Below are 144,179 nucleotides of genomic sequence, written 5' to 3'. Positions count from 1 at the left end.
CTCGTTGTCATCACTCTACTTCCTCTGTGTTTTAGGTTTTTTTGGTCATATATCAAGGAATCTGCAGGCCTCCCACATACATCCTGTGGTCATGCACTAATTGAAGATTTACCAAAAGGGAACATGTGGCTACTGTAGTTCAACCTTGCAAAGTCATTGTTGTCAAGTTAAAAAATACAAAATCCCGCAAACTTTTTTGAATGTGTAAGCCTATTAGATAAATGAAAGTCCTGTGCTGTAGCATCTTTCTGCAGAACACATTACATGTGACTAATAGGGGGTTATTTACTAAACTCCAAATGCAAAAATTGCGAAAAATTTGTGATTTTTTTTAATAAAATCTGACTTTTAAAAAAAATCACAATTTTTCTGAATTTATTAAACCCCGAGGATCAGAAAATCAGGCATCTCAGTCCTGTCGAGGTTTCATATAAGTCAATGGGAGAAGACCCAATGATTTTTGGATGTGCGCGAGTTTTCGGGTGAAATATCCGAAAAAAACTGTGAAAAACTGAGGAAAAATCCGAAAAAAACTTGAAAATCAGATTTTTTTCACGCAAAGTAAATTTTCTGGAAAATGTAAAAAATAAATAAGTATAAAAAACCCAAGAGGTTTTGATCGGAATTTGTAGCAGAAAATATTAAGATAAATTCGGACTTTGATAAATATCGCCCTTAACATCAGGTGGAGCCCTTATGTAGTGTTGGAGGATGGGTATTGCAGAACTAACATTTTCACCAATAACTTATAACATATCTCTCGGGGAATAGACACAGATAAATAGACAAACAGAAACTTCACAAGTGTTTGCAAATTAGGGGTCAGTAACCAGTCTGTGGATAGTCAACTTGAACATGTTCAACCCCAAGCTTCAGGCTCTCCAAGTGGAACTTCTAAGTCTGTACACTGTCCCTATACTGTGGGTAGTACACCCAAGATTTAAATCATTCTCCTTTCTTCATAGGAGCTGCTCACTTAATACTCTGAACCTAGCTCTCACACCAGCACAAACCTTTTGGGCCTACTTTTGCCCAGGCTCTAACCTTCTTCCACCTTCCTGCCCAGGTGGAATGCAAGAAGAAAGAGAGAGCTCCCCCCCTTTTATACAATAGAGCAATGACCCCCTCCTGGAACATTTTTTAACATATTATCAGGACACAGTTCCCCCTCCCTATTGTGATATGACCCACATAGCTGTGGTTAGGGTACTACCTGTAAACATAAAAGGATAGCTAACTTATCAGTCCCCTACATGATCATATTTTATTTTTTTCCTCCAAGATGTTGTTGTAACATCTCCAAACCCTTTCATTGAAAGTGGTCTTATGTCAAAATAAGTATTGGCTCTCCACCATAAAAAGCTACAGTAAAGAAGAGTCAGTCTGTAAGACTAATGCTTTGATAAAGGACATTTTCCCCAAATTCCAGGCAGGGAGGTGCAAGCCTATGATATAAGTAATGGATGACAATATCAAAAATGGTATTAATTATGGCCTAACATTTTTGTCATCAAAAAAAGTTCATTTTTTGCCATCAAAAAAGTTCATTTTTGCCATCAAAAAAGTTCATTTTTGCCATCAAAAAAGTTCATTTTTTGCAGTCAAAAAAGTTCATTTTTGCCATCTAAAAAAGTTCATTTTTGTCATCTAAAAAAGTTCATTTTTGTCATTAAAAAAAGTTCATTTTTGACATAAAAAAAAGTTAATTTTTTTTTCATCAAAGAACCTTTTTGTAATGGAATCTGAGCTGGATAACCAAGATGGCGTCCAAGATGGTGGCTCCCTGGTTCCTCACGGACGCAGACGGATGATGTCGACCTCTTCCCACACTCAGATTGGTCGCCGGCGACGGAATGGGCGTCGGCGTCAATAATGGGCGCCGGCGTCAGTCGCACACGTCAGCGCGTCAGTCGCTGACGTCAGCGCGTCCGCGCATACGTCATGACGCCGATGCGTCCAAACTTGGCGCCAAACCTGGGCCTTTATAAGGGAACTCCGGACAGTCATCAGTGCCCAATTATAGGTTTAGTTTACTACTCCGGGGTGTGATTCATTGCAAACTTCTTGTCTATTGTGTACCGACCCTTGCCTGGAATTCTCGACCTTGAACCTCTTCTGCCTGGACTGATCTTGTTGCCTGTTTTTGACCATTCTTCTGTCTCATCCTCTACTGTACTGCGAACTTGGACATTGTTATTTTCCTCCCTTGGTCCTCACTACTCCTGAGGCCTTTGGCCTTACATTATAATTGGGCCATGGACCCGTCGGAGGAGAATCCTGCGCCGCCTGATGTCGGTGGAGCGCTTCGTGGTCTGGCATCCCGCATGCAGTCCTATGAGGTACAGCAATCTCACTTTGGTCAGGCTTTGGAAACCATTCTTGCTAAGCTGTCGGCGCTAACACCTGCCGATCCTATTCCTGCACCGGTACCTGTGGCTCCGCTTCACGCCGCCGAACCCCGCATTCCGGCTCCCCCACTCTACAGTGGTGATCCTACAGCCTGCCGTGGGTTTATTAACCAGTGCGAGGTCCACTTTGCACTCGCACCCAGCCAATTCCTGTCTGAACGAGCCAAGGTGGGCTTCATATTCTCCCGTCTGCAAGGGAAGGCATTGGAGTGGGCTTTGCCTCTATGGGAAAAGGAGGATCCCATTATCGATAATGCCCGAGCCTTCGTCCGGGAACTTCGTGTGGTCTTTGATGCTCCGGGTCGTGCCACTGCTGCCTCCGCACGCCTGTTCCATCTTCAACAGGGAACTCGCTCAGTCTCGGAGTACGCCATTGAGTTCCGCACCCTGGTTGCAGAGACTTCGTGGAACAACGACGGGTATCACGCTGCCTTTTACAACGGCCTGGCGATACGTATAAAGTCTGATCTGGTGTCCAGGGAAATTCCATCCCGTTGGGAAGATCTAGTCGCCCTGGCCATAAAGGTAGATACTCGGCAGAGGGAGTTTCAAGCTGAACTCGACAGAGAGCACTCCCCAACCAAAAGATTCCACAGGTTCCTACCTACTCTGGCTCCTCGTTTTCAAAGACCCTTCCTTCCCAACCCGGCTTCCACCTTGTCTTCTCCAAATCCTGTGGTTCCTGCCTCTTCTTCCCTGCCTTCGGAAGAACCAATGCAGATCGGACGGGCTCGTCTGACCGAACAGGAAAAGCTTCGGAGAAGGGCTGCTGGACTTTGCCTTTACTGTGGTGGAAAATCCCACTTCGCCTATGAGTGTCCAGTGAAGCCGGGAAAGCCAACACCTAGGTAAAACTGGGGAGACTTACCTGGGTGGAATTGGTCCCTCTCCCCATTCTTCTGCTCAACGCTTCCTCCTTCCTGTGCAGATTCGTTTTGGAACCCAGACGATTTCCTCTGAGGCTTTCCTTGACTCCGGCACAGCTGGGAATTTCATCGATAAGGTCTTCGCAGAAAGCCATTCCATTCCTCTGCGATCTCTGGCTGTTCCTCTTCGAGCATTGGCGATTGACGATCGTCCACTATCCTCCGCTACAATTTCCCACTCCACCGATGAACTTTCCGTTATTGTGGGATCTATGCACCTTGAAAGATTGTCCTTCCTCCTAATCGATTGTCCTTCTACTCCCATTGTACTTGGTCTGCCCTGGTTGAATATTCATAACCCTGTAATCGATTGGGCTTCTTCTCAGATCTCCCGCTGGAGTTCCTTTTGCCAACAGAACTGTTTACCTACCAAATCTATTATTAAAGTTTCATCTGTGTCTTCCAATTCTTCTTTGCCCCCTGTTTATCAAGCCTTCTCTGATGTCTTCAATAAAAAGTCTGCCGAAATCCTGCCTCCCCATCGTCCTTATGATTGCCCCATCGAACTTCTTCCTGGAACCATGCCTCCCAGGGGTCGCATTTATCCACTGTCTCCTTCTGAAACCTGTGCCATGAAGGAGTACATTCAAGAGAATCTGCAAAGAGGCTTTATTCGTCCTTCTTCTTCCCCGGCTGGAGCCGGCTTCTTCTTTGTAGAGAAAAAAGATGGAGGTTTGCGGCCCTGCATTGATTATAGAGGTCTGAATAAAATCACGATTAAGAATCGTTATCCCCTTCCTCTCATCTCCGAGCTGTTCGACCAACTCAAAGGGGCTTGTCTTTTCACCAAGTTAGATCTTCGTGGGGCGTATAATTTAATCCGGATCAGAAAAGGAGATGAATGGAAGACCGCATTCAACACCCGGGACGGGCATTATGAATATCTGGTGATGCCATTCGGTCTCTGTAACGCTCCCGCGGTCTTCCAAGAATTCGTAAATGACATTTTCAGAGATTTACTGGGCCAGTACGTGGTGGTGTACTTGGACGATATCCTTATTTTTTCCAAAAACCTTGCTGAGCATCGTCTTCAAGTCCAAGAAGTCCTTTCCCGTCTGCGGAAAAATAACTTATTTGCTAAATTGGAAAAATGTTCCTTTGAAGTATCGTCCATCTCTTTCCTTGGGTACATCATCTCTCAACAGGGTTTTAGAATGGATCCTGCCAAGATCTCCGCTATCCAGGACTGGCCTCTCCCCACCAGTGTTAAAGCCATCCAAAGATTTATTCGTTTTGCGAATTATTATAGACAATTTATCAAGGGGTTTTCTTCCAAAATTGCTCCCATTCTTTCACTTATCAAAAAAGGGGGTAAGCCTCAACAATGGCCACCTTCAGCTTTGGAAGCATTCAAGGATCTTAAAACTTCGTTTTCTTCTGCCCCCATTCTTCGACACCCTGAACCATTCCAGCCATTTTTTATTGAAGTCGATGCCTCAGATGTCGGTGCCGGAGCAATTTTGTCCCAAAGAGCGTCTACTGATGGGAAGCTTCATCCTTGTGCTTTCTTCTCTAAGAAATTCACCTCTTCCGAACAAAATTATGATGTTGGAAATCGAGAGTTGCTGGCCGTAAAACTTGCCCTAGAAGAATGGAGACATTTGTTGGAAGGTTCTTCTATCCCTGTGACCATCTATACAGACCATAAAAATCTTGAATATATCCAATCACTCAAACGCCTCAACCCTCGTCAGGCCAGGTGGGCACTATTCTTCTCCCGTTTTAATTTCATTCTTACTTTTCGGCCTGGTGTTAGAAACAGGAAGGCAGACGCTCTTTCCAGAAGTTTTCTCATTGAAGATCTCGCTTCCATCGAACCAGAGTCCATTATACCTCCTACAAAAATCATCGCTGCTCTATTTCCATCCTTGGCCTCCCAGTTATTGTCTGTTCAACCTTCTGCTCCTGTAGGAACCCCTCCTGGTGTTGCCTTTGTTCCCCCTGAACTCCGTCATTCCATTTTGGTTCAGTCCCACAGTTCCAAGCAGGCCGGGCATCCTGGAATCAAGAAAACCACTGAACTTCTGTCTCGTCTTGTATGGTGGCCTTCCCTAAGAAAGGATGTCAAAGACTTTGTTTCTTCTTGCTCTGTGTGTGCTGTATCCAAATCTGGGTGTTCCCCTCCCAAGGGGTTACTCTTACCACTACCCATTCCTTCTCGCCCATGGACTCATTTATCTATGGACTTCATCGTGGACCTCCCTAACTCCTCTGGTTACACTGTTATTTGGGTGGTAATTGACAGATTCACTAAAGTTGCACACTTTACTCCCCTTCGAAAACTTCCCTCTGCTCCTGAACTTTCTTCATTATTCATTAAACACATTTTCCGCCTCCATGGTTTCCCTGCCGAAATTGTCTCTGACCGTGGTTCCCAATTTGTTTCTAAGTTCTGGAGATCCCTGTGTAAAGCCCTTGGTGTTTCTCTTCAATTTTCATCTTCATACCATCCACAGTCTAATGTAGCAGCAGAAAGGGTTAACCAGGCCCTTGAACAGTTTCTTCGATGCCATGTATCACTGTGCCAAGATGATTGGGCGGACCTGCTTCCATGGGCGGAATTCGCACATAACAATGCATTACACGTTTCCTCCGAAAAGTCCCCTTTTTTCTGTATGTACGGTCTTAACCCTTTGGCTTTTCCTCAGGATTTATTACTTACCAATGTCCCTGCCGCCAACGACCAAGCTGCTCACATGTCGGCCATCTGGCACGCCACGGTCGTCAATCTGGAAAAAAGTTCCCTGGTCCAGAAAAGGTTCGCGGATCAAAGAAGAATCCCTTCCCCTTTGTACGCACCTGGCTATAAGGTTTGGCTATCCACCCGAAACATTCGTCTCAAAGTCCCCTCTCCGAAACTTGGTCCCAAGTTTATTGGTCCCTTCTCCATCTCTGAGATCATCAACCCAGTGGCTGTCCGTTTACAACTTCCCTCAGAGATGCGGATTCCAAACGCCTTCCATGTCTCCTTGCTCAAACCTGCAGGTACTTCTTCTTCTTCTTCTTCCTCAGCTCCTGTCTTGGTGGACGGACATCAAGAATTCGAGGTTAAAAGAATCTTGGACTCCCGGATTTCGAGGGGCACCCTACAATACCTCATTGAGTGGAAGGGGTTCGGCCCTGAGGAGTGCTCCTGGGTAAGAAATTCAGACGTCCACGCCCCTCTCCTGGTCCAAAAATTCCACCGGCAATTTCCTTCTAACCCAGGTGGTCCGGAGGCCCCCCCTAGGGGGGGGGTACTGTAATGGAATCTGAGCTGGATAACCAAGATGGCGTCCAAGATGGTGGCTCCCTGGTTCCTCACGGACGCAGACGGATGATGTCGACCTCTTCCCACACTCAGATTGGTCGCCGGCGACGGAATGGGCGTCGGCGTCAATAATGGGCGCCGGCGTCAGTCGCACACGTCAGTCGCACACGTCAGCGCGTCCGCGCATACGTCATGACGCCGATGCGTCCAAACTTGGCGCCAAACCTGGGTCTTTATAAGGGAACTCCGGACAGTCATCAGTGCCCAATTATAGGTTTAGTTTACTACTCCTGGGTGTGATTCATTGCAAACTTCTTGTCTATTGTGTACCGACCCTTGCCTGGAATTCTCGACCTTGAACCTCTTCTGCCTGGACTGATCTTGTTGCCTGTTTTTGACCATTCTTCTGTCTCATCCTCTACTGTACTGCGAACTTGGACATTGTTATTTTCCTCCCTTGGTCCTCACTACTCCTGAGGCCTTTGGCCTTACACTTTTATAGGTATGGGATCAATTATCCAGAATTCTTGGGACCTGGGGTTGTCCTACAGTATAAACAGTATCTCTATACCTAAAAAATAATTTAAACATTAAACAAACTCAGTAGGATTGTTTTGTCTTCAATAAGAATTAATGATATCTTAGCTAGGATCAAATGCAAGGCACTGTTTTATTATTACAGAGAAAATGGAAATCATTTTTTAAATTTTGAATTTACTTGATTAAAACAGAGTTTATGGGAGATGACCTCGTATTTCAGAGTTTTCTGGTGAATGGGTTTTACAAATCCCATGCCTGTACTAATAAAAAGGAGCATTAATCAACCCCCATTGTTTATGTTTGGAGAGATTTTGGGCATACCAATAGCAAATACCATGACATATACTTTAATTAAAATTGGAACACCCCCTCTGTTTCTCTGCAGCCAGGAGGCTTTGTACAGTGGCTGCAGAAGGAAGGTCCACAAATACAATCACAAATGCAGTGGTTGAGAAGTACTGGTTGGTAGAGGGTGGCAATAAGGGGTTGACAGTTTAGGCACCAAAGGGCAAAGGTCTGCAGCTCTGAAGGGGACAAAAATGTCCGGGCATGTCCAAAATGTGACCCTTTAATCATTGTTGATCTACAACTTAGCATATCTCAGGACTAATGTTCACAGGGGTTCATACTTGCACTCCTACTGCCACAATAATACAATGTGTCCCATGACTATGACTATACATTTAGAGTACAGGAAGAGTGTTGTGTCATATCTGAATAATCCACCATATACCTCAAACATGGGAAAGGGATGTTACTCAGAGCGGTTATCAGAAATGAATTTATTGCACAAGCATCACTTTCTACTGGTGTTTTGTTTTCACTGGCATGTAATATTTCAAAACATTGTGAGATATGAGTTCTTTCTCATAACATGCAGGAGGTGCACAAAATATTTAATGTTCTGCTATTGTTATTACTCTGGTTAGTCATAACCTGTTCATAGTAAAATAGGTGTTTGGAATGTTACTGACGCTATGAACCAATAATCAAACTATGATGAGCAGTTTTATTTTCTAATAGGGATAGGCATTAAAGGGGTAGTTCACCTTTAACTTAACTTGTAGTATTATGCAAATAGTGATACTCTGGGACAATTTGTATTTTCGTATGAGTGTGTATACATAAGGAGACAGCTAGGTCTCAATAAATCGATGCTCAGATTTCGCAGTTCAGAATAATGCACAGGACGCACATCACCCCATTGAGATTGAAAGCTATGGCCAAGAACCCCAGTGATATATGCCCTAAATGTGAATCCTCAAATTTTGTGTTCTTCCTCTTGCTCTGTACATGTCCTATAGTGTATAACTACTGCATGCACGACTGCATGTAAAGCAGAACTGCAGTCTGTCATTTCCTGCCCAACTGTAAGAAGCGTCAGTAAATTCCTGACTCATTACCTTCAGGGCAATAAACTCACTCAATCTCATTTAAGGGCTTCTTTTCTAGACAGACAAATTACCTGCATAGATAAGAAAGGCTTCTAATTCTAACCATTTGTGGGAATGAAATATACTTTGACAACATAATTAAATAATGATGGGTTCTTCAGTGGGACAGAAACCATTCTGTACCTCTGTAGGGGATCCCAAGAAAATAAATGAAATATGAAACTGAGCTCCCATGTTCAGAATAAGGTGCCCCTGAACTAAAGGGCAACAGAGCACAAGAATGGCATGAACAATTGTCTAGAGGATGAGATGGGATGCCAGTTTTGCGCTCTCATTGGGGAAACACATACATATGAATTTATTATTATTCAAATAATAGCCCCAGCTCCACCATCACACACCATAGGAGGGAGCAGGCCATATTTTATTGCTGTTTGTGAAAATGGGATCATTCCATCCTTGCGGCAAATTTACTAAAGGACGAAGTAGCCGTTGCTAGCGAAAATTCTGCAAAAATACAAACCGCAGGGACATCGCCACGTGACATGATATCCTGTATGCTAAAAAGTCATTAAAAAAAAAAGACAAAACACTGGCGTTTTTTCATATTTTAAAGTGCGATTATAAAAGTTGTAACTGTTAAATAAAAATTTAAAAATATTTTTTTAACCATTTGAGGGTCATGCCACATTTGTTTTAGGGTGGTCTCATGTCAAGGACAATAGAGGATCTCTTTTGTCTTTATTTTGGTTCATTGGACATTTTTGATAATAAGTGGCCACTTCAAGCAATTTTATCAACATCGCTAATTAAGACATATATACGACATGTATGTACCCCCCAATTCAAACTGACCTAAGCATAAGTGTCTTAACTAAGTTAAGTTAGGCAGAAATGAACACTAGCGAAAGGTCGCTAAGACATGCTCGCCCTGACGAATTTACGCTGGCGAAACCATCGTTCATCTGCTGAGACGTAATTTTGCATTTTGATGAATTAGCATATGCGCTGCAAATGAATATCTGACAAAGTGGCACAAAGTATGGCAGAACTTTCCGAGGTGAAAATTCGCCCTTTAGTGATTTTCCCCCCAGACATGAGCTTGAAATAAAACAAAGTATGAACGCTCTCATTACTTGTATATGCCTATAAGTCATCAGTGTAGTGTATAACTACTGCTCCAAAGTGGTAAAAGACCTCAATGACCAAATTCTGTTACCTGGAATTTTAACGCCAGTATGGGACCCATAGCTGTAAGCTTACTCAGAAGCAGACTCCCAGGTCTGACAATTCCAATAACCTATTGGATTGTTAACTCTGAGCACTTTCCCAATGCAGTCTGTTGGTTCTCTAACATATGCGTAACGTCGTGTTACCCTTGACTTGCTGTAACACTGTGTTCTTGAGAAAATGCAAAAAGAAAACCCTTTAAAAAAAAAAATTATGCTAAAATTTCAGTATGTGGGGGTGCATGTAATATTCTTTGAATACACTGATCATGCACTGTGTGATTTGGGAACTTCTTGCTGTAACTTGCTGTAACTGCATGCACGACTGCATCAGGCCTTGTGGTTTTGGCAACTGATTTGCCAAAAATCATAATAATAATATTGCGTAAGTTTCATATACAGTATATATGGGAATATTCATACATGGCTATATCTGAAAGCAGTGAATGTCACTTTGGCTTTATATTATTGATAGTGTCAGTCTTATCAAGTGTTATTTGGCAGCAAGAGAGAAATTACTGGGGCTCTCTCCCCCTTCAGCATTGCTAAAGGGAACTTTCTGTACCGTGTTCTGAAATATGACTCAGTGTTCAATGTGCACAGACCATGGGCACCAGGGGTTATAAATCTTAAAACCTGAAGTGCAAATGAAGGAGATGACAACAAGCCAAAAAAGTGTTACACTGGTGTTTATAAATCCAAGTAGATTTGGGATGAATGTGGTAGAGATATGACATTCATATAACAATCCTGCATATCGGTATCTGTTTCTAGAACCCAGGATGAATTAATAAACTAATAAATCCCTTTCTATACTTCCTAATTTATATTGTATTCTGTTGGCCATAATTGGCCTTCAGATCCACCCAGATCTGACCACAAACATTTGGCCAAACTGGGCAGATCTGATTGTTTGTACCCTTGGCAATGATCAGATCATACTGCTTTCCTATGGAGACCTAGAGATAACAGGATCAGTTCTAAGGGCTAGTCCACACGGGGAGATAGCGACGCGTTTGCGGTCGCGGCGACAAAGCGCCGCGACAGTCGCCGCGACCGGCGCAGGCGACAGTTTTGTATGGGCGCCTATGTAAAAACGCCTGTGCTAACCACACGAGGCGATGCGCTTTTCAACAGTCGCCTGAAAATGCCTCGCCAGGCTTTTTCAGGCGACTGTTGAAAAGCGCATCGCCTCGTGTGGTTAGCACAGGCGTTTTTACATAGGCGCCCATACAAAACTGTCGCCTGCGCCGGTCGCGGCGACTGTCGCGGCGCTTTGTCGCCGCGACCGCAAACGCGTCGCTATCTCCCCGTGTGGACTAGCCCTAAAACCATCGGTTTCTGCAATCAGAGCATCAGTGTTGATACTGAAACAAAATACAAGAGCAGTAACCGTTTGTAGAGACTTTGTGTTTACCAACACAGCGATCACATGGGAAGCAGCTCCTCTGTGACATTTAAATACAACCTCGCACCTTATTTTTAGATTTGGACTGACCTTTTTGTCACAGAAGCAGGCAGTTGTTCTGGAATACCAAAGAAAGGGATGTGTAAGATTCTCGGCTGAGCATTCATCCATAAGTGTGTTTCTCTAGTTCCAAACATAAAGCTGCTCGTATAAGTCTTTAAGCAGCAAGTTTTTCCATGACCTTCTCTGCTCCTGTCACAAGGAATGTAATACTGAATGCAAAAATGTAGGCCTTTTTTTAGCACTAGGCAAAAACCATAAGGAATAGAGAATCAAGCTCAAGTAGAAACTTAGAAATAGCTGAACATGAAAGTGCCACAATCCCAACTATTGTTAGGTGCAACTTCCACTCAGATTGAGAACACTCGAAGGGGCAGTTGCATTTTTTTAGGCATCAAGTGCAACTGTGACTTGCTGTAACTCTCTGCATGGCTGAAATTACATAGGAATTAAAAAAAAAAACATGGTGATTTGCATCTAAACTCTTTCTCCACTTAATGCTCTTGCACTTCTTCTTTGGGTCAAAATAAAGTTATCGTTTTATGCTTTAAAACATGCAAATTATGTACAAATTGTATACTAATATTTATGGCTTGGGCGCAGAAGCCAATAAATAAAGTTATCGTTTTATGCTTTAAAACATGCAAATTATGTACAAATTGTATACTAATATTTATGGCTTGGGCGCAGAAGCCATTCAAAGCTATATAATGTACAGTATAACTATATTTTATACATACTGTAGATATCAGATTTTACTAAACCTATGCATACAATTCAGAGTATATGTTATGTACTGTATATAAGGCATCTGCACAACTGTGAATACCCTTTCAACCAAAAAGTGCTATCAATGGCTATATCATGCCAGCAGTTAATGTAAAGGTGAACTACCCCTTGTAGGCAGAGCTGTTTAATGTTTTTACAGTCAGTGTATTGATTGCCAATTAGTGCGCATGCATTGGGGATGGATTATTATAAGAATATGATGTCATACAGTAAATGGAGCCCTTGGGCCACATCTAGCCCACTGACCTCCAGTTGTACAGCCTTTCCCTGGCAGCGGGTTATGAGTGCTTTTGCTAGATAAGACATGCTTTTCTCATAGCTGAATTTTAAACCCAGAAAGGTAGCTGCTACCTTGCCAGCAAATGGGCACTTTGCTTGCCAACAGCATTGCACCTGTCTTGTTGACAGGCAGATGATTACAGCTTTGTTCTCTGTATAGTTTCTCATATAAAGAAAGCACAATATCTAGGTGCATACCTGTATTCCATGTCTTGGGTGTACCTGTACTAAATTCCAAGTGATTTTAAGAGTAGTCTATGATGACTTAACTCTTATAGAAGGTAGTAAGTGACACACTGTGCCCTTACTTAAAAATGGTGTGGCAGCAGGGTGGATTTAACATTTATGCAGGCTAATCGGGCCTCCCTCTTCAGGGTGCAAATGTATTGACTCAAGGCCCAAAACCATACCAATTATAAAAATTAAGAACATAATATTTATTAACCTCCAACACATTTGTCAGCCTCCAGAAAAAACAATCAAAACAAAAGAAAACGGTTAATACAAATGATTTCTATTCATTGTATTAAAAGTAGAGTCAGCTTGCACCCTTTTAAAGGAGAAGGAAACCTCCTGGGCGCAAAACCCCTCCACTGTGTTGCCCCCCCTCCCTCCTTCCCCCTGGCCTACCTGTCCCCCTGGGCAAATGCCCCTAACTTGTTACTAACCCCTCTGCGCAGGTCCTGTCCACGGAGTTCACAGTCGCCATCTTCTCCCACGCGCGTCTTCTTCCTGCTTTGACCGGCATCTTCTGGTGCATGCGCAGTAGGAACAGTTACTGGTACGGATCTACTGCGCATACGCTGAATGTCACAAAGTTTTCTGATTTCACTTCGTAACATTCGTGCATGCGCAGTAGACCCGTACCGGTAACTGTTCCTACTGCGCATGCACTAGAAGACGCCGGTCAAAGCAGGAAGAAGACGCGCGTGGGAGAAGATGGCGACTGTGAACTCCGTGGACAGGACCTGCGCAGAGGGGTGAGTAACAAGTTAGGGGCATTTGCCCAGGGGGACAGGTAGGCTAGGGGGAGGAGGGGGGGGGGCAAAACAGGGGAGGGGGGAGGGGTTTTGCGCCCAGGGGGTTTCCTTCTCCTTTAAAGAACTGCTTTGCACATATCCAGCCTTGGCTGGCAGGATTCTGCAGGCCGAAAGAACAGAGGCCAACAGTCCAGTTACAACACTTGATATGTAACATCATTGCCAATAAAAGTCAATAAGTCTCCACAAACGTGAATTTGGCCTGACATGCTTTGTGCACATGCACCTGCTTACTAATAGGAGGGGGAGAGAAACATAAAAAAGAGAAAAAGTAGTACATAGACAATGTCTGGCGCTGAGAGATCCTTCATATCATTCTAACACAACAGAAATAGCTGAAAAGTATATATAGAGAGAGAGAGAGAGAGAGAGAGAGAGAGAGAGAGAGATATATATATATGATATTCATATACAGTATACAGCTTAACATATCATGTGTTTTACGCATAATATCATGCATTATACATCCACTGACACTCGCTGGAATTACAGATAAGAGTAGTGATGCAGAGGCTTGTGTATTGGAATCCCAATACCTCAGTTTAAAACAACATTGGATTGCCTGAAATCATATTACTTAGCTTAGGGGTTTATTTACTATACTCTGAATGCAAAAATCACGAAAAATTTGTAATTTTTTGTTAAATAAAATCGGACTTTTAAAAAAATCATAAATTTTTCGGAATTTATTAAACCCCGAGCAGATTTGATCGGAGTTTGTAGCAGAAAATATTGCAATAAATTCGGACTTTGATAAATAACCCCCATAGTGTACAGCTAAATAAAATGTGAGAGCTGAAATTGAATGTCCCAATAAATCCAACCAACATTGTTGGTTGGCAAAAAAGTTTTTGCATTCCAACTTGTTTTATCATACATTTTTCCACTTACAGGTGTAGGATCTATTACTCAGAATGCTTGGAACCTGGGGTTTTCTGCATAACAGACTTTTCCATAATTTGGACCGCCATAACTTAACTGTGCTAAAAATCATTTAAACGTTAAATAACCCCAATAAGTTGTTTGCCATTAATATGGAACCATGAAGCTTAGTTAACATTAAGTACAAGCTACTGTTTTATTACTACAGAGATCATTTAAGAATTGCAATTATTTGCTTAAAATAAACTATATGGATACTGCCTCGCTATAATATGTGGCTTTCTGGATAGTGGGCTTCTGGATAAGGAATACCATACCATACCTGTAGTATAGTTCTCTTTGAGATGTATGATAAAATAGTCATTAACTAGGAATGTTGTTCTCTAACTTTAAACCCATTTTTGGTCAAATATACTTTGTTTATCAGAGAGGGTACTGGACCACTATGGTCTCAACAGGACCACCATCAGAATTCACAGACCACATACTACTACCTGACTGGGTCTGTAGGTAAGTGGGCCCTGACAACAAAACTCTGTGCCCACTGTCTTACTGCTTTTATAAATTACCCCTGATAAGAATAGAGATGTGCTACATATATAAACAACATTTGTGCCATCTAGTGACTGGATTGTAAAACATCAGCTAATATGTTCAGGAGGTGAAATGCTGTTTTGGTAACTAAATGCTTCAATTGCTTACCACAGCATAACATGAGCTGCATTCCTAACCCCTTACTATAAAAAGTGAACCCTTGTATATACTGTATGCCTACTGTACAGTAACTATAGTCAGTAGTAGCCAGCAGTACTGTTACCCAGTTGAGTATTGTTAATGAGATGGCTCTTGTCTACACCTTCCCTCTGATCTTTTTTTACCCCGTTTCCTTTTCTGTTCTCCCCTAAAACAGTTATGTCCCCTTTAATAATTGTGAGTGAAGGAGATGTAGCAAAGCAATACCAAAATAGAAGGTCCTGGACAAATTAAAAAAAAAAAGATTTTTTAAAAGTTCACCCTTTGATAAATATGCCTTTCAAATGGGGGTATTGGGGTTGCCAAGACAAAAAAAAGCTAGTAGGTTTGTAAATATGCTGAATGACAACTTTTTATTCCAGCTCGTTCAAGAACCTACTAGGAATAACTGTCTTTTGGACCTTGTAATAACTAATAATACTGAACTCGTCTCTAGCATTGGCGTTGGTGAGTATTTAGGGATTAGTGATCATAACATGATCTCCTTTGAGATTCTGTTGCAAAAGCAATTCTATAAGGGAGTAACTAAAACACTAAATCTCAGACGTGCAAACTTTGACCGTATAAGGGCATCTCTGCAACATATCAAGGGGCAGATTTACCAAGGGTCGAATTTAGAAGTTAAAAAAACGTCGAAATTCGACCCTCGAATTGAAATCCCTCGACTTCGAATATCGAAATCGAGGGATTTTTACCGTATTCGATCGAATAGAAATCGTTCAATCGAACGATTCGAACAATTTTTAGCGATCAATCTAAGGATTTTTATTCAACCAAAAAAGTGCTCTGGAAGGTCCCCATAGGCTAACATTGCACTTCAGTAGCTTTAATTTGGCGAAGTATGAAGTCGAAGTTTTTTTTAAAGAGACAGTACTTTGATTATTGAATGGTTGAATAGTCAAACGATTTTTACTTCAAATCATTCTTAACATACTAAAAGTTAACTTAAAGGTATACACCCCTTTAAAGAACTTTAATTGGTTGGATATATGAGAATGACATGCTCATATGTAGCAGAAGTAGTATTTATATTAAGTGAGAACCAGCATGTTTTCAAAACAAAGCAGAATTGAGTGGGTGTCAGACATGTAAGTGGAGTAAAAAACAAATCAGCCACAGCACAGAAACAGATGGCTTGTGAAGACCATAAAGGGAAATAATCTGTGGGAAGGGGAAATAGGAATTCAACAACACAAAAACTAAAAACAAGCCCATAGCCAAGGGAATCAAGTGAATCACAGTGGAAAAGTAAAAGTAAATCGAGAGCACTGCTGCCTTATATAACTTGGGTCCTAAGTTCAGTTCTGATTGGGCACTCCACAATTCTTTGATTTGGCTGAATACCTAATACCTATCATCTAATAACCAAATAAAACCACTCTAATTGCTCAGATCGCCTTTTTATTTACTTTTAATAATCTCTTTCTTTATTACAGTGTTATTTACAAGGCCCACATAACTTTCCAAATGGCTAGACCAAGAGGGAACTGCACACATTTTGGTAAATAAATTTAAGTAAAATAAATATCCACACAGTGTCCAGATAGAGGCAATGTACCAGCTCAGTACAGGTATGGGATCCGTTACCCAGAAACCCGTTATCCAGAAAGCTCTGAATTATGGAAAGGCCGTCTCCCATAGATGCCATTATAATCAAAAATTTTAAAAATTATTTCATTTTTCTCTGTAATAATAAAACAGTACCTTGTACTTGATCCAAACTAAGGTATATAATTAATTCTTATTGGACAGCCTATTGGGTTTATGTAATGTTTATATGATTTTTTTTAGTAGCCTTAAGATATGAAGATCCAAATTACAGAAAGATCCATTATCCGGAAAACCCCAGGTCCGGAGCATTCTGGATAACCGGTCCCATACCTACTGTATAATAAATTAAAAATAATAATAATATAATAATAATACATTAAAATACATTTTTTGCAAAGCTCTGTGCCCACTTGTGTTTTTGTTGTTATAAATATGAGAAAAAGGAATTTGCTTCATGTTGCATATTAACAACATTTGTGCCATCTAGTGACTGGTTTGTAAAACATCAGCTATTTTCAGTGGGTGTAATGCTGTCTTTATCGCTTACCACAGCATAACATTACGTTACATTCCTAACCCCTTACTCTTGTATGAATGCCTATTGTATAGTAACTGAAGCCAGAAGTAGCCAGCAGTACTGTTATCACGTTATTGATAATGAGGAGGGAAATAATAATAATCTCGTCTCCTATTTTTGTTTCAGTTCTTTCCATATTTCTTTTAATTTTCTTTTTTATCTTCCTTTTACTTGGCTTGGGTAATAATTGAAAGAACTCACTTGTGTCTGGGCCCATTTAAAATGTTACCAGTCTGATCCTGATAATTAGCATGTGCCACAGGGGAGGATTTGACGATTTAAAGCATTTTAAGCATTCAGAGATTTAACAAATACTGACAATTTGATCTACATTATGGATAGCACTGTGGTTCAGCCGGTTTATGTTCATCCCTGTGTCTGTTTCAGTTTCCTCTGGCTACTCCAATTATCTTCTACATCTTCAAGAAACCATATAGGAAGGTTAATCTAATAGGGGCAGATTCACTAAAGGGCAAAGTGGTCGTCACTAGCGACAATTCGCCAGAAATCCCATCCGCAGGGACATCGCTGATTTACTAACAGGCGTAGAGGATTATTTGCTTGTGAACGAGACCGTCAATATCGTTTGTTCGCACCCTATCGCCAGGCAACTTTTCGATCTGACAAACGGTCATTACTCCGTAAATTCACTAAGATGCAAATTTTACTGAACGTTACCTCTTTCGCCAGAGTTTACTTTGCCACCTCAGACCAGGCGAACTGATAAAAGGAAACTACATCTTTCTCAATCTTATGTCAGTGACATCATATCCTGTATGCCGGAAATTCATTAAAGTTGTAAAAAAAACGCTGGCGACTTTTAGTTTTTTAAAGCTGGGTTGCCTTCAATAGTCCGAAATATTAAAGATTTTTGTGTTAACATTTTTCCCCACACATTTAAAGAGCATGCCACACAGTGTCGGACTGGGCTGGTGGGACACCGGGAAAAAAACCCAATGGGCCCCGGGCTCTTGTGGGCCCTGCCGGCCCAGATCCACTACTAAGTTGGGCAGCGCGAGCCCACTTTGTCGGGGGGTCGCGGTAGAATAGAAGATCTGCGCATGCGCACAAAGGTAGCGCTGCGTGCGTGCGCATAAATGCGGTGCCGCACGCATGCGCACTTGCCCAATGAAGCACGCCAGAGGGGCAGGGGGGCCGGAGCGGGGCCCTGGGGCAGTAGCCCCGGTGGGCCCCAAGCCCCCAGTCCAACCCTGATGCCACATTTGTTTTAGGGTGGGCTCATGTCTAGGGCATTAGAGGATCTGTTCTGTCTTTATTTTGCTTCCTTGGACTATGATAATATAAAGTGGCCACTTCAAACATTTGCAACGACATCATTAAAAAAGACGTCCCTACAACTTGATGTACCTGCCCTATTCAAATTGACCTAAGCGTAAGACTACTAACTAAAAAGTTTCGCTAGACAGAAATGAACGCTAGCGAAAGATCGCTATGAAATTCTCGCACTGCTGAAGTAGCACTAGTGAAAATTCGCCATCGTTCAGCTGCTGAGATGCAACTTCACACTTTAGTGAATTATCGTAGTGGTAACAAATTTGCACCTGGCGAAAGTAGTGCGAAGTGTGGCGAATCGGTTGCTGGCGAATATTCGCCTTTAGTGAATTTTCCTCTTAGACTGTAAGTTTACTGGGCCAAGGTCCTCATTCCAACTGTGTGCTAAATCTCATAACGCTACTGTTCTTGTTAACAGCCGGCATAACATAATATAAAATTCAGAGACAAATGACTCCTAATGAAATCTTATTGACCCTTATGTTAATGTTACAGGGTCTGTTACAGGGTCTGTAGGCTGGAAGCTACATTGATGGCAGGGACTGAGATGAATGATGAGAAATCCCTGTGTAAGTGTGTCCGTACTACATACCTTGAGGAGGGCAATCATTGAACATTGAAATGCTTCGCATACATCTGCAACATTGGGTTTATGATGGGAAGTTACAATGTGTGCACAGGTGTTGCTGCTGCCAGGGCCAGACTTAGAAGAAAGGTGCCTGGCAATGCAAAGAGGCTTGGGTTTATATCTAACCAGTGACCCTCCTGCTGGTGTTGAACTACAACTACCAGAATTCGCTGGAATCTTCTGCGTTGTTTCAGATTCACATTCAGAATTGGGGTTGGCCATAGAGGCAACGAGATGTGGCATAATCAAATGTAACATTTTAACTGTTATGTAAATTAGCAATCTTAGAATAGAACTAACATTTTTTGCTCGTCAGCTCTGCAAAATGGCCTTATGGTGGGGCTGTCTATGCACTGCTTTGTGTCTGTCAAGGGGAGCAACCCAGCAAGTGTGGAACAATCGCTCCAAAAACAGGGCTTTGGGGAACTGAAAGTAACAGTAAAATAGTTTTGTCACCCACCCAGCACTAGCCTTAATTAGCAACAGCAAACTAGACATTTTAAAAGTTTCTGTTGCAAAACAAGAGACAATAATGAGAATGATTAGACTTGGTTATTTCTAACTATAGAAGGAATGCAAATTGGTCAAACGAATTATTTCACAAAACCAATTCAACCTGTTATGCTGTTAAAACAAGAAAAAAGTACAGTTATAGGATCTGTTATCCAGAAAACCGTTATCCAAAAAGCTCTGCATTGAGGAAAGGCCGTCTCCCATAGCCTCCATTTTATCCAAATTTTTAAAAATAATTTCCTTTTTTTCTGTAAGAATAAAACAGCACCTTGTACTTGATCCAAACTAAGATATAATTAATCATTACTGGAAGTAAAACCAGCCTATTGGGGTTATTTAATGTTTAGATGATTTTCTAGTAGACTTGGGGGCAAATTCATCAAGGGTCGAATATCGAGGGTTAATTAACCCCCGATATTCGACTGGGAATTAAAATCCTTCGACTTCGAATATCGTAGTCGAAGGATTTTTGCGCAAATAGTTTGATCGAACCATCAAAGGAATAATCATTCGATTGAACGATTAAATCCTTCGAATTGAATGATTCGAAGGATTTTAATCCAAAAATCGAAGGATTATCCTTCGACCAAAAAAACTTAGCCAAGCCTATGGGGACCTTCCCCATAGACTAACATTGGGTTCGGTAGCTTTTAGGTGGCGAACTAGGGGGTCGAAGTTTTTTCTTAAAGAGACAGTACTTTGACTATCAAATAGTCGAATAGTCAAACGATTTTTAGTTCGAATCCTTCGATTCGAAGTCGTAGTCGAAGTTCGAAGTAGCCCATTCGATGGTCGAAGTAGCCCAAAAAACACTTTGAAATTCGAACTTCTTTTTTACTTCGAATCCTTCACTCGAGCTTGGTGAATGGGCCCCTTAAGGTATGAAGATACAAATAACGGAAAGATCTGTTATCTGAAAAGCCCCAAGTCTTTAGCAATCTGGATAATGTAGTACATGTACAGAACATTTTCAACTCCCTTCAGTGAAATTCTCTTGCTTCATCAGCAGTTGGTCCATTGCCAAGCTCAGCATCTCTCTCTCATCCATTAATTAAAATAAAAGGGGAAGATGCAATTGCCATATGTATGATTTCCATAGAGCAGAGAAAACCTCAGCAAAATTTTGAGGGGTCATTTACAATTCGGAAATTACAATATAAATGAGAGGACACCCAGTAGCAGTAATGCAGTAGACAAAGTAATTATTAAAATTAAAAAATCTTTATTAGGACATAGGCTGATAGCCTAGGATTAAGTGCCCATTTGGCACGAAACACGTTAGTCTGCACATGTCCTAATAAAGATTTTTTAATTTTTATAATTACTTTGGCTACTGCATTACTACTGCTGGGTATCCTCTAATTTATATTGAAATTTCCAAATGTTGGCAACCCTTGGACTGAGGAACTTTTTAATGAGACCACATTATTATTTTTCCTTTGGGCTATGTTTTCTTACTTGATTCCAGGAGCAGGGCTAAATCGCATTTTTTTCTATGTCACTTACAATTCCCCACGCAGTGTGAGAAGTGCAAAAAAAAGCCACTATTGGCCATTTTTTTTTCACTTTGCCCACTGCATTATGTGAACGCAGGGACCTGCGGACTGCTGTTTGAATCTAGTATGACTTGTGTTGGGCCTTGCTAGATTTAAAATGTGCAGGGGATGCACGTAGGCATTCTCCCCTCCCACGGAAAGAGTGCAAGCTCAAATTAGGGCCCTGCATTTTTTGTCTGCCATTGGAAAAGACTGGACTTGGCTGTGTCTCATGATGCTCAATCTGACACTGTGCAGCTCTGGGTGCACAAGTCCTTTTAATTGAGCACTAAGGAGTGTTCTCTTGCACTTGCACCCCCCAAAGGTGTAAACATTCCCTATGATTAAGCAACAACACAATGTTGCATCAGATTGCACATTACCATTGATTCCATGTGCATCTTTTTCTTAGTAGCGTTTGTATTTACTTGTTCTATATGCTCAGCAGATTTGTAAGAGGGGTAGAAAGTCTCATATGGGATCATCCTATCTCATATGGGATCTCAACCCACCAAACTGTCCTTTGTGTTCTCTGGCAGGAGCCCTGAGTGTTCAAATTGGGCCAAGGCCGTGTAAGAATCAAAACATTTAGGGGGGAATGTAATCAAAATCGCAAGTGTTAATTAAAATGCAAATGTTTAGTGCTTCTCATTCACTGGTTGCGCATTATCGCTAAGCAAAGGTTAGTGTTAACACCTGCTTCGGAGTTTTATTAAATATTTTGTCACAAAAAAACGCTTTGCGATTGCGAAATTTTATTACATACACTGCGAATGTTCGCAACAGCCATTTGGCCACAAACTTTGCGAGGAAGTCAAAGTTCGCAAAGGTGCGTGCAAACATTTTTTTCGTTAAGGACACATATAACATTCCCCCATGAGAGCTGTGCTATTGATCACCCTTCCCTACCCTGGATCACTACTGTGGTTCTTGTTCATATACTCATATCAAAGGCTGCCCATAAATGTGAACATCTCACCAAGTGAGTAGATCTTTTGGAACATTGGGACAACAATTGGGTCATGTTAGAGGTCTCTGCAGATCTGTTAGGGAAGGATCAAATCAACAACCTGGTTTTTAACCTGTCTGTTAAATATAGTAAATGCTGAATTCCTGGCTAGATAATGGTCAAAACCTACATCTTTGCATAGCAAAATAAGCTGCCAATCCGATCTGGAGTGACCAAGTTGGTAGTTATTACTGTTGTCCATGAATGGCCAACTTAAATGACATTCATTATTTACCAAAAAGCATTATTTTCCCTTTTAGAATGGTATATAATGTACTTACTTAAGTAGTACGGGGCTGTGTGGACAAACAGGTTTTAATTCCCTTTAGCCTCTCCTTTCTTTATTTTTTGTAAACACTCTGTGGTTTTACTTCTCTTTCAATCTTTTTATTTTTAAATTGTGGTTTTACTTCCCACTTTATTTTTTGGGGGGAAGGCAGGGTTAGACTTTTTAATTGGGAACCTAACAGCCACGAGAAACTGCAATTACTCACAGTAGTTATGTTTTTATAATTTAATTTTATACACATTAATTTTTTTTTTGTTATAAGTTTTTTGTACAGGTCCAAACCTCATATATGTATATAGTTCATATTTAATGCTTATGTTGTGCCTCTAAACCCGGGAGAATAACTGTTTCCCACCGCAAAGCAAGACAGACTTCTGTTCTTAGACCCAATGGAAATGGAATCAGGTGAGTACCAGAAAAAAGATTCCTCTGTGCAAGCACAAAAGTGAAAAAATGCACTCATTTATTAAAGTATAATGCCACATTGCATGTCATGGATCAGAGAAAAAAAAGGAAACTGAAGTCATGTCATGCCAGAAAAAATGGATAAGAGTATCAACAAGGGGGAAAGGGAAACACTGGGGTATATTTATTAAAGGGCGAAAGTTTAATTCTGGTATATTTTGGCCAAAAATTACAATTTGGCAAGGCAACAGCAGTTTATTTAAATGTGAGTACAAAAGAGGAATTTTGCCAAGTTAGGGCTGGCGAATTACCAACATAAAAATAGCGCAGGCACTTTTGTATTTCATTATCTACATCAACTCCTCCATGCTAATATCCCACATGCGCTATTTGTTTGTAGAATAAATTCTCCAGTAAATTCTTCCCATTACATTCATATACTTGTACTTGAACTATGCTGGTGAAATTTTGCAGAGAATTTTACGCCAGTGAATGTACAGATGGTTCACATTAAGCTAAGGAAAACCTTCAACCTAAGGGGCATATTTATCAAATAGTGAAGTTACAGATAGCCTGTGATTAAGTGTTTATGACACGAAACGCTTAAGGCTGTGGACACAATAAACGTTTCACTCTGAATTTATCTGCCTGGTGGAAGTTTGCCTTCATTGAGTGCCTGCTCCAAAGGTTTTTTTTTATTTGTTCGCTCCCCATGCTGAGGGCTCAGGGTGGTGCACCTGGGCCTCTTCCCTTATAGTTACATAGTTACATAGTTACAAAGTTAAATTGGGTTGAAAAAAGACAAAGTCCATCAAATTCAACCCCTCCAAATGAAAACCCAGCATCCATACATACACCCCTCTCTACTTTTAATTAAATTCTATATACCCATACCTATACTAACTAAAGAGCTTAGTATCACAATAGCCTTTGATATTATGTCTGTCCAAAAAATCATCCAAGCCATTCTTAAAGGCATTAACTGAATCAGCCATCACAACATCACCCGGCAGTGCATTACACAACCTCACTGTCCTGACTGTGAAGAACCCCCTACGTTGCTTCAAATGAAAGTTCTTTTCTTCTGGTCTAAAGGGATGGCCTCTGGTACGGTGATCCACTTTATGGGTAAAAAGGTCCCCTGCCATTTGTCTATAATGTCCTCTAATGTACTTGTAAAGTGTAATCATGTCCCCACGCAAGCGCCTTTTTTCCTGAGAAAACAACCCCAACCTTGACAGTCTACCCTCATAATTTAAGTCTTCCGTCCCTCCAACCAATTTAGTTGCACTTAGTCTCTACACTCTCTCCAGCTCATTTATATCCCTCTTAAGGACTGGAGTCCAAAACTGCATTGCATACTCCAGATGAGGCCTCACCAGGGACCTATAAAGAGGCATAATTATGTTTTCATCCCTTGAGTTAATGCCCTTTTTTATGCAAGACAGAACTTTATTTGCTTTGGTAGTCACAGAATTACACTGCCCAGAATTAGACAACTTGTTATCTACAAAGACCCCTAGATCCTTCTCATTTAAGGAAACTCCCAACACACTGCCATTTAGTGTATAACTTGCATTTATATTATTTTTGCCAAAGTGCATAACCTTGCATTTATCAACATTGAAACTCATTTTCCAGTTTTCTGCCCAGTTTTCCAGTTTAGACAAATCCCTTGTCCTCCAAATAAAGGCAACGGCTTTGTGTCACTCCGTCCAACGGTTAGAAATTTACTTACTAACCGTTGAAATATATTATCTCTAAAGATTAAGGGGTTATTTACTAAACTCCGAATGCAAAAATCCCTAAGAAATTAGTGATCTTTCTTTATAAAATCTGACTTTTAAAAAATTACGAATTTTTCGGAATTTATTAAACCCCCGAGGATGGAAAAGTCCGAATCAGAAAATCCGGTATCTCAGACCTGCCGAGGTTGCATATAAGTCAATGGGAGAAGTGCCAAATATTTTTTGATCTGCGCTGGGTTTCGTGCAAAAATCCGAAAAAATCTGAGTTTTCTGGTGGAAATTCCGAAACATTCATAAAATTCGTATTTTTTCCCGCAAACGAAATATTCGGGAAAGTGTATTAATAAATAAGTCGGAAAAACCTGTAAGGATTTGGTTGGAGTTGTTTTCAGATAATATTGAGATAAATTCGGACTTTGATAAATGGGCCTCTAAAACTCAAGGTTATCTCAGACACAAACATAATTCAATAATTCTTCATTGTTAAAGTAGGAACTTGAACCTAATAAAGACCCTCTATCTGTTAAAAATTATAGACCGATTTCCTTATTGAATTTGGACATCAAATTACTTGCTTCCATTCTGGCTCATCGACTGAATAAAGTCCTTACCACACTAATCCATAAGGACCAAATCGGATTTATACCCTCTCGCCAAGCGCCTGATAATATTAGAAAGGTTGTTAACCTGATAGCTCACGCAAATAAGACTAATACTCCCCTCTGTCTTCTTGCGCTTGATATTGAGAAAGCGTTTGACACCCTAAACTGGAGGTATCTTTTCGGTTTACTTGAAGCAATGGGGGTAGGCTCCAATTTTTTGAATACGCTAACTACTTATTATCATGATCCCAGAGCCAAACTTAATCTTCCATCTACAGATCCGCAGACATTTATCCATATTAAGAGGGGCACTAGACAAGGATGCCCACTCTCTCCGGCTTTATTCGCCTTGGCTATGGAGCCTCTGGCGAGAGCCATTAGGGAACACCCAGATATTAAAGGCTTGCGCATCAAGGGTAGAGAATATAAGCTTTCGATGTTTGCGGATGATCTGTTGCTGCATGTAACAAACCCACTCACTTCTCTCCCTAACCTACAGAACTCCTTACTCGACTTCGCCAAGGTATCTGGTCTCAAGGTTAACCCCGATAAGTCTGAAATGCTGCCCTGTAATGTGCCAATGCATGTCGTTAAACTGATAGAACTTAATTTTGGTTTTCATGTTAGGACTGACTCTCTGCAGTATTTAGGTATTAAGATAACTAGCCGGATCACCTCTCTATATAGAGCTAACTTTAGACCAATGCTACATACTTTGACTCAAGATCTGTTGAAATGGGACAAGCATAAAATTTCGTGGATCGGTCGGATTCACTGTGTTAAGATGGTGTTGCGCCCTAAACTCCTCTATTTGTTTGGGACGCTCCCAATTAGAGTACCTCTACCGGATTTGCACGCTCTACAATCCAGAATCCATGCCTTTATTTGGCAACACAAACACCCTCGGATTTCAAGGCAAACGATGCACCTCCACAAAGCTAATGGTGGATTGGCGGTGCCGCATCTTGTGAAATACTATTGGGCGGCCCGGCTGGCACAGCTTCCTACATTACATGCTGGTCCTATGGCCCCACTTTGGGTACAGTTAGAAGATGACCTCTTGTACCCGTATTTATCTCGCCATCTACTCTGGCTACCGCGGATACCTTTCTCTAGCCTCTCGGACCCCTCACCGATTACACTAGACATGTTGCGATTGTGGAATATGCTGCGGAAGAGATTTCACCTGATGTCGACTCCATCACTTTTAACGCCTTTACTGAATAACCCGGACTATCCACCAGGCCTGTCCAGACGTCAATTTGCATGGTGGTCTTCAAGTGGAGTTACCACCCTTCAGTCACTGACGAGACTAGGGAAGCCCCTCTCCCAGCAACAGCTCCTGGACGCTTATGCTCCTCCTTTGAGTGAAGGTTTTCAAGCCACGCAATTGCTCCATTTTGCTAGGCGACAACTACGGAAGACTGCCTCAGGCTCCTTTACGTCTACGGCACTGGAAACCATTAGTGCTCAGAGCCCTCTGCAGCCGGGTGTCCTCAGTACCTTATATCAGCTTTTGAACCACCCTCCTCAACAACACCAAAAATTGGGATTTATGCTGAAATGGGAAGCAGATCTAGCTATGACACTTACGCCTGCACAATGGTCACATTGCAGCTTGACCGCCCATAAAGGGAGCACTTGTGTGACTGTTAGAGAGACCTCTATTAAGTTGCTCCATAGGACTTACCTGGTCCGGTGGACATGTCCCGTGGTGTCTCGCTTCTGGGACGCTGTGGCCACCCTTCTCTCTGGAGTTTTTCATGTTCCATTCCCTAAGGACCCGCTAGTGATGTTACTTGGTAAAAAACCACCTACGTTTGATAACTCGGCCCATAGACTGAGTCAGCATGTCTTAATGGCCGCTAGATTGATTGTTGCAGGACGCTGGAAAAAACCGGACTTACCCCTAGATTCTCTGAAAGCAAAGATCATCTCTATTGCTACTAATGAGAAACTTACATATACTTTGAAAAATGATCTGGACGCATTTAATAAAATATGGCTTCCCTGGGTGGCATACGAGCTTGATCCCGCTTTATTTGCGGCCCTGCAGGCCTGATGAGGGGTCCGATTTGGTTAGTCATTGTCTATACATTTGGCTTGTACATGCTCTATTTGATTGCACATTGCACAGTACCCCACCGCCATGTATGTTTATTTATTTGGTTTTCTCTTAGCTATTCCTACTGTTATGTCAGGTGACATGTTCTTTTTATTTACTTTTCCTTTCCCCCCGTCCCTTTCTTTTTGCTTTTGTCCCTTTTCTTCCTATTTTATTTTTTTATCACATCCACTGTTTTTGTATGATTATGCCAATGTTGGGAGTGGGATACCACATGTTGTGGATGCCCTCTCGCTTGTGATGGTACTGCTTTGCTATTCAATAAAACTTGTCAGTTTAAAAAAAAGTAGGAACTTGAAGGCTTTGTACACAGGGTTTCATCACCACTACTTTCAACAGTTTTATATTTATGCATTACCTATATATTATCAGTAGTACGTACTGATTTAGCTGATTGCAGTTCTATAATGTTGAAAAACTCACAGAAAGGGCAACTGAATATTTTTGAGGCCATCTTGCTCTTTATTCATAAATATTCTAAGTTTAGGAGTTTCTGTTTTTTTTGTAAACTGCTTACATATTTACAACCATCCAATTATATGATCATATTTATTAGGAAAGGGGTCCATTTTACAGCAGGCATGTTGAGCTACTGACTTTGCTGTCCTTCTGTGTAATTCTGGTAAACAAGACTGTTCTATAAAGTCATAACACATATTCCATATTCCACCCATTTTGTGCAGACCAGTGCACTCTATTCATCTCTTAGGGGCAAGGACAACGCGTATTAAAATTTTAAAATTTTACCATGTCAGTGGCATAAAAGATTTTAGTGGGCCCCACAGCAAATTGATTTTTAGGGCCCCAGCATATCTAGAATTTGTTCTGTTTTATCAATATTTATTGAAGTTGGCCATAAACTAGGGCCTCATGGGGCCCCCTAAAATTCCTGGGCCCCCATCAGCTGCAGGTTCTGCTTCCTCTGCAGTTACACTCCTGTGCCCAATTTTTTGCACTTTGAACCTTGCCCCCACTGTAAAGTGAGCAATACAGTATCTTAGAAATCACTATAGGGCAGAGATATATACAATTTTCTTTTATGTTTAACCTTAGAGAGTAGTGAATTTTTGATAATATGGAATGGATATTTTATTAATATTATACCACATGTAACAAAAGTTGTCTCTATGCTGACATAACAGCCAATACGGATTATGAACAAAACATTAAAGGAGAAACAAACCCCTTATTAAAACCCCCCCCCTCCCTCCTCCCCCCCAGCCTTCTGTGGAGATTCAGGGATTGTAGCTCAAGGTAGCCATCTTCCAGGTCTTCGTGTCTTCTTCTGGCGCTTCAGCAATTTCTGTCGATTTCGGCTCATGCGCAGTTGCTGCAAACCGGGGAATTGCTCCAACTGCACATGCGCCGCCACACCGGTCTCATTGTCAGATTACCAAAGACCCGGAAGATGGCTGCCGTGAACTCCAATCCCTGAATCTGCACCGATGGGTAAGTAAAAAGTTATGGGCATTTGCCCGGGGTAACACTTAGGCTGGGGGGAGGAGGGAGGGGGATCTATGTGGTGCAGGGTTTTTTTAATAAGGGGTTTGTTTCTCCTAATAAGTGGATGTCAGACACAAGATGTAGTGAAATCAACAGTGCTGTTTCTGAGCCAAGATCTGCCTAAGGCAGCTCCTGCAATGCCACCGCCCAGCACTTACCTTTCCTGCTATGAAAGGGGTCTGGGGGGACGCATTGATAATGCAGAGACCACAACTGTACGCTCTTGCACTAGAAAGCCAAATTTCCTTTTCGAAAACTGTAAATTTGACTCTTAAAGGTAACAGGAGCTGTTTTTTTGCAAAAGAAAAAAAACCTGATGAACGATGTGCTTAAAAATACGAGCACCCCTAAAAATTAAAGTTTTTCTGACAATTCCTAGTGAAAACTAATTAGAAAACCTCTAAAAGTCCAAATTAATTAAAAGCGGATCAATCAGATCAGAGCAGCTCCCATCTACTTTTACAGCACCCTGACAAATTTTTGCATTTACTTTATAAATCTCAAATTTTTAGAGCTTTTAAGAAATATAGGAAAATCACAAATTTGTTCTTGAATTGAAGAGAAATCGATAGTTTCGGTGTTGGCATTAGTATTAATTGAGTTCTTCTAAGAATAAAGTAATGCATATGACTCTATTCTCTAGTGGGTTGCTTTAACACTTAGTTCTATAGCAAAAACTCTTGTTTTGTTTTTTAGCTAGCAAGCACAAATATACTCTCATATACAGAAGTGAATCTGAGAAAGGAACTAGGCAATGTTTGTTGGTTGGGGATGGGTGTTAGAAGGCACCAACACAAACAGAAAAGTAAGTTGCCGTTATATTTCAATGCTGAACATTTTTAAGAGGTAACTTGTCTATGGACACTTTTGAAAATGCCCTATGACACTAAGGACATGCTATACACAACACTGAATTTCACATTCCAACAATGATCTCTGTGAATATAATCATGTCACCCAATTTATGTGAAAAAAAGGGACTACTGTGAAAAACAGTTGCCTGCAATGCCCCTTCTTTTCATTTGTTCTGAGCCTTGAACCTATAAAACATCAAAAGTTGCTCACTGGAACATACTGTACCTTTAATTTCATTGATGGTAATAGGAGAATAATCTCAGCAATGTGTGCCATTATTAAAAGTACTCTCCATCAAGAGAGGGGATTTTATTTCAAGATGATTAACTGGAAATGTCAATATTTCCATGGCTCCTTGCAGTCAAAAGTTTAGGGTTAATAGATATAAAATATTCTCTCCTAGGTGACACACAAGCACACAGAGTAAAGAACAGAGCTTATATTAGGGATGCACCGAATCCACTATTTTGGATTAAGTCCAACCCCTGAATCCTTTGCGAAAGATTCAGCCGAATACCGAATCCTAATTTGCATATGCAAATTAGGGGTGTGAAGGGGGAAACTTTTTTACTGCCTTGTATTGAGACAATGAGTCACACAATTTCCCTCCCAGCCCCTAATTTGCATATGCAAGTTAGGATTCGGTTCAGCCAGCCAGAAGGATTCAATCGAATCCGAATCCTGCTGAAAAAGGCAGAATCCTGGTCGAATCCTTAGCTCATATTCCTAAAATGGTGATGCTTTAAAATGCTAAAATACTTTCACCCTTTCATTAATTTCACTATTTGCAGCTAAAGGGGGTTTATTTTTCAGATTTTTTAATGAAAATAAAAGTACGACCAAACTAGAATAAAAAAGCTTGATGGGAAAAACTCGATAAAATCACGTAGAAACCCAAATTATAGGTTTTTTTCCAGAAAAGACGGGATTTTTAAAATTTTTGCCTGAAAAGCCCAAAATAGTTGGATTTTCAGGCTAATTCCAGCGCAGACCACAGAAACTTCCAAATAGAATAGGAACCTCTCCTCAATGACTTAAATACAACCTCGGCACATCTAAGATGGCGGATTTTATGATTTTTGCAGCAATGGGCTTTAATAAATCCCAAATTTGAGTTTTAAAAAAAACCCAGAAAAGTTTAGAGTTTTGACCCAAAAAGCCAGACTGGAGTTTAGTAGAATAACCGTCATATGATACCGTATTGGTTCACTCATTCCGTCAGTGGTTTGCTACTACCGTGAAATCACAACATTTAATTGGACATTTTTTCTGTGAAAATAAGGGGGATTGCTATCACTACCTCTCTAATCTATTCTTGTAAAAGATCTCCAAGACTTTTGGTTGAGGCTCCTGCACCACACCCTATTTCCATGGATCTTGGATTTTTGGTGTGTCATTAGAATCACGTTGCTCTGAATGGAAAGTGGATGGTGATGGGAAGGATGTGATTCATTATTGTGGTTCTTACTGAGGAAACAACTACCTGCCAATGTGGCTTACCCCAATTATCTTGGAGTCCACATAGAGGACACCTAGTGGAGACATTAATTTAGCTCTGATGTAACTCTCAATAAAGTAGAACTCTTTCTGGTAAATATATTACATAAAATTACTTTTATTAAACTGTGAAAATGGAAACAGCTTACAAATTGTAATTTAGAGTGACTGTAACTGGTTATATTAGGATGGAAACTTGCTGTGTCTGCAAAGTCTACATGAATCTAATCCATCCACAACCTGTTTGGTAAGCAGCAATGAAAAAACTATTATAAACATGCCACTCGGAAATCACCCACCTCCATTATTTAAAGGGATACTGTCATGGGAAAAAAAAATGTTTTCAAAATGAATCAGTCAATACTGCTGCGCCAGCATAATTCTGCACTGAAATCCATTTCTCAAAAGAGCAAATAGATTTTTTTATATTCAATTTTGAAATCTGACATGGGGCTAGACATTTTGTCAATTTCCCAGCTGCCCCAAGTCATGTGACTTGTGCTCTGATAAACTTCAATCACTCTTTACTGCTGTACTGCAAGTTGGAGTGATATCACACCCCTCCCTTTCCCCCCCCACAGCAGCCAAACAAGAGAACAATGGGAATGTAACCAGATAACAGCTCCCTGGTAGATCTAAGAACAACACTCAATAGTAAAAACCCATGTCCCACTGAGACACATTCAGTTACATTGAGAAGGAAAAACAGCAGCCTGCCAGAAAGCATTTCTCTCCTGAAGTGCAGGCACAAGTCACATGACCAGGGGCAGCTGGGAAATTGACAAAATGTCTAGCCCCATGTCAGATTTTAAAATTGAATATAAAAAAATCTGTTTGCTCTTTTGAGAAATGGATTTCAGTGCAGAATTCTGCTGGAGTAGCACTATTAACTGATGCGTTTTGAAAAAAAACATGTTTTCCGATGACAGGATCCCTTTAAGGGCTATTTATGTTTCATTTAGGCCCCAGGATAAATTATATGGCATAATCTGTTCTACTGACCTGTAAGCAATGGGTTATTAGTTTGTATCTATACAAATGAATGTAAATACAACTACATACCACTGTCTATAGCTGAGGTGCAGATGTACATGTAACAATTCTACTTAATTTTACAAACAAGCAGTGTATCTACACACCTGTATATAGCATTGATCCATTAAAAGAGAGTTGTTTTACAACAGGAACAGCAGTGCTCTCTATAGTACTATATACAATGTTCTAACAAAGTTTCTCCATTAAAGGAGAACTAAACCCCCTTGCTAATAAAAACCCCTACCCTCCATAGTCCCACACCGGTGTTCACACAAGTAAATGCCCCTAAGCTGGTAATTACCCCTCATTTAAGAGTCAGCGCAGCGGAGCTCATGGAGCCATCTTCAGCGCTTCGGGAAACTTCAGAAAGTAAGCACCGTATTGGTGCATGCGCAGTTGCAGCAATATTCCGGTCCTGAACAGCTGCGCATGCACCGAAAGCCACGGAAATTGCTGAAGGGACCCGAAGATTCCCGAAACACCACTAGATGACGTCCGTGAGCTCCACTGCGCTGACTCTGCAATGAGGGGTAATTACCAGATTAGGGGCATTTACTTGTGTGAACACCTGTGCGGGGGAGATAACAACATGCTATACACACTAAGGGGCAGATTTACTAAGGGTCGAATATCGAGGGTTAATTAACCCTCGATATTCGACCAGGAGCTAAAATCGTTCGACTTCGAATATCGAAGTCGAACGATTTAGCGCAAATCCTGCGATCGAACGATCGAAGGATTATTCGTTCGATCGAACGATTAAATCCTTCGAATCGAACGATTCGAAGGATTTTAATCCAACGATCGAAGGAATATCCTTCGATCAAAAAAACGCAGGCAAGCCTATGGGGACCTTCCCCATAGGCTAACATTGAGTTCGGTAGCTTTTAGCTGCCGAACTAGGGGGTCGAAATTTTTCTTAAAGAGACAGTACTTCGATTATCGAATGGTCGAATAGTCGAACGATTTTTAGTTCGAATCGTTCGATTCGTAGTCGAAGTCGTAGTCGAAGGTCGAACTAGCCCATTCGATGGTCGAAGTAGCCCAAAAAACACTTCGAAATTCGAAGTTTTTTTTATTCGAATCCTTCACTCGAGCTTTGTAAATGTGCCCCTAAAAGAGCCTTCTGATAAATTTGCATGATATAGATGCCAGCTATGTGTGTATTATACATCCTAAAGCTGGCCATAGACGCAAAGATAAAGTTGCACCAATTGAAGCTTTGTAAGATTTTCGGACTGTTTTGTGGATCATCTTCATTCTGTGGTGATCGGTCGTTTAGTTGATTGGACAATTTAAAATATTTCTGTTGACTTTTAATAATTTCTATGCATGCATTGACAATATCAATTGGTGACTGTCACTACTATTTGTTGGAGATAACTTATGTACGATTGCCGTCATTTCATGGCCAGAATATCATCTGATTTCGTCTTATGCTACTTTATTTAATCTGAATGGTTAGCGACAGGTCAGAAGATTGTGATGATCCGATCGCTCACTGGATACACGTCTATGGCCAACTTTATGCTTTATCATTAACATATATAAAGTGTATGTTCTTTCTTCCTCTTTAAAGGTTATATAAAATATGAGTGCATAACTCACTGTGTTCACAAAATATACCTTTTATGTATATCTGCTGTTATATAGTCCATATGGGTAAAAGCAGCCACATTGTTTTTGTCGATTGAAGTTCAGCATGTCTTTATGAACTACAGCTTTATGGATTTACATTTCTCTATGCACTATAACTGTATGGATTAACTTAAAAAGCAGCAGGCAGCGTAGAGAGGAAAGCGCTGGGTTTATGGTTACAGAAAAAACATCTGAAAGCAAATCTTGTTTTTTAAATGGGGTACATAAAACTGTACACAATGTACAATGTTATTAGAGATTATGGTCTCTTTCAACTTCTCCTCCAATGACTTTCCGCAATCTTGCCCAAAACAGCTGCTGACTTTTGGCATCATCTGGCCAGCTCAGATAGGTTTTCTCTTGCATTAACTTAGTCAGTTTGTGATGATAGTGCAACTTTTCTCTAGAGATATTATGAAGAAATATAATTATTAGGGAATCCTTGCTCTCTGCTACCAGCCTGTAAATTGCCATTCGCATTTCTACAGAGCACCAGCTACTTTGAAGGTAACTGTGACTGATAAGGCAGATTGTCCATCTGCTTTTATATATACAGTCCACTATGTTGTCTACAATGTCCCTGCCAATTTCAAAGTCACGGTTGTGGATACACACTTTAAAGAAAGGAGGGCCATGTTCCTCCAGGTTTGGAAGAAACTGCTCTATAACCCATTGCTCATCATGAGAATTGTAGGACACAAACACATCATACTGATATTCCTCTCTAACCCTCGTTTTTCTCCTGTGATACAGCCAGCATTTAGTTGTATAGAACATATACTGCATATACCACCATATACTTTCCTGTAATAAAGAGATGATTATAAATATTGATATGGTGACTGATGAACCAATGAAAATAATAAATTCTACTCCTTCATTGCAATGTTCATTTGTAAAGTCTACCAGATTATAATACTGGCTTTGTTCTTTTACAGAACAAGTCTTTCTGTTGTAGTCAATAAAAGAAATTTGTTTGTTAAAGGCCAGCCACTGATTTATCCAAGAGAGTTTGCAACTGCAAGAAAAACTTGACTCAGGCATAAAAATGTATTTGAGCTCATGCATAGGAGAAAACACATTTTCTTTAAGCTCTTTTATATTTTGATCTTCTATGATTAAAACTGTCAATGATTTTAAATCTTGAAACATAACTTCTGAGCTGAAGTCCTCAATTCCTGAACTTTTCAGATATAAAGTCTTTAAATTGATTAAGCCGCAGAAGAATTCATTGGCATTAACTAGTGAACTGGTTACTGCATTTTCTGTGCTTTCTAGTATGAAAAACTCCAGCTTAGCTAAATTCTTTAAAGTAGAATTGAGCATATTAACCTTTGAATATTGCTTAAAATTTGCATTGATATATAAACTCTCTACATTTATAAACTTCTCCAAAGCTTGCACCATTGGGTCAAGACACATGAACTCACAAGTGTTTGATAATCGGAGTTCTCTTATCCTTGAAAATGGAAAGGAAAAGCAATCATCAATGCTCATCATATCTGCTTCTAACTCTAAATATTCTAATTGCTGCAACTGAGTAACATCAGATGATGCCAACATAACGTAGTTTCCATTTGCTTTTAAAGAAAGCTTTTTTAAAGTGTTAGCAATGTATCGAGTCCACGACATTTCTTTTACATCATCTGCAAACGTCAAACTGATTTCTTCAAGTTGCAGTAAATCCTGAAATGCCCAGTAATCAAGTTCATTCAATTCATTTTCTTTCAAGTTCAACTGCTTTAACCAAAACAGGTTTTTGAAATCGTCGTCCCCAATTTCATGCATCTTATTATATTCCAGATTCAGGACCTCCAGGTTCTCCAAACCACAAAATGCACAGTTTTCAATGGTATGAATGTAGTTGTGATCCAAATTCAGCTTCCTTAAGTTTTTTAGACATGCAAACTGACGCTGCCTCAATCGTGTTAAATCATTAGAGGATGCGTTTAGAGACAGGAGATCCATTTTGACGTAAGAGGAATTATCATAAGAGCAAACGTTCAGCACTTTGATTTGGTTATAAGACAGGTTGAGATCCATTACTGTCTTTAAGTCTTCCATCTGCTTAAAAGACACCTTTTGTATCTCATTAAATGATAGATCCAAAATCCTTAGAGTTATGCAGGAGCCGTTGGATGTTTCAATATATTTAATATAGTTATTGGACATGTTTAGTTCCATGACTTTAAAGAAGGCCACGTAGAAACAGATCTGAAAATTTGATAACTGAGAATATGGAAATGAAATGCTGTCAACTTTTTTAAGACCAGAACGGAAAACAGTTTCAATGTCATTAACAGTGGCTTTAAAAGAAGTCAGTTGTGGAAAGTTGCATAATGAATTGTTTTCAAAACTTAGTATGGGATTGACATTCAAACTAATAATACTAAAGAATTCACCGGGAAGACAATCTTCAGCTGAAAGCTCTGCAATGCTTTCAATTATGGATAGCGTTTTTAAGCTGGTTAAGTTGGTCAGTTTTTTAGTAACAGATGAAAATGATCTTATATCATTATTTTCCAAAGCAAGATCATCAAGTTGGTGCAGATCCTCAAATCTTGTCTTATTGAAAGCTGAGAGGCCAATCCCGCTTAACCTGAGATGCTTGATAGTGCTTAGTCCTTTTAAATCAACATTGCCAACAGAGAATTCACTCGTCGGCGCAACCCAGAGTTCAATCCAGAGAGCAGAGAGTTGTGGAAGGTTTATAAAACTTCCTGGTTGTAGCACAAATTTACCATATACATATAAAGCTCTCAGGTTTGTTAGCCGAGAAAATATTTCTGTTTTAACAGTGATGTTATAGAGAGAAAGACACAGCCAATCTGTTGCTACTGGAACTTCCACTAACAACTGATGCAGATCACTCTTGCCATATTTCAATTCACAATATGTCGCAAGAGTAAAATTTGCTTCATAGTCATGCAAGCAATTGAACATTATGTATCCATATTTCTCAAAATACTCCTGTAACGTTCACAACGAGGAACCGTTGTGACCGAGGATAGCCACTCCAAGGGGAGTGGATATGGTGGACGCCCAGGGGTGTAGCCATAGGTAATTGTAGGCAAAGACATGATGGTGAAGAAATTATAGTAGGTTTATTGCAGTCGGAACACAGAAACACAAAAGGCAGGAACAAGCAAAATGGCTGATCGAGGAATCCACATGGTGAGGGAAAAATGGGGAACACAGGAACAAAGGTACTCACTCAGGAAACAAGGTAACAAGGTTTTCAGGAACAAGACAAACAAGGTTTTCAAGGTTCAGGTTCAGATTCAGGTTCAGGTTCAGATTCAGATTCAGATTCAGATTCAGATTCAGATTCAGATTCAGATTCAGATTCAGATTCAGATTCAGATTCAGATTCAGATTCAGATTCAGATTCAGATTCAGATAGCAGGTCAGGAACAAACAGGATACAATCAATGACTCAGCACTGAGCAAAGCTCAGGGCGGGGTTTATAAAGGGAAGGTGATTAGGAAATGGGAAACACATGAGGGTAAACGAGGTGGGTGGAAAACGGACTGTGAATGGCAGATAACAGAAAACAATACACTCAAAAGTTCAGAATCAGCCCTGAGAGCCCCCAGTGGCTCATCAGGTAAGTGCTGCAAATAAGCAGAACAGCACTACCAGAGTTCAAGTCCCGGGCTGATCCTGACATTACCCCCCCCTTGAGGATCGACCTCCGGGCGATCCCAGGATCAAATGGTCCCCCATCCATTTTAGTCCAAACCCTGGGGAAATGGGCCGAAGCCTCGCCAGAAACGAGAACAGGAGCTTCTTGAGGATTGGAAAACAAAACAAAGAAATTGCTGGGGTCAGGAGCCAGAACAGGAACATTGGCAGAATTAGGAGCCAGGATATCACAGCCAGAGTCGGAAACCAGGACATGAAGACAGACAAGATCAATACAGGCACCCATTACAGGTGGCGGCCCAGGAGCTTGGACACCCATCACGGGTGGCAGACCAGGAATACAGGCACCCATCACGGGTGGCGGATCAGGAGTTCGGACACCCATCACGGGTGGCAGACCAGGAATACAGGCACCCATCACAGGTGGCGGACCAGGAGCACAGGCACCCATCACAGGTGGCGGACCAGGAGCACAGGCACCCATCACAGGTGGCGGACCAGGAGCACAGGCACCCATCACAGGTGGCGGACCAGGAGCACAGGCACCCATCACAGGTGGCGGACCAGGAGCACAGGCACCCATCACAGGTGGCGGACCAGGAGCACAGGCACCCATCACAGGTGGCGGACCAGGAGCACAGGCACCCATCACAGGTGGCGGACCAGGAGCACAGGCACCCATCACAGGTGGCGGACCAGGAGCACAGGCACCCATCACAGGTGGCGGACCAGGAGCACAGGCACCCATCACAGGTGGCGGACCAGGAGCACAGGCACCCGTTAGAAATAGGAAGAGGCAAGCCAGGACAGCAATACCAACACCTACAGCAATAGACCTGATAGAGACAGGATTAACCGCCCTACCAGGTCCAGTAGCAGGGAAAGTGGCACTATCCAGGGCAGGCAGGTCCTCAGGCCCGGAGGCCAGGGCAAACAGGTCCTCAGGCCCGGAGGCCAGGGCAAACAGGTCCTCAGGCCCGGAGGCCAGGGCAAACAGGTCCTCAGGCCCGGAGGCCAGGGCAAACAGGTCCTCAGGCCCGGAGGCCAGGGCAAACAGGTCCTCAGGCCCGGAGGCCAGGGCAAACAGGTCCTCAGGCCCGGAGGCCAGGGCAAACAGGTCCTCAGGCCCGGAGGCCAGGGCAAACAGGTCCTCAGGCCCGGAGGCCAGGGCAAACAGGTCCTCAGGCCCGGAGGCCAGGGCAAACAGGTCCTCAGGCCCGGAGGCCAGGGCAAACCGTACAGAAACTGGCTCGGGAAGAAGCAGTCGTCTGTGAGCTGGCACGGGAACGGAGTCTGGCTGGGCTGCTGGCACGGAGACTGGAACCGTCTGGGCTGCTGGCACGGAGACTGGAACCGTCTGGGCTGCAGGCACGGAGACTGGAACCGTCTGGGCTGCAGGCACGGAGACTGGAACCGGCTGGGCTGCAGGCACGGAGACTGGAACCGGCTGGGCTGCAGGCACGGAGACTGGAACCGGCTGGGCTGCAGGCACGGAGACTGGAACCGGCTGGGCTGCAGGCACGGAGACTGGAACCGGCTGGGCTGCAGGCACGGAGACTGGAACCGGCTGGGCTGCAGGCACGGAGACTGGAACCGGCTGGGCTGCAGGCACGGAGACTGGAACCGGCTGGGCTGCAGGCACGGAGACTGGAACCGGCTGGGCTGCAGGCACGGAGACTGGAACCGGCTGGGCTGCAGGCACGGAGACTGGAACCGGCTGGGCTGCAGGCACGGAGACTGGAACCGGCTGGGCTGCAGGCACGGAGACTGGAACCGTCTGGGCTGCAGGCAGCTTTCGGGGAGCAGGCACAGGCAGCTTTCGGGGAGCCGGCACAGGCAGCTTTCGGGGAGCCGGCACAGGCAGCTTTCGGGGAGCCGGCACAGGCAGCTTTCGGGGAGCCGGCACAGGCAGCTTTCGGGGAGCCGGCACAGGCAGCTTTCGGGGAGCCGGCACAGGAGCAAGGACTGGCTGGGAAGCCGGCACAGGAGCAAGGACTGGCTGGGAAGCCGGCACAGGAGCAAGGACTGGCTGGGAAGCCGGCACAGGAGCAAGGACTGGCTGGGAAGCCGGCACAGGAGCAAGGACTGGCTGGGAAGCCGGCACAGGAGCAAGGACTGGCTGGGAAGCCGGCACAGGAGCAAGGACTGGCTGGGAAGCCGGCACAGGAGCAAGGACTGGCTGGGAAGCCGGCACAGGAGCAAGGACTGGCTGGGAAGCCGGCACAGGAGCAAGGACTGGCTGGGAAGCCGGCACAGGAGCAAGGACTGGCTGGGAAGCCGGCACAGGAGCAAGGACTGGCTGGGAAGCCGGCACAGGAGCAAGGACTGGCTGGGAAGCCGGCACAGGAGCAAGGACTGGCTGGGAAGCCGGCACAGGAGCAAGGACTGGCTGGGAAGCCGGCACAGGAGCAAGGACTGGCTGGGAAGCCGGCACAGGAGCAAGGACTGGCTGGGAAGCCGGCACAGGAGCAAGGACTGGCTGGGAAGCCGGCACAGGAGCGAGGACTGGCTGGGAAGCCGGCACAGGAGCGAGGACTGGCTGGGAAGCCGGCACAGGAGCGAGGACTGGCTGGGAAGCCGGCACAGGAGAGAGGACTGGCTGGGAAGCCGGCACAGGAGAGAGGACTGACTGGAGAGCCGGCACAGGAGAGAGGACTGACTGGAGAGCCGGCACAGGAGAGAGGACTGACTGGAGAGCCGGCACCAAAGCTGGAGACTGGAGAGCCGGCACCAAAGCTGGAGACTGGAGAGCCGGCACCAAAGCTGGAGACTGGAGAGCCGGCACCAAAGCTGGAGACTGGAGAGCCGGCACCAAAGCTGGAGACTGGAGAGCCGGCACAGGAGCAGGTGGCTGGAGAGCCGGCACAGGAGCAGGTGACTGAAGAGCCGGCACAGGAGCAGGTGACTGAAGAGCCGGCACAGGAGCAGGTGACTGAAGAGCCGGCACACGAGCAGGTGACTGAAGAGCCGGCACACGAGCAGGTGACTGAAGAGCCGGCACACGAGCAGGTGACTGAAGAGCCGGCACACGAGCAGGTGACTGAAGAGCCGGCACACGAGCAGGTGACTGAAGAGCCGGCACACGAGCAGGTGACTGAAGAGCCGGCACACGAGCAGGTGACTGAAGAGCCGGCACACGAGCTGGAGACTGGAGAGGGTGCTGGGAAACTGTAGAAAAACTAATAAACTGGGGTTCAGGTCTGAGAGAAAAAGAGGGTGACCTGGGTTTGGCAGCTGCCACAGGAGCAGAAGGTTGTGGAGGAGACAAGGGCCCAAAAACTGGAAGTGGCCGATCTGACACAGGCCAGATAGCGGTTTGTAGTTCATCTTCATCCGAGTCTAGATCCTCCCAGTCCTCATCGAAGGCTGAATCCTCCCACTCATCATCGGAGACAAAATCCTGCCAGACATCATCAGTGAAATGGATGGCGTCTTCTGCCTTACCCTCTCCATCCCAAGGGAGTTGCAGTTTAACAACAGAGTCAGAAGGCATGGAGGGCTTTCCCAAAGGCTTCCTGTAGTTTGGCTGAGTCATTCTGTAACGTTCACAACGAGGAACCGTTGTGACCGAGGATAGCCACTCCAAGGGGAGTGGATATGGTGGACGCCCAGGGGTGTAGCCATAGGTAATTGTAGGCAAAGACATGATGGTGAAGAAATTATAGTAGGTTTATTGCAGTCGGAACACAGAAACACAAAAGGCAGGAACAAGCAAAATGGCTGATCGAGGAATCCACATGGTGAGGGAAAAATGGGGAACACAGGAACAAAGGTACTCACTCAGGAAACAAGGTAACAAGGTTTTCAGGAACAAGACAAACAAGGTTTTCAAGGTTCAGGTTCAGATTCAGGTTCAGGTTCAGATTCAGATTCAGATTCAGATTCAGATTCAGATTCAGATTCAGATTCAGATTCAGATTCAGATTCAGATTCAGATTCAGATTCAGATAGCAGGTCAGGAACAAACAGGATACAATCAATGACTCAGCACTGAGCAAAGCTCAGGGCGGGGTTTATAAAGGGAAGGTGATTAGGAAATGGGAAACACATGAGGGTAAACGAGGTGGGTGGAAAACGGACTGTGAATGGCAGATAACAGAAAACAATACACTCAAAAGTTCAGAATCAGCCCTGAGAGCCCCCAGTGGCTCATCAGGTAAGTGCTGCAAATAAGCAGAACAGCACTACCAGAGTTCAAGTCCCGGGCTGATCCTGACAACTCCTTTTCCATCACATCACAGGTTCTTTTCATGTCATACAGATAGTAAAAACTGAAGATACAGAAGAGCCATGCCAGAAGAAAACGTTGAACATCCATGATGCTTTGATTCATCGTATGCCAAAAGCTTGTAATAATACTCAGCTGTTTCAGAACAGGGCATCTCAGAGAAATTCATTAGCATTCAGGAAATACTGTGCTCGTCTATATCTGTTTCCTCTTTTTTTATAAAGAAATGAAACAAACAGCTAAGAAGGGTAAACTGTGTTTAGTTAACAAAAGTTACACATTTACAGTAGAACCCCCATTTTACGTTTTTCAGGGGACCAGAAAAAAATGGTGTAAAATCCAGGAAAATGTAAAATCAGGGAAATGTATTATGAATAATATATAGGTGGGACCACAAAACAACAATGTAAAATGAGGGGAAACTTAAAATCAGGGGATTTAAAATGGGGGTTCTACTTTAGTTTACTGGCAATTGTGATTTAAGAGAGTACATCTTATACTTGTAAGTATACGCCAATTCACTAATATGCAGAGTTTCATCCTGGGCGCAGAACTTTGGCGATTTTTCACTAGTGTTACTTTGACAGTGCAAACATTTCTTAGCAAAGATGCACTAGCGTTCGTTTGTGTCAGGTATTGCTGGGATTCGAGCCAGGGACCTTTGGGTTTCTGGCTCGGTACCTTAACCATTTGGCCAGATGAGCAGCCTGTAGGGTTGCTATCTATGTGTAACCTGGTCTCTGAACCCCCAGCCCAGCTGCCGCCTGATTGGCCTCTCCAGCCCCAGCTTAGCTGCTGCCAAGTTGCAATTAGCCAATCAGGGCTGACTCTTCCCTATTTAAGCACAGACACAGAACACACCGGCACAACATGGATAATTCTAGCAGGTTTAACCTTGCTCGTTTATTGCGGATGCAACGTTTCGGGGCGTGACCCCTTTCTCAAGCATTTCTTTGCTTGAGAAAGGGGTCACGCCCCGAAACGTTGCATCCGCAATAAACGAGCAAGGTTAAACCTGCTAGAATTATCCATGTTGTGCCGGTGTGTTCTGTGTCTACGCTGTTTTTGAGGTTGCCCAATTCCTCTAACATCGAGCACCTGGGATTCGTTTGATTTTGGACGGCCAGGGTGTGCGAGTGTAAGTTTTTCTTTTTTGCAATTATCTTCCCTATTTAAGGGCAGCACTTAGACCACTCCTTGCCAGAGCATCGCATTGTTTCTCCCTAGTACTGCGGCAGCGCCCCTAACTAGGTAGTTCTAGCTCTTGCTCCTTTTCCCTTATTATTCCTCTTTGTCTGCCTGTCCTTGTCTTGTCTTGCTTTACCCTTTCTTGTACCTTCCCAGCCTTGACCTTGACCTGACCCTGCCTTGCTTGTTCCTGATTTCTGCTTCCTGTTGTCCCTTGCCCTGACTTCACCTTGTACTGACCTTGTCTTGCCTGTTCCTGAGTCTTGCTTTCTGACCCTGCCTTGTACCCCTCTCTCGCTATCCTCGGCTCCAGTCCTGTCTTGCTATCCAGTCCTGTCTTGCTATCCTGCTCCAGTCTCCCTCTGCTATCTTGCTATCCTGCTCCAGTCTCCCTCTGCTATCTTGCTCCAGTCCTCTCTTGCTATCCTGCTCAGTCCTCTCCCCCTTTCCACTCTCGTCTCCCTCTGCACTCTATCCCCAATTTGATCTGATCTACACCTGCTCCGTCCTGTCCCATCCAGTCTGTTCCTGTTCCACTCCTGCCCCGTCCAGCCTGTTCCTGTTCTGAGTCGTCGCCCTCTTCTTCCTGCCTAGTCCAGTCCAGTCCTGATCTTCGCCCTCTCCGTCCTGTTCTGCACCTGATCCAGACTGACCCTTCGCCCTCATCAAATTGTTCCTGCTTTCCCTTCAAGTGTTACCTAGACACATACAGCTCCTGCCTCAAGGACTCGCCCTTTCCCTATCAGTCTCCACAGCGCCCCCTACCTACCTGACAGTTTGTGCCTAGCGAAAATTCGCTAGTGATCTTGCGCTTAGGTCAATTTGCATAGGGCAGGTAATTTAAAGTTGTATGGAGGTCTTTATTATAAATGTTGGTGCAAATGCTTGAAGTTACCACTTTTTATTACAAATGTCCAGGGAACCTTAATAAAGACAAGAGAGTTAAAATAATGCCCTACACATGATCTCACTGTAAAATAAATGTTCCATATGTTATGAAATGTCTGGAGAAATCTGGGTACCCAAAAAAAGTTTAGTTTTGCAGGCAATCCTGCTTCAAAAAAAGCAAAAGTTGCCAGCGTTTTTGGAACTTTATTGCATTTTCGGCACACAGAATATGATGTAAGTGACAGAAGATTGAGGAAGATCTAGCTACTTTTTAGCACTTTGCCTGGTCTGAGGTGGCAAAGTCAACTCTGGTGAAAGGGGTAACGTTCAGTAAAATCCCCACTTTAGTGAATTTGCAGAGTAATAACCTTTCACCAGAGCGAAACATCACCTGGCGATAGAGTGCGAACGACCGCTAGCGACGGCCTCTTTTGCTAGCGAATTGGCTCCTCTTAGTGAATTGGCGATGTCTCTGCGGATGACAACACTGGCGAATTGTAGCTAGCGTTAACCACTTTGTCCTCCGTGAATGTGCACCACAATGTTCACTGAAATGTTTGCTAGATCAAGATACAAGGTTTGGGGTAGAATTTCATATTTTGAACTAGGGCCACTGATTCCAGCAAAGGCAATTCTGCATTTCCTACACTTTGTACTGTGGCTAATGCAAGATGGCTTGGTTTCTCTGCCATGTTAGATTTCCACAAAAAACATAGTAGCTGTGCTTATTTCTGACTGAAACCTCATCACTGCCAGTAAAACTGTGATTCTAAAAACTAAACGCCAGGAAGCACAGCCGCACTGGTAAAGATGGAATATACGCTTCATTTGCCAAGATTTATATCCAGTGTTGGACTGGCCCACCGGGATACCAGGAAAACTCCCAGTGGGCCTCGGAGTCAGTGGGCCTTGTGCTGCTAAAGTTTTGGCCTATTTCATGGTCATTACCTATTTATTTGAGAACAAAGAGGCTAAATAGATGGAATACTAGATTATAGTATGTAAAGAATAGAGACTTGGAGAACAGAGTTTGAGTGAGGAGAAGAATAATAATATTACTGAGAGTGAGCCCCTGGTCTAAGGTTTTTGGGTGGGCCCCTGGTGTCCCAGTTAGGGTTGCCAATACCGGCCTTCCTTTATATTTATCTTTTTTCCCTATTAATAACATTGGGATCAACCATCATTTTTACCGGCCAGGCCGGAAAAATACCAGCCAGGTGGCAACCCAACTCCCAGTTCGACACTGTTTTTATCACTTGAATGAATGGGATAATGTTGGCAGCCCTGTCACCTCTCCAGGCCCGGATTTGTGGAAAGGCCCCTAAGCCCGGGCCTAGGGCAGCAGGATTTTAGGGGGGCAGCATACTGCCCAACCACTAGGGTTGCCACCTTTTGCTAACTTTCTTACCGGCTGGTGGGGGGCGGGTACAAAAAGGGGTGGGGTGTGACATCAAAGGGGCAGAGTTGTGCCATAAAGGGGTGGGGCCACGGCGTAGCCAGGACGAAAACGGAGGAAAAAGCTTGGGGATTGGGGGTAGGCCGAGGGGTCTTTTTAAGGGTATTACAAATTTACCGGCAGCTACATTGCCGGTAAATTTGCAATACCGGCCCCGGCCTTGGTAGGTGTTTTACCGGCTAGGCCGGTGCCAGGTCGTAACCCTACCAACCACACCCACATTGGTTCAAAAACAGTGGGGATGCGCTGGAGAAACAATGATTTTTTAAATTTCCCTTGCGCGAATCCCCATTGCTCATCTCCCCCTGGAGGGGACACGGGTGATGAACGGCAGTGGACCTAAGGGCGCCCAATGTTTAAATCAGGCCCTGCACCTCTCTCAGCCTGAGCCATGTCCTCTTTGTACCCACCCATTTATATCTCTGGGGAGGCGGGGCTTGACCAAAAATCACCAAGATTTAGATTGTGGATGGCGATGTTTCGGGTGTCAGGGTAAAGACCCAGATATAAGTAAAAAGCCATAACTCTGTTATATGTACATAATGACACAATACACTGGGTATCTCCTGTACACACGCCACGCTTTTCTGGCTAATTTCCGTGACGTACGCTACGCGCTCGCATCCGAGTCATGTGTCGGTATGCGCGTTCCCGTCGCCACCTCCGATTTCCTTATTACTGCGTTGTCGTCACGTGATCCCTCCGAGAACTAGGATTTTCGTAGATGTGATTGATTTGGGTTCCGGGAATAGCGAGCGGAGATGGCGGTGTCATTGCTATAATAATGCTTAGGAGGCTGCCCTAGAAATCAGTGCGAGACGGCGGCCCAGGGTTGCGGGGACCCTTCCGGGAATGGCCTTAGAATCTCACTGACCCGTCCGGTGGGTCGGAGGAAAGGAGGAGAGTGCGGTCTGACAGCGAGAGCTTTGCACGGCAACCTGGGCGCGACGGCTCCTTCTTCTTCGCCCGTCAAGCCGGGAGCGACGGAGTGTTGGTGGAGGATGTCGGGACGGCGCTGCGCCGGGGCCTCGGGTTCGGCAGCTTCTCACGGAAATATAGGTGCGGGCGGGGAGCCGGCTCGAGAGCTGTTCGAAGCTTGTAGGAACGGGGACGTGGAGCGGGTGAGAAAGCTGGTGAATTCCGACAACGTGAACAGTCGCGACACTGCCGGCAGGAAATCCACCCCGCTTCATTTTGCTGCAGGTAAAGCTCAGGCCTCAGCAGGGGGAATGGGCAGATCTTCACTTCCTGCACTGCCTGCCCTCCACTAGCCCCTGCTTGAGAGCATAGATGTTACTGCCATTACTTCTATTTCTACTTGTTATTGTGTTTATTGGGGTCAGCACTCCTTACTCAATGGAAGCAACTTCCCTTTCTACATTTCCCATGGCTTTTAACTCATAAACTCTAGCTGCAACAGCATATCTCTATCCATTTCTCTTCCCTGTCTTTATGACTCCTGAAAGGAGACATTTTGTGTAAAAAAACAAAAAAATAAGAATGTACCAGGGTGCATTATACTCATTTAGATATAGAAGAATTGTGCTTAAGGGCTATTCCACACGGGGAGATAGCGACAAAGCCTCGCCAGGCTTTTTCAGACGACTGTTGAAAAGCGCATCGCCTCGTGTGGTTAGCACAGGCGTTTTTACATAGGCGCCCATACAAAACTGTCGCCTGCGCCGGTCGCGGCGACTGTCGCGGCGCTTTGTCGCCGCGACCGCAAACGCGTCGCTATCTCCCCGTGTGGACTAGCCCATAAAAGTAGAGTTTCAGGCTGATTTATTGAATATTTCTACAAAAAACCCTAATAATCCCTCCCATCTCTTCCACTTCCTGCTCCCTGAATTCCCAGGCTGTGCAGGGGAGCCGGCGGTTCTCAGATCACTGCACTGTAGGACAGGAACCAATCAGCAGCTAGCAGGACCTGATAGGGAACTAAACATGTCTGCGCTTGTGTGACTGCAGGGCTGTGATTGGCTTCTGGCAGGGACAGTTAGAACACACCCACTCCTCATTTGAAACACAGACAGGGACCAGCGATCATCAATAGGGAGCTCCAACAAAGGGGCTATTTTTAAAGATATTCATTTTTAGCCCCATGTAAAAGCAACACCATATATTACTTACAATTGCCTACAAAATTAGTTTTTTTTTCATTTATCCAATATGTCTCCTTTGAAGGAATGTAGCAAGTCCGTTCTCATGCAGGGCTTTTAGGTTCTTATCACACTGCATTTTCTGTGCTTGGGGGAAAAATATGGCAATGTGACTGCATGTACTTCTGTTCATTGAGAGGAATAGTCATAGTCTTGCTGCACACGTGGGTGGATTTGGGTAAGAAAATGCTGTAGCGGGTACTAAGGGGGTGAAGCAGCATCTTCATCCTCGTCCCCTGGTTATACAGGACTACGTGTCCTGCGGCAGCACTGTCTAATCATTTTTCATGGTTTGGCCCAGATTTCCAAGATTCTGTAGATTATCCTGCTGGGTTGTTTTAAAAATTAGTGGAGCCTGCGGGCAGAATGGGAGCCAACAATAGGCATTGTAAAAAATAAGAATGTACCAGTGCATTATACTCATTTAGATATAGAATAATTGTGTTTAAAAAAGTAGCATTTCAGGCTGATTTATTGAATATTTCTGCAAAAACCCTAATGAAATCCCTCCCTTCTCTTCCACTTCCTGCTCCCTGAATTTCCAGGCTGTACAGGGGAGCTGGTGGCTCTCACCTCACAGCACTGTAGGACAGGAACCAATCAGCAGCGAGCAGGACCTGATAGTGAACTGAAGCCTGTCTGTGCTTGTGTGACTGCAGGGCTGTGATTTGCTGTCCCCCTTATATATATATATATATATATATATATATATATATATATATATATATATATATATATATATATATATATATATATATATATATATATATATATATATATAGCAAGATCAGATAAAATTTGACCCACAAAATCTGATCAAAATATCCCAAGTAGTTTAGCCCTTAAAGGGGTGGTTCTGCTTAAAGCTAACTTTTAGTATGTTATAGTATAGCTAATTCTAAGCAACTTTTCAATTGGTCTTCATTATTTTTTTATCGTTTTTTAAATATTTGCCTTCTTCTGACTCTTTCCAGCTTTCAAATGGGGGTCATTGACCCCATCTAAAAACAAATGCTCTGTAAGGCTACAAATGTATTGTTATTGTTACTTTTAATTAATCATCTTTCTATTCAGACCTCTCCTATTCATATTTCAGTCTCTTATTCAAATCAGTGCGTGGTTACTAGGGTAATTTAGACCCTAGCAACCAGATTGCTAAAATAGCAAGCTGTAGAGGTGCAAAATGAAAAGCTAAATAACTCAAAAAATACAAATAATATAAAATGAATACCAATTGCAAATTTCCTCAGAATATCACTCTCTACACCATACTAAAAGTTAATTTAAAGGTGAACAACCCCTTTAATACATAACTTTTATTCATCCTCATTAATAATTAGTTAAAATTTTTTACTGTGGCTGAACCAAAAGTTGCAACATTGTTTTTGCAACTGAAGATACACAAAAAACATTTATACACTGTCAGGCCAACCTATTTTATCTGGTAATGGCAAATTGACAGAGAAGGCTTGTAAAAAAAATAGATTTGTGTCTTCACCAATATGTTATAGCTTTGCCATCTCGGAAGTACAATTGATTGAGAGCATGCAAAAGGGACATAAAGGAGAACTTAAGCTAAACATAAGAAGTAGGCTAGAAATGTTATACATTATGTTTTGGGCTTCTGTACCAGCCCAAGGCAACCACAGCCCTTTAGCAGGTAAGATCTGTGTCTCCAAAGTGTCTCCCCATCTTCTTTTCTGCTGATTCACCGCACATGCTCTGTGCTGCTGTCACTTACTGAGCTTAGGGAGCCACTCACAATATACAGTACACATAGAATAGAAATGTCACAATATAAGGCTAATTAGTGATTAATACTGATAATTACTACATGGCAGCACAAAAAACAGTATAAATAGCATCAGAAAATAATATTCATCCCTGTAGTTTATAATACAGACAAACCTCATTTTCTGTTTGATTATTTGCGACGACCCCTCATCTTAGCTTCTCAACAACTGCTCAGAGCCCACTGAGCATGTGAGACACTTTCCAAGATGGTGACCCCCTGGTCCTGGATCATTGCTTCTATTGAGAAGCTGAAACTTTAGGCTGGTGCAATAAACTCATTATATAAAATATGGCATTTTTGACTGTATTAAGTTTTAGGGTTCAATTCTCTGTATAAATCAAAGGAACTTCCTTTGAGGCTATTCGAATGGGAATATTTCATATGATTTCTTAAAATCAAATATGGATGAACATTCCCTAATAAATCTAAGGAGAGTTTAAGGGGCCCATTTACTTAGTTCGAGTGAAGGAATAGAATAAAAAAAAACTTCGAATTTCGAATGTTTTTTTTTGGCTACTTCGACCACCGAATTGGCTACTTCGACCTTCGACTTCGAATCGAACGATTCGAACTAAAAATCGTTCGACTATTCGACCATTCGATAGTCAAGTACTGTCTCTTTAAAAAAAAACTTCGACCCCCTAGTTCGCCACCTGAAACCTACCGAAGTCAATGTTAGCCTATGGGGAAGGTCCCCATTGGCTTAGCAAGCTTTTTTTGGTCGAAGAAAAATCGTTCGATCGACGGATTAAAATCCTTTGAATCGAAGGATTTAATTTTTCGTTTGTTCGATCGAGCGAATTGCGGTAAATCCTTCGATAGTTGAAGGATTTCCATTCGGCAGTCGAATATCGAGGGTTAATTAACCCTCGATATTCGACCATAAGTAAATTTGCCCCTAACTGTTCATTTCCTTTTTTGAACAGTAAAGTAAGTCAATCAATAAAGACTATTGGTAATAAATATTGGCCCATTTCTTTTACCTGGTGAGTTCATTATAGTTATCGCAGATACCCAGAGCCACTTTTCCCACCCCATTAATCTGTGGTTGATTTCCTTCTGGTTCTTGTTGCTTTTATCTACTATATAGAGGAATTGTTATGAGAATAAACATGTGATTATTTTAATTGTCAAACTAAGTATGTGATCTGTTGCATAGAATGTCTGTGCGGAATGAAATATGTTGGTACGACAGGGGTCCATAAGCAGGTCCGTATTTTGACAGATGTAAAATGACATCTTATGACATTCACATATTTCACTTCTGCTTGCTAGAACATTTATAATGTTAGTATTTTATTGGTTGTGATGTGTGCTCCTTTGATTGAGTTCTGTTAAGATTCCTTTTCTCCACTTTCTCTGTTTCTGAGGGAATGTGGAAGGGTTTTTCCAACACTTAAGTCACAAGACACCAACATGCTCCAAGGTTCATTTTCCTATGGTAAAAAGTAGAGGGTTTCCTGTAGAAAATCTAAAGATATTTAAAGGGCGGTTCGCCTTTAAATTAACTTTTAGTATGATAGAATGATATTCTGATACAATTTGCAATTGGGTTTCATTTTTTATGTGTTATTTAGCTTTTTATTCAGCAGTTCTCTAGTCTGCAATCTGGTTGCTAGGCTACCCTAGCAACCATGCATTGATTTGAATAAGAGACTGGAAAATGAGTAGGAGAGGGCCTGAATAGAAAGATGAGTAATACAAAGTAGCAATAATGATAAATGTTTAGGCTTACAGCATTTGTTTTTTAGATGGGGTCAGTGACCTCTATTTGAAAGCTGGAAAGATTCAGAAGATGGCAAACAATTTAAGCTATATTTATTTATATGTTTATAATTAAAGTATAAAAAAGAAAAAAATTTAGGCCAGTTGAAAAGTTGCTTAGAATTAGCTATTTTATAAAACGTTAAAAGTAAATCAAAGGTGAACCACCCCTTTAATATAGAGACTTTTTTTTTTTTTCTACTAATATTCTGCTTTGTATATATTCAGAATTTCCACAATTAAAAACCAAGTGACTGATCTGAAAAGCTGAGAAGACACTGCTGCTTCTTTGAGCATGTTGTGACATGCAGGAATTTGTATGGCTTGTTACTGTGCACATAGGGTTGTTTTGTGGCCAGAAATGCACATTTTATGGTCAGAATCCACTTATTTTGCAATCCTATTCTTGTTCTGTTACTACACACATGGGGAAGTATGCTCTATTTCTCATCTCTCAGCTTTTACCATAATGCTAACCATTACTCTGAGCATGGATCCCTCGAGATGCAATTAAGTAATTTGACCCCAAAATATCACCTCTTCCCAGGCCAGCATGGAGGGGTAAATCACACGTGCTGGCACTGGCCATGTGCATAATTACATTTTTTTCTTCAGTAATTTTATGGAAACATAAGTGAACTAAATACATTGGGATCTTGACTATGATTACTACTCGAAAAAAAGAAAAACATTGTGCGAGATTAGTAGTAGGAGTGCAAACCAAGGTAAAGAATAAAGCCTTATTTTTTTACTTTTCTAGGATTTGGTCGAAAAGATGTGGTAGAACATCTTCTGCAGAGTGGTGCCAACGTCCATGCTCGTGATGATGGTGGGCTTATTCCAATCCATAATGCATGTTCATTTGGCCATGCTGAAGTGGTGAGTCTTCTGCTGAGGCACGGTGCTGATCCAAATGCCCGGGACAATTGGAACTATACCCCTCTCCATGAAGCAGCCATCAAGGGCAAAATTGATGTTTGCATAGGTATGTGCCAAAAGAGAAACTTGTACTGAATTTCTTAAACACCATTTTCATTATCTTCTCATTTTAAAAAGTTCTACCATAAAACATGGCAGAAACATTTACTGAATACTAGAACTAGGAAGGTGTTTATATGATTATTAATATATTGGCTTGTCAAATCAGGTGTATTATAAGAATGTGTATATGCATTTTCAATTTCAGTAAGGGCTTACAAAAGCAGTCTGTGTGTGCATCATATATAGTGGGGGCCGAGCTGGCCCTATTGGTACAGATATGGGATCCGTTATCCTGAAACCCATTATCCAGAAAGTTCTGTATTGCTGAAAGACTCCATTTTATCGAAATACAGGTATGGGACCTATTATCCAGAATGTTTGGGACCTGGGTTTTTCCAGATAACGGATCTTTCTGTAATTTGGTCTATACACCTGAAGTCTACTAGAAAATCGTGTAAACGATAAATAAACCCAATAAGCTGGTTTTGCTTTCAATAAGGAGTAATTATATCTTAGATTGGATCAAGTAAAAGGTACTGTTTTATTATTACAGAGAAAAAGGAAATGATTTTTAAAAATCCAGATTATTTGGATATAATGGAGTCTATGGGAGACAGACTTTCCGTAATTTGCAGCTTTCTGGATAACAGGTTTCTGGATAACGGATCCCATACCTGTAATATCAATTTTTAAAAATGATTTCCTTTTTCTTTGTAATAATAAAACAGTACATTGTACTTGATCCAATCTAAGATTTTATTAATCCTCATTGGAAGCAAAACAAGGTTATTGGGTTTATTTAATGTTTCCATGATTTTCTAGTAGGCTTAAGGTGGCCATAGATGCACGGATAATATCGTACAAAACTAATTTTCGTATGATATTCGGTGCGTGTACGGTGGGGAAAAAAGCCGACCGATATCTGTAGAAGACTTGGATACTGGTTGGCTCGTCAATCGGGCTGGATGGAAAATTTTGATTGGGTGCCTTTCAATCGCCATTGTTAGTGCTGAATAGTCAGATACTGGTAGAATTCTATTGTTTCTACCTGTATGTCTGACAATTCATCTACACACGTGTGTTGAAACGAACGATCTTTCTTGGAAAGATCGTAATTGTTACGTCTATGGCCACCTTTAGGGGTGTATTTATTTTGATGTGTAAAAAAAACATGAGGATAATACACCACACATTGCCAGGCTTCGCAGTGTAAAAATGGTGTAAAAAAAACGGGGTAATATTTTTTCTCGTTTTTTTCTTAGAGTGACTTCTGTCAGAAGCAGTGTAAAATAGCGGTGGCAAATCTGGCATTTGCATGGTGTAAAAGGACACGCACCATGTTGTTTTTTTTTTTTGTTTTTTTTTTTTTACACCAGTTTTTCTGCGAGTTTTGTTTTACACAGCATAATAAATGTGCCCCTTAAGTTATGAAGACCCAAATTACCTAAAGATCCGTTATCCGGAAAACCGCAGGTACCGAGCATTCTGGATAACGGGTCCCATAGCTGTATTATGAAAGCCCTACCTGCCTCTGATCAGAAGTTGTCCTTGATTACATTCTTGCATGGAAGCTGCAAACAGGAGCAAGTTACCCAAGGTTTTTTCCTGCTTGAGAGAGAGGGTATCATTTCCACACACGTTTTGTGTTTGAAAAGATGGCTTCAGACTTCAGTGCCTTTCCCAGATGGCTAATATCTCCCAGTGCTTTACACTTGGTTTTCAGGATCACAGCTGCTGCATGTGCAGAGAAGAGGTTGTTTGAAGACAAAGTTTGACGTTGCCTTTTGTCTAATAGAGCCTCAAATTACTCCCAAATATTTAACTATTCTACTGTGTTTCCTCTTATGTTAAGGGGATCTGCTATTTTGCTTGTCTCTACTGAAGCTGGAATTGTATGACTTCATTTAATTATTCTTTGTTGTAATGTAATAGTTCATTGACTTTTCAGTATCTAGCACCTAAGCTACAAAATACGTGAAAGGTAATGGATATGATTAACTTTCACTCATGATATAACAAGTTATTTTAGTCAACCTCTATCTTAACAAAATCCACATTAAGCATGCCTGATTCATACGGGTATTTATTTTTTAATACACCACAGTTTAGGATGTTGTCTTTGTCATAGATTGTAATTGTTTTATTTTGTTTAAAGGGGTTGTTCACCTTCAAACACCTTTTCAGAGGGATATTCTGAGACAATTTGCAGTTTGTTTTCATTTTTTAATATTTGTGGTTTCTGAGTTATTTAGCTTTCTATCCAGCAGCAGTTTGTAATTGATCAGTTTGGTTGCTAGGGTCCAAATTACCCTAGCAACCATGGGCTGATATGAATAAGACACTGGAATATGAATAGGAGAGGCATTAATAGAAAGATGAGTAATACAAAGTATCAGTAACAATAAATGAATACATTTAGTTGGTACATTTGTTCCCTTTGTCCCTGCTGAGCATAATCCCCGAGCTTCATTAGAGGCAGCTGTTAGAATTGATACAATAGTTGCCAATATTCCAAAGATACTGCTGAGAAATGTATCAACTTATGTAGCCACTAAATGCATCAAATTGTTGCTGTTCAGAATCTGCTCCTGGATCACAGAGCCGCCAAGACTGAAACCAGAGACAGGAACATTAAGGGGGTTATTTACTAAGCTCCGAAATCCGAAAAATTAGTCTTTTTTTATAAAATCGGACTTTAAAAAAAAAAATCACACATTTTTCGGAATTAAAAAACTTTACAAAAAAAAAAAAAAATCGGCCTAAAAAACCCGAATATAAAAACACGGCATCTCAAACCTGTCGTGGTTGCATAAAAGTTAATGGGAATAGTCCCATTGATTTTTGGTTGTGACTTGGGTTTCGGGCAATTTCACGATGTTTTCGGAGCTTTTGGGTGAAACCTACGAAAAATTCTGAGATTTCATGGAAAATTCACGAAAAATCGTGAAAATCCGAGCTTTTCCCACAAAACAAATTTTCGGGAAAATTTAATAATAAATAAGCGTTAAAAACCCGAGCGGGTTAGAGCGGAGATTGTAGTAGCCGATACTGAGATAAATTCGGACATTGATAAATAACCCCCTAAACTTTACAAATTTAGAAAAACAATAAATAAAAAAAATAGAAAGCAATTGGGGGAAAAAAAGTCTTTCAGATGAACAATCTAAAAACTCAACTGAAAAAAAGTTTTGGAAGGTGAACAACCCCTTTTACATACAATGAAACTTGAACAGGGGTCTCCAATAGGTAAAGTTATTACTCGCCAAATTAGGGAAGTGGCCCAGGTGCACCGCCCTGAGCCCTCCGCATAGACGACTAATCTCCCCAAATCTGACTGTGTTTCTGCCCTTAGGTGCCATATTGGTAAGTAGATTGGAGGATAGTGGGAGCCATATTAATATTCCCAAATACAAAAGTGAATGAAATATATACCTTTGTTAGATCAAAATAAACATAGTATTTACAAAAAAAACAATAATAAATTAATTATTAGTCTTGTCACAGAAAATGGTGATCTTGTTGGATCGAGAAATATAAATTACTTCAAACATCCAACATACTTAATACATGATATGATTCTGAAAGCTCATTGTACATCCCATATAAATTTTGGTGATGTTAATAAATACACAAAATAAGAAGGTTACTTATTCAACTTACATCTTGTAATACATATGTAATACTTTGCATGCCTAGTTGCCTTGTATTTTGCCACCTTGGTTAAAGGAACACCTTTGAGGGATCTAACAAGGGCCTGATTCGTGTGTTATGTTATGAATACTCCTTTATTGGGCTCAACTGTGCTCATGTTTGTTTAGAAATAGTGACGGGGTAGGATGGCAGGCATGCCTGCTTGAAATATCTACGGTAACTGAAATATCAGATAAGGACAGTTTATGATAAACACACACATATTCAGGTAAGTGTATACAATCACTTGGAGGTGCCTAACATTTGGCACCACCAAGTGGAAGAAAACTTTCATTCTCCTTTAATAGTCTGGGTAGATTCCATTGAAGAGCATAATTTCAGATTTAGAAAAGTGCTGGCGAGAGCAAGAAAATACAATTTAAAATGTAATATGTCCATTGGTTTCCGTACAAACAGTTAAATGAAAATACTAGTTTAGGGCTTGGGACAGGTAGTGTTATTTCACTTCTCTTTATCTCGTAGATGGATCTTATTATACAGTTACAGTGCATCAACCTTTTTCATATTAAAATGCACTTCATGTAGTGAGTGCATGCTCCAATCTGCTAAGTAGTGAACCCCAGTAAAATGGTCAAATGAGTTAATAAGGGATAGATATATGTGATATGTGTTGCACATTCCAATAGAATCCTGCATGCCTAAATGTTTGGTTCATATGTTGAATGGTTTGAATAATGCCATGACTCCCTTTCTCTCATTCCCTATAAGGGTAGAGTGGACACTTAATGATATATATATATATACATACACACACATATGTTTCATGTGCCTATACCTTGTCCATTTAATATGAGAGCACCTTTTGTTTGGGTCTGATCAATAACATAATGCTGAATGCAGTGCAGTAACATTTACGTTGGTAATATACTTATTGAATTATTTGCCTGTTCTTAAAGTTCTTTTTCAGCATGGAGCAGACCCCACCATTAGAAATACTGACAGTAGGACAGCATTGGATTTATCAGACCCCTCCGCAAAAGCAGTGCTCACAGGTAAGCGGTGTGTGTTTTACAGTTCTTCAGAAAAAAATTAAACATTGCAGATTAATAGAAAGAAGCAGGCAAATAATTGAACACACACACACACACACACTCATTTGGGAACCCCTCTTAATTCTTTGGAGTTTTGGTTATCATTGACTGAGCTTTTAAAGTAGCAACTTACTTTTAATATATAACATGCCTTATGGAAATAGTAGTATTTCAGCAGTGACATAAAGTTTACATGTTACCTCCATTCTGTGTTTTAAAAAAAATAAACTCGAGAAGCACAGTAGAATTGGTGGCTCTCCCAACTCCCTTTTTATCTTTTGTATATATCTGCATTGATCATCAAGAAGATACCTTTTGTAACTGCCACTTTATCCCGCCAACAATAGATGCCACTTTTATGACAGGGATTGCCTGTATGTGGGTATGATGGCTTAGCATATTTATGCTTGATTTGAATCAAAAATAGCCGTTATTGACGATCTAGGTATGAGACAACTGAACGGTTTTTCCATTTGTTTGTAGGTGAATACAAGAAGGATGAGTTGCTGGAAAGTGCCAGGTATGTATAAAAGGCAGTGTCCTAATAGAGTAGTAGAAAACAAACCTTTATATAAATATTTTGATCATGAAAGCAAAATGTGGGCCTTTTGTGTGACTAAAATACTTTTACACTTAGGTTAATTTGAATAGGGTGGGTACATATATGAACATCTTTATTACAGATGTTGGTGCAAATACTTGAAGTGGCCAATTATTATTACAAATGTCCTATGAAGCAAAATAAAGACACAAGAGATCCTCTAATGCCCTAAACATGAGCCCACCCTAAAACAAATTTGGCATGCCCCTCAAATGGTTGGGAAAATATAATGTTAACACTTTAAAAAATTGTCCCACTTTAAAAAAATTAAAAAACATTAGCGATTTTACAACTTTTATGAGTTTCCGGCATACAGGATATGATGTCACTGACATAAGATTGAGGAGGATGTAGCTTTTATCAGTTCACTTGGTCTAAGCTGGCGAAGGAAACTAGTGAAAGGGGTAACGTTTGGTAAAATTTGCACGAATTTGCGACGTAATGATCGTTCGCCTGAGCGAAAATTCGCCTGGCGATAGGGCGCAAAACTTCGCTAGCGAAGGTCTCTTTCGCAAGCAAATTGTGGTCTCTGCCTGTTAGTAAATTGGCAATGTCCCTGCGGATGAGATTTCTGTTGGATTTTCGCTAGCGACGGCCACTTCACCCTTCAGTAAATCTGCCCTCAAATCTTCACACCTCTAGAACCAAGCACAAAGTTTTGGTCAGGCATTGGTGACAGTTATTACAGGAAAGCAGGTGAGGGAAGGCATGGATTTTTACACTTTGCACCTTTAGCAGTGGAGTCCTTATATCTATTAAAAAAGGGTACTTTTAATTTATAGTGTGCTCAACATACAATAAAAGTAAATAAGAAAATATATACTCCAGCACTCATATTTTTCTGTGAAATTGTTTTTTTATCTCTTAGGAGTGGTAATGAAGAGAAAATGATGGCTTTGTTAACACCATTAAATGTCAACTGTCATGCCAGTGATGGAAGAAAGGTATGTTTCATACTGTTAATCCCAATGTTGTTATTGCTTTAAAGTGTCTATCGCAGCCATGTGTAATTCCTATTTATTTAAAGGGCACCTAATGTCCACAATAAACTCTGGAACAAATTTGTTGTAACATTAAAGGAGAAGGAAAGCTACGGAGGCATTTTATTGCCAATAGATTAGCTGCAATAGTGCAAGCTAGAATGCTATATTTATTCTGTACAATATTTTCCCATACCTGAGTAAAAAGCTCTAGAAACTCTCTGTTTGTTTAGGATAGGAGCTGCAGTATTAACATGGTGTGACATCACTTCCTGCCTGAGTCTCTCCCTGCTCTGGGCTCAGATTACAGTAGAGAAGGGAGGGGTGGGGGAGAGGAGCAAACTGAGCATGCTCTTGCCCAGGGCAATGAAGTTTAAGCTGAAGGCAGGAAGTCTAATACAGAAGCCCATGTGTACACAATAGAAGGAAAGAAATGCAGTGTTTCTTTTGACAGGGGACTCAGAGCAGCACTACTTTGGGGGTTTACTGGTATATTTAGATGGACCTTTCTGATAAGGCTTACTTGGTTTTAACCTTTCCTTCTCCTTTAAGCTGGAGTACAACCTCCAAGAGTTCTTGCAGGCATTATTTTGAAGACTCAACCTTTGTTAATTTTCATTTCTCAAAAAAGAGTATTGGAGAGAAGTTTCAGGGGATGTACTTGGATGGCTCATGACGTTGCCCTTCAATAGACAATAAGTGCAGATAACGGTTATTGAAAGCACTTTGCTTAATGTCAACAAATTCTGACCGTTGTACAGTTCATATGTTTTGCAAACATGCTGTTCTAGTTTTCCCATTCCTTTCTTTTTCCCTTCAGTCTACACCACTGCACTTAGCTGCTGGCTATAATCGTGTCAAAATTGTCCAACTTTTGCTTCAGCATGGGGCCGATGTACACGCAAAGGATAAAGGGTATGGAAACCATTGTTTTATATTAGGAGATGGGCAGTGACACAACTTTGTTGTATTTTAAAACCCTTACATTAGTATATTACACCTGCTATACCTTCCTTTTGTCATTTTTTTCTTTGTTGTTATCTAATATGTATTAAAGAATGTTTCCATTTTTGTTTTTTTGCTTGTGTTTCTGTTAAAATATTTTTTGGCTCAGCTTGCAATTTTAGTTCTGCCTAAGCAGCTGTTTTCTCTCAGGCTGTCTGGCTGGCATATGGATCGTTGTACATTCACTGCTGTTTGTAGCTTTCTGGCCTCATTTTATTTCACTTTTCTGATACTGCCAAATAAATATTATTTGAAATAAGCTCAAATAATGCACAATATTGTAAAGAAGTATTTTTATTGCTAAAACAATGTAGTCTTTCTATCCTGATGGGTGTACGGCCCCGGCTTGTAATCAGCATCCCAATAAAATACAATCATTTGATTTCAGACGAATAACGAATCCTTTAGAATAAATTTGATGAGTGTCTTCCCTTAAAGAGGTGGTTCACCTTTAAGGTAACTTTTAGTATGTTATAGAATGGCCAATACTAAGCATCTTTTTATTTGGTTTTCATTATTTATTTTTTATAGTTATTTGCCTTTTTCTTCTGACTCTTTGCAGCTTTTAAATGGGCGTTGCTGACCCCTTCTAAAAAGCAAATGTGTTGTTATTTAGTCAGTCCCCTCTCCTATTCATATTCCAGTCTCTTATTCAAATCAATGCATGGTTGCTAGGGCAATTTACACACTAGCAACCAGATTGCTTAAAATACAGATTGAAGAGTTGCTGAATAAACGGCTAAATAACTCAAACTTTGAATAATAAAAGATGAAAACCAATTGCAAGTTGTCTCAGAATATAATTCTGTACATCATACTCAAAGTTCTCAAAGGTGAACCACCCCTTTAGGAGACAAATGATCTTGAAAAGTAAAGGTGCCCATAGACAAATCCGCCAAATATATAAATATATATATATATATATATATATATATATATATATATATATATATATATATATATATATATATATATATATATATATATATATATATATATCTCAACAAATCAACAAATGGTCTGCACGCATAGGTCTTGAATGAAAGAAAATAAGTGTAGTTCATTGAACGTGTGTGTGTGTATATATATATATATATATATATATATATATATATATATATATATATATATATATATATATATATATATATATATATATATATATATATATATATATATATATATATATATATATATATATATATATATATATATGAAAGCTTCTGCCACTCACAGGGTTTATGTAACAAAAAACGTTTTATTTAGCCTCAACGTTTTGATCCCCCACAGGGATCTTCGTCAGGAGAAGTATACAGACAAACCAACAGACCCACCCTGTTTTGTCTGTATACTGCTCCTGACAAAGACTGTCTCCAATGTGGCTACAGTACAAATGTTCTATTCCCCCAGGGATTCATATATTTATTTTATTCTTACTGGGTCAGGGCTCATATGTTTGAAACAAATGCAGTATTTGCTCCTGGCACATGTAGCATGTGTTTGTGCTTTCTGTTTTGTTGTTGCTAAGTAACCCTGCATATACCATGTAATAATAAATATATAGGTCATGATTATGTTTATGTTTTATTTGTCATTGCAGAGATTTGGTGCCACTTCACAATGCCTGTTCCTATGGTCATTATGAGGTTACCGAACTTCTTGTAAAGGTTTGTGTTTTATATGTTTTTAAATATATAGCGGCAGATTTACTGCATATGGATAAATTAGATGTTGATTGGAACAGATGAGAATTCATGCATACATGTAATTTATAATGTATTTTGTAACCTTATTGTGTGATAAAGCAGTCAGAATTGGCTAACCTCTGTCAAAACACTGATCTTTCTCTTAGCATGGTGCATCTGTGAATGCAATGGATCTGTGGCAATTCACTTCCCTGCACGAGGCGGCCTCTAAGAATCGGGTTGAGGTGTGCTCTCTCTTACTGAGCTATGGGGCTGATCCCACTATGCTAAACTGCCACAATAAAAGTGCTATTGATTTGGCACCAACTCCTCAGCTAAAAGAGAGATTATCATGTGAGTACTGTCTTTTGAAAACTGTGATATAGGATTTATTATTCAGAAACCAAATATCCATTATATGGCAAAAACTACCACTGTCATTCCTTGCTATGTATATTATAACTATATTTTATGGTTTCTCATTCATCAAGGCGATCAGACTTGCTCTTCTTGAAATTCCATATCTCCCAGCATTTCCTCAAAATACATAGACAGCTATATTCTGTCAGAAATAGTCACATTGTATCCAGTAAAAGAGAGTGCTCCCCATTTTGCAGTGCCCAAGTATGAACAAAGTAGCATGTAGAGGTACCTCACAGGAGATGCTGCAGCTTCATTGGAATGGGATAGGACATGTCCTGGAAGCCTAGAACTTACTTTCTGGCTTTCTTTCGGTCTACATTCAGCAATTGGGGGTTACAAGGAGAAGGAACATTAGTTTCAGCTAGTTTCTAAGGTGATAAGATGTTTAGAAAGGCATTGGTGGTCTGCTTTTTGTTTTGTTTTTATACTGCATTGGAAATAATTAGGAAGGAATGATGGGGAGGTGTAGTTGTACTGCATCTTACTTAACCTGTTAAAAAAAAAATATGACTATGAAGGTATAAAGGTCCCAAGAGGTTGTTGCAGATAACATATAGCCACACGCTTTATTTTACTAAAGCTCTAAAAGGGCTCATATACTCACAAATCCTTGCAACAGTGTAGAAATAATCCAAAACACAAAACAGTGTAGAAATAATGTCAGTACTGTCAAGCCATTGACGACACAATGATACCATGTGGAGTCAGACAGCTTGGAAGTTTCACCTTCTAGGGTTTTTCATGCCTCATGTAGTCCATGGATCAGTGAGAAAATATAGCCCAATTCCCTCTTCAGTACTGCATCTTTTCACTTACCTAGGGGAGAGCTGCTCCCTATCTCTCCTACTTGGAGCAAAGGCTGCTCTTGCTAGATAGATCTATCTATATCACCTTCCTAAAAAAGTGTTATAACATAACACTTTACTGGACCTTGTTGATCCCAGGTTTCCTGGAACCCATCCAGCTGGGTCGGCAACTGAAGGCCAAAGAGGAAGGACCAAACCATTACCTAATACTATAAAAAGTGTGGCAGAAAGTGATCTTAAGCCTATGTGCCAAAGTCATAGCTATGCTAATAAGCAAAACTAGATACTTGTGCTTTCTCTCAGCAACTAGGGAATGAGGAAGAATTTATAGCCATAGCGGGGTTACTAATTGGTCCCATTGGTCCCTACATATACATCAGAACACATTAGCAGTCATCATAATCTGTTTTGCACATTGCTGCTTAATTTTGCAGATAATGCAAATGTGATATATATATATATATATATATATATATATATATATATATATATATATATATATATATATATATATATATATATATCTATCTGTGTATATGTATGTATGTATATAGTATGTATAGGTGTTTATCAGGACTCCAATCTAGAACGTATATGCTGGGTGCTTGATCTAAAAAGTATACTTGTCAAGGAGATCCTCACACCAGTTTCTCTTTTTAGTGTATATTTATTCCACTGTGCATTCTAACGTTTCAATTCCACTGTGCATTCCAACATTTCGATCCACATTGGGATCTTTATCAAGGATTCTGTGCAAGTGATACAAACAGGTTTAAATACTTAACATTCAAAAATGTCACAGTATCACTTTTTTTGAATGTTAAGTATTTAAACCTGTTTGTATATATAATGTGACACAGGCTTGACAACTGTTCTGTTGTCACCAGAGGAAAAAAAATATTACGTCAGTATTTCCTTATAGCTCAAATTGACTTTATAATTAATACAAACCAATTGTGTTGTTGTTTGCCCCTTTTTTTAATATTCAGATGAATTCAAAGGCCATTCATTGCTGCAGGCTGCCAGAGAAGCAGATCTAACACGCATTAAAAAGCATCTCTCCTTGGAGATTGTGAATTTCAAGCATCCCCAGACTCATGACACTGCTTTGGTGAGGAACAATGGTTTTTATGTTCATGTCACGTGCTTATATGCTGCATATTCTTGAGCATGTGCATGCCTGGTTTTATAACTGGAAATCTTTGCCCGTTGTGTTATTGCTTGCTTTGATAAGTACAGGGCATCTATGACTGATGGTCATTGTATTGAACACACAGATATTTGACATAAGCTAGGTTTCTACTCTTGTTGCATTCATGTCCACTTACATGATCTCCCCCTCCCTTCTTTACATTGTTCCAGTTATCTGGCATCTTTAATTCTATTTGGTAACAACTGAAGTAAAAACTGAAGCAGGAGATGTTGTTGTGGGGTAAATACCGAGGAGAGGAGCCCTAAATATTTTTTGCCCATCTACTGCTTGTGTGAGCCACAGAAACATTAACAGGGCCCAGCTAGCCTGTAGAACTGATAGCAATGTTGCTGAAGAAAATTTTTCAGTGATCTGGGGTTTTTCCCCTGTTCTTCCAACTATGCATAGGTCATGTGTCTGCCCTTTCTTCCAGCTATGCAATTCACTAGGGAAAATGTCTGTCATCCGCGTTCTCATGAAAATGAGTTATTGCTAAAATATTTAAGCTCCTTAAAAGTCCTGTAGAATTTTTAAAGTATTTTATATTCCTACAAGTACATTTATTTTTGTTCTTTGATTAGTTAGGAGTTTGCATTCCAAATTGCATTATAATTATGCATATAATAAAGGCTGAACAAATATGAGCATTTTGAAAGGCAGACATATTGGCCAAGTGCAGTTGTCCATATCAACCAATCTACTAGTTCGGAAATGAAGACGATGAAAGTCTTACTGGTTACTGTTGGCAACTGCACTAGTGCAGAGTAGCACCAATCCTAGTAAATCAGCGCTAAAAGTTTAGACCAGAAAAAACACAAAGCTTAATTAGTTGTTTAAGAATTCCGATGTATCTTTGTAGATTTTTGTAGAAGTGAAAATGTTGGTCATCTGTAGATTTTATATGGTCTTCAATTTCTAGCACTGTGCTGCTTCATCGCCCTATCCAAAGAGGAAGCAAGTATGTGAACTTCTCTTTAGGAAAGGAGCAAATGTCAATGAGAAGACCAAAGAGTAAGTCTAAATTCTTTCAGCATCACCCTCAGAGATCTGTAATTTGTTGTTATACTTTAATTAATTTATTTCTTTTTGCTCTATAAAGCTTTTTGACACCTCTCCATATCGCTTCGGACAAGGCTCATAATGATATTGTAGAGTTGTTGATTAAACACGAAGCCAAGGTATGATTTTATCTTTTATTTCCTGCTTCTTTAAGTTCTTGAATCATGGAATCACTGTAAAGGCTATTTTACTTTTATTTCCACATCTCTTGGAGTCGCACATTGCTATTTTTAGTTCAGATGAGAATGTTCTGAAATCTTTCCTTGTTTAGATTCCTGTGTTCCCATGCATATGTAAAATGCCATAAATTCATTTGTAAGAGAACCGCAGCAGTCTGGCTCAAAATTTTTATTCAGCCATTTTCAATGCATTGTAGGATAACTATAGAATAATAGTATTTTTAACCATGAATTTTTTTTTTCACAGTTGATGTTTAGTTCAGTTTACTGGCATGAAAGTTCCTACGTAGGGTTGATGTTGTCTGTGGTAACTTGGTTATTGATCCAAGAAAATGTTTTATTATGTAAAAAGTGTATGCACGTATGAGATCTGTTATCCAGAAAGCTCTGGATTATGGAAAGACCATCTCCCATAGACTCCATTTTATCCAAATAATGCACATTTTCTTTCTGATTTCTCTGTAAAAATAAAACCGTACCTTGTATTTGATACAAACTAAGATATAATTAATCCTTATTGGAAGCAGAACCAGCCTTTTGGGTTTATTTAATGTTTATATGATTTTCTTGTAGACTTATGGTTTGAAAATCCAAATTATGGAAAGATCCGTTATCCGGAAAACCCCAGGTTCCAAGCATTCTGGATAATAGATCCCATACCTGAATCTGTTTTAAAACAGTGCTCAGTGACTCCCATATTTCTTAACTAAAACCGTTTTATATCATGACAGAATTCTATAGCTACAGTATGTACCCAAAAAATATATATTTAAAAAGACCCTGAAAAACATAAATGCGGGATTGAAAGAATTCGGCTCACCATCGACGGACCGTGAAGATAAAATAATTTCCGGATATAATTTGAGTACAAAAAAACAGGGTCCTACTGTATTTATGTAAAGGATAACCTCTCAATTAGGAGAGGGTAAACTAATTTTTTTTTTTGTTTTTTTTTTTGTTTTTTTGTGAATATGGGACCTTTATGGTTTTGCAGGATATGTTTTAACACTGTAGCATATCTAATTTCTGGGTTTATATATTCTTCTGCCAGGTCAATGCATTGGATAACCTAGGTCAGACCAGTCTCCATCGTGCAGCACATTGTGGCCATCTGCAAACCTGCCGACTTCTACTAAACTCAGGGTGTGACCCATCCATTGTATCTTTGCAAGGTTTTACTGCTCTTCAGATGGGAAATGAAAGTGTGCAGCAACTTCTTCAGGGTATATATATTCCATATTCACAATCTCTATAATTTCGACAAAGTTGCTGAGATATCTAAGCTGCCTGAAGTATAATCAGTCTCAAAAGCAACAGACACGTGCAATCAGGAAAATGTATTGAAATGTTGGAAACTACGAGACTTAGTAATGAAATACTTGTGGTTAGACATGTTATGATGGGCTCTAATATTGCCCTTTGGCCCATATTTTCTACGCAAGGTCTGTGTTAAAATTCTCTAGGTGTTTATTATAATCATGACTTCCATGCTATAGAATATTGCACACATAGTAAACCCAGCCCTGGAAAAATTTCTAACAGATTTTCTATTAATTTCCTCTTGTGTAGAAGGATTACCGTTCAGTAACAGTGATGCAGATAGTCAACTACTGGAAGCAGCAAAAGCTGGAGATCTAGACGTTGTAAAGGTGAGTGTCTGTTGGGTGCACCTTGAAATTGTATAGTATGGATATGATGTTGCAGAAAAGGCTGTCCCTTTTTTTGTTTATGCCAAATGATTGGTTTGTCATATGCCTCCTCTTGTGCAGGAACATTTTGCTGTCATAAAAACCTAAGAAATATATTAATGACTATATAAAATAGTTTTTACATTGCTTTGTTTCCTAGCTTCTTTAAATTTGTACAGTTTGCCATACCTAATCTTCTATTATTCTGAGAATGACTGGTCACAACTTAACCTTCTATAGCCCTCCTGTTGTCCGGTATATTAGGGGCATGACCTAACATAATAAGTACATAAAAAGTATAGGTTTACAATCCATTATCTAGAAAACCCGTTATCCAGAAAGCTCCGAATTACATAAAGGCCATCTCCCATAAACTCAATTTTATTCAAATAATCCAAGATTTTTAAAGTGATTCCTTTTTCTCTGTAATAATAAAACAGTACCTTGATCCAAACTAAAATATCATAAATCCTTATTGGAAGCATAAGCAGCTCTTTCATAAGAGTGTATACATCTAATTTTTAGATTACATAAAATACTTTTGATAATGTTCAGCAGTAAAGAGAATAACCACAGTTTTATCATTAGGCATATGACCCCCATCTGCCACTTTTAATATACATGGAGCTTATTCAGGTGGAAGAAAATGGCAGTGCACAGTTTCAAACTTTATAAATAATTGTTAGAATCATTGAGGTGATAGTACCAAATTTTGCCAAAATATTTAAGCAGAAATGCCATATCAAGGCCCCTGATTGGCCTAACCTGCCTATTTGTATACACAGTCTGCTCTTCATTTAAAATAACAAATCTCCCAGCAAATATCCCTTAAAGGAAAAGGAAAGGTTATAAAACGGAGTAAGCCTTATCAGAAAGGTCCACCTAAATATACCAGTAAACCCTCAAAGTAGTGCTGCTCCGAGTCCTCTGTCAAAAGAAACACAACATTTCTTTCCTTTTATTCTCTTTTCCTTCTATTGTGTACACATGGGCTTCTGTATCAGACTTCCTGCCTTCAGCTTTGCTCCTCTCCCCCCCCCCCCCTTCTCTGTTGTAATCTGAGCCCAGAGCTATAAGTGAGCAGGGAGAGACTCAGGCAGGAAGCAATATCACACCAAGCTAATATGGCAGCAGCTATTCTAAACAATGAATGGCAGCTAGAAGCAATATTAGGCTACATTTTGTACCCAAAACAATAAATCTTCAGCATTTGGTCTAAATCATTCTTTAGCTTTGAGTAGCTACTAGTGCTGGCATATGGGTCTCCCTAGGCACCGGGAAAAACAAACAAATATAGGGCAGTAACGTTTTATAAATGACCCCCTTAATTCTGTGCACAGGTTATATTATAGCTTCACCGTGCTAGGTGTAACTCCTTCTTATCCACCACCACAATTATATATAGCCTTTTGGGGAAGAGGGGTTGCTTCTTGCCTCGTGGGCCTTATAGGTGGATACTCACAAACATATAGTTCAAATAGGCGTAAAAAAACTCTTTGTTGTCCCAGCGCGTATCTTTAAAAGCTGTGAAGTAGATGCAGCAGCGAAATAGTGTAATATTGCCTTTAATATATTTAAAAATGTAACATTAAAAATGCACTCACATGGCATCCCGCAATAATAGCATGTATAGCATAACGTCCTAGAGAGGCTTTCTCTCCACGCCTATCCACAGTCGGAAGTCCTGCTGCCAGAGCGCTCGTGGCTTTAGGGTCCCTTGCGGTATGTCGGCGGGTCTCTCTCCTATGGCGTGCTATTCCGTGCTCCGTGCCTTACGCGTTTCGTCTATCACTTCGTCAGAGGCTTGGACGCTGCATCTACTTCCTGTTGCTTTATACCTTCCATTACCTTAGTAACAGTCCATATGATCCGTCTGTCAATCATTACTTGAACTCCCCTCCTCCCCCATGATTCTCCTCCTACTCCACTTGTCTTGTATCAGATCGCTACTTCCTAGCTCCAAAACATTTTACAACAGTCCGATCGTTGACATTGTATCTTTCACAAATATTGACACATTGCTTCCTGCGATAATATCATTATGTCACTTCATTTTTATGACTAACAATTCCTAAACTTCAATGTTAAAAACCATTAATAAGTTTTAAAAAATATATAAAAAGGATTTAAAATTGTAACTGTATAATAAGAACATATAAAAGGTTATGTATCGAAGGGAGATGGATACAAATTTAAAAACATTGTATAACAACTTACAAAAAAGCCCTCAGATTTATATCTACATTCAACCCATTAGGTACTGAGGATTCCATGCTATATATCCACCTACTTTCTGTTCTCAACGTTTTCTTTATCAGATCACCCCCTCTCCAATTCTTTCTTACTTGCTCTATCCCCAAAATTTTAACCCCTGTGGGTTTTGGTTATGTTTCAGTTTGAAATGTTTGGAAACGTTATGAGAAATTACTCCTTTTTCTATATTACGCACATGCTCTCGAATTCGATCCCGCAGGGGTCTGTTGGTCTTTCCAACATATTGTAGCCCACAGGGGCATTCTAGGCAGTAAATAACGTTTTGTGTTGTGCATTTAATACATTGTCTAATTTGATATTCCTCCCCTGTTGTGTTTGACTTAAATGTTTTCCCTTTAACACCATATTTGCATGCTTTACACAGGGCGCACGGGAAGAACCCTTCCCACGTGGTATCAATCTTTTTCTCTCTAGTATTTGTGGTTGGAAGGTACTAGAGAGAAAAAGATTGATACCACGTGGGAAGGGTTCTTCCCGTGCGCCCTGTGTAAAGCATGCAAATATGGTGTTAAAGGGAAAACATTTAAGTCAAACACAACAGGGGAGGAATATCAAATTAGACAATGTATTAAATGCACAACACAAAACGTTATTTACTGCCTAGAATGCCCCTGTGGGCTACAATATGTTGGAAAGACCAACAGACCCCTGCGGGATCGAATTCGAGAGCATGTGCGTAATATAGAAAAAGGAGTAATTTCTCATAACGTTTCCAAACATTTCAAACTGAAACATAACCAAAACCCACAGGGGTTAAAATTTTGGGGGATAGAGCAAGTAAGAAAGAATTGGAGAGGGGGTGATCTGATAAAGAAAACGTTGAGAACAGAAAGTAGGTGGATATATAGCATGGAATCCTCAGTACCTAATGGGTTGAATGTAGATATAAATCTGAGGGCTTTTTTGTAAGTTGTTATACAATGTTTTTAAATTTGTATCCATCTCCCTTCGATACATAACCTTTTATATGTTCTTATTATACAGTTACAATTTTAAATCCTTTTTATATATTTTTTAAAACTTATTAATGGTTTTTAACATTGAAGTTTAGGAATTGTTAGTCATAAAAATGAAGTGACATAATGATATTATCGCAGGAAGCAATGTGTCAATATTTGTGAAAGATACAATGTCAACGATCGGACTGTTGTAAAATGTTTTGGAGCTAGGAAGTAGCGATCTGATACAAGACAAGTGGAGTAGGAGGAGAATCATGGGGGAGGAGGGGAGTTCAAGTAATGATTGACAGACGGATCATATGGACTGTTACTAAGGTAATGGAAGGTATAAAGCAACAGGAAGTAGATGCAGCGTCCAAGCCTCTGACGAAGTGATAGACGAAACGCGTAAGGCACGGAGCACGGAATAGCACGCCATAGGAGAGAGACCCGCCGACATACCGCAAGGGACCCTAAAGCCACGAGCGCTCTGGCAGCAGGACTTCCGACTGTGGATAGGCGTGGAGAGAAAGCCTCTCTAGGACGTTATGCTATACATGCTATTATTGCGGGATGCCATGTGAGTGCATTTTTAATGTTACATTTTTAAATATATTAAAGGCAATATTACACTATTTCGCTGCTGCATCTACTTCACAGCTTTTAAAGATACGCGCTGGGACAACAAAGAGTTTTTTTACGCCTATTTGAACTATATGTTTGTGAGTATCCACCTATAAGGCCCACGAGGCAAGAAGCAACCCCTCTTCCCCAAAAGGCTATATATAATTGTGGTGGTGGATAAGAAGGAGTTACACCTAGCACGGTGAAGCTATAATATAACCTGTGCACAGAATTAAGGGGGTCATTTATAAAACGTTACTGCCCTATATTTGTTTGTTTTTCCCGGTGCCTGTGGCGCTGGCTTCTTTTTTAGGTATTATTTTGTGGACTTGAGGGATACAAGTGAAAGCCGGCAGGGGATTGTGAACACAACCAAACCTAGGACTATAATTTGGACCGATATGGGTCTCCCTAGCAGCGGGCCAACTTTACAGTGTAGGTTAGACTGAGCACTGACTATTTCTTTGTTTCTTGAGCTTTCTCAGGTGTTTGCTTTACTTGAGCAGTCCATTTTAATAGTTTTCATTCCTTGCGCCTCATTTTGGCAGTTCTCTGTATCTTGCTTTCCCAGTGGTAACTGTGCCAACCCAAGCGCCCACCCTCCTCCATTAGTGAATATCCTAAAATATGGCATATTGTATTGCTTTAAACCAAGCTGCATTCAGGAACGCAATACTAGAAGTTAATGCTTTGATTCTTTAAAAATGAAAATTTAATATTAGATTCCTCGTAAGACACTTTCTAAATACAATCAATTAAATATTTTGCATTGTTCTGAAATAATCAAATTTATCTTCACTATTCCGCTCTTAGCACCTGTTTGTCTTCATTCTAAATGAACCCCAATTTTTTATTTATTTATTTTTGGCGTATTATTGGGACACGGCACCAATAAAAAGTTTTTCGACTGAAGATCTGAAAACTGTCGATTATGTCAGTTTATATCCAAGCCCCCTTGGATATATCATCAACACAGGCTCAAGTTCTCTTATTTGTCAATGCGCTGCTTTGCATTGCTATAAGTAATTATCAGAATGAAGCACCGGCATCTATTCCTCTTTATAACCGGTGGCACAAACTGAAAAAACTCTTGGAGGACAAGGATTCATACTTTTGTGTGTCTAAGGGCAGCTTTCTCTTTGCCTGTTAATTATATTTTGTTGTGCGTTTATTGACCTTTTTATTATATACTTCCTTTTATCATGTGCTTCAGCTGTACCTAACAGTTCACAGTTTTTAAAAGAGAGAACAAAAACTTCTGTATTGAATTAGATTGCAGTTGGATTTTTACCAGCTTGTGCCCCCTAGTGTTTACTTTTAATCAAATTCATTTTTGCCTTTCTTCCAGAAACTTTGCACGTCACAGTCCGTTAATTGTAGAGATGTAGAAGGGCGTCAGTCTACGCCCCTCCACTTTGCAGCTGGATATAATCGAGTGGCAGTAGTGGAATATCTGTTGCAGCATGGAGCGGACGTGCACGCAAAGGATAAAGGGTAAACAGGCTCAATGCTCTCCCATTACTCCCCTTCTCAACCATGTATTTTTTTTATTGCAAGCTAAGTAAATGCAGAGGAAGTTTATAAACAGTAGGGGTCCATGAAGGGGCTGCATTTGCAAAATCTCTTAGAAAATGTATGTGTATTAAATGCATATTCATTTTCAAATAACAATAGAAATAAGCTTTGGATCAGGAAACCGTCATGACCCATCTTTCCATATATAAAATTGATCTCGGCTTTAGTATGTGATTTCATGCCTTGTGATACTATTCATATGACTATGACTATGATATTAATTGATAATAGTACTTCGATAATAAGAAAAATTATATATTCCCATACTTTGTATGTATGTACAGTTTTATTTGTATAGTGCTCCTTGATGGCAAAGCACTGTACAGCAGAACAATAAATTAGTTGAAGAAACAGGGGGTCATTACAATAATAAGTTCAAATAAGTATAAAAATACAATACACATAAATATAAAGTAGGGATGCACCGAATCCACTATTTTGATTCGGCTGAACCCCCCGAATCCTTCGCGAAAGATTCGGCCAAATACCAAAACGAATCCTAATTTGCATATGCAAATTAGGGATAGGAAGGGGGAAAACCTTTTTTACTTCAGGATTCGGCCTTTTTTAGCAGAATTCAGCTGAATCCTTCTGCCCGGCCGAACCAATCTAATTTGCAGATGCAAATTAGGGGCGGGGAGGAAAATCACGTAACTTTTTGTCACAAAACAAGGAAGTAGAAAATGTTTTCCCCTTCCCACCCCTATGCATTTGTATGTGCAAATAAGGATTCGGTTCGGCCGAATCTTTTGCGAAGAATTCGGGGGTCGTCTGAACCCAAAATAGTGGATTCAGTGCATCCCTAATATTAAGTGTTGTAGTTTACAGTGGGTGACCAAATAAGTGCAAGTTCCCAGGTTATGCTCCAAGAGGTAATCTTCGAGTTTAGATCTGAAGGCATTGAGGGAGGATTTTCTCTGGAGACATTCAGGAATGGCATTCCAAATATAAGGAGCAGCAAGACAGAAGGGTTTGATGCGGGAAACAGCAGCAGTAGTGAGGGGTGCAACCAAGTGGTTGCTCTGAGAGGAGCGGAGATTTCAGCCAGGAACATATATGACATGTAGTTAGGTGCAGAGGAATGAAGGGCTTTGAAGGTTATGAAGAGGTATTTTGTAAGTTATTCTTTGTTTTATGTGGAGCCATGTTAAGGACTTTAGAAGGGGAGGGGCCTGTACCCTTTTTGACTGTGTTGTTAATATGATCCGAGAAAGAGAGAAGAGGAGTAAAAGATTACCCCCAGACATCGAGCTGAGTTGACAGGGTTAATGAGCTTACCATTAATAGAGCTAGTAAATGGGGGAGTAGGACCAGGTTTAGGTGGAAAGATGATTAGTTCTAGTATTTGTTAGGTTAAATTTGTGAGGTTTACTTTAAGGTTTTTGTTTTTGGGGGGGGTAACATGTCTGTGTGGGATTTACAGTGCAGGTATCCATAATCTAAAACATTCCAAAATATGGCATTGCCATTTAAACATAGTTCTTCATTTCTGTCCAGTTTGCTTTATTCTGTAGTAATAACCTTTCCTTGTACTTGATGTTAACTAAACCATGTTGATGGCAAAACCACTTTCTTGTAGTAGAATTAAGGCATTGTTCTCCATTATGCTAGATAATAGATCCCATACCTATCTATGTTTTTAATAATTACAAGGTACAGACTGGGAACAGAAGATAGGAATGTTATAAATTAAGCGATTGACCACATGGCATTTTTGTTATTTTGCTGAAAAGGAGACTAATTTGTAAATGATTTCCTTCCCAGCGGGTTAGTTGCTTTACACAATGCTTGTTCCTACGGTCACTATGAGGTTACAGAGCTTCTTGTCAAACATGGAGCAGTAATCAACGTTGCAGATTTATGGAAATTCACCCCGTTACACGAAGCTGCAGCAAAAGGCAAATATGAGATTTGTAAACTCCTTTTGCTGGTATGTATATTGTTTTATTCTTTTATGTAAGCGGAATGTCTGTTCTGAATGTTATGAAGTATGTCAACTGCTTTGCACGACTATTTCAGCATAAATATATATCATTTGCTCTGTAGAATCTTACTCCTGATGGTGGTTAAAAGAACCAATCCACGCATTGGCATTACGAGGTTTCTAAATTACAAGTCATTGTAATATTTGATTCTTTTTATATTGTGCCACCTTTTGTTCCACAGCTCTTTACATATAATTTACTTTATTCACATCAGTCCTGCCTTAGTGGAGCTTACAATCTAGGTCCATATCATCTTCCCATACACTATGGTCTGTTTTATCAGAAACCAATTGACCTCCCTTAGGAAATCCTTGCCGACATGAGGGAGAACAAACTCCCTGGGCAGAGAGTGCCCAGGCTGGAATCGAGTCAAGCCCCTAGCACTGCAAAGTATTAGTACTAACTGTTACACCACCATGTTTTAAAGATTCACAACTCTATTCTTCTCTATTCAAGTACCGTAATATCATGGGAGGCAGCGATATCAGCTAGGACCAAACAAAATGTCTTAATCTGGCTAAAATGTAATGATGCACGAGTTCGGGATTCAGCCAGGATTTGGCGTTTTTCAGCAGTATTTGGATTCGGCCAAATCCTTTTGCCGAACCAAACCCTAATTTGCCTATGTAAATTAGTGGCAGGAAGGGAAATCACTTGGAAGTAAAATAATTTTTTTTCCACTTTTTCCTTTCCCGTTACTAATTTGCATATGCAAAAAAGGGTTTGGATTTGGTTAGCTATTCAGTCGAATCTTTCACAAAGGATTCGGAATTCTGCCGAATCCCAAATAGAGGATTGGGTGGATCCCCAGTAAAATGATTACTACATCCAAGCGCAGTGTTTTTCCAGATTGACTAAAAGTCTGTGTATATTGATCAGAAGGTAAAATAAGTTATGATTATGTACTCCATTGTGTTCCACATGCCAGATAATAGATTCTAATCCACACTAACAATGTTTTAAAAAAACTTTGTGGTTGCCATTGCTGCGGTGTGTTATTGAAATCAAAATAACAGCAAGTGCTTATCAAATTGAAACTACTGAAAAGAGTATATTTTTACATTGTAATTTTTTTTTTTTTTTTTTTTGTGATTAACAGCATGGAGCGGATTCAACAAAGAAAAACAGAGATGGAAACACCCCCTTGGACTTGGTGAAAGATGGAGATACTGACATTCAAGATCTTCTCCGAGGAGATGCTGCATTGTTAGATGCTGCTAAGAAAGGCTGTGTATCCCGGGTTAAAAAATTATGTACCCCTGAAAATGTCAATTGTAGAGATACACAGGGAAGACATTCTACACCACTTCATTTAGCAGGTTGGTGTGCTCTGCAGTGGTGTGCAGCGAGTTTATTTTGAGGTAGCTGTTACTTAATATTAATTTAAAGAGATCAAAACCCATTTATCCCTCCGCATTCCCAGACTGCACCAAACATGTAGTACAGTAGGGTTGGTGCCCACAACCTCTAAGCATTTGATGTTCGTTTTCCAGCTCTCTGCTGGCCAGGACCACACACATGAAGCTGATCAGGGTTTGACTTAGCTGACAAGAACCGCTCTGTATTTTATTAAAGGGGACCTGTCACCTTAAGAAATAATTTCAAATCCTATTTTATGATGTTAGTCAAGCAAATAAACTTAACTTAAGGTGGCCATACACCGACAGATCTGCTCGTTTGGCGATGTCGCCAAACGAGCGGATCTCTCTCCGATATGCCCACCTTGAGGTGGGCAATATCGGGCTGATCCGATCGTGGGCCCTAGGGCCCAATGATCAGATCCTAACGAATGGGAACGGGGGTCGGATCGCGGATTTTTAAATGCATTTATAATAGGTATGGATGTTTTTAATAAAACAAAGAATTTGAGTTTCGTGTTCAATTTGAAAAGGACTTATTTTATACAGCTTTTTATGTCTGGGTGACAGGTCCCCTTTAACATGTATAGACCTATGGGGCAGTATTGGGAGTCATTTGTGATGTTCAGGAGGTGGTAGGAAGGTTCCTGAGGTGACTTGCATTATCTTAATGTGCTTTGTTTTTCTTTAAATTACAATGCATAGATGCACTCACTTCTTTGCACTGCAATGTGACTCCTGAATTTCTGACATACCTGTGTTTTATTCAAAGCTGGTTACAATAACTTGGAAGTTGCAGAGTACCTCTTACAACACGGCGCTGATGTTAATGCAGCAGATAAGGGAGGCCTTATCCCTTTGCATAATGCAGCATCCTACGGGGTAAGCAGTTTGTTACTTGGAGTGTATTTGTCTAAAACTGCTCATTGATAATTCAGAAGTAACCCACAAAGCTCATTTTGTTTTGCAGCATGTGGACGTGGCTGCTTTGCTCATTAAATATAATGCGTGTGTCAATGCCAATGACAAATGGGCTTTTACGCCCTTGCATGAAGCAGCTCAGAAAGGAAGAACGCAGCTTTGCGCTCTGCTCCTGGCACATGGAGCGGATCCTGCTTTGAAAAACCAAGAAGGGCAAGCTCCATTAGACTTGGTAACAGTAAGTTGATGACCGAATTTTTTTTTTTTTCAACTACAAAATAATTAAGTATTACCAGCGGTGGTTTTTGCAGCCCATGGTTACTTGCAGAGCTTGCAAGTTTCTTACCTTGACTCATGGAAGTGGCACCCCTAGTTTTTAACATTGCTTTAAAGGAAAATATACCCCTCGAACAATGTAGGTCTATAGAAATAAATTGCATAAAACAGCTCATATGTGAAACCCTGCTTCATGTAAATAATCAATTTTCATAATAATATACTTTTTTAGTAGTATGTGCCATTGGGTAATCCTAAATAGAAAATTGTCAATTTAAAAAAATAAGGGCCGCCCCCTGGGATCCTATGATTCACGGTGCACACAAACAAACCATACATGAATGGTCACATGAGCCAATTAACAGATAGAGTTCTGTCTTTTGCTTCCACACTTCTTCCTGTTACAGTTAGAGCTGTAGTTTTTCTCGTCAGGTGATCTCTGCGGCGGCTTAAAGGAAAACTATACCTCGTGCTAAAATGTTTAATATTTGTGTAATAACCCTTATTAAATAAATTTTCCTTTCTCTGTGATTAGGCCGATGACGTGCGTGCTCTTCTAACGGCTGCCATGCCTCCAGCTGCTTTGCCAACGTTCTATAAACCACAACTTTTAAATGTTCCTCAACCTTCTACAACTGCCATAGCAGCCCTTTCTTCTGTGCCATTGAGCTCGCCCACTCTCTCTGCTGCAAGTAGCTTGGATAACTTGGCTTCCAGTTTCTCTGAAACCACCTCTGTTAGTAGTGGAGGAGCTGAAGGAGCATCTGGATTGGATAAGAAAGACGAAGGTACTTTATGAAATGTAATCATTTTGTAAATTATCTGGAGTGTATTTACTGCAGCTTTATAATCTTCTAAATGAAAGATTACGTTATCCATTTGGCTCCAGTTTTACATCATTCTTAATAATGATTGATATCCAACTATAAAAAGGGTCCTTTATGTATCCATCCGTATGGGTGTGCTTCTCTACGTGCTGCAATCCCCGTGTTGGAATGCCAAGGTTACTAATACAAAAAGAGGTAGCCGGAGAGCACTTGTTTCTTTAGTTTAAAAGATCATTTCTACTTGGATTAAGCTCCTTTACAGGAATCCCACGGCGCGAGTTAGTCAATGGCCTTATATCGCCCCCTTTTACATTGACGAGAGGTACGAGACAGGGTTGCCCCCTTTCCCCAGCCCTATTTGCCCTTGCGATTGAACCTCTGGCGATATTGATCAGACAGTCCCCTCGGATAAAAGGCTTAACCTTCGGCACTATACAAGAAAAAATCTCTCTATTTGCTGATGATCTTCTCATTTACCTGGCCGACCCTAATGACTCCCTTACCGCCCTTTTAGACCTGGTCAACCGATTTGGCTCTTTCTCTGGTTTGCGGGTGAATTGGGATAAGTCTGTTCTATTCCCCATTGACCCTGACCAGCCTCGACCTTTGACAGCCGAGACCCCCCTAGAGTGGGCCACTCAGTTCCAATACCTTGGCGTGACAATCCAGGCAGATGTTTCCAAGTATGTCTCCCTCAACTTGGACCCCCTCCTTACCAATCTGACCACCACGCTGAACCGTTGGACGAAGTTACCTTTATCTCTGTGGGGTAGAGTCAATCTTATTAAAATGATTTATCTTCCCAAAATCCTCTATTTGCTCCATAATGCGCCCATATATCTCCCTAAACACTACTTCAAGCGCCTTAACCAGATCATGATCCCCTTCCTTTGGAATAATAAAACACCCAGAATTGCTTGGACCCGGTTATGTGCCCCGTGTGAGGAGGGGGGCCTGGCTCTCCCCAATTTCTATCTATATTATCTGGCTTCACAACTTTATTACCTACACTGGTGCTTTCACCCAGACCCGTACAACCCAAACTCGCAGTTACAGGCTCTCCTTGTAGCCTCATGGGAAGGTCTCCGACATTTTCCATACCGTTCTCTTAGGGATTACAGTCCCCTGCCCACTACTTTGACCACCCCTCACAAAGCTTGGCAGGTAGCCCTTAAAACTTTGGGCCATGCTCCTCCGCTGCTGTCCCCACACTTACCTTTGTGGGGTAACTCATACTTACCTCACTTCAGGTACCTCCCGGATTTCATATTTTGGCCTAGCAGGGACATAAAGTGCTTAAAAGATCTTCTTGATCCCCAGGTGTTTCCCACATATTGTGCTCTTCAGCGTAAGACCCACCCGACGCCACTTTTGTTATTTCAATACCTTCAGCTTCGACATGCTTTTTACTCCCAATTTGGTACCCTTGCCCCCCGACAGTCCTCCCTGGCCATAGAAGAAACCCTCCATGACCCTAGCCCTTCCAAATTGGTGTCCCGGCTATACCACCGGCTACTACTAGCTGGACCTAAACCCTTCCTGATTACTCAAGAATGGTGGACTAATAAAATTACTGGTCTTACACAGGAGGACTGGGAGGAGGCAATAGATAATGTGTACACCGGCCTTGTCTCTCTTAAAGATAAGTTGATTCAGTATAAAATTTTACACCATGTGTATATAACCCCAGTACGTCTTAAGCAAATGGGCCGAATCCCCCTTGACATTTGTCCGAGGTGTCAGCAACCAGGTGCGGACTTCTTCCACCTATTATGGGAATGTCGACTGATTTTAAGCTTCTGGACGCGAGTGGTTAACTTTCTAGCCGATAACCTTGACTTCCCGAGGGTTATCACCCCGTCCGTTTGTCTGTTGGGGGTCTTAGAAGAACTGGTCCCGGCCAAATACCCCAGAATTGCCTTTCGTATCCTCCTTTTCTACACAAAGAAAACAGTTGCAATGCACTGGATGGGCAACCTACCACCTTCTCTTAGAGCGTGGGTGCAACTAGTTAATAATGTCTTACCCCTTTACAAACTCACCTATGAATCCAGGGGCTCGCCTACGAAATTTGACAAAATATGGGGCTCGTGGGCTGACATAGATCCAAACCTTCCTGACTGAACGGTAGCTGTGCTGACCGTCTGGGTCGTACTAGTGGTGGTTCCGCCCATCCTGTATTCCCTGTAAGGTCTTTTGGGTGTTCGATTATCCCAGAAGTCCCTTATTGTCTCATAGCGATGTTTATTTTATTGTGCTTGTAGTCAACTTGCATGTCCAGCCATTTTTTGTACCTATGTATAATCTATATGAAGCGGTCTGCTTGACTGTCTGTTCTGTGTGTCTGTTTTGTGTTCAAAACGCAATAAAACTTACCTTTTAAAAAAAAAAGATCATTTCTTTATTTGCAGGCATTTACTGCACAACATGTTTCGGCTTCACATGCCTTCATGCACCTGATGAAGGCCTGTGAAGCCGAAACATGTTGTGCAGTAAATGCCTGCAAATAAAGAAATGATCTTTTAAACTAAAGAAACAAGTGCTCTCCGGCTACCTCTTTTTGTATTAATAATGATTGACTTGAACTTTTTTCTTAAAAGTAGACTGCTGATCAGTTCCCTTTATTATAATGTAAATGATGCCAGTTGTGTGATTCTCATTTAAAGATGGGAGTGATGACATCCTAGGGCGGAGAGTTGCAGAGACACAGCTATAGATGGGCATTGTTGCAACACTGTGAAGCTTAAAACTAGTCTAGAATTTTATTGGATTATGTTTGTTGTATGAAATTTACTGATCATATAATCTGTTCATATGTTCTGTCTTTAATAGCTATCAAAATTTTTTATAAGTCTTCAAGTAATACATAGTGCTTTGCATATAATTATTCCAGCACATGAACCCTGCTGTTTAGAGCTTGAAATCTGTTTATTGGCTGAAGAGTGTAACAAATGAAAGACTTTGCATAGGCCACAAATAGGGTGACACAGGAGTTTAGCCCATAGTTTAAAGGAGAACTTAAACTTTACTGAATAAATAAACTAGAAATGTTGTTGAGCCTCTGTACCAACCCAAGGCAACCACAGCCGTTTAGCAGTAAAGATCTGTGTCTCCAAAGATGCCCCAGTAGCTCCCCATCTTCTTTTCTGCTGATTCACTGCACATGCTCCGTGCTGCTGTCACTTACTGAGTTTAGGGACCCACTCACAATATACAGTACACATAGTATAGAAATGCCACAATATTAGGTTAATTAGCCATTAATACAGGCAAACCTCATTTTCTGCTTTATAATTTGCAACAACCCCTAAGCTTAGATTCTCAACAGCTGCTCAGAGCCCACTGAGCATGTGAATGTCACATACACTTTCCAAGATGGTGACCCCCTGTGACAAGTCCTGGATCATTGCTGCTATTGAGAAGCTGAAACTTTAGACTGGTGCAATAAGTTCAGTATATAAAATGGAATTATTAGCCACAATCGTTTTTAGGGTTTAGTTCTTCTTTAAGACCAGGTCTACATGTTGGTTGGAGAGACAACTCAAAGCCTCGTGCTACACAACCAGCACTAATTAGTTTTTTCTGGTTACGATCAGAAACCCCTTTCTTGGTCAATCAAGCCAAAATCAATATGTACTGCAAATATAACTACTGGGGTTTGAATATTAACTCCAGCAGTTAAAAGGTTGCACATTGGTGTAATTTAGCTGGTTATTTATTCACTGAATTATTGACTCCTAATTTCCGTTTTAAGGAAATTTTTACCTTGAATTTCTAAAAACATTCTAGCAGAACACATCTGTATATTTTGCAACTGCTAAATTGGCTAGTTGCCACTTGTACCTCAAACAGAACATTACCAGAAATAAAGGTGAAACGACTGATGAATAGCATTGCCTATCTTCAATTATGCCTTTTTCCCCCCCATATTTCCAGGCGTAGACTTAAATATAAATCAATTTCTGCGGAACCTTGGCCTGGAGCACTTAATCGATGTCTTTGAACGTGAGCAGGTAAGTACATATGTCCTGTCCATCAGTTATTGGTGTGCTGTGTAATATACAGCATGTACTGATAAAATATTTTTAGCAACAAGGGCATTTTTTTTTGTCTGTTGCATTAGCATTATTTGACCTAGCTTATGGAAATGTGCCAGTTGCAAAAAGATAGACTTTGTCTCCAATCGCACTGCATTTCTGACTCTTCAGATGCTGCAGAATATATCCCAGCATGCTCACATCTTGGCTTGCTGAGCTAAAATATGTATTTAAACATACACTATTTGTGTGTTGGAAAGACAAGAGAAATGTATGCATTTATTTTAAAGGATAAACCTTTAAAATAAGTCAGTGTAAAATTGATGAGGGGGCTATTCTAAGCACTTTTGTCATTATGTTCATTATTTATTTTTTCATTCCAAGATAAGGGATACCTGTACTGTTAATATGAATGCATTTTGTTACAACAGCACCACCCGCTGGTCAGTTTCTGACCACCAAGTAGTCGAGGAAGTTGTCGGGAGAAAGAAAGAGGCTTCTCTGATGTTCTTCTGCTTAGGAAAGATTTGAGAAAGGTTTCTAATTTTTTCCTAAACAGAAAAACATCAGAGCAGCCTCTTTCTTTCTCCTGACAACTTCCTTGACTACTTGGTGGTCAGAAAATCACCAGCCGGTGGAGCTGAAGTAACAAAAATTATTCATATTAACAGTACATGTATCTATCCCTTAATATCTTGGAATGAAAAAAGAATAAATAATGAATGTACATTGCAAAATTTCTTAGAATAGCCCCCCATCAATTTGACTTTCACTTATTTTAAAGGTTTGCTTATCCTTTAAACTCTCATATTCGCTTACAGATTTGGTGCATCTTAATATTATGTATTTTTGCTCATATACAATATTGTACGTGCTGTATTCTGTCCAGACTTATCAAACCAAAAGTGTACCTGTTATCTAAGATAGGTTTAAACAATTGCTAAAGGAAACTGCTGTGTACATCTTAGATTATGGCAGCACTTGTATTCATTAGGCTTTTGTTCTGCATGATCACAATTAATATAAATATGGAATGCTGTTCATGCTGTTTTAGATCACATTAGATGTTTTAATCGAAATGGGCCATAAAGAATTCAAGGAAATTGGAATCAGTGCGTATGGACACAGGCACAAGATCATCAAAGGTGTAGAGAGACTTATCTCAGGACAACATGGTAATTAGAAACATCTAATATTCCTTGTTAATTCTCTTTAATTTAAAATAGGCCTTTTTTGATCAGTGTAACTGTGTTAGAGTCCTGTGTGGGTCCATTTTTTGGAACACGTACCCGACCCATACCCACAACCTGCAATCCCGGACCTGCTACCCGCTTGGACCCGCAAGTATCTTATCTGCATCCCAGGCCCGCAACCCGCTGACCATCAAGAATCAGGAAGTGCTTTCATTGTAAACCGGAAGTGACATCATCGGAAGTAGGTGTGCTCAGAAAAAAAGAGTAAACAGGAAGTGCTGTCATTGTAAACCAGAAGTGACATCATCGGAAGTAGGTGTGCTCAGAAAAAAAGGAGTAAACAGGAAGTGCTGTCATTGTAAACTGGAAGTGACATCATTGGAAGTAGACTTGATCATATAAAAAGATTAGAAATCGCTATTGTGAAGATCCGCGGCCAGAACCGCCGACCCGCGTCTATACCCGGAACTTCTACTCGCAACCTGCAGGGCACCACAGGTTTTTGCGGGTAACCCGCGGCTACCCGACCCGCTGCAGGACTCTAAACTGTGTCTCATTTAAGCAGAGCCATTTTATGCACTTTATTTTATCTGACATATACTACTGTGCAAAGTGTCATCTGTGTTTCTTCAAGGGGAGTAATGGTAATGAAACAACTGGCATTATGGGCAACATTTGAGAATCGTATGCCTTTTATTACGCTTTGATGATAACTTCATATTAACGAGGGAGTAATTCCTCTCTGTTATAACATCCACAGTTCCCATAACTTCACTGGAAGCATTGTCCTAACCTCTTGGACATTTTAATCATAAAATTGCAGCAGTAATATTTCATGTTTCATTACCTTTAAGTGACACATTTTAATCAGTTAAATGTATTAAAAAGTTAAAATACTTATAAGTATGCATTAGACACTGTCCATTTTTAATTTGACTTGAAATCAGGTCACGGATTTTACCCTTAGGACTGATGAATCCTTGCGATTTATTGTGGAGAATGACCAAACTATGAGAATAAAGATCAGTTTGTATGTGTATATAATAATAAATCACACTGTGAAATGACATTGGTTGCAAAACAAGACAGGGAGCTGCTAGTAAATTGCCCAGCATATGCCTACCTGTGTTTTTCTTTTACTTTTCTAGGTTTGAATCCTTATTTAACACTGAATACGTCTAACAGTGGAACAATCCTGATTGATCTCGCTCCCGATGATAAAGAATTTCTTTCAGTGGAAGAAGAGGTAACGTTTTTAAAATGTTAAAGGGGTGGTTCACCTTTAAGGTAACTTTTATTATGTTCTAAAACGGCCGATTCTGAACAACTTTTCAATTGGTTTTCATTATTTTATTTTTTTATAGTTATTTTCCTTTTTCTTCTGACTCTTCACAGCTTTCAAATGGGCGTCGCTGACTCCCTTCTAAAAAACAAATGCTCTGTAAGGCTACAAATGTGTTGTTACTTTTTATTAGGGATGCACCGAATCCAGGATTCGGTTTGGGATTCGGCCCTTTTTAGCAGGATTCGGATTCGGCCGAATCCTTCTGCCCGGCTGAACCGAATCCTAATTTGCATATGCAAATTAGGGGCGGGGAGGGAAACGCATGACTTTTTGTCAGAAAACAAGGAAGTAAAAAATGTTTTCCCCTCCCACCCCTAATTAACATATGCAAATTCGGGTTCGGTATTCGGCCGAATCTTTCACGGAGGATTCGGGGGTTCGGCCGAATCCAAAATAGTGGATTCGGTGCATCCCTACTTTTTATTACTGATCCTTCTATTCATATTACAGTCTCTTATTCAAATCATTGCTTGTTTGCTGGGGTAATTTGGACCCTAGTTACCAGATTTCTTAAGATGCAAGAGGTGCTGAATAAAAAGCTAAATAACTCAAAAACCTTCAATAATAAAAAATGAAAACCAATTGCAAAGTGTCTCACAATATCATTCTCTACATCATACTAAAAGTTATCTTAAAGGTGAACAACCCCTTTAAGAACTGTGTTTCCATACTTAGAAACTTCATGGTAATGATATGATGGATAGTGATGGTATTACTTTTACTCTATTCATATATGTGTATTGCTGAATCTGTCATTTTGAATTCTAGATGCAGAGCACCGTCAGGGAACACAGAGATGGGGGCCACGCGGGTGGAGTCTTTACCAAATATAACATCTTAAAGGTACATGTAATGGAATAGAGAGAGAGCTGTATGTGTTACACATCTGTCCTTTAAAAAAGCATTCCTAACGTTCTACTTCTACTTGTTTTTTCAATGCATAGATTCAGAAAGTGTGCAATAAAAAGCTTTGGGAAAAATACACTCACAGGCAAAAAGAAGTTACAGAGGAAAACCATAACCATTCCAATGAAAGAATGCTGTTCCATGGTAGGCAGAAAAACTTTATAGTCTCTTATACATGTAACACCTGATGATGTGTATGTTAGACAGAAGAAGAATAACTGAAACGTTAAAGAGATCTAAAGAACTTTCACTGAAGTGTAATGTATATATGAGTTTAGATTTGGCATGTATATTGCAACCCACCCATCGTCCGCTTTGAAAAGCAGAAATCTGACTTGACTGGGACTTAGTGATGCCAAGTACCCTTAAACGCATGGTAGAACTTGATACATGACTTTCTCTTTGACAGTTGAGAAACCAATGTTTTCTCCCTAAATAACTATGGTACTAAACACAATACAATTAATGCGGTTCCATTTAAAGGAGAACTAAAGTCTCTAAACGAACTAAAAGAAATGTTGTACATTATGTTCTGAGCTTCTGTACCAGCCCAAGGCAACCACAGCCCTTTAGCAGTAAAGATCTGTGTCTCCAAAGATGCCCCAGTAGCTCCCCATCTTCTTTTCTGCTGATTCACTGCACATGCTCTGTGCTGCTGTCACTTACTGAGCTTAGGGACCCACTCACAATATACAGTACACATAGAATAGAAATGTCACAACATATGGCTGATTAGTAATTAATACAGATAATTACTACATGGCAGCACAGAAACCAGTGCAATTAGCATCAGAATTTAATAATCAGCCCTGTAGCATCGGCTTATATTACAGACCAACCTCATTTTCTGCTTGATAATTAGCGACGACCCCTAAGCTTAACTTCTCAACAGCTGCTCAGAGCCCACTGAGCATGTGAGTGTCACAGACACTTTCCAAGATGGTGACCCCCTGTGACAAGTTTGAAGTCCTGGATCATTGCTGCTATTGACAAGCTGTAACTTTAGTGCAACAAATTCAGTAAATAAAATATGGAATTTTTAGCCACATTCATTTTTAGGGTTTAGTTCTCCTTTAAGCAAAAAAAATGTTTCCGTACCACACAGATTTTAGTTGTTTTGTCTGATTTATTAATTGTTTTGCTCATCCAAATATTTTCTGTTTTCTTGCCACAGGGTCTCCTTTCGTAAATGCAATTATCCACAAAGGGTTTGATGAAAGGCACGCCTACATTGGTGGGATGTTTGGTGCTGGAATATATTTTGCAGAGAATTCCTCAAAAAGTAACCAGTATGTCTATGGTATTGGAGGTGGCACAGGGTGCCCAATTCACAAAGATCGTTCATGTTATGTTTGCCATAGGTATGTACATTTCTCAGTAGACTCATTTTTAGGGATGCACCAAATCCAGGATTTGGCTTTTTTCAGCAGGATTCGGACGAATTCTTCTGCCCGGCCAAAGCAAATCCTAATTTGCATATACAAATTAGGGTCAGGGAGGGAAATAGTGTGACTTTTTGTCACAAATCTTTCATGAAGGATTCGTAGTTTCGGCCGAATACAAAACAGCGGATTCGGTGCATCCCTACTAATTTTATTACTTAAATTTGTGAGAACGTTACTGTTTTCCCCAAGAATGCAGCTTTAATCTTTTCTCTATATGTATGTAAATGAATGAAGAAAAGGTGGGTAAAGGTTTATATAGTTTGCGCCAAGACTGGGTGTTAAGCTAGTACCCTGTCGTTTAAATTCTAGTGATGGCTACCTAGAGTGGTGAAAGTGGTTTGACTTCTACCTATACTCTGAGATAATCATTTTTTTAATTGCACAATTTTAAAAAAAAAAAGGCACATGCTTTTTATAGTCAGTTGGTGTTCTGACATTTTCTTCCACTAGGTGGCAGCTCTAATATAGATGAACTAACTTATTTTTTAACAAATGGATCTAAAAGCCAAAATTCTGCAATTTAGCTTTTGACTTATGTTACCTATAGGCAGTTGTTGTTTTGTCGAGTTACCTTGGGGAAGTCGTTTCTTCAGTTCAGTGCAATGAAGATGGCTCATTCTCCTCCTGGTCACCATTCTGTAACTGGACGACCCAGTGTAAATGGACTTGCTTTGGCGGAGTATGTGATCTACCGGGGAGAACAGGTACAGTATCTGCTTTATTGATCAATGTTTAAAGGGATCATGTTTTTTTTTTAAACACAGTTAAATCAGTTAATAGTCCTGCTCCAGCAGAATTCTGCACCAAAATTCTTTTCTCAAAAGAGCCAACAGATTTTTTTTATATTTTAATTTTGAAACATAGGGATAGACATATTGTCAGTTTCCCAACTGCCCCCAGTCATGTGACTTGTGCTCTGATAAACTTCAGTCACTCTTTACTGCTGTACTGCAAGTTGGAGTAATTTCCCCTTCCCCCCTCCTTTCAGCCTAACACAAGATAACAGCTGCCTGGTAGATCTAAGAACAACACTCAATAGTAAAATCCAGATTCCTACTGAGACACATTCAGTTACATTGAGTAGGAGAAACAGCCTGCCAGAAAGCAGTTTAATCCTAAAGTGCTGGCTCTTTCTGAAAGCACATGACCAGGCAAAATGACCTGAGATGGCGTCTACACACTAATGTTTCAACTAAAATTATCTGTAGCGCATGAACACTATTAAAGGGAAAGTTAATCCGAGAATGCAGTTTTCATTAAAAATTTACATTAGTTATAAAGCTGCATGCAATATAATTGAAAGCCGTATCCAGCCACTGCTGCAGAGTCTCTTCAAATAACGGGCCAGATTCAGTTCTGGTTTTTTACCTGCAAACTCATGGACCAGATTCAATTTGAGGGAAAAAAAAAACTTCAGTTCCAGTTTTTACCCCTAGACTTCAATCACAACATAAATTGAATAGCATCTCAAATTTAATCTCGTCCATGAGTTTTCACTTTTTTTAACCTTTTTCTCCCTCAACTAAATCTGGCCCAATCTATGAGAAGTCCATTTTTCATTAACACTGGGATTCTGGGGAACAAACACTGGCAATTTTGATTAAAAATGCACTTGTGGTTATAAATGACCCCTAATATCTTTAATGAGGCAACATTTTGTTTTTGGGTTTACAACCCTTATAAATGTTTGTGGTCTGCGTAACATCCTTCAATTTAACCTTCCTTGTCTCTATAAAAAAAATGGTGTGTTGCTGGAGGATCTCTGGGATTGTATGTGCCAAACTCTTAAAGGAGAAGGAAAGGTCAAAACTAAGTAAGCCTTATCAGAAAGGTCCACCTAAATATACCAGTAAACCTTCAAAGTAATGCTGATCTGAGTCCTCTGTCAAAAGAAACACAGCATTTCTTTCCTTCTATTGTGTACACATGGGCTTCTGTATCAGACTTCCTGTTTTCACCTTAAACCTCAGGGCTAGGGCTTGAGCATGCTCAGTTTGCTCCTCTTCCCCTCCCTTTCTTCCCCTCCCTTCTGTAATCTGAGCTCAGAGCTATAAGTGAGCAGGGAGAGACTCAGGAAGTGGTCACAACAAGCTAATACTGCAGCTGCTATCCTAAACAAACAGAGAGCTTCTAGAGCTTTTTACTCAAGTATGGTAAAGCATTCTACAGAATAAATATAGCATTCTAGCTTGCACTATTGCAGCTAATCTAATGGCAATAAAATGCCTTTGTAGCTTTCCTTCTCCTTTAAACATCATTGGAAAACCAGAATATTCCTATATATCTTATGTTCTTTTTAATTATTTTGTAGGCATATCCTGAATATATAATAACGTATCAAATCATGAAGCCTGAGGCGGTTGCTGAAGGTTGAAGGGCTACGTTGGAAGATCATTTTGCAAATGACGTACATTCTAGATCAGCCCCTAGAAGGATCCAACCTAAAACAACATGAATTCATTGAAACAGTTAAACCCCTTTAAATAATGTACAGTTTGTTTCCTGAACATTCACAAAATAATTTTTTGTTTCTCAGCACTTTAACAGACTCCATTCTTGCTTATAAAATGGGTTTGTCTATTTAAGTCTACGTATGGTTTAACTTGAACTTTTTTTTTTTTTTTTTTTTTTTTCTGTTCACCTTTAATATCTTAACGGAAAATCTTTAATCTACGTAAAGAACTCGCATTCCTAAAATGGTGTATTTTAAAGCACACTGAATACTGTTCGCTTGTAAAACTGTAAATAAGAGCTTTTTGTACTAGCCTGGTATTTATTTACATTGCATTGTAATATAGCCATTTAGAATGACAATAATTGCAGAAAGAATCCTTTTGGTCATGGAGATTGCACTGTCCTTGGTGTAGCACAATGCTGGCCGTTAATGTACTATAATCTAGGACCGTTTCTAACATTGAAACCATGAAATGACCCTGAGGGATTTCAGACGCGGCTTTTATTGCACCAGATGATTTTACCTGCGAACTGAGGGTCGGCACATGCTCAGATTCGGGTCGATTACTTGGCCGGCGACAAATCTCCTCTTCAGGGCGACTAATCTCCACGAACTGCCTCCAGCCGGCTAGAATTTAAATCGCCGGCGGGATGGCACTCGGAGCGATGCGTTTTCCGAAGTCAACTGAAGTTTCTTCATAAGGCGACTTTGGAAAACGAAGCGTTCCCAGTGCCATTCCGTTGGCGATTTACATCAGAGCCGGCGGGAGACAGTTGGGGGAGATTATTCGCCCTAAAAAAGAGATTTGTCGCTGGGAGACTAATCTCCCCAAAGCGGAGAGTGTGCCCTGACCCTTAAGCGCAGATTTGGTTTGTTTTTAAAATACAGTCTATTTAAAGAGCAATTTATTGAAAATGAATGGGAGGAAAAGAGGAGGCATGCTTTAAATAAGTAAAGGGAACTTTTGCTTCATTAGGAAGAAGCATATTTGGTAGGATTATGTATTGGCAACATAATGCTTTATAGTCTGGTCCAGTAACCAATAGCAGCCAGACCAATGATTTTTTTTTTTTAATTACAAAACTGCACTAATTGCTGTGGGTTATTGGCTTTGACAAGCTTCGTTCTTGTCCCCAATGTGACTTCCCACAGGGAGTGTTCTCTAATGGAGGGAATCCAGCACATGTGCAAAAGGAAGGCAGTGAAGTGATTTCCAAATTGGTCAAATTCCGTTCAGTAGGATTCCCGTTGCTAGTATAAGCCGAATCTTGAGGTTTCTTTTATATTGCAGGTATGAGATCCGTTATCCGGAAACCATTATCCACAAATCTCCGAATTACCGTCTCCCATAGACTCCATTTTATCCAAATAATCCACATTTTAAAAAGTGATTTCCTTTTCCTCTGTAATAATAAAACAGTAGCTTGTACTTGATCCCAACTAAGATATAATTAATCCTTATTGGAGTCAAAAGCAGCCTATTGGGTTTATTTAATGTTTACATGATTTTCTAGTAGACTTAATTGATGAAGATCCAAAATCCTTATCCTGAAAGCCCCAGGTCCCGATCATTCTGGATAACAGGTCCCATACCTGTGCTGCATTAAAGTAACAATCTGAAAGCGACCAAAAACAACTTCATGGCAAGAGCAGCTCCTAGCCTAGTCTGTCTCTTGCATTAGTGCAACATCTCGTCTCGTTCCCTGTTACTTAAGTAGTTGACCAAAAATGTTGTCCCGGCCGTACAGGGATCCCAAATGCCTTCTGTGTTAAAATGACTTTTTTGAACCCATGATTGATCCAATAGCAATGTGTGAGCGTGCGGAGGAAACTGCCAATTGTTATATTCTGTTTGCGTTTCACCAGCAGATATTGAATTTCCTCCTGTGGGTGATTGTTGACTTCAAAATGTACATGGTTTACACAGCTGTGAATAATGCCGGTATGGATTTGTCCTGCTTTTTCATTGTAGTGTTTGATCCAGGTAACGTGTATCCACCAAACAACTGACTGTCATTTTGTACAGAGAAGCAAAAAGCATTCGTGATTTATATTCCCTTTTTTTCCCCCCCAGGAAGTGACTTTATGCTGAAATTGTGTTCTTTAGGTAGTCTTACAATGCTCATCCCAAAAAAAAAAAAAAGGAAATGTTTGCTTTGCAGGTAGCCAATAGCATTGCATTGTGTGTATATTGTACTTTCTTGTGCTGAATACGAATTAAAATGTGCATTTGTCAAGTTGTCAAACATTGTGCAGTTTATTTATCTTTTATTGTACGTTACATTGGGAAATGTTTTTTTTTTTTCACCGTTTTACTTGAACACCTGCATTGGTATACTTGGAGCTTTACTGAAAAGCCTTCAGAAATGATGGGGCTGCATACTCTTGTCAACTGGACCTCCAGGGCAGTGGGCTCTACCAACTAAATATAGAATTTAAAAAAGAAAATAACCAATTAAATTCTACAACCAACAATTCCTCAATATGGCGGCAATCTACCCCATTCCCCACCCACAAATTAAACATTCGCATCTCTCATTACAGTCCTGCTATGAGATAAAAGCAGAATAGACTTAGGGGCATATTTATCAAGGGTCGAATTTCGAATTGAAAAAACTTCGAAATTCAAAAAGACCAACTGAAGTTAAGTTTTTTTGGTCGAACAGGTCTGTTTTCAATCGAATAGGTCCGTATTAGGCCGAATTTGAATTGAAGGAATAGCGCATTCGATCGAATTCGATTCAGAGTTTTTCCACCATTTGACTCCAAGTGGGTTCTCCCCACCCCTAATTTGCATATGCAAATTCGGATTCGGTTTGACCAGGCAGAAGGATTCGGTGCATCCCTACTTTTAACATCTTTAAACGGATCTCTACCATTGACTTTTACATGAACTCGGCAGGTTTTAGGTGGCGAATATTCGAATTAAAACGGTTTCCGTGGTCATGGTGTGATAAATCTCACATTCAAGCTGGTGCTTTTAAATTTGAAATTTGTGAGTTTTGACACAAAAAAAAATATTCAAAATTTGACTTTTCCATTTGAACCGTAATAAATCTGCCCCTACATGTCATAAGTATATCTCTTGCCTTGAACCGCCATTTCGTGATGGTTTGTGTGGAGATCACCTGACCAGAAATACTACAATTATAAGGGGCATATTTATCATGGGTCGAATTTCGAATTGAAAAAACTTCGAAATTCGATTTCAAAAAGACCAACCGAAATTAAGTCAAAGTTTTTTGTTTGTTTTTTTTTTTTGGTCGAATAGGTCCGTATTCGGCCGAATACAAATTGAAGGAATAGCGCATTTGATCGAATTCGATTCACAGTTATTCCCCAAAAAAACTTAGATTTTTCAAAGTCCATCAGTTGACTCCAAATAGATTCTAGGAGGTCCCCCGTAGGCTAAAACAGCAATTCGTCAGGTTTTAGATGGCAAATGGTCGAAGTTGAATTTTTAAAGATACAGTACAGGAAAAATTTGGACTATTCCCTAGTCGAAATACACAAAAAATAGCTCGAAATTCGAATTTTTTTCATTCGAAAAATCACCTTGACCTTTGATAAATCTGCCCCTAACTAACAGGAAGAAGTGTTGAAGCAAAAGGCACAACTCTGTCTGTTAATTGGCTCATGCGACCTAACATGTACAGTTTGTTTGGTGTGTTTGTGTGCACCGTGAATCATACGATCCCAGGGGGCGGCCCTTATTTTTTAAAATGGCAATTTTCTATTTATGATTACCCAATGGCACATACTACTAGAAAAGTATATTGTTATGAAAATGGTTTATTTACATATGAGCTGTTTTATGATATATCTTTTTATAGAGACCTACATTGTTTAAAAAAAAAAAAAAAGAATCCTGCATGAACACATCAAAGAGCTTTCCACTCTAATATTACATACAGTATGTAAAAGTCTATACCAGAGACCACCAGTTCTCACATTCAAACCTTCACAGTTCCTGCTGCTTTTTTCTGTTCTAGCAAAATGCACAAAGCTGCTCCCAGGTCTTAAAATACAAAGCCATGATTAGAGTTTGTCGAGGGCATGGTCCCAAATTCAATGGCGAGGCTGAAAACATAAAAGAGATCTGCTTGATGGCATCTGGCTGTCTAGCTCCATATTCAATAGATTTGTGACCTGTGAAAGTCGCTCAAATTAACATCTTATACATTCCTGAAGGGATTTGTGTTTCCAAGACTTATGGTCATGTACGGCAACATTTACATCGGCTTTTCTGTGTTGATCAGAATTTTTAACGTTTTTAATTTCAAAAGCTTATAGAAATGAAAGGTTCCAATTGCTTTGAAGAATTAACTGGGGAAAACTCATATAGCAATACTGCAGTCCTTTTCCCATCCTAAGTATAGTACAGGTATGGGACCTGTTATCCAGAATGCTCGGGACCTGGGGCTTTCCGGACGATGGATCTTTCCATAATTTGGATCTTCATACCTTAAATCTACTAGAAAATTATGTAAACCGTAAAAGGGTGGCTCTGCTTCCAATAAGGATTAATTACATCTTAGTTGGGATCAAGTACAAGGAACTGTTTTATTATTACAGAGAAAAGGGAAATCAACTTTAAAAATCTGGATTAATTGATTATAATCATGTCTATGGGACTCAGCTCTCTGGATAAGGGGTTTCCACAACCGGTCCCATACCTGTACATCTACAGTATGTTCCAAACAAGGTACATTTTCCAGAATCCCCCCACCCCCTCACCGTCATTACCTGGCTGATTCCAAGGAGACCTGTGCAAACCCTCTACTTTACTGAAGCCACAAATGTAAACGTTTTTACAGCACATCATTTGGACAAAGTGGAGAGGATGGTAAATCAGATTATCTTTAATAAAACCCAATTACAGCCCTGTAGGGAAAATGTAAATATTTTTGAGAAATGCCTGAAGGAGGCACCAAAAGTTCCACCCAAGGTGACAGTCATGGACAGGATCAAAGAGGACAATAATACAGATTAATGAAAATGTTGCAAGGTGAGGGGGGCAAGACAATTCAATTTCTAAATGAAAAGAAACAGTTGAGACACACTGAGAATGAAGCCTCCTTGTTTCTGGCAGTGCAGCAGCCAAAAAGAGGTCATGTTGTCTTATGCAGAAGAGAAAATGCCCTTGAAATGGTTTCAAGAAGACGACAACAAACACACCAGTAAATGAGTAACATCTTGGTTCCAGCCCAACAAGACTGTTGTTATGGAGTGACCAGCACAATCCCCAGACCTTATTGCAATAGAAAACTTGTGGGTGACATCAAAAATGCTGTTTCTTAGGCAAAACCAAGAAATACAGTAGAATTGTGGAATTTAACAGGTGCCAGAAGTTGGTGGACTCCATGTAACGCAGATGTGCAGCAGTTCTCAGAAACACTGATTATACAACTCAATATTAGTTCAGTGATTCAAAAGAAAGGCTATGGGGCAGATTTACTAAGCTCGAGTGAATAATTAGAATATTCGAATTTCGAAGTAATTTTTTGGGTACTTCGACCATCGAATTGGTCGAATTCCATCGAATCAAATGATTCGAACGATTCGAAGTAAAAATCGTTCGACCATTCGATAATCTAAGTACTGTCTCTTTAAAAAAAAAAACTTCGACTTCATACTTCGCCACTTTAAACCCTACCGAAGTCCAATGTTAGCCTATGGGGACCTTCCCCAGCACTTTTCTAAGCTTTTTTTGGTCGAATAAAAATCGTTCGATTCGAAGGATTTTAACGATTTTTATTCGATCAAAGCTTTTGCGCTAAAATCCTTCGAAAAACCCTCGAAATTCGACCCTTTATAAATCTGCCCCTAAGTCTTGAAACATATTTCAGTTGATATGTTGAATGTCTGTGTTTGTAAAAAAGAATGCAGACACTGTTATTTTTTGGAACAGCCTAATATTCCCTTTTCTTCACTTTCTGTAAAGGAATAACACAAATTTGACACATTTTTTCTTCATGTTTTGATTTGTTATAGAATATGTTCCCAATACATTTGTGTGTATGGAAATAAAAGCTGCTATTCGGAACACAACTGTACATTCAATGGGACGTATTTACTACAGTGTGAATTTGTAGTGGGGGGAAATTCTGTAGAGAATTGATAATATAAAGAAATGACGTGGAATATCAGCAAGGAGAAAGTGTTGTCGATAATGAGATTCAAACAATAATCTCGTTTTAATATCGATGAAAATGAGTTCAAGACCCCAATCATGTATTCCATCCTTGTCCTTTTTCACAATAACTTTGGTTAAGCATTTAAAAGGGTTTGTCCACCTTTTAGTATGATGCAGAAAAAAGGTTTTCTGAGAAAATTTGCCATCAGCCTTCATTTTTTCTTACTTGTGGTTTTTTTAATTATTTAGCCTTTTTTTGCAGCAGCTCTCCAGTTTGCAATTTCAGCAGCTATCTGGTTACTAGGGCTCAGTTTAACCTAGCAACCAGGCAGTTGCTTGAAAGAGAGAGTGCAATATGAATAGGGGGGGGGCCTAAATGAAAAGATAAACACTGATATTAGCAATAACAGAGCAATCGTTTTTTTTGGCTGCAGCGCTCGATCCTCATTTGAAAGCTGAAAACAGGCTGAAGAGGAAGGCAAAGGGGCAAATTTAGTAAAGGGCAAAGTGCCTAACGTTCGTGAAAATTCACCAGCGTGATGTCATTTTGTTCCTTCGCTGATTTACTAAATGGCGCAACTTTGCTAGCGAAGGAGATAGACTCTAGCGCTACTTCGCACTCTTACGCCTGGCGAAGTTTAGCTCTGGCGAAAGAGCGTTACTTCGTAAATTCATTAAGATGCGCATTTTACTAAACGTTACCTGTTCCGCCAGACTTGCCTTCACCAGCTCAGACCAGGCAAAGTGCAATGGAATGTATAGGGCTTCTTCAATTTTAAGTTGAAAAATTTTCTAAGTCACAAAAAAAAATTTTTTTTGGGTACCCGGGCTCCCCCCTACATTTTCTAACATATGGTACATAAACTATACACTGGGCTCATGTGTAGGGCAATATAACAATTCTGTTTCGTTTTATTAATGTTCCCTGGGCTTGTGTAGTGTAATGTATTTGATGCTACATATATGTGCTTTGTACTTTCACTTCCCGCCAATTGCAAATTAGCCAACGCTAGCGCAACTTCACTTTACTTGCCGCAGTAACGCTAGCGCAACTTCACCAACGTTCGTCGCCCTGGACACAACTTTGGATTTTAGTGAATTAGCGCTGTCCTGGCGAAGTGTTGCGATGTGATCGAAGCCATTGCTGGCGAATTTTCGGAGGTTAGTGAATTTGCCCCAAATAGTTTCAAAACAATAAAAAATAAAAGCATGTTTTTTTCACTGGCAGATGGGTCACCAGGTATTGTGAATTTGCTAAACATATATTAAATACACACAAAGGAAACACTGTTTGCATTGCCTATATTTTTTCTTTAAAGGAGAAGGAAAGTCATGTTATACTTGGGGGTGCCAAAAGGCTAATGCTCTTATCAGCAGAAAACTGCACTGACCTGGAGTTATTCCAGTGAGCACCACGGAGCAATCCTCCTCCTGCTTTTTCAGGGTTCCTCGTGGCTGCGCCTGCACAGTAGAGCCAAAAGCTGAACTTTAACGAAAAAGTCAGCTATTTGGTTCTACTGCACATGCGTCTGCCCTGGGAAATTTGAAGAGCGAAGAAGAAAGAAGAGGATCGGCTCCGTGGTGCTCACTTGTAGAACCCCAGGTCGAAGCAGTTTTCTGCTGATCGCAAAACCAGCCTTTTGGGACCCCCAAGTATAAAATGACTAGAATTATTGGAAGTTGCAAATTTATTAAATACCCACTAGTGATTGTAGCCAATTACTTGGCTTACCCTTTGTGGGCTATAAGGAGCATACTGCCATTTTCTTGTGGAAAGTCAAAACATGGAGTCAACTCACCACCCCACCTGCTGGTGTAATTTGATGAAAGGTGGCAACACTAGTTGAAAGTTGTATTTGTGTTGCTTTAGGGCAGTAGCCGAGCTGTGTGCAAGCATATCTGTGTGCCCCTCTCAGTGGTGTAGCCAGGGCCGCCATCAGAAATCATGGGGCCCTATAAAACAACATTTTCAGGGCCTCCTGGGTCCCGTCCACCACCACAGGTCCTGCCTCAGACCCCACCCCCCATACCACAGTAAAACAAAAAGACAAACATTGGTGCTAAAACATGAACACTAAAAACCCATTGGTAGCCAGGGTCCCCCCTACAAGTTAAAAAAAATTGGTAGTCAGGGCCCCCCATAAACGTGAAATAAACTTCACCGGTGGCCAGCCCCCCCCCCATAAGTTAAAAGTCCCATTGGTGGCCAGGACCCCCCTCTACAAAAAGAATTGGTGTCAGGGCCCTCAATAAATTTTAAATTAAATTCACCTGTGGCCACCTCTCCACCCTACAAGTTAAAAAAAATCCATTGGTGGTCAGGGGCCTCCATAAAAATTTAAAATACTTAACTGGTGGCCAGGCCCCTCACTACAAGTTAAGAAATCCATTAGTGGTCAGGGAGCTCCATAGAATTTTTTTTTTTAGAAATTGGTGGCCAGGGCCCGTTACAAGTTAAAAATACCAGCTGCTGAATAAAAACGGAATCACTTAACAAACACAAATACAAGTATAGGAGCCATTATCCGGAACCCCTTATCCAGAAAGCTCCAAATTAAGGAAAGGTTGTCTCCCATAGACTGCATTATAATCAAATAATTAAACATCTTTAAAACGATTTCCTTTTTCTCTGTAATAATAAAACAGTACCTGGTACTTGATCCGTCTTCCAACTGAAAGTTGAACTACCCCTTTAATATCCACCGCATGCTCCACCTACTGGCAAAATGCAAAATAGGTTCATATTTAGAAATAAAGGGTTAGAAACTCTAACTAGTACAAAGAACATTCCTGTAAGTCACGTACCTCCCAAATTTGTTTTTCAGTGAACCATAAACATGCCTTTTTACTAATTTTTACATCTTTATTGTCTTTTAATTAGGAGAAATGTGGGTCATTTAGGGGACATTATATGTGAATGGGCCATATCTCTCGCCTGAGTGCTTTAACATTTCCATTTAATTACACAAGCTGGAATCCATCCAACGTGAGCAGAGGCTCCACTACCATTCCAAATGGGAAATAAACATCCTGATACACAACACTGATAGGGAAGCTCTTTTATTCAATGTACAGGTGTGGGATCTGTTATCCAGAAACCCGTTATGCATAAAGCTCTATTATAATCAAATAATCCAGATTTTCCTTTTTCTCTGTAATAATAAAACAGTAGCTTGTACTTGATCCAAAGTAAGATTTAATTAATCCTTATTGGAAGCAAAACCAGCCTATTGGGTTTATTTAATGTTGACATGATTTTCTAGTAGACTTAAGGTATGAAGGTCCAAATTATCCAGAAAACCCAGGTCCCGAGTATTCTGGATAACAGGTCCGATACCTGTATTTCACTTATGCAGCTTTACACCCGTCCAGTGAAGTGAGTGTTAATAAAAGTTACGGTCGTGCCTAAAACATCTTTCAGCTATTGGCACAGTTTATCTTTGGAAGCCTTGACATTTTTTCTAGTATTTTGTTAAACATGAAAACATTTCATTGTGCCTTTTTATAATCAGTAATGGGTATGAGATTCAAGGATAATTCAACCGGAATTCCCAGCACATGCTGTTTTGGAATGTTTTGGATCACGCCATACTAATCAGGCCATTTTGCCCATTCAAGAAAGCAAAGTGTGGGCTGAGTTATGGAACGTTTGTCCGACCTCTGTGTCCTTATCCCAGAAGTCCCTCGCATTATTAACCATCAGAATGCCTGACAATTAAATCACAATTCCCACGGTCTTGTTTTCTGAATAACAGATCCCAAAACAAACTCTTGTGCGTAGTATTTTATCCAAATACTTGATATCATTCTATATGTGCTGATTTTGAGATGTCTTTCCTTGACTTTTGAATCTAAATATTGTTGCATTGCTTTATGGAAAACCACTTGTAACCCATTAATCCTTATCAGTTTGTTTTCTAAAATTATTTTGTATTTAATGAGCCAATAAACATCATTAGAATCATTAGCATTGGCATTGTCTGTTAAATGTTCTGTATAAGGGCTCTTACAAACAAACGTTTTACCGCGATCCCCTGCGTTTTGCTTTCTTCCATTCAGCCGCATGGGAGCGCAGGAGTAGACGCACTCAATTATTTTGAAGGGGGCTGTACTTACATAGATGCATGTAAGCGCCAAACGCAGGTGAAATGTAGCATGCTGCGTCCCAACCTGCGTTTGGCGCTTACATGCGTGAGTACAGCCCCCTTCAAAATAACTGCTCCTCAAAATAGAAACGCAAGGGATGGCAGGTAAAAACAGCAGTGTGTAAGAGCCCTTAAACAGCAGAAGTGTTGCCCCAATTCTATCCTTAATGTAAAAGACTAAGGGCTCTTACGGGCTTTTTTTGCTGCGCTCCCCTGCGTTCCGCTTTCTTCCGTTCAGCCGCAGGGGAGTGCAGGAGTAAACATATTCAATTATTGACATGGGGGTTGTACTCACACAGACGCATGTAAGCCCCAAATGCAGCATGTTGCATTTCACCTGCGTTTGACGTTTACATGCGTTTGTGTGAGTACAGCCCCTTTGACAATAATTGAGTGCGTTTACTCTTGTGCTCCCCTTCGGCTGAACGGAAGAAAGTGGAGCGCAGGGGAGCGCAGCAAAAAACCCCCGTGTGTAAGAGCCCTAAAGAAGGCCTGAAACAGGGATATGATGGGGCTATTTGATCATTTTTGCCCAACGATCTCTTGGTGTGGGCGGCCCATTGTGCTATCTCTAGCGATTAGCAAATCTGTCCCCTTTCGACTGCGAAACTATGGGAAAATTCACAAAACAGCTAAAAATTCATGGAACACATTATAGTCTATGGGCGATTTTTTTGTAGCAAAATCCATAAAAGCAGTTAGCATTCGGTTCCATGGAAAATATGACTTAAAAATATTGATTTTTGAGAAAATGTGTATCGTTATATTTAAAAATCTATTTCTTATGTAACTATAACACTGACAATTTGTCTTACCTGAAATTTTCTTTTTCTTGAGTCCGTAAGGCAGCACATATCCAATTCCCTGGTAGGACAGAAAAAAAGCACAGCCAATTAAACAGCCTATATTAACCCCCTCCTCACCACTCCCAGTAGTGTCAATTTTCAAGCTCCACCATAGGAAGAACTACACAACAAGGGAGGGATAAATTGTGCTGCCTTATGGACTCAAGAAAATTTCAGATAAGACAAATTTTCAGTTTTCTTATCGTCCTCCAGGCAGCACACACACTTGGGATTTAGCAAGCTATTACGGGAGGGAACATTAATTATGATTGCACAGCTGCTTCTAATATTCTGCTGCCGAAGGCTGTATCTTGTGAGGCTGCAATACCCAATTTGTAATGCTTGACAAAGGTATGAACATTGCTCCAGGATGCCGCTCAATCTCATTGATATAACAGACGATTTCTCTGCCCATGATGTGGAGACAGTTCTGGTAGAATGCTCAAATGGACTTTTCAGATAGACAGGATAAGACCAGATTTAGATCCCACGTGGGTACTATCGAATGGACTCTTGGCCTAATCTTAGAAACTGCTTACAAAAAACGCTTGACTAGAGGGTCTAATGCCAGATTTCTTGGCAAAAAAATATGAAAGTGCTGAAAACTTTAAGTGTATTGGGTTTCAAACCTTTCGAAAAACCATCTTGCAAAAACTGAAGAATTCCTGACATAGGACAGGTTTTGAAGTTTTTTTCTCAGAGCAGCACGAGGAAAAAACTCTCCAGACCCTTCTGTACACCTGAGTTGTGGATGGTTTCCTAGAAAGAATTAATGTATTTATCACTTCTGGAGAAAGACCTTGATTCGTCAATATTTCCCTCTCAACCTCCATGCTGTTAAATTCCACCTGGAATGATCTGGATGTTTTATCTGTGCCTGCAAGAGAATATCCTCCCTCCATGGAATACTCCAGAATTCCCCCTTGGACAGGAATAAAAGATCTGAGAACCTGGGCCAAAAAGGAGCGATCATAACTATTGATCTTCTGTAGGACTCTCTGGATCATAGGCAATGGGGGAAATATGTATGCTAGCTTGAACGACCACATATGTTGGATTGTCCGAATTCCTCAATAAACAAAATAAGGGGAGTTTCCTGTTCTTTTTCGATGCCATCAAGTCTATTTGAGGACATCCCCATCTCTTCACTATCTGATTAAACACTTGGTCGTTGAGTTCCCAATCTCCCTGATTCATGGACACTCTGCTTAGAGAATCCACTAACACATTGTCCACTCCTTTTATATGGACTGCCTTGATGGACTGAAGATTTAATTCTGCCCAATTCATGATTTTCTGGCACTCCCTCATTAACAGAGGTATTCTGGTTCCCCCTTGTCTGTTGAGATAAGACACCGTTACTCGGTTGTCTGAGTGGATCAATACATGTTGGTTCTTGAGCTGTCTGCTGAACCTCATCAGAGCTAACCTGACGGCTTTAAATTCCTTGAACTTGGATGAGCGAGTTTTCTCCCATGGTGACCACCTCTCTTGTATAATTTGGTCTGCCACATGAGCACCCCATCCTAAAGCAGATGCATCTGTCGTCATTGGAATGAATTTCGGATTCCTGAAGGATTTTCCCTGGGGTAAATTTTTTGTGTTGCATCACCAATTTAGTTCCTTCTTCAAGTTGACCAACACCCTGAAGGTTTCGTCCAACGACAATATTGACCGATCCCATTTCCGAAGAATCTCTTGTTGAAGGGGACAGATATGTGCCTTCGCCCAAGGAATGGCTTGTATCGATGCCGTCATCAGCTCCAGAACTCTCGTTGCTTTCCGAAAGGAGACTATATGAGAATGTCTGAGTTCCTGTATCGATGTTTAAAGGGACTCTACTTTGTCTGCCAGGAGAAACACTTTCATTCTGACAGTATCTATTAAAAGACCTAAGAACTTTGTCAAGGTGGTTGGTTGCAAGTTTGATTTTTCGTTGTTTATAATCCAACCATGATCCTTCAACAACTTCAAGGTCAGATCCCGATGAAGAAGAAGTTCTTCTCTGGATGCTGCTTTTACAAGCCAATCGTCGAGATACTGAACTAGGTAGACGCCTTGTCTTCTGCTAATACAACCACCACTTTGTGAAGTCTCTTGGAGCCTAAGTGATTCCAAAGGGAAGTACTTTGAACTGAAGATGATGTTGAACTAACTTCAGGTATACTGAAATTCGAAGATATTTCCTGCTGGATGGATGAACAGGAATATGGAGATATGCATCTTTTAGATCTACTGAGATCATGAAGTCATTTTCTTGAAGAATGTTGATAGCCGATCGGATTGTCTCCATTCTGAATTTTTCTTTCTTTACATACTGATTGAGGTATTTGAGATCTATTACGAGCCTGAATTTTCCTCCTGGTTTTGGGACCAGAAAGACATTAGAATAAATGCCCTCCTGAATATCTGAAGGAGGAACTGACTCCAAAACCTTCATGTCTATAAAGTCTGTTATGGCCATTTCTAGTGCTTCTTGTTTCACAGTATTCCTTTTTACGTGGTTTGCACAAAACCTTGGTTTTGGAAACAAGTGGAAAGCTATATAATAACCTTCTCTTATTATTGACAGTACCCACAGATCTGATGTAGTATTTTCCCAAACTGGAAGAAAATAAGCGATTCTCCCACCCACTTCTTCTTGATCTCTGGAGTCAGAAACTTGACCTTTTCCCTTGAATGTTATCTTTCTTTTGGGATGGGTATTTTGCCATATTCCTGGATCTGAATAACTTATTTCTGAATCCAGTGTCTCTCCCCCTGTCTCCATCTCTGAAGGGTCTTCTGAAAGATGATGACCTAGGCGTAGATTTTCTTGATTGGAAATGAAAAAACGTTTCTTCTGACTTTGTGGTCTGTCTTGTGGTAGGTTTTTTACCTTTTCCTGATTCCAAGTTCTCTAACAATTTATCCAACGGACTGCCAAAAAGTCTACCAGGTTCAAAGGGCATGGATATAAGGCTGTTCTTTGACGCAGAATCTGCTGCCCATGCTTTCAACCAGAGAGCTCTTCTGCTTGCTGTAGAAATCACCATGGTTCTTGCTCCCATGCTTTCAACCAGAGAGCTCTTCTGCCTGCTGTAGAAATCACCATGGTTCTTGCTCCCATCTTTAATACAACGACGTCCATATCACACAGAAAATCTAATGCCAACTTAATGGGATATAACCTATCCAGAATATCATCTCTTGATGTTCCTGCATCTATTTCCTCTTCAAGAGAGTTAAGCCAGAACTTTTATGATCTCGAGACAGAAATGGCTGCCTTGTGGTAGTGGGTCTGTCTTGTGGTAGGTTTTTACCTTTTCCTGATTCCAAGTTCTCTAACAATTTATCCAACGGACTGCCAAAAAGTCTACCAGGTTCAAAGGGCATGGATATAAGGCTGTTCTTTGACGCAGAATCTGCTGCCCATGCTTTCAACCAGAGAGCTCTTCTGCCTGCTGTAGAAATCACCATGGTTCTTGCTCCAATCTTTAATACATCGACGGCCATATCACACAGAAAATCTGATGCCATCTTAATGGGATATAACCTATCCAGAATATCATCTCTTGATGTTCCTGCATCTATTTCCTCTTCAAGAGAGTTAAGCCAGAACTTTAATGATCAAGAGACAGAAATGGCTGCAATAGCAGGTTTACAAGTGTTAGATCCTGTAACATAAGCCCTTCGAAGAGAGCACTCAGCCCTTCTGTCCATCTGATCTTTTATTCCTGATTCTTTTACAGGAATTGTTGTTCTCTTTGACAGACGAGCAACCGGAACATCTATTTTTGGAGGATCTTCCCAGGATCTTCTGCCGAATCAAAAGGAAACATGAGTTTAAATCTTTTAGAAAAATCAGTTTTTTTCCCCGGACTTTGCCATTCTTGTTTTAATAATTTTTTGACTTACACAGGTTTTTTTAGTTGTTGGCCATAATTGAACCCAGAGATCCAGATATCATTTTAAGTGTCAGGTTAAAGAGAGGCAAATCATTTTCAAAAAATGCAAATAAATAAGAAATAAGACACATCTGCAAATTGTTGCAGGAGATCATAGTCTACACTATACTAAAACTTCATTCCTAGAGAGACATTCCACTTGATGAAGGTTTTTCATTGATATATTGTTCTATGGTTTAAAATGTACCCTTAATATTTATATAACATTTTTCATATATATGTATATATAAGGTACATTACATTTCTACTGAATAATGTTACATTGGTTATTTAATCGATTTATGGTTAGTTCTGCAGTTTGCAGAAGAGAAATGCTGCTCACACTTCAATCCATGGGTGGTATAAGAGCCTTTCAAAGAAGGGAATTCCTTTTATGTTCGAGTTCTCACATTTCCCAAGACCCCCATATTTCTTTGTTGTATTGGCATAGTATGGTAATCATGGGAAAGCCTGTGTGCAGGAATTTTAACAAGAGAAATCAAGTTACATATTTGAGCAGCTACAAATAACCAGTGGCATCCAGCCCGCGCATTCTGATCCCTTCCCTCCCCCTCTTCTTAAATATTTTCTGAAGTACAAGTTCTGGTTGCTGCCCTCATAGAACTAAAACATCTATTATAGTCATTGTGCCAAATAACAAAAGAACTTATTGATCAAAGATGCGAGGCCCCAATGGCTGCAAATTCAGGATGTGGCCACCCAACGTAATGGAAACTCCACCACATTCTTGCCTTAATTCTCATGAGAAGCATAGCTCCTCAGAATCTATTTGTATAAAGCAAATTCTTATTATACATGATATATATTTCCGGTAGCGAAACCCATAGCCACGGCACAGTTTTCAGCACAGTAAATGGCGACAGACACCACTTTTCATGTTTAAATTGCAGCTGGCTTTTATTGTGCACAACACAATCTTCAGCACACTTGCTTCAGCACCCGACAGTCGTGTTGGATGCACGCTGTGACTTAATCCGACATTTCTATTTCTTACCTTATTTCTGGCGCATCCGACTTGACACCAGCGTTTCGTCGCGTGGCGTCGGATCAGACCTAAATCGCCCATGTAGTTCTACCCTCAGATGTAAAAAAAAGTTGGGGAGCAACACAACCATGAAAAATGTGCCTAGGTGTTGCAAAATAAAGATTGTGATTGCCTATTTGGTAGCCCTTATGTGGCCTGTCGGCCTACAAGAGGCTCTGTTTAGCAGTACATCTGGTTTTTATGCAACCAAAACCTCCAAACCAATAATTCAAAACTAAGCACCTGTTTTGAGGTCACTGAAAGCAACATCCAAGGGGTTGATGAGCAACATGTTGCACACGAGTCTTTGGTTGGAGATCTCTGTTGTAAGGGTTCCCAGTGATCTGTTGCTGATCAGACTCTCAATGTGTAACCAAATCAGCCACTGATTTGTTCCAAGGTCTGGCCATATTAACAGATGTCAATCTATATTGCCACATTTACTCTTGGTTCTAAAACATCTTAAGCCTTGCTATATGGATTTCACTAATGGTATTTTACAATATGACATACAAAAAAGAATTGGAATCTTGTGCTCATTTAAAGGATAATTTCTTATTATTAAATGGATTCATTTTTGATTTTTTTTACCTGCATTGGGCATTTAACCACAGCACTATATTCAGTCTGAGATCTTTAAGCAAAACAGTGGATTATCACCCGTTGCAATTTACACAACAAAATATACTAAAGTTGCTAAAGCTGCTGCTTAATTATTTATATGGGTTTTAGCAAATTATATATATATATATATATATATATATATATATATATATATATATATATATATCATGTAAAACCTAAATTGAAGTTTGGCATTAAAATTGAGATTAACAGATAAAATCTGTTATGGTTTATTCTTTAACACTCCTCAACTATGTAGAAAAGCAACAAAAAAAGCAGATGAAGGAGCTGGCAACTCAGACTTCAAAGAGATCAGTTATCAAGGATTTCTATATATAATGGGCACAAGAAGCAGTCAGTGCAAAAAAGAATAATTTAAGCAGAAGTATACTTGGCCTCTGGGGAATATTTGACATCTTTAGTGAAAGAAAAATAACTTGTAACTTCCAGAAAACCATTAATCAGCAGGAAATACTCCCTACTGCTTTCTGTTATGTTTAAGAGCATTGTTTATTGTATCAAATACTTTATATTATTATATGACTTAAAACTCAACATGAAAAAAAGAAATAAAACTTGATTGTAAATGAGAGGAGTTTCCAGCAAATGGAAGAAGGAGGGTGCAAATGTCATTTTTCCCAGCTATTGTTGGTGCAGTACTGCATGTATGTTGCACCTGCCATTTTTTAACCATAACCATGCATTTTGTAGTCCCTGAGGCAATGTCCATGAACTGTAAAAAAAATCAGTTTGAACATATTTTGTTATTAACACCGGCATGGATGATTGTTTTTATCTGCTGAATAATACTACTGAGTTAGCCCTGTGCTGAGTCACACCAACTATTCTTGTGCACTGGTTGGGTGGTTATGGCTTGACAATTGGGTGACCATCGCAGGTTAGGATTAATATCTGGTGTGCTGCATTTTAAAATCTGCCATAACTTCATGAGTACATATGGATCTGTAACTGTACGCTCTTGTGTACCTTGCAGAATCATGCCACCGGCTCCTCCTATTGCTTTCTGGAGTTTTCTGGATTGTTTTCAGGGGTCTAAATTAAAAAAAAAAATCTATGGTACTGTAATTCACTAAATCAAAAATTCACTAATGTGCAGATTTTGCTGAACGTTACCGCTTTCTCCAGTGTTGCCTTCGCCACCTCAGACCAGACGAAGTGCATTAAAGTAGCTAGATCTTCCTCAATCTTCTGTCACTTACATTATATTCTGTGAGCCAAAAATGCATCAAAGTCCAAAAAACGATGGCGTTTTTTCCTTTTTTCAGCCTGATAGCTTGCAAAAGTCCTAACTTGAATTTATTTAGGTAACCGGTTTTCCCCATAAATTTGCAAACATATGGAACATTCATTTTACAGTGGGCTCATGTGTAGGGCATTAAAATAACTCTATTGTCTTTATTAAGGTTCCCTGGAGATGTGTTTTAAAAAGTGTAATTTGTAATTATATGCACCAACATTTAACACAAAGACGTTCATACAACTTTAAATTTCTCACCCTATGCAAATTGACCTGAGCACAAGATCCCTAGCGAAGTTTTGCTAGGCAGAAATGAACACTAGCACATCTTCACTTTCAAATGCTCGCATTACCAAAGTAACGCTCGCTGAAAGTCGCCAGCGTTCGGCGCCCAGGACGAAACTCTACATTTTAGTGAATCAGCGTAGTCTGATCGAATTTTTATAAAGCATTGTGCCATAAATACACAAACACTTAAAGGAGAAGAAAAGGCTTGCAGCACTTGGGGGTGCCAAATGTTAGGCACCCCAAGTGATTGTATTTACTTACCTGAAACCACGGGCCAGTGCTCCTATCAGTAGAAAACTGCACCGGCCTGGGGTTATACCAGTGAGCACCACGGATTGATCTTCTTCCGTCTTCCTCCTTCTTTGCATGGCTGCGCATGTGCAGTAGAACAAAAAGCTGAACTTTAACTACTGCGCATGCGTTTGCCCCGGGAAATTTGAAGACAGAAGAAGGTGGAAGTGGATCGCTCCGTGGTGCTCACTGGTATAACCCTGAGCCAGTGCAGTTTTCTGCTGATAGGAGCACCGGCCCAGGGTTTTAGGTAAGTCAATACAATCACTTGGGGGTGCCTAAAATTTGGTACCCCAAGTGCTGCAAGCCTTTCCTTCTCCTTTAAGAGGAGTTAGTACTAAAAGATGTCTCTCAGTTTTTTCCGGTGACGTTTTTATGAGGTGTATTATCCTTGATAGAGGTGCAGTATGTTGGGAGCAGTGCAGGGAGTAGTATACTTGAACTGTGCCTTAAAGCAGTGCCACGTCTATTCCAATGCCTGAACTCTGTACTGGGCTTTCTACCCAATCTGTTTATTTTCTCCTTCCCTACTTGCCCAGTATCACCAAGAACTTTTTAGCATCCCGTGGATCGTTTCTGTGCTGTTTTTCTATTCCAGTCATGTGCAGCAAGTGCCACCACTACAGGGGGTATGTACAAATTTGTACAATGCAATTCTAAAGGAGTGTCCCACAGGGAAAACATGCACAGGGCAAGTTTAGGCTTGTGACTGGGAACAAGCATAGACAGACAGATTGAGCAGCTTTTGAAGAAACATTAAATTGTCCTCTTTTGAACTATCTGAATGTTCAGATAGAGCTGGGAAGTAGAGGTATAAGAACATTTTAAATTCAATAGAAAAAATACAGAGACATTAAGGGGCAGATTTATCAAGGGTCGAGGTGATGGGAGTTTTTTTGAACTCCCATCAACTCGAAATTGGGAAAAAAAAAGACCAATGGAAATTTTTAACTTCGGGTGAATAGGCTGTATTCGAATCGTTCTAATCAAAGTTTTACCGATAAAATTCGAATCCAAGGATTTGCCACAAAAAACTTTGATTTTCCAAAGTCCACCAAATGACTCCAATGGTCCCCCATAGGCTAAGACAGCAATTCGGCTTGTTTTAAATGGTGAATGGTCAAAGTCAAAGTTTTAAAGAGACAGTGCATGATAAATTTCGATATTCGAATCGTCAAATTATTTTTTAATCGAATTTTGGACTATACGATAGTCGAAGTACACTAAAAATAGCTTGAAAATCACATTTTTAAATTCTAATTTTCACTTCAACCCTTGATAAATCTGCCCCTTACTGTAAGTAAATGGGAAAAAATTACTTTATATAGAAAAAAAGGTTTTCTGTGAGTCAAGGAAAGGTAGGATTTTCTTATCTCTAATGGGCTTACAGACTTCTCAATCTTATTCTCTTTACGTGAGCTATAAAATAACATTTTATTATTAAAATAACTCCAAGTGACGGGTGACTGATGGACAAATAATGTTAATGAGAATGCTTTACTCCTTGATATGTTACTTTTTATGTTGATGCTCGTACTGGCATGGGACCTGTTATCCAGAGTACTCAGGATGTGGGGTTTTCTGGATAAGGGGTCTTTCTGTCATTTGGATCTTCATACCTTAAAGGGATACTGTCATGGGAAAAAACATTTTTTTCAAAATGAATCGGTTAATAGTGCTGCTCCAGCAGAATTTTGTGCTGAAATCCATTTCTCAAAAGAGCAAACTGATTTTTTTATATTCAATTTTGAAATCTGACATGGGGCTAGACATTTTGTCAATTTCCCAGCTGCCCCAAGTCATGTGACTTGTGCTCTGATAAACTTCAATCACTCTTTACTGCTGTATTGCAAGTTGGAGTGATATCACCCCCTCCCCCCCCCCAGCAGCCAAACAAAAGAACAATGGGAAGGTAACCAGATAACAGCTCCCTAACACAAGATAACAGCTGCCTGGTAGATCTAAGAACAACACTCAATAGTAAAAACCCATTTCTCACTGAGACGCATTCAGTTACATTGAGAAGGAAAAACAGCAGCCTGCCAGAAAGCATTTCTCTCCTAAAGTGCAGGCACAAGTCACATGACCAGGGGCAGCTGGGAAATTGACAAAATGTCTAGCCCCATGTCAGATTTCAAAATTGAATATAAAAAAAAATCTGTTTGCTCTTTTGAGAAATGGATTCAGTGCAGAATTCTGCTGGAGTAGCACTATTAACTGATACGTTTTGAAAAAAACATGTTTTCCGATGACAGGATCCCTTTAAGTCAACTTAAATATTGTATAAATATTGATTAAACCCAATAGGCTGGTTTTGCCTCCAAAAAGGATTCATTTTTTCTTAGCATCTTAGTCAAATACAAGGTACAGTTTCATTACTACAGGGAAAAGGGAAATTAATTGTAAAAATCTGAATTATTTGATTAGTGGAGTCAATGGGAGATGGCCTTTCCATATTTTTTAGCTTTCTGGATAGCAGGTTTCCAGATAACAGATCCTATACCATTATGTCAATGTAATTTTGTGGACGCCTTGGAACGATAAGTTAGACTTGGGCATACTGAACACCTGAACCTCATAGAGACCAATGACTTTGATTTTAGAAGCCTTTTTGCAATAAATTACTATATTATAATAATCATTTTATTAGGGTATTCAAATGTGACAGTAAATATTGATCATAAAAATTAGCTTCACTGAATTAAATACCATGGAAACCATTGCTAGTTATCAGACAAAGTAAAATACGGAATTATTCAGCCCAATTGCCCTCTGTTATGCTTTTGATTTTTAATAGAATTGCACCAAATGACAATAGTCTTCACTGGTAGAGCAGAGACATAGATCTTATAGTTGCCATTAAACTGCAGGTCCCATCATCCTAAGTGTCTGTCTTAGAATGAGTTCCAGCTAGGCTTTAACAGATTTCCTATACTAGTCTTAAAATATACATCATTGAAAACAACGCATAAATGCAGACAAGCCTACACTTGCTTTAGTATTAAAGGATTTGTCAGTCATATTATGAATAACAAGGAATTCCTGAGTTAGCAAATTTTAGCTAAAAAAATAACAATATTTAGGCTTGGTCCTTTCTTGCCCAACTTACAATTCTCATGCCCTTAACCGCTCCAGAAATTGACAAAGAAAGAGCACAACGAATTCCACTTCTCTGCGCAGTAAGTTTCTGCCAAATCTTCATTTAGTTCTACAATATCATCATTGACTTCTCTGGCTGCAGTAGACAAAGAGGGTAGAGATGATGAAGGAGTGGGTGGATTTGGCTTGTGATTGGATTTAGGGAAAGGTTTCCTCTTTTTGGAGCTGCTTTTCTGTTCCCCACCACTATCCTCATTTGCTTCAGTGCTTCTGGGTTTCTCCTCTGTCCCCTTTCCAGGCTCTTTCATGTGAGTTTTGCCTTTGGTTTTGATATTTTTGCCTTCTTCACCAGCACCTGCATCTACTTTTATTAGCTGGGATTCCACAGCCGCTGATTTTTTACAGATATGTGACCTTAAGGTTTTCTCCTCACATGCATTTCTCACTTTCTTAAATTTCCCTAAAATTTGCTTCCAGTACTGCTTGGCTTTCGTTTTGTATGAGGGGCACTTCAGTGGATCCCCGGTATAACTGCACGTGTAACTGTTAACACCTTGTTGCTGGCAGACCAGAGTCATATTAACTATCTGATCTCCTGCAATCTCCCACGTGCACTCGTGCTGGTGTTTGGTTGAAAACTCCCCACTTCGAGCAAAGCCTTGTTTATCTCCTCGCTTGCTGGTTGCTTTTTCAGTTTTGCCAAGCACCCCCTGAGCAGGAATCAAGCAGATGATAAAAGGAAGGAATGAAATAACACGGGAAAGCCTCATCTCATTAGTTGATATTGATGATGGCGTGTAATTCAAGAGCATCCGAGCATCAATAATCTCTCCAAGTGTTATTGCAGAAAGCAACAAGCATTCCAAAATTCCTGAAAGTCAATAGCAGAGATAAACAGAAATTAAATCAGAACAACAAAAATAAACTACTGCTACTACATTTGCTGAAAACCCAATGCCTTTTAAAAAAAAACATTATTTTTTTAATTAATCCCAGTGTATCCAACCATCACATTTTATAAATTCTCTTTTAATTATTAGAAGTTTCATTGCTGTGTTGGCTCTAGAATAATCTTTGCTCTCTGCTCATAACAATTAGAAATACTTATAGGAACTAATTCCAGATAGTATACAAACTTACTGTGCTGTCTAGTTCACCTATAAGGTTCCTCTGCTTTTTCAAAATTGAAAACTATCAGCAATCCCAGATAAAGCTGCAGAACTGAAGAACGCTTTAGCTAAATGGAAGGAGTATTTTAAATCCGCTGTGGTATGATAATCATATTAAACTTGTAGAAACCTTACTCTGTGCAAAGGAGCTTGTACTTTATAATGAAGAATTCTCAAGTACCCTGCTGAAGCAACGTTTGATTTCCCCTTAAATCACTAAGAAAATACAAAAAGCAAACCTAGCATGGAAAACCCATGAAAGATAATGTTCATATGAACATATTTTAACAATAATTCATAACACTCATAAGAGCAAATGGCAGTAACTTACCAGGCAAGTATAAGAGACAGGGGTGCAGCACTAGAGTGGAGTATTCTGCATGCAGGCAAGTCTACATAAGGGTGAATTAAGAAAGTCTTATCAATGACACGGGAGGGGCCACAACAACTCTGTCCCCTCCCTGGACTTCTGTGAGCCTCAACAGCTTTTTGAGAAAAGAAAGAGTGAATGTATAATGTGCTGCATAATAAGATAGTTGTACACACACTTGTTTATGTGTCATAGCTGAAGCCATTAGTCTATATGGTTTATTGCTTCAAAATTTTAATACATTGAACTATGCAGAACTCTATATACTGTGTGATATATAACTTATTGGGGTCTTATAAACACACACAAAAAAATGTAAGTAGGACGTAGGTAAGACATAAACGGGGGATCGTAATAAAAGTCGCTAACGGAAAAATGATTCGCAATGCGAAAAGTTATGCCTTTGTCTGAACAAATTTTGCTTTGCGCGAATTTAATATAGCTTTTTCCGAACCCGTAAACTATTTAGCGACCACTTCTGACAGTGGAAGACCGTTTGCGAATTTAATAGTTTGCGTCAATGCGCTGTCAATATAATAAAACTTCTCACTGAAAAAGTCGTTATGTCTGCTCCAAAAGATGACGACACCTTCAAACACTTCTTAAGAGTGCGCAATTAAAATTCGCAATGTAATAACAGTTTAAGAAACAATATTGCATTGCGAGATGTGGATTTTTAATCTTATTGGTGCGAATTGTTTTGCTCTTTGCGACTTTAATTACATTCCCCCTTATATATCTTCAGTTGTCCAGTATGAAAATTGGGCATTACTTTATTGTTTTATATGCTTTATTAAAATTGTATCAAGCATTATTTCACTTTGTTATGGAATAATAAAAAAAAAAATGATGATCCTTGCTTTTCAAGCTAAATATTGTAGAGCACTTGCTTAAATCTCAGAGTGCTCTCTACTGCCACCCTGTGTTAAGCAGCAGTTAAATGCATGCTTTATGTCTGTATCTCTCTGTATGGTTTCCTATATCATAAACAGGCTAAAAATACTCAGGCCTAGGAAACCTTAATAAGAGCACCAGGAATCACTGTAAAACTTTAAAAACTGTATATGCTTAAGGATGAAGACAAATGGAGCTACTAGCAGCATCTACTTCTACAAAATTACAAAAAAAATACCCTGCCATAGACAGTACTGAGAATTGCCTCTGCTAAAATACTTGCAGTGTCTTAGCAAAACCAGTTATCACTATTATCTGTTTTGTAGCCATGACAAGTAGCTGCTACTAGTCTGTGTGTCTTCACCTTTATACTTTTAGGGCAGAGACAGACAAGAAGATTCAAGGAGATTAGTCGGCGACAAATCACCTCTTCTTCGGGCGACTAATCTCCTTGAACTGCCTCCCCGCCAGCTAGAGTCTAAATCGCCGGCGGGATAGCACTAAGAGCGCTTTGTTTTTCCGAAGTCGCCCGAACTTTCCTCGTAAGACAATAATTTGAGATAGGATGAGTGGGAGATGTCTGTGAAACTAGATGCTTAAAAATCTTTTGACCATTCTTCATTGAAACAACTTACATACACGGCTAGCGTTTCATCAGACATTCATAAATAATTCAGTGTTCAGAGACAAACAAGGTATCTGGTATGGCTATAGGTAGTGTTACCTCTGTGAGGTAAATAAAAAGTAATGTAAATGCCTAGGTGTAAACTGAACAATGAATATAAATAACAATAAGGAAGAAATGAAGACAGAGAGAGAAAAGTAACATAAAGGATTCTAAACTGCAACTAAATTAGTTTGTTTTTATTCTATTACAATATAAATTCTGCCTAGGGATACATGAATACATTTATTTAGCAATATTTTATAGTAAAACCAGAATAAGGTGATACATTTTAATGCAATCAAAAAGAGATTTATTATATCCATTCTAAGAAAAAAAATTCCCATAAATGTAGGGATTGTTTTGTGCTGGGTCCCTCCAAAGATTGTTTTTTCAGTTGTCCCGGCACACACTAAGTACACCACTGGAGGCATGAGAGTACCTTCTGTTTTGAGAATAACTCATTTGCTTGCCTCCACCTATAATTCCTTGAGTGAGGGTTAAGCCTCTCATTTTTGGTTTAAGGCAGTGCTATGTGAGTAGCATGAGCATGGTCCGACTGGGCTGGCAGGACACCAGGAAAAAACCCAGCTCTTGTGACCCAGACCCATTTCCTGCCTGAATCCTCCTGCGCTACTCACTGACTTCCTGTATGGCCGCAATTGTGGCCACAAGAAGAGGAAGTCATGTGCTGGGAGGGGGAGGTAGGTTGTGGCTTGGACGGGGACCAAAGGTGTCGCGGGTCTGTGCACAGAAGCTTTTCTCCTATTAAGATTTCCTGTACCCTTGTGGTCCTTTAAGAATAAAAACCAGTTAAGCTGTACAGGGATTGGATAAGGGGATCCAATCCCAATGCAGATTTACCGGGACTTATTCTTAAAGGACCAATGAGGGTAAAGGAAATCTTAATAGGAGAAAAGCTTCCGTGCACAGAGCTGCAGTGTCCTATTTTGTGAAGCTGGCTGCACGCAAGCAGGGGGGCCCGGATAATCAAGTAAGTGAAGCATGGCCGGGCCCCCCCCTTAGACACAAAATCTTGCGGGCCCGGGACAACTGTCCCCCCTGTGACCCCTTGATGGCCCTGTATGTGTGTGGTTATAGGTGTGAGTATAGGTAAGAATATAAGTGTGAGCAAAAGTAAAAAGACAAACTAAATTAGGTGTAATTATAGGTGTAGTATGTGTAAATAGGTGCAAAAGTGTTACTTGATGCAATTAAAAACATAGGGCCACTATTAGTTAAGCGGGGTAGGTATGAGGTGCTACAAACCACATGAAGCTCAGCCACAGCTTCTGGCTACATATCAAATACAAAAAAGGGGGTTGTGGGAGCACTTCTAAGGCTGAATAATGTATTACATTTTAATGGAAGTGCTACTGACTTGGCCAGTTAATCAGTGCACCCTAACCAATAATCAAAGTACTGTATATGACTTGCTCATCCTGAAAGGAATAAAAACCTTTTCAATGTTCACACAAACACCAAAAAAACACTCTTTATCAGCTTGTAGCACCTGGCTAAAGCTGCCATTGAAGGCTCGGTCATTGAAAGTAAATGCACACGGTGTTCTTTCCCATCCCAAAATAATGTCAGGCTTGGGAGTCAGATTTCTACATAAAATAAATGCCATTTTCATCTCACATAGCTGAAGGAAAACTTGAGTCTCATTTGACTATTGTTAACAAGAGTGTCCTGAATAGAGTGTCCTGAACATTATAACTGACCCTCCATTTAATTACTGTGAATAATCTTTGAATACTGTTGTTTTCATTTATTTAACAGGGGCAACATAGAAACAGCAAAAAACAGGTGCAAAGATGGGGCGGTAGGTGACTGTATGTGGTCCCGCAAGGGAGCACCATTCTGTTTACTATGTGTAGCCATAGGTTGCACCACCAATCCTACCAGTGCAAGAACTGCATGGATGGACCCTTACGAGTCTGCCCATAAAACCAATCAATCGTTGCCCATATGGCAATATATTAGTAACACTCCCACTTTATACTCTTTGTAGTGGCCTTTCTAAAGAACAAAAGTTCTCGCTAAACTTTTTTTGTACTTTCGGTATTCTGGAGCAATTGATGAGCGTTCCCTGATGAGCTGTAATTACATCCCGCCCCCTTCCAATACCTGATGCGAAAACAGGGGTCTTCAGACAGGAAGACAGGTCACACCATGTCTATAATTGATTCACTGGAGACATTTTTCAAGATGCAGCAATTAGGTGTTCCTTGGGAGTACATCAAGGCTATTATTTTAGCAACTTTAAAGTGATTTTGAGAATCAGTGTGATTAAGGCTTAAAACACCCTTTCCCTAACTTACTTATTATTATTCTGTAAAGAGTATATGACTTTTTTTTGGCATTTGTCATTTGGTCATGACGATGGGTACTGTATATGAGATGCTCACATACGCTATTTAAAGCATCAGTTGAGTTGAAGGTAGTCTGCGGTCGCTAATGTACCACTTGGTGGTTGGTCACACTAATATTAGAATGGATACATTATTCCAAGATGAATTGAGGGACCATAATCATCTGCTGGACGAGAGCTGTCATTTTTGTTATCACATTAGGAAACGTACCTTTCTTCTACAGAAGAATAAATGCAGTAACTAAGCATGCAGACATTACTTGCAAGTGATGGTGGCCAATGTTTTTGCAGAATAGCGCCATATAGCATTGGTGCTGCCAATATTACACAGACTCCATCCATTTCTTGCTCTGTAGAATGCCTGATTCTTTACAAATAAAGCAAATGGGACCCATACAGTTATACACTTTTAACATTTAAAGTAAACTCTCCAAAGGCTGTGCTATCATGCAATCCTCGGCCATGCTTACCAGGCTGGGAAAAAGGGTCACATTACATGCATATGAAGACACAACCTATATAATAGAATTCAGACTCCTGATGCTCCGTGAATTTTGTTTAAGCCAATTAGAATATTGGTTGGGCTCTGCGATGCTGAACTACAGTGTTCCCCAACCAGTGGTTTCTGAGCCAACCCCTTGGATGTTACTCTCAGTGCCCTCAAAGCAGGTGCTTATTTTTGAATTCCTGACTTGAGATAAGTTATATTTGCATAAAAACCAGGTGTACTTCCAAACAGAGCCTCATGTAGGCTGCTAGTCCAAGTAGGGACTACCAATAGCCAATCACAGCCCTTATTTTGTCCCACCGGGAACATTTATGCTTCCATTGCTCCCCAACTCTTTTTACATCTGAATTTGGCTCATGAGTAAAAACGGTTGGGGACAGTTTGCTATCAGAATCAATAAATAAGGTGGCTATAGATATTTGCTTCTGTATATATTGTTCCTCTTCAGCCCATTTGGGAAACCATTAAATATTTAATTTTTTTCATACATTAGTATGTAGATACTACATTCAAATTGTCTCCAAAGCATGGGTTAACTGGCATTGTGCATCTGGAGTAGGTGCCATCCTGATTTATGCACTTATGCAACATCTATGTTTACAAACATTGCTTGTAACTTCTCTATGCAGTATTCATCCACTAATGCTCATGATAATGAGAGATATTGGGGCAAATTTACTAAACGCCGAAGCACCTAACGCTAGCATGAATGCGTCAGTGTTACTTCGCACCCTTACGCCTGGCGAATTTGCGCAACGGATGTTACTACACAGTCCCAAAAAACGCTGGCGTTTTTTCATTTTTTATGGGTGATAGGCTGAAAAAGATCGAAATTTTTTTTGAGGCTACCCTCCTTCCCCCCTACATTTCCTAACTCATGGCAACTTAACTATACAGTGGGCACATGTGTAGGGCAAAATAAAAATTTTATTTGCTGTTTTGAAGGTTAACCAGGCTTGTGTAGTGATGCTACATATACCTCCATTGTAACTTGAATATGTCGCCTTATGCAAATTAACCATCACTAGCGTAACTTTGCTTTGCTTGGCGAATTAAAGCTAGCGCAACTTCGCAACCTTACGCTTCCCATGAGCGCAACTTCGGATTTTAGTGAATTTGCGTAGCGCTGGCGAAAATACGCCTGGAGAAGCGCGGTGAAGCGGAACGCTGGTGCAACAACGAATCTTAGTGAATGTCCCACATTGTCTTTGAAATTGTCCACCAGACTGTGCTTTTATGAATATTTATTGAGGCGAACTGTTAGAAACTATGGGGGAAAATAATCTTAGTCACAAGTCTGAAGTGCAAGAACGTCATGCCTTCAGCATGAACACAACACTGACTGAGTTCAACAGAACTGTATTCTGTACGGACCCATAGGGTTAATACTCCCCTATGGCTTTAAATGCCTATACTTCCTTGTTCTCTGGTTGCTGGGCAAACCCATGTATCTACTTTTGCTTATTAGCATAATGTGTACAGTGTATCATTGGCTGAGGATCTGATGACAAGTTCTGGCCACACTTCAGTATAATGCTGGGCAGAGGGTGGGGCTTCCTCTTTCCCCTGCCTCTCCAGGAGGGAGTGAATGGTAATGGGAGCCTGGAGCTTAGGCCCCAGTAAAGGAAAGGCCTTAGTGAACTTTGTGATACAGGGACCCCGTGAATGAGGAGTAGTCAGGACAGGGTAGTTCTCTATAACAAAATTTTCTAGTAAAGTGAGGCAGATAGAACTAATGAGCAACAGCAGCTTGGCTCTGACTATGAGGGATAGCAAGGGGCAGGGTCGGACTGGGCCAGCAGGACACCGGGAAAAAACCCGGTGGGCCCCGGCTCAGACCCACTCCCTGGATAATCTTCTGGCATGGCAAAAAAAAAGTAACGAGCACTCATGTAAAAAAAAAGGGGACGGGAGGCTGTGGTCGAGGGGGGGGGCTAGGACAGTAGCAGCAGTGGCCCGGGCCCCCCAGTCCAACCCTGGCAAGGTGGTAGCTCTCCTCTCAGGCAAAACTGGCCTGTAGTGTAGGGATCACAGACTAATAGGAATTTAGGTTTAGTGATTTCCCTGATCCAACATGTGGGGATCCAGGTCATGTACAGAGATGCTGAGGGTGTATCTAACCATGTGATACACTATCTCTACAGGGATGTCACAAGGTGCTGGCTCTGAATTGCTGTGATGTTACCTGACATGTATGTGTATTCCATCTGATGATTGTGACTGTGAGAACTCTGATATTGGCTTTAAGAGAATAAAGCCTGTTGCTGTTTGTTTTGTTCAAGAACCTTCTTGCGTCCAATTCTGTCATTTAGTCACGAAGCGCAAATGGGATTTATTTGCACAACATTGTTCCTTCACTGCAGTGCAGAATGGCGAGACAGTTACTGTTTTTAATTACAATTACTCTTACATGTGAGCTTAAACCCACTGAATGTATATTGGAAAGTTGCTTTGAATGACATTATTTATAGGGGAACATGAAAATTGAATATAAGCTTCATCATACTGAAATAAGAAACTGTCAATGAATATCTGACACCCAAGTGCTGCAAGAAGAGAGAATGAAGAGAAACAGATGCTGAGAGAGGAATAGTGAAGATAAACTTGATTAGTTCAGAAACGGTACAGAATATTTAATTGATTGTATTTAGAAAGTTTCTTGTTTCAGTATGATGAAGCTTATATTAAATTTTCATTTTCAATAGTTTTCTTTTAAATAGACAAAGCTTTATTTTTAGGCTTACATCCCCTTGAGAGCAAAAGCCAGTAGTTCAGGTATTTCAGTCACATAAACCTGTCTGAAGTTTAGTTAACAGCAAAAGTCATCGTTGCTGATTATCATAAGTTCCAGTTGGCTCATGATTAGACCCACACAAACGTTCAGCATTTCAAAATACTGAAATCTTACAGAACTTCACAGAACTTTCACCTGCAATCATAAGGATATCATCTAGTTTCTATTATTTTGGCCTCTTAAGAGTGCTTCAATCATGCCTAATGACCTCAAGAGCAAGCTGCCTTCAAAATGAAACCGATGAAATCTCCAGCTCAGTGGTTAGAAAATGGATCTCATTTACACAAGTAGTCTATTTCGAGACACCCGTTAAAGACCGCAGTAATGGCTTTGCGATATTTAACCGTTGCATGATATCATAAACAAATTGTTTGAAGGGTTAGAGACAGTGGAACACTGAAAACAATCTTTTTCTGCAGAAACTACCAGAGTAGTGTTATTTTGGCGTCATGCTTCTGAATATAATGTAGTAACGAAAACAATACTGTTTAGGAATAGTGAAGGGTGAATTTGCGCCGTTTCGCTTCACCGAAAAATTTGCGAAACGGCTCCGGCATCTCGTTTTTGACGCCGGCATCCGTTTTTGACGCTGGCGTCTGTTTTTTTTTTACATGAATTCGCCCCCGGCAAATAAATTCGCCCATCACTATTTAGGAAAAGAAGTTAAATCTTATACTGTCCTTCCAGCCTGCCATTTATTTTAATGGCAAAGAAATCTGCATGGGACTAGCATAAGGATTTCCAAAGTGAAATCTGGGAGTGTTTATTTAAGGAGAACTAAAGCTTAACTAAAGAAGTAGGCTAGAAATGTTGTACATTATGTTTTGAGCATCTGTATCAGCTATAACCATTTAGCAGGGAAGATCTGTGTCTCCAAAGATGCCCCAGTAGCTCCCCATCTTCTTTTCTGCTGATTCACTGCACATGCTCGGTGCTGCTGTCACTTACTGAGCTTAGGCACCCACTCACAATATACAGTAAACATAGAAATGTCACAATATAAGGCTGATTAGTAATTAATACAGATAATTACTACATGGCAGCACAGAAACCAGTGCAATTAGCATCAGAATTTAATAATCAGCCCTGTAGCATCAGCTTCTCATTTTCTGCTTTGATAATTAGTGACAACCTCTAAGCTTAGCTTCTCAACAGCTGCTCAGAGCCCACTGAGCATGTGAGTATCACAGACACTTTCCAAGATGGTGACCCCCTGTGACAAGTTTGAAGTCCTGGATCATTGCTGCTATTGAGATGCTGAAGCTTTAGGCTGGTGCAATAAATTCAGAATATAAAATATGGCATTTTTAACCATATTCATTTTTAGGGTTTACTTCTCCTTTAGGGTTTACTTCAGTGCACTGCTCCTTGGCGTGAGCAGTGCACTGTAGCAAAAATGGCCATTCCTTCTTAATCAGGACACACCACACAGACCATTCCTCATTGTAATTTGGCAGCATTTTCTTGGGAAGGTCCCTTCTGTAAATGTTGTATAATTTCTAAAGCAACAGTTTCTCAAGGACATTTTAATAGATAAAAAACCTGCACAATGACCCTGATGACAACTGACATATTTTCAGCAAACATATGACAACTAGACAACAGCAAGCCTTAGTACATGTAGTCACATCAAGGTTTTTTTTAACTAAACTCCGAATGCAAAAATCCTGAAAAATTTGTATAAAAAATCGGACTTTTAAAAAATCTAATTCTTTGGAATTTATTAAACCCAGAGGATGGAAAAGTCAGAATCAGAAAATCCGGCATCTCAGACCTGTTGAGGTTGAATATAAGTCAATGGGAGAAGTCCCAATAATTTTTTGATGTGCGCTGGGTTTCTTGCAAAAGTTTTCAGCGTTTTCATGCAAAAAAAGCATAAGAAATCTGAATTTTCCGGTGAAAAATCTGAAAAAATCATGAAAATCTGATTTTTTTCCCGCCAAGCAAATTTTCGGGAAAATGTAATAATAAATAAGCGTAAAAAACCCGTGCGGATTTGATCGGAGTTTGAAGCAGAAAATGTTGAGATAAAATCGGACTTTGATAAGTAACCCCCCAAGTTCACGACTTAGTAAAACAAAAAGTATAAGCTGTACTTAATGAGGAGTGGGAGAGGAGAGTTTATCTTTATATCATGGCGGCAAAAGGAACGACAGTTTATGCAGTCGCCCTTGTTTTCAGGAGGGGTTTAGGCAAGGTATGCAGGGGGGCGTTTTATGTTAATGTTATCTGGTAAAGGATGTTCATTTTCCCAGGAAGTTCAATGTCTTCAAACAGGGATGGATGGGAACCTTAGACTAACAGCTGCTCTCAAAGGGGTAGTTCGCCTTTAAGTTAACTTTTAGTATGTTATAGAATGGCTAATTCTGAGCAACTTTTTTCAATTGGTCTCCATTATTTATTTTTTTACAGTTTTTGAGTTATTTTCCTTCTTCTTCTGACTCTCTTCAGCTTTTACAAGGAAGGGGGTCACTGACCCCATCTAAAAAACAAATTCTGTGTAAGGCTACACATGTATTGTTATTGCTACATTTTATTACTTGTCCTTCTATTCAGGCCTTTCCTATTCATATTCCAGTCTTTTATTTAAATCAATGCATGGTTGCTAGGGTCATTTGGAGCCTAGCAACCACACTACTGACCAGGGTCGGACTGGGGGGCCCGGGGCCCACCGGGACTGCTGGTCCAGGGCCCCCCGCCCCCCCTACTGAGCGGCACTGCGTTCGGCCCGCCACCATGCGCATGCGCGAGCGGCGCTTCTCGTGCGCATGCGCGAGCGGCGATGCGCATCGGCGAAAACTTTTTTTTCTCCAAAATTTTTATATGTAGAGGGGGTCTGGCCCGGCGGGGGCCCATGAAGGTCGGGGCCCACCGGGTTTTTTCCCGGTGTCCCGCCGGGCCAGTCCGACTCTGCTACTGACATTGCAAACTAGAGAGCTGCTGAATAAAAAGCTAAATAACTCAAAAACCATAAATAATAATGAAAAAATAAAAAAAAATAACAAATCAGTAGAGACAAATGAATACAGAATTTATTAAATTAACATTCAGGCATACAAGGTTAAAAAAATGAATGATTGGCCCATCGCCACGTCAATCTCAGGGAATCCTGCCCGGTTTTCCTAATTTGGAAAACCATGCAGCCAGTTTTGACCCGTACAGCCCTTCAAAAAAACCTTGCTGCCCAGGTCAAAACCGTACAGTTGGCAACACTTGGCCAGACAGATACTGTTTTGATAGGAAAAACATTTATAAATAACTTTAAAACAATTTTAAAAATGTTTATTGGAATTTTCTTAGAAAAATAACTTTTATTTTTTATGTTAATAAGGTCCAAGGTGTTTTTTTACCTTGACTTGATGTTTGAACCTTGTCCTGGGCCAGTGCATTAAGGCCACATTTTTGAAGACGGAAAACTCCCCTTGTGGGAAAACATTTGCCTGTTTTGCAGGAGCATTCACATACAAAAGGGGTTAAATTTGTAATTTGATGAAAACCTAATCTGTCAGGGTTTGCCCCCAAAACTAATGCAATACACATTTACTATTTTTTGGCCCTGTGTGGAGCTGCTTGGGCCTCTGTGTATTTGAAATGCCAGACACATAGGCACTATAACAAATGAGTAATGAAATTAAAATAGGTATTCATAAAGCTGAATATATGGGTTTAGTGAGAGATTGGTGGATATATGATAAACACAAGGGGGCAAATTCACTATCCTGCGGAGTTGGACTTCGGAGCTGCACTTCGCCAGGCGAAGTTTTGCCAGGGTGCCGCTAATTCACTAAAATCCGAAGTTGCTCTCAAGGAGGCGAAAGGTAGCGAAGTTGCTAGCGATGCCTAATTTGCATACGGCGCGAAGTTAAAGTACAATGGACGTATATGTAGCAGCAAATACATTACACTACACAAGCCTGGGAAAGATTCATAAAATAAAATAGAGTTGTTATATTGCCCTATACATGTGCCCACTGTATAGTTTATGTGCCATATGTTAGGAAAAAAAGGAGGGAAGAAAAGAACCCTACTGATGCTTTTTCATTAAAATCTATCATTCCTGTTAAGGCATCAAGTCAGCGTGCGCGGTTTTGATCTATGACTTCACAGCCTCGCGGCTTACCTCTGAATGGAGCTAAGAGAATGCGTTCCATGGATTAAGCTGCCTATGGCAAACATATCAAGAAGAATAGATATGTGACAAGAGGATCCGCTTCAATAATTGATTGCATGCCTCTAGTTATACCGCTCTCTTTAATAGCATTAATATAGCTCTCTTTTGGGACAGGTTCTGCTTTCCATCATGTTCCATCTGCTTAGTTAGCAATGTTTCTTTGTTTTAGTATCCTTTCTCTTCTAAAGAGGCTACATTTCTCATGCAACCTTCAAGGTGCACATTTCTTGCATTATCCTTTATATTTGTGACTTATCTTAAGCTCAGTTATCTTTAAAATTTAGCATGACATGCATACATTTCATATTTGTATATCTTCATTTGCTCTTCTTTGTTTGCTCAGGATGACTGATCTAATAAAGTTTGGCTTTTCACTCTAATGCGCATCTGCGAGAAGATAGAAGAAGCCAAAAGAGAAGCGCTCCATGATGCTCGCTGGAATAACCCCGGCCGAGTGCAGTTTTCTGCTGATAGAAGTTTCAGGTAAGTAAATACATTCACTTGGGGGTGCCTTAAATTTGGCACCCCCGAGTGGTAAACGACTTTCCTTCTCCTTTAACAGCAGTGTGTAATTACTCCAGTTTATCAGTTTACATTATGATTCTACAATGAGTCCTTTACAGCAGGAGGAGTTAGAGGAGTTAGGAATCACTTCCATATTTATTCTTTATTGCCAATTCATTGATACAGATGTTCTCATGTAGTGGATAGTCATACCTACATGTGATAGATGCCTTATTCGGTGTAAGAAAGGAAGGAAATTATTTATATTCTCTTGAATTTTCCTTCTGAAAGAAGAAACCATGCTGTGTTCCAAGGCCTGGGGCATACGTCAGGGGACTTTGAGAGATGAGAAATAACAACTGCAAGGTATACATCCTAACAAGGGTTTCTCCAATTCTCCAACAGCATAAGAGACTAAATGAAATGCATTTATCAAGCAGCCTAGCCCTTCTGAAGAGTGTGAGTGGGATTAGTACCAATCTATCCAAGTCATGTTATGGTGATGCTCTAGATACTAGATCGGTACAGTTGTTTTAAGACCCAGCACCAACTGGGCAACTGCCATATTCTTACTGAACTTCTACTCTTCTGTAAAGACCATGAGATGCCTTTCTCTTGTTTGAGAATACATTTACCTGTGAAAAGCCCATGTTTGGCCCCTGCAGGTCCTCCTGGATCAATGAGATTATACAAACCAATAATGAAAATGGTTGAATTGAGTTGACATACAATTCAGTACTATCCATATCAAATATTTTCTTTAAAGGCGAAAGAAAGTCTCTAAACAACATTCCCTGAAAATCTCAGCCTTATTATAGTCTCTAAACATATTCCCCAGCTCAGTGTCCTGTTGTTTATCTTGCCTATGAAATGGCAAAGTCTGGTCCTGAAACTAAGCACCTGTTTCAATCCAGCAATACTTCCTTTACTCCTCTAACAGGGATTTCCCCAGGCAAACACATGCACACTTCACTGCTGAGCTGCTGGTGCCATTTTCCTTTCTGTATTAGCATATTCAGCTTGTACATGCCGAAAGTCTTGAGCTTGTCAGCCTGCCCACTTCATCACAGTGTCCAATCGGACGTTGCCCCTACTACACTAAACACTGTCCTGCACAGCCCCTCTCCCTAAACCTTCGCACAGGCGCAATATGCAGGAGATGCGGCTGGAAAATGGCGACCGCAATCTAACAAAGTCTTCTGTATGAATAGGAGATCTGATGGGGTTTCTGTTTTCTCCAATTAATTATTCAGTATAATTCAATCCCTGGGGAGTAAGTTTTTCAGTAACAGTCATCAGTGGTTTCAAAACCCTTTCATTAGATTCATTTCAGGGTGTTCAGCCATATTTTATAAGACCAATCAGTCAATGGTGTTAAGTGGAGCCTTAGATAACATAAAATGGAATCTATGGGGGAATGGCCTTTCTGTAATTCGGAGATTTCTGATTACCGGGTTTCCAGATAACAGATCCCATACCTGTACTTTGTGGTCTGAATCAGATGATCAGATTGGAGTAATTGGAGTTTGGAGATTGGAGTTTAGCGATGGGCAAATTTATTCAGCAGGCGCAAATTTGCGGCGAATTCACCGCCAACGAATAAATTTGCGAAACCTGCGTAAAAATTTGCCGCCAAAAATTCGCCAGTGTCCAAAAAAAATGGACGCCGACATCAAGAACAAGACCCTGCCACAGTTTTGCAAATTTTTCGCCGTTTCACGAATTTCGCAAATTATTCGGCGAAGCGAAATGCCACAGATTCGCCCATCACTAATCTAGTTGCTTTATTTACAAAGTTTGGCTTAGGCAAGTCAAAAGTACAGTCTTTTCATTACAAAAAGAGTTATTTCTTTTCAGTTAGAAAGTGATGGCGCCCCACTTGTAGCAATTTAATTAAGCTGTTGAAGAAAACACATAAAACATATTGATATTTGCTAAAATCAAATAACTCTGTCAGTAACTGTCCTTGCATTGTCAATAAACTGACTTTCACTGACATTGTCTCTGCTGGTCTCTAAAATCTACTGGTTGCTTAAGAATTCTTTTTGACAAGCTGTTTTTATTGTTTTTTTTTTCTTTAGATTTAAATTGTATATGAGATTGCTTTTCTAAAAGTAAGTCATTTTTACTTAAAGGAGAAGGAAGTGATCCTGAGTAGGGGGCGGTTATGGGAGCAACAGAGGATGCCGTCGCCCTCAGAAGAAATCCGGCGCTGCAGAGTGAGTGCAGAATTCTGTATTGATCAATTATGTGGTACATCCAATATTGCAGTCTCCCTTTATTAGGGATGCACCGAATCCAGGATTCAGTACGGGATTCGGCCAGGATTCAACCTTTTTCAGCAGGATTTGGATTCGGCCGAATCCTTCTGCCAGGCCGAACCGAATCCGAATACTAATTTGAATATTCAAATTAGGGGCGGGGAGGGAAATCGTATGAATTCGGATTCGGTTCGGTATTCGGCCGAATCTTTCGCAAAGGAATCTTTTGGGGGTTCGTCCGAATCCAAAATAGTGGATTCGGTTCGGTGCATCCCTACCCTTTATACTTAAAAACATCTTTAGTGGTAACTGTGAGCAAAGAAATGTCCTACAAGATTTTGATGTAGGTTTATACATAGAATTTTGATTTACTTTATTATAAGAAATAGCCATAAAAGAACATTTGGTTGCGTCAGCAGGCAACAAATCAGGGGACAATTGGTTTATACTAAAATTCAGTAATGCTGTGAAAAAATCATCGTCTAGTAAAGGTATCCATGTTATTTTTTATGGGCCACAGTTATAGATAATATTTAAACTTTTGTCTTTCTTTGTAGAATTATTTTTTGGCAATGGACACCTATAGCAACAATGCACTTATAGGAGGATATATACAAGATGTGAGCATGAATTAGATGTGGTATGTTAGCATATTTAAAAGACATAAAACAGAGATGCTTCATGATATGGTCTATTAATAAAAGGGTTATATGTCGAAATGTGCATTTGCTTCCAATCTGACTCCAATCTGAAAGAGCGAGAGCAGAATGTAGTGTAACTGAGTGCCAGAGGGGATCAATAGATCTTCCAGCTGCAATTCTATGTTTTAGAAATGGGACAGATGGATAAGTGGCAGCCTATTAACAGTTGGGCAAGGTTAATGAGTGAGATAGCTTCTTCTTGAATGAGACATAATATGATAAATGGATAGATGAGATTCCTGATAGAGTCCTGAGTATAAGTGAAATGTATTTCCTGCAAATGATTTATAAGGGAAAATAACAGTCTATACAGGAATGAGTAACATTACCATATGGACCTCCAAACCCACAAGCCCTTTTATATGATCAAAGAAATCTTAGAATGAAAAATTAGGAGAATATTGATCATGCCACTTTCACAAAAGAGCCATTGATCATGGTGGGCAAAATGTTCTACTGTATATACAGTATGTATGCCATACAGACGAAAAGGCAATGTATATATGACTCTATATTAAAGTGGTATATCATTTGTTTTCTTTTAAGGGGATGTTTAGATGTAGGTACTTGGTTTGTACATTTGTTACAGGAACTTATCTGTTATCTACTGTGTATCCTGTGCTTGAATGGCTGCCCCCATGGCTACTAGGGATGTGCGGGCCGGCCCGGTTTACCTGGGGATCGGGCAGGTTTGGGCCGACCTCGCACCTCCGGTTGCGGGTGGTGGGCAGGTCTGGGTTGAGCTCTTCTTCCAGCTCTCCCTGCCTGCCACCTTGTCTCCTGGCTTCCGGCTTCTTTTTTCTATAGACATGCGCCTTATCGACCCGCCCCTTTGTGTGATGTCATCGCCGGGGCAGCACGGGTCTATAAAAGGAACCCAGAAGTCGTGGGTGGGCGCGGGTTGAGGGAGGGTGGGTTAGGATGATGGCGGGTCAGTAAAACCCGACCCGCACATCTCTAATGGCTACACATCTCTAATGGCTACACATCTCTAATGGCTACACAGCAGCTTGTTTGTATAAACTATAGTGTTTCTGAACAAACGCAGCAATTTTACCGGTGCAGAGCAACAGTATATTATATTGTCATTCCTTTTAAAACACTTTCACTTTTTGGTGTTGCTGTTTTTTTAAGAGCATCAAAGGTGAGTATTGTTCCATTTCATTTCCCAAGTATCGATGTTGTGAGTGTTTATATTGTGCTTGCAGATTCATCTGTTCTTAATCCAGTTGATTCCTTCTAATTAGACAACCTATACAATTAACTTGATTAGTTTCTTTTTTCCCTTAGTAATAAGTTGCATCAAATGGGAAAAGCATTCAGTTGATGCCACAGCAGGTAAATTAGATCACTTGCTAGTCTATATAGTCTCCTATTTTTCATGAAATGTAAGTGGGGAGCCTTCCCCAGCTGCTGACAAGCCAACACATTCCATTTAGTTGTGTATCCATAAAACAACGCAGAGAATTATCTCTTTTCCGACATGGGAACTCAGTGGGATACAACACCAGTAAAGGAAGTAGCCAATAAAGGTAACAAGAAAGAAGAACTGTGCTACTTGCAGTATAAGTTTAATATCAGCAATACCAAGAACAGGAAACACTGCTGCATCTGCTCAGTCTTATATAACTAATTATATATAACTGCTGGCTTAATAGCCTAGCACCATCTATGCAACCCAGTGCCAGCCAAGCAAAATGAAACACAGTTGTTATTAAAGGGGCACTAAAGCCTTAATAAGAATATGGAGAAAAAATGTTTGTGTACCAACCCAAAGTCACTCTATAGAAGCTCTATTTTGTCTTGCCAAACTACTGCACATGTTCAGCCTGCTCTTGGCTGATGTCAGTGGCCTGAGTTTAGGGACTGACTCACAGTATCCTTCTTTCCTCTGGCTGCTTGTTCTAGTCACTGCCTATTCACTATTAAACATGCATATACACTAACCAATCACAGTCCTGTCTGTCTTCTGCCTCTAGTTTCCACCTATTCACTACTAAACATACATACACACTAACCAATCACAGCCGCCCTGTCTGCCTCTAGTCTCTGCCTATTCTCTATTAAACTTACATACACACTAACCAATCGCAGTCCTGTCTGCCTTCTGCCTTTAGTCTTTGCCTATTAACTATTAAACATGCATACACACTAACCAATCACAGTCCTGTCTGCCTTCTGCCTCTAGTCTCCTCCTATTCCCTATAAAACATGCATACAGACTAACCAATCACAGTCCTGTCTGCCTTCTGCCTCTAGTTTCAGCCTATTTGCTATTAAACATTTAATGTAAATTAAATGTAAATTAAAATTATGATGTCATACAGTGAAGTCTATGGAGCCTATGAGCAGACTGAGGATAATAAAAATCCACCACCAGGGATCTCTTTTGCTACTTTGCTACAGATATATTAAAATTAGTGATGTGCGGGTTGAGAATTTCCCGACCCTAACCCACCACCTCCCAAACTGCACCTGGCCCGGGCCTGATGCTGCCTTCTATTTATAGACCCATGCCCTGCCCCGCAGTGATGTCTCAAAAGGGGTGGGGCAGGCAGAAGTCTATAAGCCGGAACTGCTAGGTCGCGGGCGGGGAGAGCAGGAGAAGAGCGCGACCTGAACATTTTGTGCATGAGTCGGACTGAACCTGCCTGACCCGCACATCACTAATTAAAATATAGTTGTAAAAATAGCCTATCTGTCAGATTGAAGGATATTTAAAGGGATTGGTTCATCTTTTAGTTAACGTTTAATATGCTATTGAGTGGCTAATTCTAAGCAACTTGCAAATTGGCCCTCATTTTTGAATTATTTGCCTTCTCCTTCTGGTTCTTTCCAGCTTTCAGATGGGGGTCACTGACCTCATCTAAAAAACAAATGCTCCTTAAGGCGACAAAGTTATTCTTATTACTTATCTACTTTTTGACGCATGTTTGCTAGCGTAATTTAGACCCTAGCAACCGCATACTGTAGCTGAAATTGCAACTGGAGAGTTGCTGAATAAAAATCTAATTGCAAAATGATTTAGAATTTCACGTTCTGCATCATCATTAAAGCTGAACAACCCATTTAAGACCATTATCCCCTGGCTGACCTTGGCCTCCCTTAGAATTGTACCACCCAGTTTAGGAAGCAATGTTTTCGGCAGATGTATCATTACTTTAATATAAAGTTTTATATGGATATATTATGCCCTTACATGCAGTATTTATTCATTTATATTAATGTAGAGCTTTGCCAGTCCCGGGGAAGTGCTGATATGATTTCAGTTGACTCTTAAGGTGGCCATACACGGATAGATCCGCTCGTTTGGCGATGTCGCCAAACGAGCGGATCTCCCTCCGATATGCCCACCTTGAGGTGGGCAATATCGGGCTGATCCGATCGTGGGCCCTAGGGCCCAACGATCGGATCCTAGCGTTCGCCAAACGGGCGGTCGGATCGCGAGACCGCAGCAACGAACAGATGCGGCCGCGATCCGACGGGATTTTTAACCCCATCCGATCGAGATCTGGCCGACTTTCGGCCAGATCTCGATCGGGGAAGCCCGTCGGGGGCCCCCATACACGGGCCAATAAGCTGCCGACTTGGTCTGTCGGCAGCTTTTATCGGCCCGTGTATGGCCACCTTTAGCCACTCTTTTTATTTATCTGTATACCATTTAATTTGGCCTTTCATCAAGTAGTGATATGCATCAAAGACCTAGAGCGGTGCTTGAAACTGATTCAGCTTGCCATTTCATAATCCTGTTCTGATCACTGGGGATTTCACTGTGATTAACCATGCTGATAGTGGGCCAGCTTATACCGTAGGTCTCTCTCAAACTATTTTCTTCACAGCTGGAACTATAAATAAATAAATGAGCTGTGAATGAATGATATTTGAAAGTGATTAGTACCCAGGTGCAATATTCAGATTAAGGTATTTAGGTCAGAAATGTTACGGTGGTTAAGTCATGTCTAGCCAGCTGCATATCCAATCATCCTTGCAACCAGAAACCCAACTGAAAAATTGTAGAAAATGCAAAGAATATTTACAGAACCCACAAATGAGTATGGTTTATGCTAGGGAGATTTTGGTGTATAATATATAAATCTAATCATGGCATAGAAGTGCGAAGAGCAAATTACATTTAGGGGGTTATTTATTAAACTCCGAATGCAAAAATCACGAAAAATGCTAAATTTTTCGGAATTTTTTAAACCCCCGAGGATGGAAAAGTCCCAGTCTGAAAATCCGGAATCTCAGACCTGTTGAGGTTGCATATAAATCAATGGGAGAAGTCCCAATGATTTTTTGATGTGCTCATGCAACACCCAAAAAATTTAAAAAAATCGGATTTATTCCCGCAAAGCTAATTTTCGGGAAAATGTAATAATAAATAAACACAAAAATCCCGAGCAGATTTGATCTGAGTTTGTACCTTAAATACAGTAAGAGTGTAAATGTCTAGAAATAGACTAGGATCCCTGCCCCAAAAAATAGAATTCGATTGTCCAGCACAGAAAATGCATACTTGTATTCTTCCCCTCTACTAAATATGATTATGGGTTTTTCTTCTCAATATTCCCTGGAAAGTACAGGAACTAAGAATTAGGTTGCCTTTTTAAGTCATAATTAAAGGACCAGTAACATAAACATTTTTTAAAAAAAAATTAGTTTCTACTTAACGGAAAAAAAAACCCACCAAGGCAGTTTTAACTTTAAATTCGCTCCTCTTCAGAAACGGCGACAGGATGACCATCCATTGTGTGGTGCTCGATTTCTCCTCCCTGCCTTCTATAGGAGATAGCCAGGGAGGAGAAATTGAGCCTGGCACAATGGATCGTTGCCCTGTCGCCGTTTCTGAAGAAGAGCGCAAGCAGAGAATCGGTAAGTTATTTATTAATTTCTTAAAACTTTGCAAATTTAAAGTTAAAACTGCCTTGGTGGTTTTTTTCGTTAAATAGAAACAAATTATTTATTATATTATTATTTTTCAAAATCTGAATTCAGGGTCGGACTGGCCTGGCGGAATACCGGGAAAAAACCCGGTGGGCCCCGGCCCTCAAGGGCCCCTGCCGGGCCAGACCCCCTCTCCCGATTTCTTTGTGTCCTAAAAAAACAAGCGGCGCATCGCTGTGCGGCTATGTGTGTGCATGCATGGCGTGCAGCTCTGTGTGCACATGCGCGCTGTTTGACTTCTTGTGCGCATGTGCGTCGTGTTTGGGGGTCCAGAGGGGGGCCCGGGACAGGAAGTTCCGGTGGGCCCGGGCCCCCCAGTCCGACCCTGTCTGAATTCAAGTATTTAAATTAAAAAAAGTCATATCAAACTAAATCCAAGATTTTACATTATTTATTTTTAAAAAAGCACAAATTAATTGGTTTGGGAAAAAAATCATACGAAAAATTGTATTGTATGATTTTTTCCAAATCGTACGATTTTATCAGATTTTTGCCAGAAAAGTTAGATATAGTCGAATAGGATAGGAACCTCTCCCATTGACTTATATACAACCTCGGCAGGTCTGAGATGCCAGAATACCGGGTTCAAACTTTTTGCAGTCTCTGGGTTTAATAAATCCTGAAAAATTTTAGGGTTTTTTCCCACCAAAAATTCAGATTTTATATTTTTAAAAAAGTCAAATTTTGGCAGTCGGACTTTGATAAATAACCCACTAGATATTAGATTGTGTGTATTTAAAAATTAATGAGAGGTTTCCATTTCCAGTGTCTGTTTAGGACAAAGAAAAACCTTTTGAAAACAAAGATTGGAGCCTGTAGGGCACAAAGCTGAGATAAGGACAGAAAATTGATTTTTCCTGCCCCATGTTAAAGGTCCTGAAAAAACAAGCATTCTGGATAACAGGTCCCATACCTGTACCTTGTACTTCATGGTAACTAAACTGCAGGAATCCATGATGGTGGCAAAACAATTCTAATGTGTTTATTTAATGGTTCATCTGATTTTAAGCAGACTTAAGGTATGATGATCCAAATAACAGAAAGATCCCTTATCTGGAAAAACCCAGGTCCCAAGCATTCTGGATAATAGATCCCATTCCTATATAATGTACTGTTTATATATATTTGAAATGTGAGTTGATGATGAGGGTATTAAAATATTTATGGTAATAAATATATTTTAACTTTATTTTTGTATTTATTTTGTCTCACTGCTGGAATTAGTGTGATATCTGTAGTTTATTAAAGAGCCAAAAACCAATGAAAAGATCCACTGAAATGGTCACTATCGTCCATGAAACAATTCAATGTACACTGTAGGTCTATATTCTGTTGGTTTCGGAAAGATCTGTAGCCACTTAAAGCCGTTGGCAGGGAAGCTGGTGCTTGAGCAATGGGTGTTGTTATAGATCTCAAGCTGCATGACGCAATCCTATCCTTAAGGTTAACAAGCTTTTATAGGAATCGGATAAAATTGCCTATTGAGCACATTGTCTGCCCTGCCGTCTATAATGATTCAATGTGTTTTTCTAGCTGGTTTCAGTCATTCACATAAGGCCCAATAGTTATACAGCTGTGATGCGCCAGCAAATCATTTAGAGATTTTCTGGAACTTTAAATCTTTTCAGAGAAGAAAATATAATGCATCTTTAATATGGAATTGAGTGTATATACGCTGTATACACATGTATAGTCCAAATTAAAGGGGACCCTAAGAAATAATTTCTTTTCTATCCTGTTTGTCAAGCAAAATACATTTCACTTCCACTATATAAATGATTTAAATATCGTCTCTTTCAGTCTTGGAATTATATAATCAGAAAGACGCCATTTTGTGGACACTGTTATAAAGGCAAGCTTTGCATCATGCCAAAATCTTGTTTACATCCCAGAAATGGAGACGTGATGCTCATTCATTAGCTACAACAGTGATCCCCCACCAGTAGCTCATGAGTAACCCGTTGCTCATCAACCCCTTGGCTGTTGCTCTCAGTGGCCTCAAAGCAGATACTTATTTTTGAATTCCAGGCTTGCAAGCAAGTTTTAGTTGTATAAAACCCAAGTATACTGCCAAGTAGAGTCTCCTGTAGACTGAAATTCCACATAGGGGCTACCAAATGGCCAATCACAGCCCTTATTTGGCACCGCAAGGGACCTTTTCATGCTTGTGTTGCTCCCAAACTCTTTTTACATTTGAATGTGGCTCACGGGTAAAAAAGGTTGGGGACCCCTGGGCTGCACAATTAAATGGTGAGGATGGAGGGAAATGTAAACAGTTCAGTGACATCTAGGAAGTGCTGAAAAGAAAGTAAAAGTAATTGTTGGCTCCACCTCTATGCCTAAGGCATTTAACTTGTGTAGAGTTCCTGGACACTGATATCGGGTATCCCAGCCCTGGCTCCCAGTTCATCCCAATTCATCCCACAGTTATTCAATTGAGTTAAAGGTAGAACTATGCAGGACAAACATTTTGTATGGATCTTGCTTTATGCAAGGAGGGACATTATTTTCGAAATGGCAACAGTAGTTGTGAGTCCCTCACATAGTAGTAAAAACGGCCTAACGCGCTTCGTGCCTGTTAGGGCACTTACTCATAGCCTATGAGTTAGGGGCAGATTTATCAAGGGTCGAATTTCGAGGGTTAATAAACCCTGGAACAATCCAATAAAAAATCGAACGATTTTAAGCGATCGATCGAAGGATTTTTATTCGATTTTATTCGAATGGTCGAATAGTCGACCGATTTTTACCTCGAAATCATTCGATTCGATCGAATTAGATTGAATTTGACCAATTCGATGGTCGAAGTACCTAAAAAAATACTTCGAAATTCGAATTGTTTTCCATTCAAATTCTTCCCTCGAGCTTAGTAAATCTGCCCCATAGTGTCCTAACAGACATGAAAAGCTTTAGGCCGTTTTCTACTATGTCCTCATAAATAATTTAGCATTTTTTAATAATCTTGACTGTTTTTGGAGGGACTCACAACTATTGCTGCAATTTCGTGGATATGCACCTGTGCACTGGGGTGGCACCTGTTTTTTCTGTTTTTGGGGACATTATTGTGTTGAAACAGGAATGAATATTTCCCAAACTTTTGCCACAAAGTAGGAAGTTGTATGCTGTAGCTTTACTACAATGGGCGCAGGATCCTAATTACCATGGAAAACAGCCCAGACCATCATTTAACTTTCACCACAATGCACTTGTAGTGTCCAGCTGAGGACATGTCATTTTAGAGGGAGCAACAGGATACTTTTAGCCATGTAGTGTATTGTCTTCAGGGTGGATCACTAGGCATAAGCACAGGCTTGAGGGGTTCTAGACTGTAATTCGGAATCATAGGAGATACCACAGTATTCTGCAGCAGGTATAAGCCTTACTGGTTAGCCCCTTGGGACACAACAAAGGGCTGTTGTGTTTTTTAAATCAATTATGAAAAATGAAAACATGTTTTCCTATGAATGCAACTGAAGGCCACGCTGTGTAAAGATGAAAGCCTAAAATACACATACTCAATATTTATAACAGAAATGACAGCAAACCTGTTTAAAAAAAATGACAACGGACGCAATTAATTGTGTTAAAGAACAAAAGTCTGTCTGAAAGAGTCGGTGAAAAGAAGTATTACAAAACAGACGAGTGAGCAGCAAAAACTTCTTCAGGTATAATAACCCACCGGGAAATGATAAAACAGAATACTGGAGCTTTTCAAAATGTTACAGGTAAGCTGATTAGTGAGAATAAGGAAAAAGCAGAGCAATTATATCCTTTCTTCCCCATGTACTGAGCTACAGCTGAAGGCTGAAATCTTTGAAAAGACCAGAGCTACACAATTATATCACACACAACTGCACGCAAATGCAAACGAGATTAAAGAAAGTTAAATGAATAAATAACTTGAATCAGCTCGCCGGCATCCAAGGATATTGAAAGAAATTGCTTTTCATGAAAGTTTTTTTTTTGAAGCTGTTAAGAAGTAAAATGCAGAGAAGACTTTTACTTTGGTTATAGCAGATATGGGATCCGTTATCCGGAAACCTGTTATCCAGAAAGCTCTGAAATAGGGGATGACTGTCTCCCTTAGACTCCATTGTAATAAAATAATTACAAATTTTAAAAATGATTTCCTTTTCTCTGTAATAATAAAACAGTACATTGTACTTGATCCCAACTAAGATATAATTAATCCTTATTGAAGGCAAAAGCAGCCTATTGGGTTTATTTAATGTTTAAATTATTCTTTAGTAGACTTAAGGTATGAATACCTTAACCAGAGCACTCTGGATAACAGGTCCCATACCTGTACTAGACAATAGACAATGATCTTGAAGACATTGGAAAACAAAGTACACATTTAAAATGTGGGTCTCATTGTAATGGTGGCAACTATCTCCTATGCTGTACCCGTATTAATCTTACAACCTACTACCGTCCTTTGGTGTGGGGGAAAGCCTCCAGTAAAGACACATGAATCAGAGAGTTGTAGTCAAACACGTTCTCTTTATTTGTCACGGCCTTCAGTTGAACAGCAGCACATTCACAGGGCTCAATCTCCAGGCTTTACACACATGACTCTTCCCGTAACTGCACACTTCCAGGGGGGACTCATGTTCACAGGCACCCCTCTTGGGCCCTGGTCAGATCTATCCGGACCAACCTTTCCCCTTAAGCCCTGCCTGGTGGGTTTCCCACTGGGAACACTATGCCCACTAACTCCTTGTTGGGGCCATAGCTACCCATGCTAGTTACCTAGCTATCTTACACTTCCTAGAGTGTACTATTACACCACTAGGCCTCACACTGGCTAGGCTCAGTAACTCTTCCAAGAGATTACTCTACTGTTGCAGTGCCAGCTGCTCATCTCTCTTCCAATGACACATCTCTAAAGTAACTTCCTGAAACCTTCCCTTGTATAACCTACTATTCTCCACCCACTAGGGACTTTGCCTCACAACTGTTATCATCTAGCTCCCCTTAGTGGCCAACCTAAATATATGTATTAACCATTACTTAAAGGAGAACTAAAGATTAACTAAAGAAGTAGCTAGAAATTGTGTACATTATGTTTTGGACTTCTGTACCAGCTAAAGGCAAGAACAGCCCTTTAGCAATAAAGATCTGTGTCTCCAAAGATGCCCCAGTAGCTCCCCATCTTCTTTTCTGCTGATTCACTGCACATGCTCTGTGCTGCCGTCACTTACTGAGCTTAGGGAGCCACTCACAATATACACAATATACTGTGTGTACAGAATATAAATGTCCCAATATAAGGCTGGTTGGTAATTAATACAGATATTTAATACATGGCAGCACAGAAACCAGTGCAATTAGCATCAGAATTTAATAATCAGCCCTGTAGCATCAGCTTGTATTACAGACCAACCTAATTTTCTGCTGGATAATTAGTGATGACCCCTAAGCTTAGCTTCTCAACAGCTGCTCAGAGCCCACTGAGCATGTGAGTGTCACAGACACTTTCCAAGTTGGTGATCCCCTGTGACAAGTTTAAAGTCCATTGCTATATCGAACCTTTAGGCTGTTGCAATAAGTTAAGTATATAAAATATAGCATTTTTAAACCTATTAATTTTTAGGGTTTAGTTCTCCTTTAAACATTTATATTAAACCATTAACATTATACCCTATTACATCTCACCCTCCTGAAAACCAGACATGTCCTAGTGTCTGCCAATTAAACTATTACTCTACATCTTTACATCTTTGCAGGGGTTTATGAACAGTTTCTGCTGCCCTAGGCTCTGGGGTGTAGCAATAACGGTAGAGACAATGTGATTGTAGGTAGCGCAGGAATGCAGAAAGCTCTGAGGGGCTGTTACAAAAATTATGTTTCTGAGATTTGGGGGCCCTAAAAAGATTATGCTGTGCATTCTAAAACATGAAATTATGCCCACCACTGATTGGCCTATTCCAGCCTTCCCCATTCTGTTGAATTTGCCATCCTGGAAACTGTAGTTTATCAAAAGATAGAAGGCAATATAGTGGATATGACTTAAAAATGAAGAACATTCTTTGACTTGAAATTTATACCTTATGGCAAGTGTAAAAAGAGCAACACAAGAATGTAAAAAATTCCTGAGGGGGTGCCAAATAAGGACTTTAATTGACTATTTGATAGCCCCTATGTGGACTGGCAGCCTACAGGCGACTCTGTTTGGCTGTACACTTGGTTTCTATGCAACCAAGATTTGCCTCTAAGTCAGGAATTCAAAAACAAGCACCTGCTTTGAGGCCACTGGGAGCAACAGCCAAGGGGTCGGTGAGCAACAAGTATCTCACGAGCCACTGGTTGGTGATCACTGTTTTGTGGCTTTGTGGCTTGGCTTTGTATTATTGCCATCCATGGGTCAGCATTAATTGGCAACTCCTGGCCAAGCTAAAAGCTTATTGGCCTGTGTATGGGTTGGAATTATGGAATTATGGGACCAACCGGTATCTTACCGGGGCTCAATCATATATCAATAAAGAAGGCAAATACCATCAGGCAAAGGCTGTATCATGTTGTGGATGTGAAACTCTGGCCAAACAATAATCCCATGTATGGCCATATTAACAGCAATTCTTGTACTTTATGCATGGGATATAATGTCTCATCTGTGGAGTTACTGGCAAAAAAAGATCAAGTGCTGGGGGGGGAATTCTTAAAGACAAAATTTTTGTAAAATGTTAGTTTAATATGCCACAAGATCATTGAACAACAATTGTTGGAACAGCAATGTTTTAGGCCACCCTATACAAAAATCCTTTTAATGTCAAATGTTGATTAGAATTTCAAAATGTAACTCACAAGCAAAATACCATTAATAACATCAAAAAAATACAGCAAATTCAAATAGTCGTTTTGACAGATGTATCTGATATGAGACAGAGGCGCCTGGCGTGTTTATACAAAGACACTGTTGTTTTTGCTACCGTTCCATATTGCCTGATGAAGCAGGAAATGCCTGCGAAACGCGTTGCAATACTGTTTTGTGAATAAACTATTACTGAAAATGACCACTTTCGTTGGTGTCTGCTTGGAGGAGGTAAGTCCACTACTACCTCCTCTGAATTACCCATTGGGTTTTTAAGTGTTTTTAGCTAATTTTATCCTTTTGGCGCCTCTGTTTTGTCTTACTACTGTATCTGATATGAGGTTCTCCATTTCATTAAACTGGCATCCATTGGACAACCTAACACCAACGTATTCATGAAATGAAGTACTTTTTTGTGAATTTGATATTCTTTTAACATCCAAAAACAACATTGGACTGGGGTGCCCAGGTCACCTACACCAGTCACAAACTCTTCCAAATGTCACCAACCTTTCCCCCTCCACTGGCATGAAGTACCTTCTAGTTCCTTTTTGCAGCCGCAGTTATGGGGGTGGCACTGGAGCAGCTAAAGATCCTGTGGGTAGCTGGAGCGGGTCTGGGTCGACTGGGCCCACTAGTCTCCAGCAGAATTTCCCCCGCAAACAGGGGTGGCAAAAAGACAGTCCTGGTAACTTTTAGAGCCAAATTTCCTGGTTTTAAACAGTAAATTAGGCTCTTCTAGTGCACAACCGCACAATTGCGTGACATCACAAGACCCGCCTCAGGGTGATTTAGGGGTCTGAATCGTCCCTGCCCACAGGGTTTTTTCCCAGTGTCCCGCCAACCCACTCCATCCCTGTCCAAAAACATTCTTATCTTGTTACATAATTGCTTTTCTCCACTTTTGTGAATTCCCACCCTAGTGAAAGGCTGAAGAGGTTTCAAAGTCCTCCAGCAGCCAGTTGCTTTTTAACCACAGTTATTCCACCACTGAAGGTGTGTCAGGAGTTTTACTACTTCAACTGCTGTGCATTATATGAATAGCAGAGAAATAATTTAATGATGGACAAATGCAGTGGCATAACTAGATATTACTGGGCCCCACAGCAAATTGTTTTTCAGGCCCCTCAAATATCTAGAGGTTGACTTGTTTGCAAGGCACCAAAGTGGGTAACAAAGGGTGCCCGGGACTGTGGGGAGGTACTGAGAGCAGAGGGAACTCTGGGACTTGCTTCATGGGGTGGAAGGATTGGTTGATGGCACTAAGGGAGGGTTGTTATAAAAAGGGGAAGCTTACCCTCTTCACGGGCACCTGGAGCAATGTGCAGGCTGGCAGCGTGTCTGGTCTTCCCTAATGGTGGCCGATTATTCCACCCCCCCCAACCCGTTGCACTGTTACACTAAAATTGTTACATTTATTTGTTAATAAAGTTTCAATGGATTGGTTTCCATATTGTTAAGAATGTGTTATATAACAAATATTATTATTGTCACAGCTGTTGGTGGGTAATTGTTTTTGGTCCTTGCCATTTGAGTATGGCCAATAGGTTTTTCCCTTTACATGCCCACCGAGGCTGCAGTGGCTGGCATCTGTTGTAACCTGGGCTATAACATGGCAAGGACAGGGTTATCGGTTTTTGGCAAATATGGAAAGCTGTGGCCGACCTCCACCCATGGAAAAACGGAAAAGTCTTGTGTTTTATTTAAATGTTAGCTCACAAGCGGCTGCCTCCCCACAGTTTTACCAATATTTATTGAATTGTATCTGAATTAGGGCCTCATTCCTCTTTAGTTAAACCCCTGGACAAATGATGGTTAAAAAATAGCATTTCGATCAAAAGAAACTAGGAATATATTTATTGTACTGGCCTTATAACTTTCTCACTTTCTCTCTGTAGATTATTAGTGTTAAAGCATAAATGTATTTATTATAGTATCAGTCTGCATTTCAGTGATAATTGGATTTATACATTTCATAAGGATATGAAAGAGTTTCATTTGCAATTTACAAGGATACGGATATGCAAATATGTTTGGTCTCTAAAGATTATTTGTGTTTTTCTGCACAGCTATGGAGCAAGAGAATCGTATCACATTTCCATGTCCCACGATCAGTGGCTGTGAATGAACACAAATTGGATAGTTTGGATACACCTGCTTGTCTATAAAGGATGCACTTCCAATATGTTAGGACAATATATCATCATTTTCAGACTATGACATCCTGCATAATGTGATACATGTTTCTGATAGGTTTGGACTCACACCAATCTGTCATATGAAATAAGAAATATACAAATCTGGGGCAGAAGTGTGAAAAATCTCATCATGATTTGGACACAATAAGCAACGAAGCAATGACTTCAAAGAGACGTACGAGGAAGAGTATAGACTTGGGGGCACATTTACAAAGCTCGAGTGAAGGATTCGAATTAAAAAAACTTCAAATTTCGAAGTGTTTTTTGGGCTTCTTCGACCATCGAATGGGCTACTTCGACCTTCGACTACTACTTCGACTTCGAATCGAACGATCGCAGGATTTGCGCTAAATCGTTCGACTTCGATATTCGAAGTCGAACGATTTTAGTTCCTAGTCGAATATCGAGGGTTAATTAACCCTCGATATTCGACCCTTCTTACATCTGCCCCTAAGAGTATAACAACCTTTTTCTGCATAAACTCATTGAATTGGGATTTTTGTAAACATATATTTTGCCTATTGTTTTAATTAAGAAACGTCTGTGTTTTTGTTATTTATTGTAGTACACAAGAAAATGCATCTATTGATTGATCTATTGAGTCACTGTTTTCAGAGGAATACACAATTAAATGAATTAAAAGTTCACAGATAAGCCCTTTATTTAATGAGCTGCTTCTTTGCTCAAAGTCTAAAAAAATCTATAGTTTAGAGAAAGTAGACGTTGTAAATAAAGATTTCCATTTGAACAAGTTTGTCCTGTTTATCGGGAGGTGTTCAAAAGCTCATGGAGGGGTGATTTCGAGCATTCTGGTTCCAGAACTACAAACCGGTGGGGTGACAAATAACTCAAAATTTGCCCATGTACCATGACTCTTAGTGAAGTCGCACTGCCAGGGGGTAGTGGCTCATGGCTCATGGCTCATATTGCGTCTAGACTACTGTAACTCTCTTTTAATTGGCCTTCCCCTCCAGAGACTGTCACCTCTCCAGTCCATAATGAACACTGCTGCAAGGCTCATACACCTCAGCAACCGCTCCTCCCCTGCCTCGCCATTCTTCAATCCCTGCACTGGCTTCTGTTACCTTTCAGAAACAAATTCAAATTAATGACACTGACTTTCAAAGCACTTCATAACTCTGCCCCACCCTACATCTCTGAACTCATCAATATATACTCACCCAATCGCTTACTATGCTCCTCTACTGACCTGCTACTCAACTCTTCTCTCATTACCTCCTCACATGCTCGCATTCAAGACTTTGCAAGGGCTGCAACCCTCCTCTGGAACTCTCTCCCACGGTCTGTCCGACTTTTTCCCAACCTTTCTGCTTTCAAGAAATCTCTGAAAACACACTTCTTTCGAGAAGCCTACCCTCAATCTGCTTAAAGGGGACCCGTCACCAAAAAAAAAATATTCGAAATCCTATTTTATCACATTAGTCAAGCAAAATGAACTTTAATTACACTATATAAATTCAGTCTGGGATTTCAAAATTATAACAAGCAGGCAGGAGCCATTTTGTGGACACAGTTATTAAGACAAGCCTTGTATCATCTCAGAATCTTGTTTGTGCACCAGAATAGGGGAACCGATGTCCATCCCCATGTCCTGGTTACACAATTAAACGGTAAAGAGAACGGGGGAATGTGGGGAGAGCGGTGACATCTAGGAAGTGCTGAATGGAAAGTGAAAGTAATTGTCTGCCCCGCCTCTATGCCACTGGCATAGAGGAGTGGCAGACAATATTTGATTGACAGCTAAGATTTTTAAATGAGCTTACAACAGCTATGAATGCTTTAATAAAAAATAGAAATTGGATTTCATGTTTAGTTTGAAAAGGACTTTTATTATACAGATTTTTGTGTCTGGGTGACGGGTCCACTTTAACTACCAAACGCAACACCACATACAGTACCACATTTCTCACCCACTTACTTCGATCTTGCCCACTCCCACACCTTGTGTATTACTCCCTTCCCTTTAGACTGTATGCCTATGCATAGGGCCTTCCTCACCTTTTTGTACCTGTATTGATTGTGATGTATGTAACTCCATATGTTCTATGTATATAATTCATGTGATTTAGTTGTATAATCACATCTACTTTACAGTGCTACGCAATATGTTGGGGCTATATAAATACATGTTAATAATAATAATAATAATAATAATAATAATAATAAAATGGATACTAAATTTCTGCTCAGAAAATGCTAAGCAGGGGTGAATCTTACCCTTTTCACTTTGTCGAAAATTTGCAAAAGGGCAAAAAATTAGCAAAATGCATGGAAGTCAATGGGGTGTTTGTTTTTGAACGATTTTATTCAAACCACACAACATTTTTTTAACTATACATTAGAGTCTATGGGCATTTATTTGCTGTAAAATGCGGCAACATTTTTTGCTGATCCCTTTCAGTTTCCACGCTGCCAGAATGATCCTGCTCAGATATAATTTAACTGATGATATATTTGTATGACACTGGAACAAGCTCAGGGTATTAGACTAATTTCATCGTAATATCGTAATAAAACTGCCCAGTTCATGTCAATAGTCAATAGTCAATAGCTTACAAAGAAAAAGTCATGTTAGGTATAATAGGTCTCAAAAGCAATGGACAAGCGCAATTAGGATAATATATTGAATATGTTGGAACCACTGGACTTAATAAGGAAATACATGTGATCAGAGACAGGGCAGTTCCTGCTATGAGGCAAGGTGAGCTGCCAGTTACAAGGGATGGGAGGGACTAAACACTGATGTTACAAATTGTAACAACTACTCCACAGCTTACAGACAGCATGCAGGAACTACATAACCCACAATGCATTGCACTGTGATGTTCCTTTCCTTATTGAAATCACATGTGCAGGGAATTGTGGGGGTTGGAGGATGCAGGCTGAGTTGTTGATACAAAGTAACAGTAGTCAGACAGCTCAGCAAAGTAGTCAGACAGATCAGCAGGACAGCAGGGGGCTAGGCTTAGGGAACTGTCCCAAACCATTAAAAATCATGAAAAAGCTGCATATTTTTTATTGAGGTATATTGCAAAGTTGCTTGAAATTATCTTTACTTTTCAAAAAGCTCAAGTTATTTTTTTGTAGAGTTCCCCATTAAAAATAAAATATATTTAGATTGCTATGAGCATTTCACATACTGTATATAATACTGTATGTTATATTTGCCTAATTTTTTCGTGTCCTGGGCCTGGCAACACTGTCATTTACTAACAATGGGTAAATTTGCATGGGTAAAGCAATTGCTCATCACTGTTTTAAATATACAGGTATGGGACCTGTTATCCAGAAATCTGTTATCCACAAAGCTCCAAATTACAGAAAAGCCATCTCCCATAGACTCTTTTATCCAAATAATCCACAATTTTAAAAATGATTTTTCTTTCTCTGAAATAATAAAGCAATATCTTATACTCAATCCAAACTAAGATATAATTAATCCTTATTGGAGGCAAAACTGACTGGCTTATGGTATAGGAGTCCCGGGTTCAAATCCTGGAGATACTGGAGTGTTTGGATGTCTTCAGAGAAGTCCTCTAAGCAGGACCGGAACATTGACAAAAGTAATTTTTTTTCCACATAAGTGCTCCATTTTTTCATGTATATATGTATATTTGAATGAAATTTAGAAAAAGAATATTACACAGTTCACATAAAGCTATGGGCTAATATTGTTTTATTCAATACGGTGCAAATGATTGCCTCTCATTAATGAAGAATATACAGCATATTTTCACTTTATTTTTTTAC

General features: G+C 40.3%; 3 protein-coding genes across 3 annotated transcripts; 1 reads left to right on the top strand and 2 right to left on the bottom strand.

Annotated features, from left to right (window-relative positions):
- Positions 1-33,215: 33,215 nt before the first annotated feature.
- Positions 33,216-36,721, bottom strand: LOC108697455 (toll-like receptor 13). The gene has a single exon (XM_018227500.2). It carries the CDS (start codon positions 36,702-36,704, stop codon positions 34,014-34,016), a length of 2,691 nt encoding a protein of 896 aa, XP_018082989.1. The 5' UTR covers positions 36,705-36,721; the 3' UTR covers positions 33,216-34,013.
- Positions 36,722-45,792: 9,071 nt separating this feature from the next.
- tnks2.S (tankyrase, TRF1-interacting ankyrin-related ADP-ribose polymerase 2 S homeolog) lies at positions 45,793-90,631 on the top strand. Its single transcript, XM_018227499.2, has 27 exons — positions 45,793-46,370; positions 51,646-51,870; positions 56,474-56,569; positions 57,092-57,128; positions 58,078-58,153; positions 59,010-59,104; positions 60,795-60,861; positions 61,047-61,233; positions 63,098-63,219; positions 64,220-64,311; positions 64,400-64,478; positions 65,590-65,761; positions 66,108-66,187; positions 71,411-71,556; positions 73,402-73,567; positions 74,722-74,941; positions 75,753-75,862; positions 75,951-76,139; positions 76,713-76,965; positions 80,941-81,017; positions 82,096-82,216; positions 83,383-83,480; positions 84,348-84,422; positions 84,524-84,629; positions 85,660-85,846; positions 86,478-86,634; positions 88,242-90,631. The coding sequence occupies exons 1-27, from the start codon at positions 46,169-46,171 to the stop codon at positions 88,302-88,304; spliced, it is 3,498 nt and encodes a 1,165-aa protein (XP_018082988.1). The 5' UTR covers positions 45,793-46,168; the 3' UTR covers positions 88,305-90,631.
- An 18,920-nt stretch (positions 90,632-109,551) lies between these two features.
- On the bottom strand, positions 109,552-111,646 carry fgfbp3.S (fibroblast growth factor binding protein 3 S homeolog). The gene is made up of 2 exons (XM_018228403.2): positions 111,543-111,646; positions 109,552-110,913 (listed from the first exon to the last, which is right to left on the bottom strand). Exon 2 carries the CDS (start codon positions 110,852-110,854, stop codon positions 110,066-110,068), a length of 789 nt encoding a protein of 262 aa, XP_018083892.1. The 5' UTR covers positions 110,855-110,913; positions 111,543-111,646; the 3' UTR covers positions 109,552-110,065.
- Between the last annotated feature and the right edge of the window lie 32,533 nt (positions 111,647-144,179).

This window comes from Xenopus laevis, chromosome 7S (genome assembly GCF_017654675.1).
Source record: "Xenopus laevis strain J_2021 chromosome 7S, Xenopus_laevis_v10.1, whole genome shotgun sequence".
Classification (NCBI taxonomy): Eukaryota; Metazoa; Chordata; class Amphibia; order Anura; family Pipidae; genus Xenopus; species Xenopus laevis.
This window is presented reverse-complemented; position numbering and strand designations above follow the sequence as displayed.

What these genes read in the sequence shown, in the direction of transcription:
- tnks2.S (XM_018227499.2), top strand. Translation starts at nt 46,169, where the DNA reads ATGTCGGGACGGCGCTGCGCCGGGGCCTCGGGTTCGGCAGCTTCTCAC. An exon ending in TGATTAAACACGAAGCCAAG is followed by an intron (nt 64,479 to 65,589) that starts GTATGATTTTAT and finishes TTCTTCTGCCAG; the next exon opens with GTCAATGCATTGGATAACCT. An exon ending in TTCTTTCAGTGGAAGAAGAG is followed by an intron (nt 83,481 to 84,347) that starts GTAACGTTTTTA and finishes TTTGAATTCTAG; the next exon opens with ATGCAGAGCACCGTCAGGGA.
- LOC108697455 (XM_018227500.2), bottom strand. Translation starts at nt 36,704, where the DNA reads ATGTTCAATTGCTTGCATGACTATGAAGCAAATTTTACTCTTGCGACA.
- fgfbp3.S (XM_018228403.2), bottom strand. Translation starts at nt 110,854, where the DNA reads ATGCTCTTGAATTACACGCCATCATCAATATCAACTAATGAGATGAGG.